This window comes from Leucopleurus acutus (genome assembly GCF_964270905.1).
Source record: "Leucopleurus acutus genome assembly, chromosome: 18".
Taxonomy (NCBI): Eukaryota; Metazoa; Chordata; class Mammalia; order Artiodactyla; family Delphinidae; genus Leucopleurus; species Leucopleurus acutus.
In genome coordinates, this window is record NC_139160.1 from 17,911,352 (window position 1) to 18,016,903 (window position 105,552).

At 43.2% G+C, this 105,552-nt stretch overlaps 2 protein-coding genes and 1 long non-coding RNA gene across 7 annotated transcripts; 2 read left to right on the plus strand and 1 right to left on the minus strand.

Moving 5' to 3' along the window:
- Window positions 1-24,607: 24,607 nt before the first annotated feature.
- ARL11 (ARF like GTPase 11) lies at window positions 24,608-25,932 on the minus strand (the record flags this gene model as incomplete). Its single annotated transcript, XM_082859666.1, has 2 exons — window positions 24,608-25,174; window positions 25,822-25,932. The coding sequence occupies 2 exons, from the start codon at window positions 25,930-25,932 to the stop codon at window positions 24,608-24,610; spliced, it is 678 nt and encodes a 225-aa protein (XP_082715792.1).
- Window positions 25,933-34,307: 8,375 nt separating this feature from the next.
- LOC309974515 lies at window positions 34,308-49,854 on the plus strand. Its single transcript, XR_014326887.1, has 4 exons — window positions 34,308-35,625; window positions 36,140-36,292; window positions 37,319-37,446; window positions 49,458-49,854. It is a non-coding gene; the product is annotated as an uncharacterized lncRNA (long non-coding RNA).
- Window positions 49,855-52,109: 2,255 nt separating this feature from the next.
- RCBTB1 (RCC1 and BTB domain containing protein 1) lies at window positions 52,110-103,928 on the plus strand. 5 transcript variants are annotated; one of them, XM_082859613.1, is made up of 13 exons: window positions 52,580-52,826; window positions 67,731-67,806; window positions 67,925-68,091; window positions 69,040-69,190; window positions 78,141-78,307; window positions 80,966-81,124; window positions 84,065-84,172; window positions 84,671-84,813; window positions 85,837-86,027; window positions 89,629-89,755; window positions 91,875-92,026; window positions 92,809-92,939; window positions 100,071-103,928. In XM_082859613.1, the coding sequence occupies exons 3-13, from the start codon at window positions 67,966-67,968 to the stop codon at window positions 100,209-100,211; spliced, it is 1,596 nt and encodes a 531-aa protein (XP_082715739.1). In that variant the 5' UTR covers window positions 52,580-52,826; window positions 67,731-67,806; window positions 67,925-67,965; the 3' UTR covers window positions 100,212-103,928. The 5 variants fall into 5 exon arrangements, with proteins under 5 accessions (XP_082715737.1, XP_082715740.1, XP_082715739.1 ...); XM_082859611.1 differs by lacking the exon at window positions 52,580-52,826 and adding an exon at window positions 52,110-52,191 and having other exon boundaries at window positions 67,731-68,091; XM_082859614.1 differs by lacking the exons at window positions 52,580-52,826; window positions 67,731-67,806 and adding an exon at window positions 52,119-52,191 and having other exon boundaries at window positions 67,922-68,091.
- Window positions 103,929-105,552: the final 1,624 nt, after the last annotated feature.

A 105,552-nucleotide genomic window follows, 5' to 3' on the forward strand; every position in this document is an offset into this window, starting at 1 on the left:
GAGCTCCAGTGGTAGCCTCACTGGCAGTGCCTGCCTTGGGAGGGTCCGACTTGTGGACATTTGGGAGCCATTCCTAGAAGCTGAGCCAAGCACCTACTCTTGGGGTCCTCCAGTGATTTTTATAAGCATCCTCTATTAAATCCTCCTGCTTAAAACACCTAGAGTAATTGCTGTTTTCTGTGCTTTTATCCTGAATGATACCTGACTATATTCATTGAATATTGAGTAAGTCTGGCCAAGTAAGTTTGAGGAATATTACGTTAGCACATTAAAGACTTTAGAAGTCCTGCAGTGAAGAAACTAGATTAACTTGTTTAACTCAGCTTTTCCCAACATATTTAGCAGACCACTTGAACAAGTAGGATGGTGTTTCATGGCACATCAGATAGGGAAGCACTGAGTAACAGAGTTCCGTTTTCATGAGATTAAAAACAAACCAGTTGCCAATAAACAATTAAAATAGAATTTTAAAAAATACCATTTACGGGCTTCCCTGGTGGCACAGTGGTTGAGAGTCCGCCTGCCGATGCAGGGGACGCAGGTTCGTGCCCTGGTCCGGGAAGATCCCACATGCCACGGAGTGGCTGGGCCTGTGAGCCATGGCCGCTGAGCCTGCGCGTCCGGAGCCTGTGCTCCGCAACGGGAGAGGCCACGTTGGTGAGAGGCCCGCATACCGCAAAAAAAAAAAAAAAAAAAAAAAAGGAAAAATAATACCATTTACTATAGCATCAAAACATTCTAATATTTAGGGGAAAATTGAAAGATATTAAGGCTTACACAGAAAACAAAAACAACTATAAAACATTGAGAGAAGTTAAATAAGACCTAAATAAGTAGAGAGATATGTCATGTTCATGGATTGGAAGGCTCAATATTGCAAAGAAGTCAGTTCTCCCCAAACTGAGCTATAGATTCAATGTAATCCCAATCAAAACCCCAACAGATTTACCTATTTGTCATTTTTTAAATGGTAACAAGTTGATTTTAAGATATTTTATGGCAATGCAAAGGGCCAAGAGGGCGAAGACAATGTTGTAGAAGCATAAAGCTGGAGGACTTGCTCTACCATACATCAAATCTTAATATAAAGCCACAGTAATTAAGGCAATGTGGTATTGGCACCAGAAAGCCAACAGACGGATAGACCAATGGAACAGACTAGAAAGTCCAGAAACAGACCTTCCTGTATGTGGACACTGGATTTAGGAAAAACGTGCCACTGCAGAACAATGGGGAAAGGATGGTCTTTTCAATAAATGGTGCTGGCTCAGTTGCATGTCCATGTGGTAAAAATGAATTTTGATCCTTACCTCACATCATGCACAATATCAACTCCAGGTGAATTGTTGATTTTAGTTTTTTTAATTAATTTATGTATTCATTTTTGGCTGCGTTGGGTCTTTGTTGCTGCGTGTGGGCTTTCTCTAGTTCCGGCGAGTGGGGGCTACTCTTCCTTGTGGTGTGCGGGCTTCTCGTTGCAGTGCCTTCTCTTTGTTGCGGAGCACAGGCTCTAGGTGCATGGGCTTACTGATTTTAATGTGAAAGGCAAACAATAAATCTTCAAGCAGAAAAAAAAGTAGAAGAATATATTCTTAAAAAGGATACAGAAAGCTGCAATAATTTTGACTGCATTAAAATCAAGTACTTCTGCTCATCAGAATTCACCATTAAGAGAATAAAAAAGGAAGCCAGAGACTTCCCTGGTGGTGCAGTGGTTAAGAATCCACCTGCCAGTGCAGGGGACACGGGTTCGATCCCTGGTCTGGGAGGATCCCACGTACCGCAGAGCAGCTGAGCCTGTGTGCCACAACTACTGAGCCTGTGCTCTAGAGCCCGCGAGCCACGGCTACTGAGCCTGCGTGCCAAAACTACTGAAGCCCACACCGAGAGCCTGTGCTCCACGACAAGAGAAGCCACTGCAATGAGAAGCCCGCACACCGCAACTAGAGAAAGCCCACATGCAGTAAGGAAAACCCAACGCAGCCAAAAATAAGAAAAAAAAAGCCAGAAGGTAGAAGATATTTGTAGTACATATAATTGACAAAAGACCTATCCCAATGGGTAAATCAATTAGAGAAAGACAATCTGATAGAAAAGTTGACAAGATATTTGAATAAATACTTCACAAAAGAGAAGGCAATTCAGGAAATGATAATTAAGGCCACAATAAGATGTTGCTATACACCTATAAAAATGGGTAAAACTAAAAGGACTGACCATTATGAGGGTTGGTGAAGATGTGGAACCGCTGGAATTCTCATACACTGCTGGTGGAAGGTAAAGTGGAAAACTACTTTGAAATTAAACTGAACGTGTGCAAGCCCTGAAACCCGGCAATCTGACTCTTAGGTATACTTCACAGAAGTGCTTTACTATGTGTACCAGAATGGCAGCATTATAACCCCAAGCCGGAAAAAACCTAAATGAGTAAATTGTGGTATATACGTACAATGGACTACTGTACAGTGAAAATTATAGGAATGAAAATTAACAACCTACTTCTCATAACAACATGGATGAATTAGTGATCAGTGAAAGAAATAGTGATAAGTGAAAGAAGCCAGACTAAAAGGATACATATTGTATGATTCTATTTTTGTAATGTAAGGTTCAAAAACAGATAAAACTGTGATGTTAAAGATCAGGACAGAGATTGCCTCTGGGGAAGAGGGTGGGTATAGTGATGGGGAGAAGCCATGAAGGGGCTTCTGAGGTGCTGGTAATGTTTTATTTTTTTCCTTTGAGCGGTCGTTACAATTTGCGATAATTCATTCAGCTGTACCTTTATGGATGGTGTGCTTTTGTCGATATATGTTATACTTCAATTTAAACATTTTATTTTTAAAGATTCCTGGTATGAAGACCTGAAATATGTCTCCAGTGGGTCCTCACGAAGAGGACGCTATGTCCTTGACGACAGGATTTAGTACAACTCGGGCTGTTTGTAACAGTGTCCCCCACGTGGGCTGAAGGCAGGACGCCAGAGAGAGAGTCTGTAAAAACCTTTCTATGAGGGATTACCCAGTTGTTTCCAGTACTTTGCTCTCTGCTGATCTCGCTCAATCTGAGGGTAAACAGAGTAGAGAAAAATGGATGGGCTGCATATCCTGCAGACAGTCCTGAAAACATGATTTTTTTCTCAACTGAGTTTTTGCTGAGTATTGGATGGGAGAGAAATGGAGATTATAGACTCTGACAGGAACTTGGAGGACAGATACATTCTACTGCCAAGTAAGGACAGATCTAAATGTTTTAACCCTTAAGTGAGTGAGTTGGAAGGAAGATTGATGTCCCCATATGAAGTCTAACAGGTCACTGAGAATAGGAGCCCATCTCCCTGTGACAGGGAGGTAGGGGCAAGGTGACATAGGTCATACTGTATTTCATTAACTCTAAGATAGATATTTTCCACCCACATTTTAACATTTTAAAAATTAGAATGTATTCTACAGTTGATGTGTCATAATTGAGTTGGCAGTGTTTTTTCTTACAAAACTATAATCCATCTTATAATCTGATGGCATCTTAGATTCAATTAAATAAGTCACTGCCTTCAATATTGTTCCTCTTTTCAAGCCTCGATATCTCCCACTACTTGGAGGTGATATAGTTCAAATATATTTTAAGTCTAAATTTTGCTTGGGACCTTAGGAATCATTGACTTCCCTATCCGCCCCCCCCCCACACCCCGCTTCTATCACATTCGTTTCCTAGGAGCCAGCCATAGAAGGAATATTTGGATGAACGTATCACATGATTTGCAGTAAGTTATGAATTGCTTATGTGGATGGTAACTGGATTCCTTCAGACTGTCCATCACTCCCCAGTATTGTTTACACTAGAAATTCCCTCTGCATGCTCTGCCTTTCCAGGTAATGTTGAGGCAACTATCGGCATAACCCATCTAAAATCAGAGTCTAAATGATGACGTTTTCTTGTATTTAATTATGTCAGCTTTACAACTCCTGAAGTGCTGGCACTGAGGTTCCAGGAAGAATCTGCAGACTGCAGTATGAAATAGTAAAATAAAACTTTGTCCAAACAAGGCTTGATGGAAACCAAAATGCACAGAGTTTGGAGAAGAATCCTTTGTTTTCTTTTTTTTTTTCCAAATTATTCTTAAAATCCATGAGCACTTTTTTCTTTGTTTGGTTGGAAAGCTGGAGTTTGGATCTAAAAATAAATAATTTATAATGAGAATAATTGGGCGAAACCATGAATGAGAAAGGTTAACTGTTTGTTGCTGTCCTTACTTTTAATAAAATGCCCTTGAGGTAATAGGGAGGGGCCTGGCAGGCCTCCTCCACCCACTGTGCTTTTGGAAACTCTACATCCTCTCTCCCTTTCCAGTGGCAGACCCGACCTAACAAAATCCATATCCCACTGCCACTTCACTGCAGGAAGCAAATCATATCCATTAATTCACATTAAGATGCTAATAACTGATAGTGGTTTGATGTATTATCTGTCCCGAATATATTTGCATTAAAAAAAATATACAATTGATTCATGTCCGTTGCTGAAAAATGGAAAATCCAGATAAGCAAAAAGAAAAAAATAATCATTACCTCCAGTATCATCAGACAGAACCACTGTTACAAATTTAGTTTCCATTTCTCAAGCTCTTGTCTGTGCTTGTATTAACATTTGGGGGAGGCTTTTAACATTTGAAGAAGGACTTTAACCTCCCCCCTTCTTTCCTCTCTGTCCCTTGCCCCAGATTTATCATCTAAGAAGTAGCAGTTGTACCTGTACACACAAAACCGACCGGATAGTATTACAGAACATGCTCCCGTTCTTGAGAAATTCATGCGCTTATAGAGGTTGATAGGTAGCAGTTATCGTTTATTTTGTTTATGTCCACACAGATCAAGTTGACATCTTAAAATATTGGATTGGCCACCTCCCAACTCTTCAAGGGAGGGATCCAGTATGCTGAGCGTGCTGCAGTGTTACTTTTTAGGTGTTTAATCCCTTCCCCTCCAGAAGCCTTCCCTCAGTCCCCCAGGAGTCAGAAGGGGGAGGACTCTGAATTCCTGTAGCCCTTGTCTGTGTCACTTAAGTGGCCCTGTATTGTTTTGTTATTTTTGACATCCACCTTCCCAGCTACACAGGGGCCCCTCAAGGCCACGCTTAGAATCCTAGAACCATGTGTTGTTTAAAAGGGCCTTGGACAGGTCCAGTTCATATACGAGGAGACTGAGGCTCAGAGGGGTTAGATAACCTGCCCAAGGCCACAGAGCTTTTCAGTGAACTAGAACCTAGTTCACTTAAAAGTACTCTTTCTAGCCCAACAGTGTTAGACATGTTCCCAGAAGCCTGCAAGCTATGAAAATTATTCAATTTTATGGAAACAAAAATTTAACCTCAGCACATTTCTGATCATCTAGGTCTATTCATTATACTTGAGTAGCCTCTCAATTTCATTGATTTGATTTTGTGTTTTGTATTGTCCTGTAAGTATTTTTCACTGGTTGGACCAAGTGGTCAGGTAGCAGCAGTTAACTTTAATGCTTTGGTTTTTCTAGGGGGAGGGGTGACAAAGTGGAGGACGCGCTCTCAGGGTCCCCACTTTTTCAAATTTGAGCAACACTCCAGACAGCACATGACTTCTTGTTCCCCACAAATGTGTTTGCTGATGATGCATTTTAGTTTAAAAATAAATTAAATATCCTGTCTTGGCCTCTCATTTCTGATTCACTGTATTGTGCTGGAAGTAACTGTGAACAGGTTTTTGGCATTTCTTGGTTGCATTTTGGGAGTCGGACTGATTTTGGTCCCGGGGGTGGGGATGGGAGGGCGGGATCGAATCACTAAGAACTGGAAGCAGGAAATGGATCTCACTGGTGTGCCCCGAGTGCCCACAGTTTGAACTGTCTCCATAAAGCCAGTGCTTGTCCGGAGATGGGACCACAAATATTCATGCCCCCTGCAACAGTGACATCTGGTGGCCCTGGGGTAATAGGACAGCAGTCGAGTGGCTGATCTGTGGATTTTGATGAGATGACCTTATTCTATATATACTTGTCGCCGTAGGAGCCACTGCCCGTTCCTAGGGAGCCCCGTTTCCTCCTGTGACACACCCACCTCCAATCACCCTACACCCAGGAAGCACCTGCAGCAGCACCCCTGCTTCCTGGGGGCACTCTCCTCCCAGGCCCCCTGGCCGCCGGGCTGGGAAGAAGTGGACTTGCCCCATCTGGCGCGTGTCAGCCGCCAGCAGCCACGTCAGGCCAGGCCTGGCCTGGATTCTGGTGTTCGAGGGCCAGTGATTTACTGCCTGCCTGGGCAGCAGGTGGCTGGGGTATTTTTAGTGTGTGGAGCCTTTAGGAGTGGGATTGGGTGTGGGCAGGAGGCAGCGGTGAGGTCTGGGGGAGTTAGCTCTTCCAAGGTTCAAGTTGAAAGCCTCCTAATTGGGGGGGGGCTGTCTGTTTCCTAACCTCCTGTAGGCTTTCAGGTTCTTGGTACGTCTTCTTGAATCTGTCTGCCTTTTTCCTTTGCTTGGTCAGTTTGTAAGCATGAACTAGAGAAAGTGGAAACCTTTGGGATGCCAAGTTGTTTGGTATCTAGGAAAACACTGGGTCCTATTAACGCCCTGCACCTGTATTCATTCCACTTCAAAGCTCTTTTCTGTTCGTTGTATTATCTGATCCTCACGATAATCCCTCACGCTCTGTGGACAGGGATTATCATCTTCCTTCTACAGAAGAAGAACTGGCCACGAAAGGTGAGCATCTGTCCCGCGCCACAGGGAGCACACGGGACAGAACCCGGAGCCGAGCTGTGCCGGTTTTGCCGCTAAGCGGTGCTGAGTTCGAACCCGCTGCCCCGGCTCACATGCCGTGGGATTTGGGGCCCAGAGGCTTGGCTCCTGAGTCTCCTTATCCAGAAACGGAGTCGTGGTACCTGGCACACACTCCTGTGAGGATGAGCGCATATCAAACACTCCACCCACTGTTCTGATCCAAGTAAACGCTTCCACGTTTATTTAGCTTTTGACTGGGTCTGTTGTCCAGGTTCTGAACATATGACATCGCCACTGCCTCCGTGTGACAGACAATCTCAGGATCAGCAATTAAACGTGCCAGGCACCCAGGCCTGGAGCAGAGCAACCGGCCGAAACCTGGGGCTTCTGAGCAGGCACATCACAGAGCATAAAAGGTAAAAATTAAGAAGCCTGTGGGCCGGGAGGCTTTGTCAGTCTGACCATCTGAGACCGAGTTTGAGTTACTTTCCCGCTGCTGTTACTTGGTGGCGTCGGGGCTTTTGTGATTCCTTGTCCTCGGAATCTTTTTGTTTCCTCTCTAAGGAAACATTCTGCTTGTGCTTCAGAGAAGAGGGATTTTCGTCAGCACCTGGGTGGAACGTTGTCAGCACCAGGAGAGACCAGAGGAAACTGGGAGAACAGGTGACAGAGCCTCCTGCGGTGCGGGAGCTGGAAACAGCTACGACTGTGAGTTGCCGACTCCTGCATTTCACCCAGCAGCTGAGCTGGACCCCTGGGGTTGTCCTCTCCGCGGCTGCCCCTCCCATGTCCAGAGCCAAGCCTGACAAGGCCTGAGCCTCGAGGTCTAGCCCCAGTTGGGGGATAGGGCCGCTGCCAGGCTGATCTTAGTTTTGGGTGGGGTTGCCATGGGTCTGTGGGCCCACTGGGCCCCAGCCTCCCAACTGGGTGCCTGGGTACCTTAGAGCTGGACCTCTGCCTCCGTGGCTTTGTGTAGGTAGCACTTGTGTAGGTAGTTTGCCATGGGGCTAGAATCTGTCGTGAACCTCAGTTTATTTGCCTGTTGGCCCTGAAACTCTAAGTAGACCTCGCTGGTGGAGAGGGGCTTGGCGGTGGTGGTGAAGGTGACACGTGGGAACCAGGTCTTTTTCCTGTTGGTTCCGGCTCCAGTAGTTCAGTAAGAAAGCGTCGTCAGTAGTTCACTAGTCTGAAGTCACGTTCTGTGTTGAAAGGGTTCCGTGGTCATGATCAAAAGTGCTATACCATACCCCCGCCTGCCTTGCTTTAGAGATCGCCTGTTCCCATCATCATATTCAGGGCTCTGAGATGTCCTACAGTGGAGAAACCTGTGTAATTCCATTAAGCCCACGTTTCTCAAGCTTGTTGGACCATGGAACCCTCTTTTCAGGCCAGTAGCCCTTCGCAACCTTCAGAGCTAGTGTTTCACAGATCCTACCTTGGGAAGCACGGGCACAAACCATGCCACATGGTTTGATGAGAGATGAGAGCTGAGAGCCGTGAGAGCTGTCAGCTGCCTTAACTCGTGGCTGCATCCACCCCCGATGACACCTCCTCGGACACTGATCCCTCCTGAAAGCGAACCTGAGCTCATCCCATCATGAGTCAGCCCCACCTGGCCCATCTCCCCACTCCTAATCCCACTCAGCCCTGGCTTTCTACCTCCTCCCAGTTGGCCTGGTAGCTGAGCCATCATGCGGCAGCAGGTGGGGGAGGATTCCCCTGTGTCTCCAAATCCTCCCAGAGATGCCACAGCCATCTCCCCCGTCCCTGCCCCCATCAACACCCAGAGGTGCCGCTCACCTCGAGGCCAGGAGCCCCTTGGGCGGTGATCTTCTTGCTTTTCCCTCCTTTCCTCCCTTCTGGTTCCTCAGCCTATGCTTCCCCACATCTGCTTAGAGCGCCCTGGGCCTGGGAGGAGCCTTTTATTAAGTGAACCCGTCCCACACACAGCCTCAGTCCTGATTTGGAAGACTTCAGCCCTGGCTACCCTGGCCATTCTGAGAATGTATTACCCTATTTTTTATCTTAAATCCAAGCAAGATGTCAACCAGAGTCCTTGAATCTACCTGTCCTTCATCCCTGGTTTCCCTCCTCTTCACATCCCCAGACCCCCAAGTTTCGGTTGAGTCTCTCCCAGCTGGCAGCCCCATTCCAAGCAGAGGAGACACTGCAGTCAGGACGAGGGTGGTTTGTTACAGGACTGGGTGAGATTAAATCCCAGGGGGTCCTGCCCAGCTAAGGTGCATTTTCCCCTGTGCTTTATGATGTTTTCCTCCTCTCTGCTTTGGTCAACATCCTACAGGAGTCACTGCTTTGAATCCGTTCTGGGATCTCTGGTTTTTAGAACCCATTGCCTGCTCCTCATTCTTTTCTGAAACCTGCTCTCAGCATAGCATCTGATCAGTACATTCCCATTAAGTTAGAATCAGCTAAACACCCCCAAGATGGGAGAGAGTTCTGTGGGCAGGGACTCCTCCTGGGAGCATGTGAAATTGGGAAACTAAGGAATCTAAGAAGTCTAATATGCAATTTCACACAACTTATAACTGAGAAGTAGCCGTTGTCACCGCACGCTCACCCTCAACATCTAGGGGTGCCTATCCCCCCGGCGTGGCCACATTTATGTTAGACTGTCTTCAGTAAAAAGTGTCAAAGCATATGCTAAGTAAGTAGGACATCTCTGTCATCCACCACACCTGTCTGAAGTTAAAAGTTCTTTTCCTTAACTCGTAAATGATTAAAGACTCAAGCTCTTTTTATGATTTGACCTTGGGATACCACCCCTGAGCATTATTTTATAAACCTGTGAAATCTTGGTATAAAACGGTAGATGGGTGGTTTCCAACATTTAGTGCCTGTGTTAGTCACCCAGCACTGAGGGGGAAAAAACCCACAGAAATCTTCTCAGTGGCATATGCAGCAATAGCGTTTGTCTCCAGAGCTCTGTGGGTCATCCGGGATTTGACTGATCCAGGCTGGGCTCAGCTGGTCGACTCTGCTAAGGCTGCAGTGGCTCAGTGGCTCTGCTACTCACTTCAGGTCTCTGGACCACTCGGTGGTTTTGCTCTACATGCCTCTCGTCCTATCCTCCTTAGACAGCAGGTTAGCTGAAGCTTGTTCTTCTGATGGCAGAGGCAGAAGAGGGTAAACCCCAGTGTGCAAGCACTTTTCAAACCCCTGCTTGTGTCCGTCTACTGACATCCCATTGGCAAAGGAAGTCATATGACCAACCCCAGTATCGACAAAGAAGGACATTCCATCCATGATGAAGCCATAGCAAGTGTGTGGATGGAGAAAGGAGTGAAGAATTGGGGCCAATAATACCACCATGCTCACCTGTGGCACACAGGGACGAGATGAAGGGTTTCTTCTGCCAATTGCTGCTAGCAGAGTTCTGTTGCAACAAAGATGCTACAGGGAGCCTAGCAGTCGGGGGAAACTTCTGAAGGTTAAACAGCCCACAGGCTCCCTGTGACCAGAGAACCAGGTGACCATCCTGATCCGTCCAACTCTGGTTCTGGTGGGGGTGGGTAGCCCAGGAGCCCAAGTGAGGAGAGAGTAGGCAACGGAAGTGCAGAGAGTGGTGCGGCCACCAAAGTGCCCTTCCACGGCTAAGGGTGCAAACCGTTATGCTCTGACATACAGATGCCAAGGAAAGCACTGAGGAGGTCAGAACTGGGGCCAGCCAGGGGAAGACCAGCTTTACCCAAAATCAGAGCAGGAAGGAATACCAAATAGGCAAGGTTGAGACCCTGACTCGAGCCTACAGTTAGTTGGGTTTATACGCTTAAATTAACCATTGGGTAAGCAAGGTTACCCGTGATGTCCTGGTTGCTCATGCCTTATTTATTTATTATTTAAAATGTAGTTTTTATTTATTTTTTAAAATTTATTTGTTTTTGGCTGCGTTGGGCCTTCGTTGCTGCTCACAGGCTTTCTCTAGTTGTGGCGAGCGGGGGCTACTCTCGTTGTGGTGCGTGGGCTACTCTCGTTGTGGTGCGTGGGCTTCTCATTGCGGTGGCTTCTCTGGTTGCAGAGCACAGGCCCTAGGCGCGCGAGCTTCAGTAGTTGTGGCTCGTGGGCTTTAGAGCGCAGGCTCAGTAGTTGTGGCGCACGGGCTTAGTTGCTCTGCGGCATGTGGGATCCTCCTGGACCAGGGATCAAACCTGTGTCCCCTGCACTGGCAGGCAGATTCTTAGCCACTGCGCCACCAGGTAAGTCCCTAGTTTTTATTTTTATAAAAATAACACAGGTATCTAGTTTAAGAAGTGAAATAAAAACAGAGGCTTATAATGGAAAACAACAGTCTTCTGCTCATCCCTACTAAGCCCTGACTGCTTCTCCCCAGAAACAACTGTTTTAGCTGTGCCTTCTTATCTTTTCCCTACATTTTTTTTTCCAAATTTGTGTCGCTGTTTCTTGATTTTTCAACCTTAGACATAATCTTTTCTCTTCCTACCTTGGAAAATGAGAATTTAACTCTCTTACATTCTCCCCCATGCTCTACCCACACACATATATTTCCCTTCCCCGCATCTTCCCAATATAGATATTTTGGTTAAATGAATATTTTAGTATTTACATTATTATGACTTATGTAAAAAATTTTCACAACTGAGCCATTTAGTATACTATGATTACAAAAAGTGCAACTTTCGTTTCCCTAGGAGCTTTTTTCTTTTTTTTTTTTTTTTTTGTCTGTTTCCTTGGTTTTCTACATACTTATCAATAATACAACCCTAGAGGGACTTCCCTGGTGGCACAGTGGTTAAGAATCCGCCTGCCAGTGCAGGGGACACAGGTTCGAGCCCTAGTCCGGGAAGATCCCACATGCTGTGGAGGAACTAAGCCCGCGAGCCACAAGTACTGAGCCCATGTGCCGCAACTACTGAAGCCGGCGCGCCTAAAGCCCGTGCTCCGCAACAAGAGAAGCCACTGCAATGAGAAACCAGTGCACCGCAACGAAGAGTAGCCCCCGCTCACCACAACTAGAGAAAGCCCGCACGCAGCAATGAAGACCCAACGCAGCCAAAAATAAATAATAAATAAAAAATACAACCCTAGACTGTCAAAACTGAAAATTTCACTGATACAGTCAAACAGATAAGGTAAACTATTGGGTTTTTTGGTTTGTTTGAGACATCCTTCTGGGAATGTTGTTCTGAAAACTCCTTTGCTTCCCTCTGGTGGCGAATTCCACATTGCCTGCATCCCAGGTGTCCATTTTGGTTTATTCTCTTGAGGGAGCATGACTACCAATAGCCTTCTGATAAAAGAAGCATGTGTTCTTGTTTGTCTGAAAATGTCATTATTCTATCTTCATGATTGATAGCTAGATTAGGTGTAAAATTCTATGTTGGAAATAATTTTCCCTCGGAATGTTTTAGCTTTTCTTTTTTATTTTGTTTTGCGGTACGCAGGCCCCTCACTGTTGTGGCCTCTCCCGTTGTGGAGCACAGGCTCCGGACGTGCAGGCTCAGCGGCCATGGCTCACGGGCCCAGTCGCTCCGCGGCATGTGGGATCCTCCCAGACCAGGGCACGAACCCGTGTCCCCTGCATCGGCAGGCGGACTCTCAACCACTGCGCCACCAGGGAAGCCCTAACTTTTCATTTTGAAATAATTTTAGGCTTACAGAAAAGTTCTGAAAACATTACAGAGCTCTATCTAGTGCCTTTACCCAGCTTCCCCTAATGGTAACATCTTACATAGCTATAGTACAGTGATCAAAATTAAGAAATTAACTAAAAAAAAGGAAAGAAAAGAAGTTAACTCTGATGTACTTCTCAGGGTACAACATCAAAAAAAAAAAAAAAGCAAGTAAGTAATTAACGTTGCCACACTACTGTTAACAAAGTGACAGACTTTGGATCTCACCAGTTTTTCCAGTAGTGTCGTTTTACTTTTCCAAGATCCAATCCAGGATCTCACATTATATTTAGCTGCTGAATCTTCTTCATCTCCTACATCTAGAACACATCCTCAGTCTGTCTTTAACTATTTTGAAGAATACCGGTCAATTATTTTGTAGAATGTCCCTCAGTTTGGATTTGTCTGATATTTTCTCATGATTAAATTGAGGTTATGGATTTGGGGCAAGAATACCACAGAGGTGATGTGCCATCTGAGTGCATCCTATCAGGGGTACATGATGGTGCTGTGTACTACTCAGGGTATTCATCTTGATACTTGGCTAAGTAGTTTATGCCAGGCTTCTCACTGTCAAGTTACCATTTTTCCTTTTATAATGAGTAAATATATTGGTAGACATAATTTAAGACTACGCAAATATCTTGTTTATCCTCAAACTTTCACCTACAGATTTTAGCATCCATTGGTGAATCTTGCCTACAATTATTACTGTAATGTTCTTAATGATAATTTTCTATTTCTCTCATTTCTTTTACATTTATTAATGAAATTCTTTTGTAAGATAGAGCTGTCCCTTCTCCTCCATGTACTTAGTCATTCATTTATTTACTTGTATCAAAATAGACTCATAGATACTTATTTTATTCTAGAGGTTATAGTACAATTTTATTGTTCAAATTGCCCTCTGAATTTTGAAGGCTTTGCTCTGTTATCCTTTGGATTTCAGTATTACTATTAAGAAGTTTAATAGTAGCCTGATTCTTGACCTTTCATAGTGACCCATTTTTCTTTTTTAGGATGTTCTGAAATTTTACAATATTGTGCTTTTTTGTTTATCTTTATAACATGCATTTGTACTGGGCACTCCATAGACCCTTTCAAGCTGGAAGCTCATGTGTTTTGGGGAAATGTTCATATTTTATTTATTTATCTGATCATTCACCCCCTCTACTTTTCCCTTCTCTTTTTTTTTTTTTTTTGTGGGATACCCATTATTCTGATGCAAAACTTTTGGACTAATCCTCTAGTTTTCTTATGTTTTAATTTCCAATTTTTCATCCTTAATCTTTTTATTCTACTTTTTGGGAGACTTTTGTTTCTACTTTATCTTCCAACTTTGTACTGGATTTTTCAGTGGAGATTTCCAAGAGCTCTTTCTTGCTTTCTAAATATTTTTTATAGCCATCTAGCTTCATGGCTGTGATATTTTCCCTTATTTCTAAGGAGATGTGCCATTTGGGGGAAGTTTTCTTTTGCTTCCTGCAGTGATCACTCTTTCCTCTGAGTTGTTTTTTTCCTGCTTGTTTTTGTCTCTCTCTCTTATGTTGGAGACTTTTTCTCAGATGTCCTGTCATCCTTTATTGTCTGTTCCTGCAAGGCGTTGAGCAGGATATTCACACTGTGTCAGGTATTACCCAAGGTCCCTTCACGTTGGAGTGATCCAGCAGCCACTGCCTTTACCAAGAGGTGGAGCTTTGCTTCCCCACTAGTGAGATAAGCAGACGTTGTCTCCTGATGAGATGCAGCATGAAGTAGAGAATGTCACCTATGTGTCTTACCAAAAACATCTGATCTGAATCTAATCGCACCTTTAGATCTAACTTCCACTTGACAGGATTTACAAGAGATGTGGGGACAAGTTCAAAGACAGAAGACCCAATCAGACAAATCAGCTGTGAGACACTTCTTCAGTTACTGGCCTGGTCCCTTCAAAAAGTCAACATTGTGGGGCAAACAAAAGGAAAGAGGACTGTTCTAGGAAGGAGAATAAAGAGATGTAATAACCAAATGCAATGAGATTCTAGGGACAGTGGGGGAAATTTGAATGGATTGAATGGATTTTGAATTTTAAATGGATTTAATATTAGAATATATTTGGAAGCTTTTTTTTTTTTTTTTTTTGCGGTACGCGGCCCTCTCACTGTTGTGGCCTCTCCCATTGTGGAGCACAGGCCCTGGACGCACAGGCTCAGTGGCCATGGCTCACGGGCCCAGCCGCTCTGCGGCATGTGGGATCTTCCCTGACTGGGGCACGGACCTGTGTCCCCTGCATCGGCAGGCGTCACCAGGGAAGCCCTGGAAGCTATTTTAAATTTTCTTAGGTATGATGCATTTGGGTTATATAAGATCCTTATTCTTTGAATAGAGATACTGAAATATGTAGAGGTGAAATATCATAATGTCTGCAGTCATTTTCAAATGGTTCAGAAAATACTGTACGTACACCTATATCTAAAGATAAAGCATATATGTTAAAATATCAACAATTGTAGAACTTACGAGGTGGGTATATGGGTGTTCATTATAGTATTTTAAAAATTTTTCTATATGTTTACATTTTTCCGTGATAAAAATGTAGGTGGAGGAAGGAGGGAGATACCAAAAAGCTGCTAGAAGTTTGTGTGAGTCCTGGTACATGGGCAGGAAGGGCTCCTCAACTGGTGAGGCAACTGTTTCCTCCAGAGACCTTCACATGTCAGTGTTGTGTGTCTTCTCTCCAGCCAGTCAGTTCCCGGAGAGGGGCTCCCAGTGCCTGCCTCAGTGTGTAAACCTCACGGCCAGCCCCTGCGAGCTGAATGGAGAAGCGTCCAGGCAGCCTCTCCAGTCAGTTCACAGACTTGGACGGAACTTTTTCATGGATGTCTCACCCCATCCTCAACTGGGCAATGCCTCCAGAGAATAAACTGAAGGTATCCTACCAGGGAGCAGAGGGGCAGTCGCCTGGGCTGAGTAAAATAGGGGAAGGAGCCTGAGAGTATGTCTCTTCATACAGACTTTCCACCAGTTCTGTTTCCTGCCCCACTTTGTTGCTGCTTGATATCCCAAGTCCTGAGATCCCCTGGGGTTTGGGTCAGAAGGGCTTGCCAATCACGGTGAGGCTGTGTAGAGCATGGTTTGTGGGCCACACCCCTGCAGAGGTTCACATTCTGCCATGTGACCTGGGACAAGTTATTTAACTTCTCTATGCCTCACCTGCAAAATCAGGTTACAAACTTTCACATTGTTGGGGGATTACGTAAGCTAACACACCTTCAACATTTAGACCAGTGCCCGATACAGAGTTAAGTCCTTTGACTAAACACACACACACACACACACACACACACACACCTCCCAGCCCCCACCAACTTAGGTTTCTACTTTCTCTGATCTGTGAGGTCTCTTTGTATCTTCTGTAATTTTAGTGCTATCTCAGGCCTGCTATATGCATTTCGGCTTTCTTTTTCCTTGTGGGGTTTGGCCTTTTTTAAAAAAATCCCTTTACTGTCCCTCCAGTCAGGTTTGGGGAGTTAGTAGAGTTACATGTATGTGTGCATTTCACAACATTAAACCACAAGTCTCAACAGCTTGCTTTCTTTCTTTGTCTCTCCTAAAGCCCCCCTTCCGTACATTCATCATATTCTAGCCTGAACTCACAGAGTGTTGCAGGCAGAGCCAGGGGAGTGAATGCCAGGCTTCTTAGATCGGAACCAGCTCCTAATGTTCTATCTAGAAAATGCTGAGAAGCACCTCAGGATAAACCTGCTGGTTGAGTGTTCCATGAGCTCCTTTCCGGAATCTCCTGAGTCACCATCACTGGCAGAGGGGAAGGAAGGGTTTGTGGTGGAGCCACCCTGAAGCTTGTGTAAGAAGCTGTGGCCCATGGCTGTGTCAGCACCAAACAGCCAGCAGGCTTCTCGCCCCCCCACCCAGAGCTCTTGATTCCTAGGGGTCACCCGATCGACCTAGAGAACTTGATCCTGTCTTCACAGTGGTAGAGGGGGGTACCTTTGCGAATGACTTGCTTGAAGAGTTTGGAATGCTGGTTTGAAAGAAAGAATTCCTCCCCAGGTAGGATTAGGCCCACGGAGTTTTGTGATCCTCTTCTGCCTGGGTCATGACGTTGCCCTTTTAAACTCAGAAGCCCCACTTGAAGTGTAGGATACGTTTGAGGGAGAGTGGCTTCTCCAGTTAAATCTGAAGCCGCCTTCTGGCTGGTCGTCCCTTGGACTTTAGCGCTTTCTACTGAACGGTAATAAAGAGCTTGGGCCGCTTATTTCCATTTTCCATTCCCTTCCCGACCCCAGATCCATTCTGCAGACCTGCCTGCTCTATTCCGGGCCCTGGGAAGGCAACTGCTGATAGAGACACTGGACTGAGATGAGAGGGTGGGAGGAAGAAGAGGCCAGATGATTCTCTGCCCACTCTCAGCCTAAAGGGGTGCTCCTGGCCCAGCCCCCTAGTTCTGCACTCCCTGGCTCGAGGCCACCTTTTCCAAGTGCCTGAGAAGATGGTGGTCCACACACCTAGACCCTCCCTCCTGGACCTTCTTTCTGCATACAGTAGGTCCTTGCTGTGTGTACAGTGAGAGGGGGCCGGCACGTTCATCCCAGCCTCAGGCAATCTGTGAAGTCTGGTTCATTCCTTTTTGGCAGCCCCCGGCTCCGTGACCACACTTTTTTTTCTTTTAGCTGCATCACAAGGCATGTGGGATCTCCTTTCCCTCATCGGGGATGGAACCCATGCCCCCTGCATTGGGAGCGCAGAGTCTTAACAACTGGACCTCTAGGGAAGTTCCCCCACCTCCTATACTTCTTTCAGCCGTTCTCAACATTTAGCTTTGCTTCCTTTACACAACCTCTTCTGAAAAGACCCTGACAATTCATTCACATTACAATGCCAATAACTATCCCTGCTACCTTTCTTCTAGGGATATTTTCTTTGAAAAACCGAAGTCCAAGGGATGAATCTGTAACTGTTGAATTTCAGAGAGGAATAGAATTGAGGGTGGGATTCAACCCCCCATCTTCTCAAATCATTCGTCTGTCTATTCAGTCCACCAGGCTTTGCAAGGGGAGGGTGCATTTAAAGTGCGTGGAAGAGATACTAATTCTGGGCTTTGGCTACTCGAATTAAACGTGCTTTGGCGTGGGAAGGACAGGGGAGAAGCTCTAGAATGGGGATGTTAAATAGAAGTGGTAGGGAAGAGGGTAGAGGCTAAGTGTCCAGAGTTCAGACATCAGAAGAGCAGTCTAGGGCTCCGCACCCCTAACCCCTGTACCCGTCCACCAGCCTTGGCCCCCTCTTCACCCCAGAACAAGTCTGAGTCTGGAGAATTCTGAGGGTGGGAGAGGGATCTGCAAGAAAAGCCTGGGCCCCCAGAACTCTGCTTCATTTGCATCTGTAGCGTGCTTCCGTGTGACGATGTTAACCGAGGGCAGGGGCCGTGCCTGTATCTCCCCCATCCTTGTAGCTCTTGCACATTGCTTAGTGTTTTGCGCATAGCAGGTGCTCAAGAGATACAAGCTGCCCTGATGAACACATTATCTCGCTGAATTCTCATAAGAACTTTGCGACGTGCCCCCTATTATCGCTCCCATTCTGTAGGTGAGGTGGCTGGGGCGTAGTTGGGTTAAATAATTTGCCCAGTTGGTGAGTTACAGAGTTCTAGTCTGTTCTGACTTCAAGGCCAGACTCGAAGCCAGTGGGCACAGGCCAAGCGCGTTTAGACGGCACCAACTTGAGCAGAGGATGGGGTTGCGTCTCCATCTTGGTAGCAATTCTCTCATGGAAGAATTTTCATAACCCTGAAAATCCTTATATATGTTTCTCTGAATCCTTTATATTTCTCCTCCAGGCTGAGCCAACGCTTAGTGCCATATGAAATTGAAGTTTGTGGAATACAAAAAAAGGTAGAATAAACATTGCAAAATGATATGGTGTCACGTTCATAATCCGGAGATAATTTTTAATAATGTTGCCTCCTTTTTTGGGAAGAATTGGAAGTGCTTTGATGAGAATTAATTAGTTTAGGTTTGTAATTTCATGCTTGAAGTAAGCTGCAAAAATGCCCATGGGTCCCAGGTTGCTGGAGGGAACCAGGGTGAGGGAGAAGGATTCATTATTAGGTTTCTAGCTTGAAATCTGAGGCAGAACAATACCATTTCTCATGGAAAATTTTTAAATACTTTTCCATAGCCAAATTTCCTTGGGGGTGAATATATCAGAGGAGTGGAAATCAAGACAATGAGGTAAAAATAAAAGACTCCTTTTTTCCTTTCTAAAATTATTTTGTTTTTCCTGAGCCACTGCTTTTACGAGACGTGTGGGAAGGGAATACAGGGGTAACACTTCAGTGCACCGAGAAATGCTTCTCTCGGTGAGTTCAGAGGCAATCACAGGATTCTGATCACAGGTTTCCATAATCCTGTGGGAGAGGAGTGCCACAGGTATCATTCCTAATTAAGTGCCCTCCAAAACCTTCTAGGAGGCATTTGGGGTGATTACTCTTCTCCCATGTCTTGTTACTAATCATGGGTGCAGTCAGGAGCTCACAGAGCCAGGCCGATGGGATCTGTTAGGAAAAGAGAATTAAAAACAAATCTGCCAACCCAGCAAACCTTCTCCACAAAGGTAGGAGAGAAAGAAAACAGTTTTGTTATTGAATAAGCATCAAACCAGAATGCGATGAGCATCACAGGCAATCAGCTAAGAGACTGCAGAGATAGAGAGGAATCTCAGCCTTTTGTACAGGCAGGCAGACACAGGCCCTTACCTACACAATAATAACCAGTCCTCACACCAAGTTCATCCCGGATTTGCCTGGTAATTGGGGTCACCATCTGTGTTACCTAATTGGCTTTAACCTAAAGAAAAACCAGCTTCTCCTATCTTTATGACAGGAGGTAGTTTTGCAACAAGGAGCAAGGCTCCCACCCTCCCACAGAGATGGGAGAGGGGCCCTATCTCCCTTGATGATGGCATTTCAAAGGGATGGCTCCCTGGTCTTTGAGAAAGACAGTCCTAAAGCTGGCAGGAGTCTGAGTTAGCTTTTTTAAAACTTTACATACCTTTCAAAGAGACAGAGAAAAGAAATTAGAGTTACCAGTTTTCTCAAGTGAATGCTCTAAAAAGAGGGAGGAAGGAGAAGCATCTTCCCTTATTTTCAACAGGGAGAGCTAAGCCTCTTATTTTTCATCTGTATTTGCCCTTTCAGGCCCAAGAAATGGCAGGAATGGGATCCCCACCTCCCGCTCACTCAGGGACTCCCACCTTGACCCAGGCTCTGCGGCAAGAGGCACAGCCTGGACAATCTTATTGCTTGACTGCCTTGCCTCTGTCCATCTGCGGGGCTGGGGCTTCTGGAAGGGAGCAGTACCCCGCTGGTGTTGAGTTGCATCAGGTGGGTTCTGGGGAAAGTACGAGTCTTTTGTGAGGTGACCTCACCGTACCACCTGAGGTTGCAGCCAGGACACTTGAGGTGTCGTGCATTCTAAAATCTGCCTGGAGGACGGACACTTCCCTGGTGGTGCAGTGGTTAAGAATCCGCCTGCCAGTGCTGGGGACATGGGTTTGATCCCTGGTCCGGGAAGATCCCACATGCCGCGGAGGAACTAAGCCCGTGCGCCACAACTACTGAGCCTGTGCTCTAGAGCCTGGGAGCCACAGCTACTGCGCCCATGTGCCACAACTACTGAAGCCCGTGCACGCCTAGAGCCCGTGCTCCGCGACAAGAGAAGCCACGCAATGAGAAGCCCACGCTCTGCAATGAAGAGCAGCCCCCCGCTCGCCGCAACTAGAGAAAGCCCGCACGCAGCAATGAAGACCCAATGCAGCCAAAAATAATTAATTAGTTAAAAAAAAAAACCTGGAGAACGAGAAGGAAGGCAAGGTCCCAGCTCACCACGTGCTGAGGATGGGGGCCTAGCCCACTTTAAAGAACACAGCTTCCCCCAGCCCCAGTGGGAGGAGATGAGTGTGGAAATCTGTGAGGATGGACAGCTGAAACCCAAAACTCAGCAGGACCAAACTAAACCCCAACTCCTGCAGTTCTTACTTTCACCAAAGGATTGCTTCTATCCAAGAGGGGAAGGAGAAACATCTTCAGAATCAATGAGTCAGAAAGGGAGGAACTCAACCCGTATTCAAAGGGGTAATCAGCTCTCCAACGTGGAACAAATCTCACTCTATACAGTGTTTGCGGAGAAGAAAACCAGATTCCTTTATATATAAGGAGGAAATAGATTCGTGCTTTTCAGCCACATCTGCTCACGCACCTCCTCACTCCCGCTCGTGGGTTAACAGGAGGCTGATGGACCTGAAAGGTGTGGGTGAATTGGAACACGCAAAATACCCCTCTCATAAGGAGAGCACCTTTTAAAAAACAAAACAGAAGGCATGATTTGTTTCTTCCTAAGCTTCCCTATGCTGTAGCTCTGTGATATAAGTACCTGTATACGTACATATGTGTATGTTTCTCTCTGAGCAGAAGAGCAGGAGGGAAGCCCCTCCGTCTGCTCCCACCATGTCCCTGGCGGGCTCTGGCTTGCCTTGGGTGGGGAGGCAAGGGCTGAGGCTACCCTACTGGCCCCTGACTGCCCTCCCCTTCAGTTGGCAGTGGCAATGGGAGTGGAATTCCCAGTCCTACGGGCCAGCTTTGTCCCGTTGCCACTCTTGCTCCCGGCAGGCAAGGCCAGCTACCCCATGGTCTTCAGGGAAGTTTCTGAAAGAGGATGGGATTTCACCCTCCTTCCAGAGCCAACATTACTGGAATGGGAGAAGGAAGGATGAAAGAACTGGAGAGGGCAAAGCCAGGCCACTGCCTGTGTGCCATGGAGCATCCTCACCTCCTCCCCGGCACTGGCTCTGGGCCCTGTGTCTGCTCTCTCTGGCCACCTCTGTGGGCTCAGCCTTTCCCAGGGACCCTGGCAGATGCCTAGTGACATGGCAGATGGACCCTTTCCCACTGTGGAGTCATAAGTGTTGGGCAAGCTATAATCAAAAATAATTGTTTTAATGTAGGCTGCCCTTGAGCAAAAAAAAAAAAAAAAAAAAAGGAAATCCTCAAGTGGCAGAAACCAGTTGAAGAGGGAAACCACAGCTGAAGCAGTTGAGTGAAGCCTGGAGTCCAGGGGGATCTTAGAGGAGCCCAATTTAGGCTCGAGGGACCAGGCTGCAGTCATAGCACCTGTACAGGAACAGGAGATGTGGCCTCACTCTTGCTTGGAGGAGAGAAAATTTTGATCTGAGCTCAGCAGAAAAGCAAGAGCATTGAAGTGGCACCCCTTTCTTAAAAGGGGATTGGAAAATTCTGCCCGCCAGCTCAGCCAGCCATGCCAAAGCAAACGGTCTATCTTGGGAGTGCAAAGAAAAACAGTTGCCTGTCAGAAACGGAATCCCTGGGGCCTGTGCCATGAATGAGCACAGAGTTCAAATTCCTACTACCTGTGAGGTCCGTGAGCCCCAAACAGAGAAACTAACATAATATTTGGTCTAAAACAATTGAAACCTCCAGGATCCTGGTAGACGCTAATGTGAAACCACTCTGTGTAAAAACTGTCATAACCCGGAGCACACGGGAGTCACACAGGAAAAACAAATCCTACTGAAGATGAGCTCACAATAAAAAATGACAAGTCATGTGAGGAAATGAGTCTCCATGAGCAGAAACCAGCAGATGCCTCCAGAGGGTCCTCAGTGCCTCAAACTCTGCAGATAACGGAACAGTCTGAAAAGCGCTATAAACACATTCGGACCCAGCATTCCAAAAGCAGGGTTCAGAGGTTCTAGCCCCTTCCCAACCTGCCCCTCCTGTGTCCACCTTCTCCGTTCATTCCAATCCCACCTGCCACACAGACTCAAAATCTTGAGCACCTTCAAGTTCTTCCTTTCTCAGCCTTTTGTCTTAAAAATGGCTCTCAATGTCCTTGCCTCCCTCTCCTCTCCTCTGTGACCACGACGGGCATCTAGCTGGGCTGTCCACTTTTCCGTCCCCAGCGTCCCCCCTTCTCTTTATTTCACCTCCACACTGCCACTAAATTAGCCTCTTAAATGGAAGCCAGATGGTTTCACTTCTCTGAGACAAACTCCTGATTATGAAAGTCTAAGCCTTCCTTAATTTGGAGCTAAACTTTCTTTCCAGTTTTGTTTCCTGTTATAATACATCCCACCCCTCACCCCAACCTCGTGTTTCAGCCTTTCTGGTTTGTTTGTCCTTCCTACACTCTCCCTCATGCCTCCAAGCTGTCTCTTCCCTCTGACTAGGCTGCTCTCCCATCTCATCTGCCTACTGAAGGTCAACCTTGGCTTCAACCAGTTCTAGAAGCATGATGTCGTGGGAAAATGCAGGCATCATCAGGGCTAGAATATCTGGTTTCGAATTCCAGAAATATCACTTAAGAGCAGTGCCTCAGGCAAGTCACAACCTCTCTGAGCCTCAGTGTCTAATTATATAAAATGGGAATGATACCTACTTTGCAGAGTTGGGAGAATTAGAGATAATCTCTGTAGAGCACTGAGCACGGAACCAGCCCCAGTACGTGATCAGTAAACAGTAAACTCTCAACCTCTCCTTTTTTTTATTTTTTATTTTTTTGCGGTACGCGGGCCTCTCACTGTTGTGGCCCCTCCCGTTGCGGAGCATAGGCTCCGGACGCGCAGGCTCAGTGGCCATGGCTCACGGGCCCAGCCGCTCCGTGGCATGTGGGATCTTCCTGGACCGGGGCATGAACCCGCATACCCTGCATCAGCAGGCGGACTCTCAACCACTGCGCCACCAGGGAAGCCCAACCTCTCCTTTTTTATGGGAGTCATGTCCTCCTGCTTCCCCATCTAGAGGACCATGAGGCTGGAGTCTCCTTTGTCTTTGCATCTTTGCCCTTTTCTGTGTCTAACATAGGAAGTCTTGAAACACATTGATTGACACGTGGTGCAAAGAACTAGGCACACCTAACTTGATGTTAGAAGGGGAGACTTTGGGTAGAGGGACCTCTCAGATGTTGGAGTGATTGTGTCACTCCAGAGAGGGCAGAACCACCATCAGGAGTTCTAAGGAGGCTGATGGTAGCCCAGGATGGGAAGGAATATCCAAATTTAGAGCTGTTTAACACGAGAATAGGTACCAAATGGAAGTTACTTGCCATTAAAAAGTATAGAAAGCATTCCTGGGTGGAATGAGGTATAAGACCAGATCAGTGATTCTTATCTTAGGGAGTCACAGGTACCTTTGAAAGTCTGACAAAACTTATGGATCTTCTTCCCTAGAAAAATGGCCCAAAGCATAACATTTTGCAAATAATTTCAGGAGCTTCATGGATCTTAGGTAACGTCACCTGAAAACACTTCGGCTTTCCCTTTCACTATTAATAGTGAGAGGTGCATTGCTGTTATACATATCTTCAAAATTCACACCTGCCATCTGGAGGTCCAGCTTCATATCTAAAGCTCATTGCCTTTTGCCACAGATTCAATACTCGGCATATTTTTTGATAAAGTGAATAAATAAATGAATGAAATCATTGATTAATCTGATCTTCAAGGAAACCTGTGTGCTTGAAGGAGAGAGAAAGAGAAGGAAAACAGAAAGAAAACAATGAAGGGTTTTAGAGAAAGACCAGTACAAGATAACAAAAAGTTGGAGAAGGGTTAATCAGAGTCAAAGAAGAGGATCAATTTTGGAAGGCCTGAACTCCTGGCCTCTGCCCAGGGCTGAGCGCCCCGTTGAACTTCTAAACCCAAGATCCTGCAGAAGCAGACTCTACCCTGCTGGCCCTGACTTCTTGCCCTCAGAGTGATGGGGACACACACCCAGGGGCTACCAGGGAAGATCACTCATGAGATCATGCCCATGTCCAGGTGATATTCTGATTTGATTTTGAAATCTCTTTCCCTCTGTGAATTTAGGTCTTAATTATTCTGCAACCACTTTTTCTGTTATTACAATTGCCTAGTTCAGACGTGGTAATGAGTTACTAAATGAAGTATGCTGAGGTTTGCTTTTTCCCTCAGAGTATCATTATTCAAAGAATAGTTGATTTTCAACACAAACACCGGTGACAATAAGTCCCAAGAGGAAAGAAAATATGCTGTCCGAGCGCAGGGGGATTCCTTGTTTGAGAAACTGAATTTGAGATTCTCCAGGATTAGCTGGTCTTCCGATCCACATGAGCAAAGAAGACGGGCTGCTCTGCCCCGGTCAAGGCCTCTGGCTCTCCCCACAGCCTGCCCCCTGCGCTCACCTGGAGTTACAGTGGTTGCGGGATTTCAGGAGGCGCCTCAGGCTCTCCAGGGCCTCGGGCAGCCCCTCTCCGGTGAGGGCGCTGCAGCCCTGCAGCTCCCAGCAGTGCCCCTGGAACCTGTGCAAGCCCAGCCTGTCTCTGATCTCAGGCAGCGGCAGGGCGTGGGGTGCCTCCTGCTTGTTGGCCAGCACCAGGAGGGGCACGCTGGCCAGGTGGGGGTCGGCCAGGGCCTCGGTGAGCTCAGCCGCTGCCTCGGGCAAGCGGGCTTCGTCTGTGCTGTCCAGCACGAAAATAAGGATGTCTGTGCCCTCCAGGTAGTCCTTCCAGCTGGCCCTGAGCTGGCTCTGCCCCCCGACATCCCAGAGGGTCAGAGACACGTGCCCAGGGGCTTCAAGAGGCTCCACGTTGAAACCCACGGTGGGCAGGGTCTCCACCAGCTGGTCGCCCTTCAGTTTGTACAGGAGCGTGGTCTTGCCGGCCAAGTCCAGGCCTATCATCACCACCCGGGCTTCTGCCTTGTGGCCTCGGGAGTTCACAGACCCCATGGGGGCCACTGCCAGACCCTAGGGGAGAAAGGCCGGGTGCACACATCAGCCATTCTTTTCAGAAGAAACACAAATCCTTGCGGGCACATGGGAGAAGAGCTTCTACGCCCGAGTAGGAAAGTATCTTTACAGTGTCATATTTCAAACAAAGGCCTCGGCTTCCAAAGGGCAGGGAAGTAGGGGTGTGTGAGTCAGCATCCGCTGACCTATCTCTGGGGGGTGCCCGCTGCAGAGAAGAGGGCAGGGCCTCCCCCTAAAAGACACGGAATGTGGGCTCACATTCCTTGGGAGTTAAAGCAAGGAGGCACAACGAAGTTCCAGTTAGACAAACTGAAAGATGTTTCAATTCTTGCAGGTCTGTGGCTTCTAGCCTCTGTTTTCCTCCTGTAAGCCTAAACCCCGAAGGGGAAGCTACCTTGGGGTCAGTGCACTGATGGAGGAGGGCAGTCGGCTCATGGTAACTTCTGCTTCCTTTGCCCCCCCCCCCCCACAGGACCAGGCCGCATCCTGTAAACAGTGCTATTTATAGATACTGTCGACCTTGGACACATGTGCGGCTCAGAGCAAAGTGCTTTCCTCCAGTGTCTTACCAAGGTAAATTCCCTCCAGGACATTACACAGGTTTTTCAAGAATCTCAAATTTTAAGACTAAGACCTGTTCCCACCTTAGTCCAGGGAAAACTTGGCTGGAACAGGGGGAGGGACATCTCACACCCAGGGGAGTATATTTCAGCTGCCCCTGGAGGAAAATAAGATAGCCTCTGTTCATTCCTCATGCCAGGGGTAGAAGAGTGAAATTAAAGTTACCTCAGTGTTATTAGGCTGCGGCCGAAAGCTCCCCCTCTGTGGTGGTCTTCCACCTGCAGCTGCGCTCAGTCCTGAGAGCGAGATGGGAAACGAGTACAGTGACTGTGGCCGGTTCTCCCTTTTTGTGCTTCCTTTTCCCAGATGCTTGGGGGCGGGGCACAGGCTCCACAGCCCCGCCCTCACCCCGGGGCTCCCTGAGCAGAGCAGTCCTGCTGAGGATGTGCCACAAAGATGCCCCCAGCCAGGCCCAGAGCCGACTCCCCGTTTCTTGGCCGTTCAGACTCCATATGCAGGAGGGAGGGCACCCAGCTCAGCACCGTGCCGTGGTCCGCTGATCTCCTGCTCTTCCTCTCACAATCCTGGGATCCCCTCGGTGGAGAAATCTGAGAATCAGACCTCTTCCTTCAGCTCATGCCTCCGTGTGTTTCTGGTGCCTGGAGATTCTTTCATTTGCCTGGAACCATATGTGCTTAAAAACTGCCTAAGTAGGATTAAAACATTCTTAAAAAATAGGTTTAAATGTTGAAGGTAAACCAAAATAGGTATATATATATATATATATATATATATATATATATATATACTGAAGGTAAACCATAAAAATCAAAAAGTTGTGTTAATGGGTAGAACTATGCGTGATTAAGCTCATTGCTTAAATTTTTTTCTTGAACAGTGTAATTATGTTTCTCCCAGTAAAAATGATGCCTTCAGAAAATAGAATTTTCAAAAAGTTGGCCAGTCAGAAGCCCTTGTTTCTGTAGCAGATTCTGATTTGCATCTGGAGCTCCAGTGATTTGGTTCTCGTAACCAATGACAGTTCTCCTTTCTGGCACATTCTTTCATTACAATGTCAAGAACCAGGTTGGGGCGTGTGATTCTCTTATCTTACCAACGAAGAAACAGGCTCAGACAGGATACATTATTTGCTCATGGTCTTGCTGAGATTTATAATTCGTCTCTTTCTCTTTCATCATGTCGTGTTACTCATGGAGAAAGCGCTTTGCAAATGGCAAACACCTTATTGTAACGGTTGTCATTAGGCTGCTATATTTTAATAGGAGGAAGCGATTGGGAAAAATCAGAAACCCGGGCGCCACTGTGTCCTGTTGATTTATAGCCAAGGAGCCTAGGGCTGTGGTGTCGGTGGATGGAAAATTAGTAAGAGACATCATCGGAAAGAGGAGTTCTGGCTAAACTGACCGAACAGAGTCGTCACTAAAGACAGGCCAGGGTGATCAGACATCACCTGGGGGTTGGTGGAGAATGAGGAACCTGGTCAGATATCGAGGGTGGAAATTCTCATTAAACAGACTTCGCAGGGTTCTTGCTAAAACTGGATTTTATAAGGAAGTGCACAGTCTCAAAGCGGTAAAGGACTGTCTGGAGGGGGGCTTGTCCATCTCACGCATGTGCTGGGCAGTTAGATGAAGCCGTGACCCAGCCCTGTCCAGGCCTGGCTGACAAATCAGTGGGAATCCTGCAAGGAATCTGCCAGGACTTTGTAGGAGGATTGGGGCCGGCAGAGGGTAAGGATATAGCGGGCTAAGGATAAGGTGTGCATGGGGGCTGAGGGGCCAGGGATGATACTCTGGCCCTGGTTCCCCTTGTCTGAGCCCAGGGGAGAAGGGAGTCTGGCAGACTGAAGAAGCCATTGACTTGAGGGGCTCAGAGGCACCATACCAGGCTGCTTGGGTGCTAAGTGCCCCCAGGTGACACAGTGAAGGGAGAGGCACTCCCCCTGCCTCCTGCCCTGAGGATTCCAGGGAAGCCTGGGGCCCCAGGGCCAGCATGCACGCCATCTGGAAGCCCGGCTTTGGTACTGACAGTCAGGCTCTTAGAGAAACATCGCCCTCTAGGGTCTAAACAGGCATTCAGGGGGAGGACCCCTGAGCACTGACCAGTCTCCCCTGGAAATAAAGGAGCCTTTCCTGAGGGCTAAGGTCCCTATAAGCTGGAGAAGGTGAGAAGCAAGGAAACAGCGATTACGTTGAATGGGGCTCTAGTTCTACCCGGAGGCCGTGTGGCCCGAATTACCCCTGTACATTCCAACCCCATCCCTTTGGCTCAGCAAGGAGGAAAGCTTTTCATTGGACGCCCTCGTGTGGGGAGCTATAGAAGGGCTGCTGATAGAAGGGCCGCTGACCTGGGAGGCAATGAAGAGCAGAAGGTAACAGAGTGGGTTTTGGTTTGGGACCATATGGGGGCACACTTGGTCTCCACTACTTATTTGCTGTCACCTCATGCATGTTCCTGAATTTCTCTGTGCCTCCGTTTCTTTATCTGTAAAATGGAGAAGATGATAATACTATGGTACCTAACTTGAAGGGTTATTGGGAGGATTACATAAGTTAAGGCACATCACTAATTACTCACATCAGGGACCTAGTCCCAGGTTAGTACTGTGAAATAAGGGAAGGGGAGCCATCAAAAGCAGAGGCGTGGTTGGAGAGGGACATGCAGCTCTGTAAGCCTGTGACTGCAGCTTCTAGAACTATAATAAAGACGGGTGTCTCTGCTGGGCTCACTGATACCAGGAGAGACAAGGGTCTTGGGCCCCCACCTCTACTGTCCCTAGAACTTAGGACTTCCCATGATGGCCACTGGAAAGCGCCCCATCGTTCAGAGAACGAGTTTAGAAATCTATTTTTTGCCAATTCTTGGGCAGATATTCAGGCCCGGAGGATCAAGGCATACTCTCTGCACTCACAAAGAAATGATTTATAGGCCAGAATGCTATTTCTTACATTTCCAGTGGGATCTATTCGGCCCAAGATCAGGGACCAGTTTTCCATGCAGCACACCTGGAGAAGGTGTGGGAGGAGGGGAGGCGTGGCGGATGCACAGGTGAGTACATCAACCGTGGAAGCTGCGTCCCAACAGGCTGTTTGGAAACAATGGAAAATTGGTGGATTTTAAGGGACTGTTTATCATGGAACAGAGCCTGGTGACGGCTTCTTTTCTCCTCTCTACAGTTAGGTTCAAAGGGAGAAAGTGCTAGAATCAGAGCTTTGTTCCCCTGGAAAGTGCTGGAGAAACGCTGACAAATTCCTCCTTCCAGCCGTCCTTTTCCTGGGCTGCATGGGGGACCCTGGCTTTCTGTCTGTCTGTTACAGCCTCATCTTTCTCTAGTCTCTCACTTTCTCAACTTGGCAATACCCAAGTAAGTAAGTGGTTTCCAAGGACTGCATCTTTCGAAGATCAGGTGGTTTTTTTTGTTTTTTCGTGTGTGTTTTTTTTGCGGTACGCGGGCTTCTCACTGCTGTGGCCTCTTCCGTTGCGGAGCACAGGCTCCGGACGCACAGGCTCAGCGGCATGGCTCACGGGCCCAGCTGCTCCATGGCATGTGGGATCCTCCCAGACTGGGGCACGAACCCATGTCCCGTGCATCGGCAGGCGGACTTCCAACCACTGCGCCACCAGGGAAGCCCCGAAGATCAGGTTTTATTCATTTATATTTTCAAGCTCTCCATACAAAATTCAAAAGGTGCAAAAGGGTCAAGTGTCAAGGAAGTTTCCCTCTCACCCCTGTCCTCCTGCCATGCAGGTGCTTTCCTGGGAAAAGAAACCCACATCATCGGCTTCTTAGCTATTTTCCCAGAGACAGCCTGTGCACATGTAAGCAAGTATGATACATTAGTTTTTCATGGTTTTCCTTTCTTTCTTTCCCCAGATGGTAACATACTCTGAGGCATTTAATCTCTTGAGTAAATCTTCTCTTAATCACTTTCTTAGGCATCGCCTCTGTCAAGGTCAGTGGGAGAGGCAGGGAGGGGTTGCAGCCAGCAGCCCCACCCCCAGTGGGTGATGTGAGGGGCATGTGAAATACCCCAGTGGGGTATTGTGGTGGGAATCAACACTCCAACCATGCTAAAAGTGGAAATTCTCTCAGACATTTAACTCCATCTGTGACTATCCTTTATTAGGCACTCCTGTGGAGCCCTAAGCAGTGTATCTGAATTTGGGGTGGTTACCACAGGTGCAGTGTGTTTATGGGAACCTGGTTACAGGTAGGTATGGCCATGGGTAGGCTTTCCCCAGGCTTGGAGAAAGTGGGTAGAGAGCACAAGGTCGACGGATAAACTGAGACCAGTGACTCCCAGTGGCAGCACTTGGAAAGTTTGGTGAGTGCACACTGCTGGCATTCAGTGCGTGGGGACCAGAGATGCTAGACTTGCTACAGTGCCCAGGATAATTCTGCACAAGAAAGAATGTTTCTTGAATTTGAATTCAGCTTTCGAATGCCCCAGACATTTCTGTCGTTTTAAAAGCCCACTATTTGTAAAAATTACCTGATCCTAGAACCTAATTTTGTTTTATATGTAAACCCAGACAATTTTCTGCATCGTTTCACGTACCTGACGTTTTCCAGAAATGTCACTACTCTGTGAATTGAGGAAAGCTTTGTTTTGTTTGGAGTTTTAGTGTGAGCTGTTCACCATTTTAAAAAATCACATCTCTGACAGCAGCAATGCCTGCGGCATTTAAGTTGCTGATGAGACACAGGAAAATGCTGTATCAGGTGCCAGTGAGGCCACAGTATTTCTTTTTAAAAATTTTTTTTATTTTTAACTTATTTATTTTTGGCTGCATTGGTTCTTCGTTGCTGCCTGCGGGCTTTCTCTAGTCATGGCGAACGGGGTGCGCAGGCTTCTCATTGCGGTGGCTTCTCTTGTTGCGGAGCACGGGCTCTAGGCACGCGGGCTTCAGTAGTTGTGGCTCGCGGGCTCTAGAGTTCAGGCTCAGTAGTTGTGGCGCACGGGCTTAGTTGCTCCGCGGCATGTGGGATCTTCCCGGAGCAGGGCTTGAACCCATGTCCCCTGCACTAGCAGGAGGATTCTTAAGCACTGCGCCACCAGGCAAGGAGGCCACATTATTTCTATGTTTAGGTGCTGTGATTGTGCCTGAGCACTTATGATGGAAACAGAGATTCTCTTACTACATTTACCTTCCTTTTATTTATTCCTTATCTTTTAGTTAAAGCATTATATTGATTTTCTTTCAAGACCATGTGGGCAGGTAGATTCTATCATTTCTGATTTTCATTTCTTGATTTTAAAATATTGGACATTGTAAAATATGTGTTATGTAAAACAAAAGGTGAGTTGCTGTTTGGGGCCCCTCCCATAGGAGGAGATAGTTGGATAGAGGAAAGGATGAGTGAAGACCAGTCATGGGGGAGCCAGGTGGAATGACAATGGGGGACCCCACATTGGAAGTCATAGATGGTGACAGCCAGAGGGTACAGCTTCTTGCTGTCTGATCAGTGAAGTCTGTTCCTTCAAGGCAGTGTGCAGTCTCACCCTCATGGATTCTGGCTTCTAGTGTCCTATGGGCCCCCTTGGAGCAGAACAGTGTCCCACCATATGCTCAGTATTGCACAGGGGACAGGTGCAGGAGCAAGTCAACCACCCTAAAACTCCACATTCATCGTGGGTGGGAATTTTTGTGTATGAAGATCTAAATCAGGCATAAGGTACAGTAGACACTAATTGCAAAGATATTTATAATATATAAATATTTTTATTTTATTTTTTCATATACCTTTTAAAGAGATATATCTGTGATAGCTCTGTGCCTTTCCATGCTTTTCCTAGGCAATTGGTTTCATGGAATATTGCTGATATATTGCCCTCCACAGATCTTCCCAGAACACAGAACTCTGTCTGCCTATGCTTTTCTAGTACTTTAACTACACATGAGGCTCTCCTAACAGAGGGTGAATCAATAGGAAACATTCTACAAGAAATATTTATTCTGCAAATGGCCTGTGGAAGCTGCTTCCCTGTGTTCCCTAAATCCTGGGTTTGGGATGCTCTGTGCCTGCCTCACAGCGTCTGAAGAGCTGGGCTGACTTCCTGGTACATCTTCCCCAGTGCCTACGTGGAGTGTCCTAGGCCTGGGACTCCTGATGGGAGGCCTTCCCAGAGCACAGCTGTGGGCCCACATCTGCATCTCTGCTGCCCGCGCCTTCAGCTCTGGGCTCAGCCGCCTGGATTATTTTGAAATCCGTCTAATGGCCTTAGTGGAGAGAAGACAAATGCCCTTTGTGTGCCCCACTACTATCACTCATATTTTCTCATCTTTCCTCCCTTTTTTGGCCAGAGTTTCTTCAACAATCCACAGCCCCCTTATTTCTTGTGTTCCGTTGCACTTAATAATCGGTTTGCCAGTTATAGTCCGGCCTAATTATAGCTGTTCCACGTGGGTGTAACCAGAGTGTACATACCCGTCTGTATTCTGATTTATTTCATTTAAGTCTATATAGAAAATTACACAGCCTTACCCCTACATAGTCTCCACTAAAAACTTTTGTGTTGGCTTTATAACTATATTACATCAAGGAGAAATACTATGATTCTAAAATAATGCTGAATTAAAGATTTTGTGAATAAAGTTTTTCTCTTCATTTGGATTATTTCCATTGGCTGAATTGCCAGAGTTGGTATTTCTAGGACGGAAGAAATGAACGCTTTACGGCTTGCTCAGATCTGACAATATGTCATCATGTTGCACTACGAGTTACGCCTTGATTTTACAAGTTGGATTTTTCCTTTTTTCTTTTACAGACTGTCCAGCCCTCCAGTTCCCAGGCTCAAAGCACCCATGCTTTGAGTTCCTCAGCCTTCAGAGAGGAGGTGGTAGCTGGATGTACCGTCCCCAGACACTGTTGTGGGGAAAAGCTTCCAGGTGCCGCAGAGATTGGGGAATAGAGGAAGCGTTCCCACTGTTGAGGGTTTTGATGTAATGATGATAACGGTAACGGTACTGGTAGGCACCATTTACTGGGTTCTTTATGTTAGGCGTTTAATGATCTCATTTCCTCCTCTTGACCACTGTGCCAGGGAGGTATCGTTATCACCATTTTATTAAGAAAAAGCTGAGGTTCAGAGAGGCAAAGTAACTCTGCTTTCAGCTGCAAGTGGCTGAGCTAGGTTTTCTTATGATCTCACTCGACCGTGGGTAAGGAGGGAGGAGGTCCCAGGTTGGTTCAGCAGCTCAGCAGTGTCATCCAGGAGCCAGTCTCTTTCCACATTTCTGCGTTGGCATCAACTTGTGGGTGATGTTTCCTTTCCTCGGTGCAGCAACACCAGGCTTCTCATCCTCACACAACCAAATTCAAAAGCAGGAAGAAGGGAAAGGTGGCAGTCTTCTCATGTGTTTGTATGCATGTGTGTGTGTGTACTTATTTTATCAGGAAGGAAATATTCCCCCAAAGCCTCCCAGTCAATTTTATCTGATATCTCATTGTCCGAGAGAATGAAATGACTTGGTTTGACCAGGCAGGGTTCACCTCTGAGCGTACTGTCTCTGTCTCTCGATAGCTGAATACAATTGCACTATTCTTAGTGAGAAGAAAGTGGGAATAGTGTTGGGTGGGCAACAGTGTCGACTGCATTTCCCCAGCATTCCATGGTAGAGGGTTGTCTTCTTACATACATGCTTTCTTCCAAGATCTCTTTAACATGAGCTAACAGTGTATGTGTGTGTGCCCACGCGTGTGTGTGCCAGTAGGCACGTCCCAGGTGCTCACACTTGGTTGCTTGTGTAGCCTGGTCATCGAGTCCAAAGATAAGAAATCAGTGGAAATGCTGCAGTAATTCTTGCTTGCTATCTTGCAAATGAGAGACAGGGCAGGATAGCGAGGCTGGGTTAGTGAGGCACCATCATGGATTAAGGAAGAAGGCAGGTTGAAGAACGAGGAGATCTGGATTCTAGCCCCAGATCTGCTACTTTCTATCTGTGTTACCTTGGGTAAGTTATTTAATCTTTCTGAACCTCAGTTTTCTCATCTGTAAAGCAAGAAGGTTGGACTAGGTCATCTCTAAATTTTGTTCAGCTCTAATATTCTATAGTTACAGTGCAGTTTTTACTGAGCAGCTATGAGCAGTGCTCTGTACAGTCTATCACATTATTTTATTTTTACATTATCTTTTTAAAAACCTTTCAAAATGCATCTGCATGCCATATGAATGGAAGAAGTCAACATTATTCATGTATATGGAGACTAGGACATCATGTAACAGAATTAGATATAGAATATAGTATTGCAGACTCTTTTTAAATGTCTTTATTTTGCATTACAAATTGTACTTTGAGTTATTATCACTTTAACTGGCTTGTGTTTTACAGTTACAGCACAGCTCATCTTCCAGAACTTTTCACTGCTTCTAGTTTCCATTTTATTGGAAACACCGTCTCTTTATAACTGAGTAGAGAACATGGCAGAGTCGGGGGAAAGCTTTGCGCCTGTCTCCTTTTACTCTCTCTCTCTCTCTCTCACTCTGAACATAAATAGTATCTTGACAGCTGATCTTTGTCGTTTCAAAAAAACACATGAAAAGGAAACAGCAGTGGGTGATCTGCTTTCTGAAACAGTGTAAGAAAGATCTGAAGAGTGTTAGCTTTGCACTGAAGCTCCTTCAGCTTCTGCTTCTACAATATTTGCAGGAAGTTTCCTGACACTAAGGGGGAAAAGAAACAGTGGCCAGAGACTGTCTCCTGAAAATATGCAGGAAGGATAATATGGAGGCCAAGACGGACGTGTGTGATGAGCTCCAGCCGTGCCTCAAAACAGGAACTGATGACAGGGAGGTTTTGCTATTTATCTTCCAGGGTTGTTTTAATATGCAAAGTAGGTCCTCAGCGGCAGCTGCTATTCCGTCAGCCACATTTCCTGAACTGGATAGTGTATTTTTAGTTGACAGGAAAAAAAAAACACTTGGTTAGCAAGGAGCTCGGATGGTCACGTCTCAGAAACTCAGATCAGCACTTGAGACTTTACTACATTTCCCAGATGAGTTACTGTCACTCTGGGCAGCAAGCAACAGAGTGTTTACTTCAATTCTCTTCCTTTTATTAAAAATCATTATATAAGGTGTGATGAATATATTTTTCTGTATGAGCGTCAAACAACATAAAAGTCTACAAGGTGAAATTCCTAAGCTCACCGTCCAAATCACTACTCCCCTCCTTAGAGATGATCCACAGTTTGATGTACATTTTTACAGTGATATTTCTATAATATACTCACATATTTTGGAGCAGACAGATACTTTATTATTTTTTTGTTTGATTAGGTCTTTTTTTAATGTAATTGTGATATCTGTAACATTTCATTTAACAATGTTGCAGTGATTTCTCCATGTTAGTACATATAAGTCTACCTTGGTTATCTTTTGTTACTATTTTTAAAAATAATTTATTAAATATTGAGAAGGCCATAAGAAGTATAATACTAAAACAGGTGAAATTATGTGACCCTAGAGATTTTCAGAATCTGCAGGAGACCTTTCTAGAACAGGGAGTGCTGCAGCTTCCCCAGGCCAATCTTATGTGGCTGCACAGGTATCGATAAGATGGGAGATCAGTGGCTGCTCTGGAGGGAAGGCAGAGCATTCCCCAAAGAATGGGTGTTTACACAACATAGGATTGTTCAGATACTTTTGGCCCCTAGCAAACATTGCCTAAGTGGTGTTCTTGAGGTTGGTACATACCTATGCTTGGGAAAGATGTGGAGGCTGGAGGAGGTGAGGAGATGGGGAGAAATCTGGAGTGTAGAGAAGCTTGGATTTCCGTTGACACACTTTTTTTTTTCTCCTAGAGAGATACTGACACACAGTCACTGGATTAAATTGACGTTCCCATCTCAATTAACTCATTAGGTAGGAATAACAAATTTACATACCATTGCGTGGGCTTATTCTCATGAACCCTCCATCCAAAAAAGTAAAAAAAGAAAAGAAAAAGGGAAGATGTGGGGTTTTTTAAACCCTCAAACACTGAAAACTTTTCTTCCCTTTAACTGCTTTCCCCAGTCACATCAGGTGAGTTATACGTGAAATTGATATTTCAGAGTTTGCCGTGGTAGAAAAAGAAAGAAGTAGGAATAAGACTTTAAGAAAGGAAAGAGGGACATGTAAAAACTATATCAGGATATGAATACCAATGCCCCACCCCTAATCATTTGAAATAAGTGTTAGAGGCAGCAGCAATACCGGATTTCCATTTAGTCACCCGCTAGATCTGTTGCCTTTTAAACAACTTTAGATACCATTTTTATTTTGATAAATGCAGGGAGAGGGCAGGAAAATGTCTGCCTGGCGTGTTACAACATATTAAGCTAAAACTCTAGGAAATGGTGACTCCTGTATAAATTCTGATTCTCCTTCTTCCTAGGGGTGTTTTATCCATACCTGAAGACTCCTTGGAGATCCCTATTGTAAGATTGGGAACTCTGCCTTCTAATCTGGCTCATTGATTCACTTCTGAGTGGACTGAGACAAATCCTACCAATTGTTGAATTTGTTTCCGTGTTTGTGAAGCACTGAAGTAAGTAATCCTCTTGTGGAAGTGCCTGGGCCACCTTTTAAAAGTTGGTCACCCCTGTAGCGGGATCGGAAATATTGCAGTTATTTTTGGAGTTGGATGAAGAAATGTATCTTGAAATTAAAAAGTAGTTAAACCTATAGCATTTACCGTAGCTGGGTTTGAATTTCGTATCAAAGACAGTGTCAAATCTAGGTTGGTTAATAAATAAACTAGAAGCAAACACAATAAATGGGAATAAAACATTTAACAGATGTTAAGTTTGGCTCACGCCACACGGTGGCAGGCTTACTCTGTGTTGTGCTTCCTTTTCAAGCAGCAAATCTAAATGCTTGCATTTAACTATATTAAATCTTTTTAGAAAGTTATCTTTTAGAAAGTTAACTTTTAGAAAGTATGACATAAGTTATTAATTTGTCAAGATTATATTTTCTTATAAAGTGTACTTTACATTGTATGATACCTGAGCAGCAGTGATTTGAGCCTTCAACAGGACTTTCTACCTCTAGATCTCAATTACTTCATCACTAAAATGATGGGCTTGGGTTACTTACAGTTCTAAAATTGTCATACCTCTCCTATAACTAAAAAAAGCCTAAACATTCTTCTTCAGTAACAAGAATTTCAGTCATATTGCAGTTAACTTGATAAGGAATATAGTTTTTTAGTTAGATTGCCTAGATTTGAATTTGAGTTCTGTCATTTATTAACCGTGAGGTAAGGAACTTCACAAATTCCAGTTTCCTTACCTGTAAAGTGCTATAAATTATACTACACATCCAACGGGGTTGTTAGGATTAAATGCGGAAAAATGTATGTGTGGCAGAGACTCGCAAACTGTTCACCAAATCATTTCTTTTTTTTCCTGGATAATCAGCTAAACCACATTTCACATCGTCACCTGCAGTTAATTGTGGTCATAAGACTGAATTCTGGCCAATGGAATGTAAGAGAAAGAAATTCATGTCACTCCTAGGCTCAGCTCTCAAAAATCTCCCATTGTGATCTTTGTTCTTTGAACTTCTGCAGTTTCCCCGGAAGCTACTTGTTAAAGATGTCAGGACAACGATCTTCAGGAAATGGAAGGAAACTTGGTCCCGAAGCATGGTGTGGAGGAGAGCTTTATGCCTGTTAGAAACACTCGTTTTGGACTTTACGTAAGTGAGAAATAAACTTCGATTTTGTTAAGCCACTGAGATTCTGGGATTTATCTGTTATGGCAGCTAGCACTAACTAAAATAGCATGTAAAGCACTTAGCACAGTACATGTTTAATAAATATTAGATGTTATCAATATCATGACTCTTAATAATACAGACCAAGAGCCTAAAACTCTGAACTTAAAACACAAGCAATAGTATGGAAATCTCTTCTGCAGTATACAAGACTTGGGCCCCCTGCTTTTTTAAAAAAAAAACTAGAGAAATAAAGTTGCGTGTAGAAGTAGGAAAAATCTGAACAGTTCACGTATGTAACTTGTAGAAAGTCAGTATTTTGTATTTATATTTGCTACATACACTTTGGGGAAAAAATTAACAATATAAAAGAAGAAAAATTGAATTAAAAATTTAAGTTGGTGCTATCTTTAAAATAATATATTTTAAAAATTGAAGTATAGTTGATGTACTATATCATGTAAGTTTTAGGTGTCCACCATAGTGATTCACAATTTTTAAAGGCTGTATTCCATTTATAGCTATTATAAAATATTGGCTGTATTCCCTGTGTTGTACTACATATCCCTGTAGGTTATGTATTATATACACAGTATATTTTATACATAGTTTGTACCTCTTAATCCCTTATCCCTATTTTGCCCCACCCCCTTTCCCTCTCCCCACTGGTAACTACTAGTTTGTTCTTTATATCTGTGTAAAATAATATTTTAAATTGTTTCTTCCTTCTGATGACTTCAGTGTTATGATTCATTCAATGATTTCTCTTAGTACTTCACACAACGCTTATCTTTCTTTCTTGAAAATGTCTTTTATTGGCTCCAACACTTTCCGATATTTTAACACTTTTGCTCATGCCTATTCCCAGTTCTCTTAAAGCCCAGATCAAATTTCGCATATTCAAAGACTTCCAAGACATCCTGGTTGGAAAGGATCCTACTTACACTGAACTGTAACATTTATACAATCCAAGGCTCTTAACCATTTGCTCTCTTCTATAGTAGGGTTTATTTTCAGGTGGGTTTATAGAGCTTGCTTCTCCTTAACAGACTGTAAACTACCTGATGAGAGAGACTGTGTTTTTTGTTTTGTTTTGTTTTGTTTTGTTCTAACATCTTTATTGGAGTATAATTGCTTTACAATGGTGTGTTAGTTTCTGCTTTATAACAAAGTGAATCAGCTATACATATACATATATCTCCATATCGCCTTCCTCTTGCGTCTCCCTCCCACCCTCCCTATCCCACCCCTCTAGGTGGTCACAAAGCACGAAGCTGATCTCCCTATGCTATGCGGCTGCTTCCCTCTAGCTATCTATTTTACATTTGGTAGTGTATATAAGTCCATGCCTCTCTCTCACTTCGTCCCAGCTTACCCTTCCCCCTCCCCATGTCCTCAAGTCCATTCTCTACATCTGAGTCTTTATTCCAGTCCTGCCCCTAGGTTCTTCAGAACCATATTTTTTTAAAATTCCATATATATGTGTTAGCATACGGTATTTGTTTTTCTCTTTCTGACTTACTTCACTCTGTATGACAGACTCTAGGTCCATCCACTTCACTACAAATAAGTCAATTTCGTTTCTTTTTATGGCTGAGTAATATTCCATTGTATACATGTGCCACATCTTCTTTATCCATTCATCTATCGATGGACACTTATGTTGCTTCCATGTCCTGGCTATTGTAAATAGAGCTGCAATGAACATTGTGGTACATGACTCTTTCTGAATTATGGTTTTCTCAGGGTATATGCCCAGTAGTGGGATTGCTGGGTCATATGGTAGTTCTAGTTTTAGATTTTTAAGGAACCTCCATACTGTTCTCCATAGTGGCTGTATCAATTTACATTCCCACCAACAGTGCAAGAGGGTTCCCTTTTTTCCAACCCTCTCCAACGTTTATTGTTTGTAGATTTTTTGATGATGGCCATTCTGACTGGTGTGAGGTAGTTTTTTTTTGTTTGTTTGTTTTTTTGTTTGTTTGTTTTTGTGAGGTAGTTTTGATTTGCATTTCTCTAATGATTAGTGATGTTGAGCATCCTTTCATGTGTTTGTTGGCAATCTGTATATCTTCTTTGGAGAAATGTCTATTTAGGTCTTCTGCCCATTTTTGGATTGGGTTGTTTGTTTTTTTGATATTGAGTTGCATGAGCTGCTTGTAAATTTTGGAGATCAATCCTTTGTCAGTTGCTTCATTTGCAAATATTTTCTCCCATTCTGAGGGTTGTCTTTTCATCTTGTTTATGGTTTCCTTTGCTGTGCAAAAGCTTTTAAGTTTCATTAGGTCCCATTTGTTTATTTTTGGTTTTATTTCCATTTCTTTAGGAGGTGGGTCAAAAAGGATCTTGCTGTGATTAATGTCAAAGAGTGTTCTGCCTATGTTTTCCTCTAAGAGTTTTATAGTGTCTGGACTTACATTTAGGTCTTTAATCCATTTTGAGTTTATTTTTGTGTACGGTGTTAGGGAGTGTTCTAATTTCATTCTTTTCCATGTAGCTGTCCAGTTTTCCCAGCACCACTTATTGGAGAGGCTGCCTTTCTCCATTGTATATTCTTGCCTCCTTTATCAAAAATAAGGTGACCATGTGTGCATGGGTTTATCTCTTGGCTTTCTATCCTGTTCCATTGATCTATATTTCTGTTTTTGTGCCAGTACCATACTCTCTTGATTACTGTAGCTTCATAGTATGGTCTGAAATCCGGGAGCCTGATTCCTCCAGCTCCATTTTTCTTTCTCAAGATTGCTTTGGCTATTCAGGGTCTTTTGTGTTTCCATACAAACTGTGAAATTTTTTGTTCTAGGTCTGTGAAAAATGCCATTGGTAGTTTGATAGGGATTGCATTGAATCTGTAGATCGCTTTGGGTAGTTAGTCATTTTCACAACATTAATTCTCCCAATCCAAGAACATGGTATATCTCTCTATCTGTTGGTATCATCTTTAATTTCTTTCATCAGTGTCTTATCGTTTTCTGCATACAGGTCTTTTGTCTCCTTAGGTAGATTTATTCCTAGGTATTGTATTCTTTTTGTTGCAGTGGTAAATGGGAGTGTTTCCTTAATTTCTCTTTCATATTTTTCATCATTAGTGTATAGGAATGCAAGCAATATCTGTGCATTAATTTTGTATCCTGCTAACTTTACCAAATTCATTGATTAGCTCTAGTAGTTTTCTGGTGGCATCTTTAGGATTCTCTACGTATAGTATCATGTCATCTGCAAACAGTGACAGCTTTACTTCTTCTTTTCCGATTTAGATTCCTTTTATTTCTTTTCCTTCTCTGAGTGCTGTGGCTAAAACTTCTAAAACTATGTTGAATAATAGTGGTGAGAGTGAACAACCTTGTCTTGTTCCTGATCTTAGTGGAAATGATTTCATTTTTTCACCGTTGAGGACAATGTTGGCTGTGGGTTTGTCATATATGGCCTTTATTATGTTGATGTAAGTTCCCTCTATGCCTACTTTCTGGAGGGTTTTTTTTTTATCATAAATGGGTGTTGAATTTTGTCAAAAGATTTTTCTGCATCTATTGAGATGATCATATGGTTTTTCTCCTTCAATTTTTTAATATGGTGTATCACATTGATTGATGTGCGTATATTGAAGAATCCTTGCATTCCTGGGATAAACCCCACTTGATCATGGCGTATGATCCTTTTAATGTGCTGTTGGGTTCTGTTTGCTAGTATTTTATTGAGGATTTTTGCATCTATGTTCATCAGTGATATTGGCCTATAGTTTTCTTTTTTTGTGACATCTTTGTCTGGTTTTCGTATCAGTGTGATGGTGGCCTCGTAGAATAAGTTTGGGAGTTTTCCTCCCTCCACTATATTTTAGAAGAGTTTGAGAAGGATAGGTGTTAGCTCTTCTTTAAATGTTTGATAGAATTCTCCTGTGAAGCCATCTGGTCCTGGGTGTTGTTTGTTGGAAGATTTTTAATCACAGTCTCAATTTCAGTGCTTGTGATTGGTCTGTTCATATTTTCTGTTTTGTCCTGGTTCAGTCTTGGAAGGTTGTGCATTTCTAAGAATTTGTCCGTTTCTTCCAAGTTGTCCATTTTATTGGCATATAGTTGCTTGTAGTAATCTCCCATGATCCTTTATGTTTCTGCAGTGTCAGTTGTTACTTCTCCTTTTTCATTTCTAATTCTTCCTGGATTCATCCCTTGCTTATTTTGTAGTGTCCTTCTTTGTCTCTTGTAATAGTCTTTATTTTAAAGTCTATTTTGTCTGATATGAGAATTGCTACTCCAGCTTTCTTTTGATTTCCATTTGCATGGAATATCTTTTTCCATCCCCTCACTTTTAGTCTGTATGTGTCCCTAGGTCTGAAGTGGGTTTCTAGTAGACAGCATATATAAGGGTCTTGTTTTTGTATCCATTCAGCCAGTCTATGTCTTTTGGTGGGAGCATTTAATCCATTTACATTTAAGGTAATTATTGATATGTATGTACCTATTACCATTTTCTTAATTGTTTTGGGTTTGTTATTGTAGGTCTTTTCCTTCTCTTGTGTTTCCTGCCTAAAGAAGTTCCTTTAGCATTTGTTGTAAAGCTGGTTTAGTGGTGCTGAATTCTCTTAGTTCTGCTTGTCTGTAAATGTTTTAATTTCTCCGTCGAATCTGAATGAGGTCCTTGCTGGGTAGAGTAATCTTGGTTGTAGGTTTTTCCCTTTCATCACTTTAAATATGTCCTACCACTCCCTCTGGCTTGCAGAGTTTCTGCTGAAAGATTAGCTGTTAACCTTATGGGGATTCCCTTGCATGCTATTTGTTGTTTTTCCCTTGCTGCTTTTAATATTTTTTCTTTGTATTTAATTTTTGATAGTTTTAGTAATATGTGTCTTGATGTGTTTCTCCTTGGATTTATCCTGTATGGGACTCTCTGTGCTTCCTGGACTTGATTAACTATTTCGTTTCCCATATTAGGGAAGTTTTCAACTATAATCTCTTCAAATATTTTCTCAGTCCCTTTCTTTTTCTCTTCTTCTTCTCGGATCCCTATGATTCAAATGTTGGTGCCTTTAATGTTGTTCCAGAGGTCTCTGAGACTGTCCTCAATTCTTTTCAATTTTTTTTCTTTGTTCTGCTCTGCAGTAGTTATTTCTACTATTTTATCTTCCAGGTCACTTATCTGTTCTTCTGCCTCAGTTATTCTGCTATTGATTCCTTCTAGAGAATTTTTAATTTCATTTACTGTGTTGTTCATCATTGTTTGTTTGCTCTTTAGTTCTTCTAGGTCCTTGTTAAACATTTCTTGTATTTTCTCCATTCTATTTCCAAGATTTTGGATATCTTTACTATCATTACTCTGAATTCTTTCTCAGGTAGAGTGCCTATTTCCTCTTCATTTGTTTGGACTGGTGGGTTTTTACCTTGCTCCTTCATCTGCTGTGTGTTTCTCTGTCTTCTCATTTTGCTTAACTTACTGTGTTTGGGGTCTCCTCACAGGCTGCATTTCATAGTTGCCATTGTTTTTGGTGTCTGCCCCCAGTGGCTAAGGTGGTTCATGGGCTGGGTAGGCTACCTGGTAGAGGGGACTAGAGCCTGTGTTCTGGTGGATGAGGCTGGATCTTGTCTTTCTGGTGGGCAGGTCCACGTCTGGTGGTGTGTTTTGGGGTGTCTGTGACGTTATTATGATTTTAGGCAGTCTCTCTGCTAATGGGTGGGGTTGTGTTCCTGTCTTGCTAGTTGTTTGGCATAGGGTGTCCAGCACTGTAGCTTGCTGGTCATTGCGTGGAGCTGGGTCTTAGCATTGAGATGGAGATCTCTGGGAGAGCTTTTGCTGTTTGATATTACGTGGAGCCAGGAGGTCTCTAGTGGACCAGTGTCCTGAACTCGGCTCTCCCACCTCAGAGGCACAGGTCTGACACCCGGCCAGAGCACCAAGAGCCTATCAGCCACATGCCTCAGAAGAAAAGGGAGAAAAAAAGAAATAAAGACAGAAAAAAATAAAATAAAGTTATTAAAACAAGAAATAAAAAATAATTATTAAAAATAAAAAAATTAAAAAGTAAGAAAAAAAGAAAAAAAGAAAGAAAGAAGAGAGCAACCAAACCAAAAAACAAATCCACCAATGATACCAAGTGCTAAAAACAGTAATAAAGAAAAAAAAAAGGACAGACAGAACTCTAGGACAAATGGTAAAAGCAAAGCTATACAGAGAAAATCACACAAAGAAGTATACACATACGCACTCACAAAAAGAGAAAAAGGAAATATATATATATATATATAAAGAAGGAAGAGAGCAACCAAATCAATAAACAAATCTACCAGTGATAATAAACTCTAAATACTAAACTAAGATAAACATAAAACCAGAAACAAATTAGATGCAGAAAGCAAACCCCAAGCCTACAGTTGCTCCCAAAGTCCACCACCTCAATTTGGGATGATTTGTTGTATGTTCAGGTATTCCACAGATGCAGGGTACATCAAGTTGATCGTGGAGATTTAATCTGCTTCTCCTGAGGCTTCTGGGAGAGATCTCCCTTTCTCTTCTTTGTTCGCACAGCTCCTGGGGTTCAGCTTTGCATTTGGCCCCGAGGCTGCATGTAGGTCGCCTGAGGGCATCTGTTCCTGCTTTTACAGGACGGGGTTAAAGGAGCAGCTGATTAGGGGGCTCTGGCTCACTCAGGCCGTGGGGAGGGAGGGGTATGGATGAGGGGCGAACCTGCAGTGGCAGAGGCCAGAGTGACATTGCACCAGCCTGAGGTGCGCCATGTGTTCTCCCAGGGAAGTTGTCCCTGGATCACGGGACCCTAGCCGTCGTGGGCTGCACAGGCTCCCGGGAGGGGAGGTGTGGATGGTGACCTGTGCTCGCACATAGGCTTCTTGGCGGCTGCAGCAGCAGCGTTAGCGTTTCATGCCCGTCTCTGGGGTCTGAGCTGTTAGCCGCAGCTTGCGCCAGTCTCTGGAGCTCGTTTACACGGTACTCTGAATCTCCTCTTCTCGTGCACCCCGAAACAATAGTTTCTTATCTCTTAGGCAGCTCCAGACTTTTTCCTGGACTCCCTCCCAGCTAGCTGTGGCGCACTAGCCCCCTTCAGGCTGTGTTCATGCCACCAACCCCAGTCCTCTCCCTGGGATCTGACCTCCGAAGCCTGAGCCTCAGCCCCCATCCCCTGCCCAGCCCGGCGGGTGAGCAGACAAGCCTCTTGGGCTGGTGAGTGCCAGTCGGCCCTGATCCTCTGTGCGGGAATCTCTCCACTTTGCCCCCTGCACCCCTGCTGTGGCTGTGCTCTCCTCTGTGGCTCCGAAGCTTTCCCCCTCAGCTACCCACAGTCTCCGCCCGCAAAGGGGCTTCCTAGTGTGTGGAAACCTTTCCTCCTTCACAGCTCCCTCCCATTGGTGCAGGTCCCGTCCCTATTCTTTTGTCTCTGTTTTTTCTTTTTTCTTTTGCCCTACCCAGGTACGTGGGGAGTTTCTTGCCTTTTGGGAAGTCTGAGGTCTTCTGTTCAGTAGGTGTTGTGTAGGAGCTGTTCCACATGTAGATGTATTTCTGATGTATTTGTGGGGAGGAAGGTGATCTCCACGTCTTACTCCTCTGCTGTCTTGAAGGTCTCCTCGAGATCTTCTGTGGTATTGCCCACAGAAAAGAGTAGAGTTTTGTGCAAATAGTTATTGATACTAGACTCACTGGTATAAAAGCCCCAAGTATATGAGAGTCCCCCTAACATTTTAGTATCTATCTTCCATGGAGTTTTATAAGAATGAAGAGCAACAGCTGAACAATACTTTATAATTGGGGAACAATAGTGGCAGAGATGGTATTTTATAGTCAATGGTTTCGGTTAGAGGAGGTTTACAAAGAATACATTGGTGCCTGATTTTCCATTTTGAAATGAGGATTATTTTATATGTACTACTGGTTAAACTTATTTTGCTTTTTTTAGTCCATCCTAACTATTCATTTTTTCCTTCTTTTTTGCATATTTGCTTAAGATGTTTTCCTTAAAAATATTAAAAGTAATAGATAAATTTTTTAACACTGTATATGCAACATCATAAGGACCTTAGAATGTTAAACTCTGAATCTTGCCTTTCGTCTTCAATGTGATTGCTGTGTAATATCCTAGTTTCACCCTGTGTTTACCCTCTAAAAATTAGTAATTTTTTATAGTCAGTGTTTACTTAGATTTACCAATGTATCTACTGATTTCTTTGCTCATTATTGATTCTTGCATTCTAATCCTTCCTCCTTGGTTTATTTTTCTTCTTTCTGCAAGGGTCTGTGAGTGGGAAATTCTCTTAGTCTTGGTTTGAAAATGTCTTTATTTTATCCTCACCTTTGAATGCTAGCTTAACTGGATAGAAAGTTCTAGATTAACAGATATTTTCCCCCATCATTTTGAAGATATTATTTCATTATCTTTGGCATCTATTGTTTGTAATAAGAAGCCAGCTTTGTATGTGTATTGTTTCTTTGTAGGTGAATGTGACTTTTAGGCCCATCCTTAACATTTGTAGAACCCAGTGCGAAATTACAAACGGAGGCCCACATATCATATGTCTAAAAATTTATGAGTTAAAAATCAAGCCAACAACTTGAATAAAATATATTCTATTGTGTCTTGACAAATACAGCTTTTTAATAACCTGGATGGCCAAGCCTTGAATTTAGTATTCTTGGAATCTTTGGGGTTCCATATTGGAACTTGGCACAGGGAGGGAGTACCATCCTGGTCCCTGTCCCAGAGTTCACCTCCCATCTTTTCCAATCCTGGCTTCATCTCACACTGCAAGGAGCTTTACACATATGCTTGGGGACACCCAACTTCCAAGCCCTACAACAGTCCCTCCCTGACCACCCCATGGCCCTAAGGGTGTGCAGTCTGTCTTAGGGGGGATGGATATAGGGAAGAGGTCCATGCAGATCCTAGAAGTGGACTGGGAATTCCAGGGTCTTGGGCACCTGGAACATGGTTTGGAGGGAAGGGGCAAACTTTGGGTGGGCATGTTTCTTGATGTTGCAGTGACCTCCTTAATGGTTTCTTCCCATCCCGTCTTTTTCCTCACTATCAGAGAGAATTTTTTAAAAGTGCAAATCACAGCATTTTACACTCTTGCTTAAAAACCCTTTAAAGGCCTCCCATTGCATTTGAAAAAAAATCCTTTAGAAGGACTACAGATCTCTGGGTGGTACTTCAACAGGCTAAGCTCTTTGGGAAGAGCCTTTATCCAAGATGTTTCTCTTCCTAAGACACGCTCTCCTACCTGCTCTTCCCATGACTTCTATCGTATAATTTTTGGCTTAAATGTCACGTCCTCTCCAAGTACACCTTCCCTGTGTTTGCTATTACTGCATCTTGCTCATCTCCTTCAGAGTATAAGTCATGAATTTATTTTACTTGTTTAGTGTCTTCTTCTTCAAACAGCAATCTACCCTAAAGAGACTGTCAAAGATAAGATTTCCTGGGAAGTCGACTCTGAGATGATTAGCACATAGAAAGTTTATTAGGAGGGACTCTAATTAACACCTATTGAACAAAAGAAAGTAAGACTGAGCAGCAATCATTCAGGGGAGGCTGGCTTCCCAGAAGGGGGCTGACTTTCAGCAAACCAGTTCTCTTCAGCTGAAGCGATTCCTAAGAGGGCTGCAGCTGTGTTCTGGGCAGGGTGGTATCACATGCAGGACGGTCGATGCCTTGCGCCACTCAGATCCACTTCCTTCACACGAATCTAAGGAGCAATTCCTTCAGGACACTGGGGTGCCATTTTTCCTTGGGAAACTTACAAAGAGGAAGGTTAGTAAGATGAACTACAACCTGCTGCTGCAGTTGGTCTTGAGGCTGCAACCAGTAACCATCCTCTCCCTCCTCACTGTCAGTTAGCACCTCTGAAGGTTTAGGTGATTTACCCAGTGGAGTGACTCAGACTCTCTAAACCCATGGGTTCCAGTTACTGTTTACCATGCCCTTCTCAGGCTGCACCTGCCGCTCTTGTCCATTTGTCATCAAAATTGCACAAGGCAGTACTAAAAGATGTCTAAGTTGATTATCTGGGTGCCCCAAACACATGCTTCCCTGCCTCCACTGTGTAACAGTAGCCCTACTGCCTCTTGATGGTAAGAGTCAATTACGCCCACCAGGATCTTACTCTTGCCTGCTGGTCCTTGAAACGAGAGGCCCAAAGTGCCTGGGTGGTGGTGTAGCCTAAAGTTCAATGGATATTCCTGCTGTGTTCCCTGGTAGAAATGTTCCCCCTCTGAGAACCAAGACCTTTAAACCTGTGGTTACAGTTGTGAGGATGAAAAAGCAGAAATTCCCCAAGTGGGTCACTGGAATTGATGGTAAACAGGGACACTCCTGCTTCCACACTTGGATCTCATTCCCAGGTATTCTGGGGATACAGCACCATATAATGGTGATTGATTTAGAGCATTACTGCATCCTTGAGGGTAGCACTTTATCCTCATAGGGTATCATCCCCAAGATGACGATTCAGCCAAGCTTTCAACAGGCTGCTCTATTGCTTATTAGGCCAGTAGCTTCTGGGTGTTTTGCCAAGTGATAGGTCCAGTGGATTCCACAGCCATGTGCCCACTGCTACCTCTCCTTTGTTATAAAGTGGATTCCTTGGTTGAATTCCATATTTAAGAAGCTCTTTCATCTGACAAAGGGCAAGGAAGCAATTCTAAACGGAGTGTATTGGATCACTTTTACACATAAAGGTGATCTTATGTGGGAGTGATATTGATACTATGAGAGGAGCAGTCTCATGTCTGGTCCAGGGAGCAAAGTAGGTTTATCTTTTTATTGTTTATTTATTTTTTTAACATCTTTATAGAAGTATAATTGCGTTACAATGGTGTGTTAGTTTCTGCTTTATAAAAAAGTGAATCAGCTATACATATATCCCCATATCTCCTCCCTCTTGCGTCTCCCTCCCACCCTCCCTATCCCACCCCAGGTTTATCTTTTTATACCACCTGTTCAGCATAGCTTCTGCCTCAGTGCAGGTGAAGATATGAATCAGCAGAGTAGTTTACTTTAGCCAGGGCTAAGATGCTTGTTTGTTTATTTAATGTGGTTTCTTGGTGAGCAAAGGGAATTCATCTGGTTCTTGGGGTGAGGGAAAAAAGGAATTAGAATTAAAATTCTTTTCCTAGTCTCCATTATCACTTCTCTCAAGCTTCCCCCTGCCCTGCCCTGTTTTATGCCATGTTTATTTATCCCAACTATAAGAGCAGAAATTATCCCCAAAGTAGTTTGATCAATAAGGATTGAGGTTGTAAAACTTATTGTGACTGATCATGTTTACCTGTTTGGTTAAGCTAATTGAAAATCATGGTGGAATCTCCCTCTAGATAGATTCTATATTTTATTACATTTGCAAAACCCTAAAAGTTATGTCATTCTCAATTCTCAGAAATAATGATGTTTTTGAGAATGTCAGACAGATTTCCTGACTATGAATTACATACACAGGTAAACAATCTTATATAGTGACCTAAATATTCCCTATTTAGCCATTGTAAGAGTTGGTGGTCCCCTGGCTTATCTCTCTCAATCTTGACCAGCCATGAGAAGAGGGAGGGGCAGAGAAGAAAAGGTGGAGATAATCTGAGTGCTCCCAGCTGTTTTCATTCTCTTAGGAGAAATAACATTCAAGTCTTTGAGGAAGTAACTGAAATCCCTTTTATTTTTGCTTGCTGACTGTCAAGAACTTTCTAGTGACGCACGAAAAACAAGTGTCCGCCTAGGGGGACCTTCAGAAGATTTTCTTGGCAAAGAAAATTGTGTAAGAGGTGCACTCAATCAAGTCCAGCTGAAGGAAGTGGGGCTGGATTGGCTGACCCACACCTGCCCCAAATGACACCTACAGGAGAAGAGCACAGTGGAAGAAAAGGGAGCAAACAAAAGATGATGTTCTAATTTTCCATTTACTGAGAGATTAGCTTTTGAAATGAACTTCTGAAGCCTCTAAGAGTGATTAGAATTGTTCTATGTCCCACCCACCTTAACCCTTTTGTTAACTGTGTTTCCCTAGGTTCTTGACAGATGCTTTTTACCAGCATGGTCCTGTATTAGCGTGAAAGCCAGGAGGAAGAGTCCTCGTCCTCGCGCGCCTTGGAGATAGAGCCCAGTTTCTTCTTAAAGTACTACTTGTAAATTGACAGCCTTTTGCCCTGTAGAAAAAGGTTAGAGAGCTCTAAAATAATCTTCTTTGGAACAACTAATTTTGCTGTTTTCAGATAACAATTATAGAGAGCTTCTGGAGCTGGAAAAAAAAAAGTAAAAAAAAAAAAAAGAAATCACCCAGCACTAGTGCACAGGTCGATTTTAGGTGAAGAGCCTAGGATTTGTCTAATGGAAAGTTACTCAATCCAATAAATGATACTAATAAATGGCTAATTCTTTCAAGTACATTAACGTTAACCTAATTAGGTTTCCTTTGTTCCAGATGTAAATGAGGTAATCAAGTCCAGCCAGTCAGGTGTTACTTGCTTTTCTTAAATAACACTGTTTCAGGCTTCCCTATCTTTGAACACACTGCTCTCTCTTCTGGAAGAGTCTTCCCTCCCTTTTTCATCTAACTACCACTTGTCCATGAAATTCACCTTCCCAGGAAGTATTTTTCCTAACCCCCTGTATAATTCGTGGTCCCCCATATGTGTTCACTTAAGCATTCTGTATCACACTTTTCACCCTGGACTGGAATAACCAGACTACACCTTCCTTGAGATCAGCAACCATGTCTTATTCAACTTTTCATCCTCCAAGATGCTGCAAATACAGCATCAGGCACACGATAAGCAGTGAGTGCTCAGGAAGTGTTCGATGATGCAAACCCCCATTTTTTCTCAAACATGTTTTATTGAAGTAATTTTGATCAGGTTGATACCTAAAGAAACTGACTTCAGTGTTTTGAGAAAAGTAGGCCTCTTTTAGTAAATTCACTGAACCGCTACCTTGGTCAAGCCACTTCGTTCAGTGGATATTAAGGGTCTATCACGTGGACCTTCACTCTGTGGATGTTGAGGGCCTACCACATGGACCCTCCTCATTCAGTGGCTACTGAGGGCACAGAAATAAGCCCAGGAGTCTTGTTTTAAAGAGTTTATAATCTAGGGAAGAAGATAGGGATAGATAATTTACTTAGAGGAAGTGAACAGTACATTTTTGAGCAATGTGAGATTTATGTATCAGAATATGTACAAGGTCCTGGAAATCAGGGAAGGAGTTACATCTGACACCATCTGAATGAACTTCAGTTGCCGATGCTGTTGAATCAGGAGGAGGATGCAGGGTAGGAAGACAAGAGTAGGTGGTATTTGACCTGGATTTTGAAAGATGAGTAGGAGACTGACGTGTACCTTGGCGTGTTGTTAAAGATAACAAGGGCTCAACAGTGGTTAAAGCAGTAAGAACAGAGTTTATTCAGGAACTATTGCAATAGGGGAAAAGAAACCTCAGTATACAACTGGGCTCAGTTCCCCTATTGCAATAGTTTTTGATTAAAATCTGTTTTTACTGCCTTAACTACTGTCTGGTTCTGGTTTTCTTTATGGGAGGAGAGGGTGCTGACTCAAGGCATTTCAGGTTGAGGCAAAAGAACGAACAAACATAAAGAGGAGTAAAGCAACTGAGGGAAAAAGTAAGTAATCTAAAGAAAATTGAGCAGTCAAGGAAAACAGGAATTCTCTGCAGCCAGAGCCTCCAGTAGTACTGCACAAGCGCTGGAAGATGAGGAAAAGTAGGCTTCTTTTAGCTGAGAAAATGCTGTGTTTTCCTATTTAAATGGGGAAAGTTTAAACAAAATTGCTTGGAAAGTTATGCCAAGAAGTTGGGACTTTATACTGTAGAGCCAGGGAGTTTCCAGAAAGCTGTACAGTACTTTATAAAGATGACTGTGGTCTCAATAGATGTTAGGCTGCATGAAGCACCAGGAAGCATCTCCACTCCCAGCCTCGCTTTACTCATTTATAACAAGAAAAAAAAAATGGGTCTTTTGCTGTCTTAGGTCCCTTCCAATCTTGACAGCCTGCTTCCCCGAGGTACCGCTTCCTTCCTTCCATTACCTGGGCCCTGTGCCTCACTCCCTCCTTCCTTCTGATCTTGGTTCAGTTTCTCTATTCCCGGGCCTTAGGGGCTTTTCGACCGGTAGATAAATGGGGGGATGGTGGGGGCGTTTCTGGAGTAAAACGAGTCTCTCCTCCGAGGCCCTTTGTTCCCTGCAAACACCACCTCAGTAATGCCACGTGGGTAGGGCGCGCTATGGAGCAGGGAGAGGAGTTTCCAATTGCATGTCCGTCCTAGGTCCCTTTGGGGTGGCTGGACGGCCCTCCCCACGGCCAATCAATCATCCAGGGAGGGCGGCAGGAGCCCGCCCCTCGCGCGTCCCTGGTTCCCAGAGAGACAAAAGCCTTTGAGTCTCGGCAGCCACCGAGCGCGACCGCGACTCTCCGCAGAGCCTGGGGGCGGATTCGGACGGCCAATCGGCTTCTTGAGGAGTCCCGTGCCCGCCGGCCCAGGGCCGAGAGACTACAGGATCCCAGCCTGCCCGGCGAGCGGATTTGCCTGGGGCTGGCCGAGCCAGCTGGGAGGCAGTATCACGTGAGGCGGCCCGGACCACGTGACCCGGCAGCCCGGCCCCCGGCCCACTCGGCAGCTCCGCCTTTAAGCCCGCCACTCGCTGGGTCCCGCAACGCTTGCGAGGTCCTCCCGGCGCTCCCGGCTGCTGGGCCTACATGGACGGCGCGCGGCCGCGGCTGGCCTCCCAGGTAGCCGTGGGGAAGGGGGGGGCGCGGGCCCGAGCTCGCGGAGGCCCCTTTCGCCTCTGCCTTCTCCTTGCTCCCCCTTCCCCGCGGGCCTGGCCGGCGCGCCCTGTTACTCCTGCGCCCTCCCTCCCGCCCTCCGGCCCGGGGCCCCCGGCCCCCCCCGGCCCCCCGTCCGCTGGGCGCTGCATCCGGGCGGGTGATGGGGCGGCCGGCTCCGCACCGTTAGCGCCTTTGCTAGCGTTTCTAACGAGGAGGAGGGGGGACAGGGTTGGGAGAAGGTCGGGAAAGTTTTCCCTACTCCCTCTCTTTTTTGAGCTTCAGGGACGCGGTTTTGCTCGTAGCTGAAGTCTGTCTCTGCTCTTGACGCTTTTTGCGTGAGAGGAGACCTCCCCTCCGACTCTCCCGGTCCTCCCTCGGCCCTTAGCATCTCTTCCTCGCCTCCGAATGTCACAAACTATACTCTACGCTGTTTCCCTTTCCCCCACACCACGGAGTCCACCAAGGGGTTTCACTTAATAGGGACTTTTATCCAGGAGTGCGATGAACCGAATGAAAAGACATTTCTTGTCCTGCCTCGGGTAGACTACCTACTCTATTATATTTGAGATGAACATCTAGGCACGCTCTGGTCTGCTCTCGTAAGTAAGCTTTTTGTTTATATTTATTTGTATGTGAGACTCTCCGAAGTCATCTGCTGCAGAACTCTGCACCTGGGGATTACAATTTTATAAAGCAATATTATAACACTTAACCCCCCCCCCCCGATTCATAGTCTTATTTGTCTTTGGCCTTTTCTTTTTGGGGGGAAGATTATAGCCCTTGGAGGCAAATACTATGAGTTGCTGAAGCTGGTGTGCGTTGTGAGCTAGTAACATGAAAATACCAAGGTATATAATGCTGAAAGTAATGGAAAAATGATTTAACCGTGACAACAGTTTATAGTGTGCTTTAGATTTTAGAAAGTATCCATTTGAAGTGGGCGCTGGTGAATTTCACCTTTTTAAGCTGCTTTCAGGGTTGAATATGTAACTGTATATTTAGGTTCTATTAATATAGCAGTTGATCTGTGGAATGGGTATCTTTCAATCCATTGTGAAAATACCAGTCCATTTATTAATACTTCTAGACAGGTCCTTTTTTTCTACCCTCCAGCATTTCTCTTGAAGAGGGGATATTAATCTCTAAAGAGATTTCTTCCACGGTGGCTTTTATGTGTGATCCAAATGATCAAGTTCTGAGAACTTCGGAAATCAAATAGCCATAAAAACCAATGCAATCAAGTTTGTAGCTTTAAAAAAATTCTTTTAAAATTTTTAAAGCGTTGCCTCTGTGTTCCAACAAGAGCTTGGCTACATCTTAATAATCAGCAGTTCAAGCTGAGGAGTCTGAGACAGTGTCCTCCTTTATCTGAAAGTCAGAGTGGGGAAGATGAAACTGAAGGGAAGTCAAAGACCTTTATTTATTTATTTTTTTTGGAGAAAGCATCGCTCTTTATTTTTTAAAATTTTTTTGAATTTATTTAATTTTTAAGACCTTTATTATTATTATTATGCTGTTCCTTCTGTGTGTACTACATTAAAGAGTAAGACAGGCATGGGAAACAAGGTTTGGACCCTCAAGGAATCTAGAATCCAAGCAGAAGCATAAAGAAGAATGTACATTACATGTAATTTATATCATCTAAAGATAACAAGTTAATATTTTGGGGTGTAAGCCCTTTTTTTCAATTAATTATTTTTGTCTGTGTTGGGTCTTTGTTGCTGTGCGCGGGCTTTCTCTAGTTGCGGTGAGCGGGGGCTACTCTTTGTTGCGGTGCGCGGGCTTCTCATTGCGGTGGCTTCTCTTGTTGCAGAGCACGGGCTCTAGAGCCCAGGCTCAGTAGTTGTGGCGTACAGACATAGTTGCTCCGCGGCATGTGGGATCTTCCTGGACCAGGGCTTGAACCTGTGTCCCCTGCATTGGCAGGTGGATTCTTAACCACTGCGCCACCAGGGAAGCCCTGGGGTGTAAGTCCTTTTTATGAGACAGATTTACTGGGTTGCTGTGTTCAGATAGTGAGATTCCAGATTGTAAGAGATACTGTGATATCCAAATCTAGTTCATTCTTGAGCCTAGGAGAGCCAGTTACAAAAGTTTGAGTATTGAAGAATTTATCCAAATCTATTTGCTTCTTGAGTTTAGATAGAGTTTGGATAGCAAGAATTCAAATAGTTGGGGAGACCTCTATGTTTTCTAGTATTAGATATACTTTAAAAAATGATATCATACTCATGCATACATAATATATTGTAAAGTGTGAAATGACTTCAGAAAATGATGAGTCTCATCTGGGGAAGATTATACTCAGACCGTTCCTGAAGGATGGTCTCTATTTATCCCACAACCCCAGAAAAGATTCCATGGCTTTTCTAAGCTTAGCATTCCATGGGGGAAAAAGAATATTTTGCCCAGGTATTCTTTTTCATGCTTAAGAAAAAGTTCTAGTTTGGGAAATAGACAAAGTCTATCCCCTCTCTAGTGCTTCAATCCTGAACTCAAGTGGTATTGTGTAAAACATTCAGTAATACTGTTTACAGCTGTGGTAGAGGTGTTTTCCAAAGATGACTGCCAGCAATTACTCCCATCCCTCCACTACTGCTTCTCCTCCCATCAAGAGATGCCGTCTGTTTCTGCTCCCTCTGAATCTAGGCTGGCCTTGTGACTGACTTTGACCAGTAGAATGTGGTGGAAGGGATGTTTGCCAGTTCTGGACCTAGTCCTTAAGAGGCCTGGCAGCTCCAGCATTTACCCTCTTGGAGGCCAACAGCATGTACAGAGGCTTGGGCTAGCCTAGGTGGAGAAAGAGAGCCCACCTGAGAGAGAGATGCGACCAAGGCCTGTTTCAGCCCTAGTTAGTCAAGTTCCCAGTGCCTGTGACCCCAGCTGAGCCCAATCAAAACACAGAATGAGAGAAATAGCAAATTGCCGCTGTTTTAAGCCACTGAGTTTCAGGAATGCCATATTACTCAGCAAAAGGTAACAAACCCTGGGTATAAATGTGGTTCACATGTAAGTCAGTTCCAAGATGGGATCCCCGAGCACAAAATTGTGGCCAGCATATGCAGTGGCGTGCTTTAAAGATAAATCTCTAAATGAATTAAATCTTTACTTCATATTAACATACGGATGTACTTACTGAATTGATTAAACTGAAGACTGGCTATGTCGACTACTAGGTAACTGGTTAAGTCAAAAGTCATTTTCTTTTGTGTAGTTGGTTATTATTTGTATATATGATTGTTACTATCAGTCTTAACACTTGGTGATAGGAGTATCTGACATATTTTAAAGGAATTGCCAATTGTTGAGATGACAGATGTGTGGTGCTCCTTGCAGTTGGCCATTTGCTCAATTTAGCACCATGCTTGTAGTCGTAAGTCTTGACAGTACAGATGTAAGATCGGCAGTGATCACATGTCTTGAGAGGTGCTTTGCTCTCAAGGGTCAAGGAGAGTGCATCTTATGCAGACTGTCATTTCTAATGGATATGTTGCAGGACTTTAAAAAATAACTGATGGATTTTTCAGGGGCACTTCTTCCTGCCTTTAAATGAAAAAGTTCTCTGAGCAACTTTCCATTCCAATTCTGGTTAGTTCGGTTTAAAAAAAACCCAGAAAACCAAAAAAACCTCTTTTCTTGGAGAAGAAGAGCTCACAGGAGATCAGATGGTTGCTTTTATAGACTTATGGTCTCCAACTCCCCCCGGGCTCTGTCTTAGCATCTTTTTAGGTTTCCCTGGTCAGTGCTCTTTCCCATCCTCCCTGGTGGCTGCTTCAGACTTGAGACCCTTGTTTTTATTGCTTCACCCCATTTTCTGTTGCTACCTCCCCTCTTGTTCTCAACAGTAAGCCTTCCATCTTCCTTCACTGGGAGAATTGGTGACCTCAGGAGAGAATGCCCTCAAATGCAAATCAAAGCCACAATGACCTACCACCTCACACCCACTAGGATGATTATAACGATAAAGACAGACAATAATTAGGTGAGGATATGGAGAAATTGGAGCCCTCATAAATTGCTGGTGGAACTGAAAAATGCAGCCTCTTTTAGCAGAGTCTCAATAGCAGAGAGAATGCTAAAGAAAGAAATTGCCTCCAACCTCTGGTTCCCCAACCTTTAAACTCCCTTTCATCGTATCTGTCCTCCTCTTGTGTTGTGTGGAAGATTCCCCAGCTTTCTATAGCTTATGTGCACCTCTGCTTCAGATCCCATTCCCTAGTCTTTCTCAGAAACCTCATTTAGTTATGTCCTCTCCTCTGTCTTTCTACTGACTCCTTCCCAATAACATTTAAACATTTTCAGGTCTCTAACATGTTTGGAATAAAAAGATCATCCAAAATATGTCCTTCAGCTCCAGCCCATTTTACAGTTACTACCCCCGTTCTCCTTTTTCCCTCATAGTCAAATTTCTTTTTCTTTTTTTAAATAAATTTATTTATTTTTGGCTGCGTTGGGTCCCCACTGCTGTGCGCTGGCCCCCTCCAGTTGCGGCTAGCAGGGGCCATTCCCCGCCACGGTGCATGGGCCTCTCATTGCGGTGGCCTCTTCCGCTGCGGGGCACGGGCCGTAGGCACGTAGGCTCAGTAGTAGTGGCATGCGGGCTCAGTAGTTGTGGCTCGTGGGCTCAGTAGCTGTGGCTCGTGGGTTCTAGAGCGCAGGCTCAGTAGTTGTGGCGCACGGGCTTATTTGCTCCGCGGCATGTGGGATCTTCCCGGACCAGGGCTCAAACCTGTGTCCCCTGCATTGGCAGGCGGACTCCCAACCACTGCACCCCCAGGGAGGCCCCTCTTCACAGTCAAATTTCTTGAACAAGTTCTTTCCATTCACTGTTTCCTCCTCTTCACCTTTCGCACGCTCTCAACTTGCCGCAGCCTGGCCTTGTCCATCCACAGCCTCACTGAAACTCTTCTTAAGGTCAGCAACAAGTTTTGTTAAATCCTGTGGACCGTTCTCTGTCCTTACCTTGTTTGGCCTCTCAGCCGCGTCCGACACTGACACTGCCTCCTCTGTGTGATGCTCACGCCCCTGGGCTTCTGTGTCACTGTTCTCCTGTATCTTCCTATTCTGCCTGTTCCTTCCGTCTCTGTTATGGAGCACCCATTGTCCCTTTGCTGTCAGAGTTCCTTTGAGTTCTGTCCGATATCATCTTCTCTTCTTACTCTACACACTTTTTCCTGAGTGATCTCATGCCAAATTGCCAAATCTCCAATCCAGATCTTTCTTTTTAAAATTATTCTTTTTATTGAAGTATAGTTGATTTACAAATATTGTGTTAGTTTCAGGTGTACAGCAAAGTGGTTATACATATATGTATATATCTATACAGATCGTTCTCGATCTTCAGATTTATAAATATCTATTGGACATACCTACTTTTTTTTTTTTTTGCTGTACGCGGGCCTGTCACTTTTGTGGCCTCTCCTGCTGCGGAGCACAGGCTCCGGACGCGCAGGCTCAGCGGCCATGGCTCACGGGCCCAGCCGCTCCGCGGCACGTGGGATCTTCCCGGACCAGGGCACGAACCTGTGTCCCCTGCATCAGCAGGCGGACTCTCAATCACTGCGCCACTAGGGAAGCCCTGGACATGCCTACTTTGATATCCCACAGGTAGCTAAAGGTAAAATGTCCAGGGTAGAATTCCTCATCTCCTCCTGAAACTAGCTGTGTTCTCTCTACCATAGTAAGTGGCATTACAGATCGCTCACTGCCTAAGCTGAGCATCTGAGTGTAAGCCTTGGCTCTGCCTTTTTCCTTATCCCGCTCCCTCCTCCCATTCAGTCAGGTACAGAATGCTTTTGAGTCTACCTGTTTTCCCCACTTGCGTTTCCCTGGCATAGGCTTCCATTCTTTCTTTCCTGGTTCCTGCAGCCGCCTTAGGCTCTGAGTATGTCTCCCCCATCACCCCCATCTAGTCTGTACATTCTGCCAAAGTATCTTTCACAGACATACATACCTGATCACGCCACTTCCCTGTTTAAGATCCTTCAGTGGTTACATGTTGCTCTTTGGATAGTCATAAGTTTTTTGGCTACAACTGTGCTGAATTTCTTTCAATTCCTCCACCAGACTTTTACCTGGCATATATGTTCACTGTTCCAGGTGCTTGCCTTCTCTTCAGGTACTTGACACTTCCTGATTCGGGTGATTCAGTAGCATCCAAACCTCCCGGTCAGAGCATGGCCACACTGTGGTGAGCATCTGTTTATGTGCCTAGACCCCCCGATCACATGGAAGTTCTGCTGGGGGTGAGAGGGTGATGTTGGCTGTGTGTCATGTTTACCTAGAGGACTTTCAGTAAACATTTACGGAGTGAATATAGTGTGGTTCTGCCTGTCTATTGCTGGAATTTTAGTTTGGCTTTAGGCCATTACAGGGCACAGTTGATACTTTTCATGCAGCAGAGACTAGTAGATGAAATCACTTCAAAGATGTCCCCGTAGGAGAGGTTCATGATACCATAAATAGGTTTGAACTTGGACCCCTCCATTCCAGCCTTAGACTTATTAGGAAAATAAAATCAACTATTATTGTGTTCTATCCATTTCTTTAATTGTTGACCCATCTATTTTTATGTAGTCTATTTTGCAAAGTCTGTATGTTTGGTGCAAAAAAACCCACAAAACCATAGAAGAAAATTATTTGTAATCATGGAGGTTTTTTTTTTTCTGGTTTCCTTTTGAAAAAAAAGTGTTTTGTAAAAGCAACATAGTCAGCTTCACAACCCTGAATGTTATTCTTTTTTGTTGCTAATGCTTTTGCCACTTGGGTTGTTTGCTTTGCTAACCCGAACACTTGGCTTCAGTAGAATTTTTTTGTCACTTACAATGAGCGGTCAGATTCCCGACTTCCTAGAATTGCCTAAAGCTTCCGTGCAATGAAATGAAAGCAGCCTCTTGGATGATGGGGCTTAAGAATTGCTTCCTGAGGCCATTGTTGCAAATTGTGCTTCGAGTTAAGTAACCTGTTGGTGGTTGGGAGGTGACAGTAGTCTTCTTAAATGAGTGATGAATTTGAAGGAAACTGATGAGGCAAAGGGGAATCACAGTGAGTGTTAGGAAATTCTAAGACAGCAGCATGTGGTCTTTATTTTATTTTATTTTATTTTCCGGTACGCGGGCCTCTCACTGTTGTGGCCTCTCCCGTTGCGGAGCACAGGCTCTGGACGCGCAGGCTCAGCGGCCATGGCTCGCGGGCCCAGCCGCTCCACAGCATGTGGGATCTTCCCAGACCAGGGCACGAACCCGTGTCCCCTGCATTGGCAGGTGGACTCTCAACCACTGTGCCACCAGGGAAGCCCAGCATGTGGTCTTTAAATGAAGCTAGGAGGGTTACCTTGTCACCTGTATAGCTGCATCTTTATGAAGGACGGCAGAAACTCCTCTGGAGAATGCTACATTCTTAGAGTCCCTTAGTCTTTGTGGAATATGTCAAGTATTCAGGACATTCTTTCGTTTTCATTCTTGCAGTACAGTAATATTGCAGAAAAGAGAAGTGGATGACAGCTCTTCTACCTGTAACAGCATCAGTGTCTCAGCAAATCTCTGAAACTTTGCTCCTTTGATGTAGTTATACCAGAGAATAGGTGAAATAGTTTTAAAGTGTATTTTTATTTAAAAGGCTTTTAGGCCGATTCTTTCAGAGGCTTGTCTGGACCTGGGAAATACATTTGGTGTCCAAATCAGAATTGTAGCATCTGCTCAGTCTCAAAAAGCTCATCAGAATAAGTATGGAAGAAAATGCGATGAGTAACATGTGGCTCTTCTGTAACTTGAGAGGTTTTTTGAATTGCTTTTGCTGTAGCGTGGATATATGACATAATGAGTTGTAAAGTTGTGCCCCAGAAGTTTACCCCAAACCCTATTCCTGTTTCCTCTGTTTGAAAGTTTTCTTAGAATTGAAATATAATGTACTCAAAAATAGGGAAAGATGGCCACACCCTTAAATCTTTTGTCTTCAAATGGGAACTTCTGTTGGTGAAAAAGGAAGAAGGCTATGAAAAAGCACTTGTTCCTGCAGGAAACCCGGATGATCTTCACTGAGGAAATGCTTACATTTTGTCATATGCTTACAATACTGAGAATTTGAGTTCTGGGATTTCATGTAACAGTTTTCTGGGAGACATAATTTTTATATAGTAATTGTTGTGCACATATTTTTTTTCCATTTGCATGTATCACGTGGGCTATATGTTTGCATGTTGCATCTCATTGCTTGCTTAGTTGTTTCACTTGCATTTGCATTCTAGGTTTCCACTTACTAGGATTGACTTTCTGTTAGTCCTGAAGTTCCTCAGAGGCAGGGGCCATGATTGTATTGCTTTATGATTTCCCCCAGCATTATTGTATATGGGGTCATTGTCAGAAGAATTAACATATACTATCATTTTGTTCACATTATCATAACGGCAGAGGTTTTTTTTGGCAAGGCATCTTAGACTTTATCAGTAGCTCATTAACTATAAATTCCTGTTGTAAGGCGGGTTAGCAACTAAACTGATAAGTAAAATCATCACCCATCCAGTTTATGGAAATAGAGAAACCTCTATTAGGAATCTTCAGTTTATGTGTAAGTGCTTTAATTAAAGTTTTTTTGCAATTAAAAAATCATTTTTCATATTTGACATTGCTGTTTCAAATAGTCTAAACCTGGCTATGGCTTGTATGCTGAGGAACGTACAGGCCATTTTCAATGGATTGTCCCAACATTCAGAGTCCTTCCTGTTTCCTGTGAGGATATCAGCTTCCAAGATTAAGAATGATACAAGTTCACTTCATGCCCGAAGGATGACACCAGAAAAGCAGTCAGAATCTCGGGGCTAACCAGTTCTGGGTTGCTCACTCTGTTTTGACCTCTTTTCCTTAGCAGGCTCTTAGGTCAGCAAAACATGGGTTGGGAGGTGTAAAGTCTCATCAGTAACATCAATCTCCTTTGCGCCAAATACATCTGGTTAGAATTTGGGGGTCGAGGTCTCTGTGGAAGCCACGTGCTGGCTTACGAGGCAACCCTAAATTTCTGGTATTGTTTAGTATTGAGACCATTATTTCATCAAAAACAAAGTTTTCCTATATTATTTTCTTTATTTCATGTTGTTTTTTAAACTCTCTAGACATATTCAAATATATTTTTGCTGGATCAGTAAAACAAAGCCTTCGCCTCACCCTCTCTTAACACTTGGTTCTTAGGGGAAGGGAAAACAAATGTGCTCTTAGAGGGTTCAAAAGATTGGCTGCTACATTACTCCTTCAGTCTTCCAGTTCTAGATGTAGATTTCTAAAGTTGGAAGGTCTGTGTTTGTCCTCTTGATTGAATTTGCTTTCAGAGTGTAAAATGAAATAACCTTTTCTTCCCCATGCCACCAGCTCTCTGAGGGACAGTGCCAGTCGCTAGGAAAAGCCATCCCAGGGAATGGGATATAGATCTGTAGTACTAATGGACACAGAGTCAGTCTGTGGGAACACAGGATGTATTTTCAAGTGCCAAAGAAAATATGGAGATCCAAGTGGGTTGGCATATTATCCTTTGAGAGCATTAAACTCTTTTCCAATCTCTGCTTCCATTTCTCTTTTCTGTTCTGTCCTTGCTTTATCTCCATAGAGCAAAAAAATCATTGATTCACCTGTTAATGCATGAGTGATAATTCAGTCTGAACATGTCAGTGCTATTTATGAGAAAGTATTTCCTAAATAAAATAATGAATAAAAATAATGCAAAAAAGTCACTGTCTCATTGAACTTCACAAGTTAACTACTTAACATAACTGACATGCTAATTACAACTCATTTTTATGATTATCAATCAAGACCTGGAAGGAAGGACCTGTTCATCGAGGCAATTAGTTTGGTCTAGTTTGAATTGCTGTAAGTTCTGGAAAGTTCTAAGAAGGTGATATTTCTTTTAGAAATGTTCCATTCAGAATTTCCCTAATCTGAGCTTGCCTTCCCAAGACAGAATTATGATTATACTTTCCCAGAATTATTTTTTAGGCCTGAAACTTCTACATTTAATTTTTAAAAATGCATCTTTGAGTTTATTAATACAGGCTTGATAAAAGCCCATGGGATCATTATTTGATTTTTAAAAGTTGTGGTAAAATATACATAACATTAAATTTATCATTTTAACCGTTTCTGAGTATACGGTTTAATGACATTCTCAGTCTCCAGAACTTTCTCATCATCCTGACTGAAATTCTGTATCTATTAAATAATAACTCCCCAAACCCATACCACCTAGGCCCTGGCAACCTCATTCTACTCTGTCTCCATGAATTTAACTACTCTAGGTACCTTGTGTAAGTGGACTCATACAGTATTTATTCTTTTGTGTCTGGCGTATTTCACTTAGCATAGTGTCTTGAAGGTTCATTCCTATTGTACTGTGTGTCAGTATTTCATTTCAAGGCTGAATAACATTCCGTTGTAGGTAGATACCACATTTTGTTTATCCATTTATCTGTTGATAGATATTTGGGTTTTCCATCTTCTGGCTGTTGTGAATAACGTTGCTTTGAACATTGGTGTACAACTATCTGGAGTCCCTGCTTTAAAATCTTTACACTAGGAGTGGAGTTGCTAGATCAAATGGTAATTTTATGTTTAATTTTTTGAGGAGCTTCCATAATGTTTTCCATGTTGGCTGTACCCTTTTACATTCACACCTTCTACATTTAAGTTTATATTAAAAACTCATTTTACAGATTTGCCTGAAACATTCTGCCACCCTAGGTTGTGAATTGAAAGCAAGAATACCTCTTAAAACTTTTAACAGCTTAGGGGGTAAGCATAATTAAAATAACTAAGCTTTAGTTTCATTTAAAATACTTAGGACAGGAATAAAGATGCAGACGTAGAGAATGGACTTGAGGACACGGGGAGGGGGAAGGGTAAGCTGGGACGAAGTGAGAGTGGCATGGACGTATATACACTACCAAACGTAAAATAGGTAGCTAGTGGGAAGCAGCCGCATAGCACAGGGAGATCAGCTTGGTGCTTTGTGACCACCTAGAGGGGTGGGATAGGGAGGGTGGGAGACGCAAGAGGGAGGAGATATGGGGATATATGTATAGGTATAGCTGATTCACTCTGTTATGCAGCAGAAACTAACACACCATTGTAAAGCAATTATACTCCAATAAAGACATTAAATAAAATAAAATATTTTTGATCACAAAGTGTATGTTACAGAAATTTGGAATATATTTAAACAGAAGAAAATATCACCTCTAATCTCTCCAGTGAAGTACATTTTGGTGTGTGTATATCCTTTTTCTTTATACGTTATACTTAAAAAAATTGTATTCACGTAGTACACATTGTTTTTTTATATAAATTTATTTTATTTTATGTTTGGCTGCGTTGGGTCTTCGTTGCTGCACGCAGGCTTTCTCTAGTTGCGGCAAACGGGGGCTACTCTTAATTGTGGTGCGCGGGCTTCTCATTGCTGTGGCTTCTCTTGTTGCGGAGCACTGGCTCTAGGCGCACGGGCTTCAGAAGTTGTGGCACGCGGGCTCTAGAGCACAGGCTCAGTAGTTCTGGCGCAAGGGCTTAGTTGCTCCACCGGCATGTGGGATCTTCCCGGACCAGGGCTTGAACCTGTGTCCCCTGCATTGACAGGCGGATTCTTAACACTGTGCCACCCAGGAAGTCCCAGTACATATTGTTTTATAACATACTTCAGTCTTACAGAGTACTTTTGGTTTTTTTGGGGTTTTTGGTTTGTTTTTGTTTTTTACTTGAGAATAAGCACATAGTTTAGCTTTTTGTTAGCATCTTCCCTTTTGATGCACAGTAACATGGGAAGGGAAAACATTGGATTATCTTTCTTTAGGCACTTGGTTAATTACTGCTGAATCCTACTAACTTCTTGAGTTGCTAGCAGTAAATTTGTTGCTTGGCCAGTGTTACTGCCTTTGTTGTTCTCATGCATTCATAAATCCACATAACTTCTTCCTTACATGTTTAACATAAAATTGTAGATTTTTATAGAACAGCTTTTTGGGAAACTCAGGCTCAGGAAGGTTATCATGGTTACTTTTGATTAAAAGTAAACCTGGGGGGCTCCCCTGGTGGTGCAGTGGTTGAGAGTCCACCTGCCGATGCAGGGGACGCGGGTTCGTGCCCCGGTCCGGGAGGATCCCACATGCCGCGGAGCGGCTGGGCCCGTGAGCCATGGCCGCTGAGCCTGCACGTCCGGAGCCTGTGCTCCGCAACGGGAGAGGCCACAACAGTGAGAGGCCCACGTACTGCAAAAAAGAAAAAAGTAAACCTGGGACTAAAACCCAGTCCTCAGCAATCTCTGTCCTTTCTACCAGGCCAGGGGTACTGGTGATGCTTTCTGATTTTATGAAGGGTGTGGACATGGAAGATATATGACTTGGCTTTTATATTGACTCTCAAGTTACAAGTGTTTGGAGAAATGTCTTGTTAAATAATGCTACAAGTAATTTAGCAACGGGTAAACTCAGTTTGTATAATAAGCCATCATTATGCAAGTTAGCTTGATTATTTTTCAGCAGATTACCAAACCCTTAGGGAAGAGTTGCCTGTAAAGTGATTAATGACTTCAGAATGATTATAGTGCTGTCAGGAAGTTGTATAACTTTGAATGGTAATATCCTTTTGTGTTGTAATGTTAAAGGTGGTGAATCATATTTTTGGCCAATGTAATTATTCCCCCCATCTAAAATGTAACTGTATATTACCATAAAATATTAAATTTTGATACACTTTGATACAGGCTTTGATACAGTTCATATTCTAGGAAAATAGGCATCTGGATTTTCTTGGAATTTATCTACCTGCTTATAGATATCCACATTGTTTCATTTCTTATGTTTTCCCCCTCTGTTGTTTTTTTTTGATAAATTTATTTTATTTATTTATTTTCGGCTGCATTGGGTCTTCATTGCTGCGCGCGGGCTTTCATTAGTTGCGGAGAGCGGGGGCTACTCTTTGTTGTGGTGTGTGGGCTTCTCATTGCAGTGGCTTCTCTTGTTGGGGAGCACGGGCTGTAGGCGCGCGGGCTTCAGTAGTTGTGGCTCGTGGGCTCTAGAGCGCAGGCTCAGTAGTTGTGGTGCACGGGCTTCGTTGCTCTGCAGCATGTGGGATCTTCTCAGACCAGGGCTTGAACCCATGTCCGCTGTATAGGCAGGCAGATTCTTAATCACTGTGCCACCAGGGAAGCCCTGGGGGGCATCTTTTCTATTACTTCTAAAAGCATTTAAGACAATCTTCTTACCATACAAAGAACATTTATAAATCAAGAACAAAGAAAAGAATGGCAGTCCAGTAGGAAAAATAGGGACTTCATGTAAAAGAACGGCACCTGGACTCTTAATCACATGAGACCGAGAGGTGAAGGGTACACACGCTGGCTCCGGGTGGCGTGGCTTCAGGTTCCGAATCTGCCACTTACTAGTTTGAGCAAACTCTTAAAGTCTCTTTACCTCCATTTCCTTGTCTATAAAGTGAGGATTAAATGAATTAATAAATGTAAAGTACTTGGAACGGTACTTGGCACATAATACTCAAGAAGTGTTAGTTGTTATTGTTGCTATGACTGTGATTATTTAAAAAAAATTATCCCAACCTCACTCATCATAAGAGAAATTAAAGTTTAAACAAAACTGAGACACCGTGATAATACACTGTGAGCAAGGATGCAGGTGAAAGGGGCTGCCAGCATGGATGGTTCTTTTACGTATTGGTACTACTTTAGTAGAGGACAATTTGAGATAGCTATTAAAGGTAAAACAGCTATTAGACTTGGACCCTGCACTTCCATTTTTAGGAATTTATGTTAGAAACATATATTAAAAAGACATGTATATAATGTATGCAAACAGTAGTTTCAGTATTGTTCATGTTAGCAACAGACTGGAAGCGACTTAAATGTCTCCCAGTAGAAACAGGTAAGCTGTTAAATCGATGTCATGGAATGCTCTGTAGAACCATTGAAAAGAAATGAAGCAATTCTTATATGTGCTAATAGGAATGATTTCAAAGATGTACTGTTAAGTGGCAGCAGGGGAAGCTTCCACACACTCACACATATAATGCTATGTAAGTCTACACTGTGGAAGGAATTAGAATCAGCTGTTTCAGTGGTTTCCTTTGAGGAGCGGGTTGGGGAGGGATGGTAGAGAGACTTACTTTCCTCTATCCTTTTGTACCATTTGAAACAAAAATTTTTTAACATGTTTATGTATTAGTTTTTACCCTCCCCGAAGTCCTTTATCTCTTCCCACCAACACACACACACACACACACGCACGCACATACATACACATTCATGCACACTTTTCAGAACATTCAAATGTTAGTCCAGGAGTCTGGCTATGCAGTGATAGGGACCAGCCTGTCCTGATGGTGTTTAATGCTTATTGAGTATGCGCTGTGATCCTTGGGGTATTGCAAGCATCTGGTCCTTGTCATCCAAGCTGGTGCTGATGGATAAAACCTCCCTCGGCGGTGGAAACTGAGGCCCTGGCTAAGTAAGCCCAAGCCCCAGGAATCTCTTCTATAGGTACTGTGTTGGAGGTTCTGAGGCCAGAAAGACCTTGGCTCGCTTGGCTAATTTTAGAGGTCTGAAAAGAGGGTGGGCGGGAAGGAACTTCCGGAGTTATCATGAGATATGTAGCTCATTAGGAAACCCTGGTTGTGTTTATCAACTGCTTGGTTCTGTTTCAGTTTCCAGAGGTGAGAGCCAGAATGGAAACTCACTTGGCATGATAGGTTTTGTGCTTTGTGCAGCCCCCTGGACTTTCTAGAAATACTTTTTAACTCTCGAAGAATTGGAACTATGACCAGGATTCTTTGTGTAAAACTTCTTAAACAGTTCAAATTTAGAGTTTTGTGGAAATTTATACATATCTCTACATTTTATAGGGTGCTCTTTAAGCTAATTGCTACTTGCATGAAATCTGTAGTCATCAGCTCTGACACCAAGATGAGGGTGAATTCTCTTACCCTTGTTCATGTAACTTTTCTCCGTGTGAAATGAAATGTCCATGTATATATGTGGTCATATAAATTAGGAATAGAACATAATACTTTCTTTTATGTTTTCATCCAGTAAATCTTAGGCTACTTCTTCTTAATGTTTTTGCCGCTCCGGGCTATCTGAGGGATGTCCCATTTCTATCATTAAACAGTGGCTCAGTGTGGCAGTGATTTTCTACAAGGGATGAGGGTCTTTCAGGGCATCCTGTGGGTGGTAGTGGGAGAGTCGGGAGGTAGAAATAACGATTCTGATTTTTATAACACACACACACTCCTAGTTGAGAATTAACTACCTTAGACAAATGAGTATTGTAACCTTTAACTTTATCTCAGTACCCTGGAGGGGAAAATACCTGACAAGACCTTGGTTTCATCTAGTTGGCATGTCTTCTCTCCATTGTCTGCTGTCGGGTTGCACATAAACATGTATGTGACAGATGAGCACTGACTTGTAAGTGGGCAAGACAGACAGTTGGTTCCAGCACGTTGTTCCTCCCGTTACAGGAAAAGGCACAGGTTTGAAGGTAGAGGAAGGATTGGACACGTTGCTGGGGCAAGTGAGCGATCCATTTAACCAAAAGTAGGTGGTTTATTCTGAAATTAGCTTTTGTTTCCTTGTATTAACATTGTCTTTTTTTGTTCTAGTTTAGTGGTTATTTAATTTTTTATTTTGGAATTTTGTTTGTTTGTTACAGCAGAGATGTCAGCTTATTTTTAGGAATTACTTGAAACCAGAGTCATGGTGGATGTAGGAAAGTGGCCAATCTTCACTCTGCTCTCACCTCAAGAAATTGCATCTATTCGGAAAGCTTGTGTCTTCGGCACCTCAGCCAACGAAGCACTGTATGTTACTGACAATGACGAGGTAAGCATCTCTCAAAACCCAGGGCTTAATTTTAGGGCTTATTTGGGGTTGAGCTTTAAAGTGTGCAGTGTGAAGACTGAGAAAAAGTGGGGCATAAAGAGAGCCTAAAATCCAAAAAGATGGTTGTCTTTGATAGAATTTGTCTTTTCTTTCAGTTTCTTGATTTAATACCCCTCATCCCTACTACTCTTTGAGTTTCATAGTATAGCCAAATATTCTAAAACTTTAGTCAGCAGAGGTTGAATGTTTCTTTTTTCTTTTAATAGATTTTACTGATTGATTGATTGATTGATTGGCTGCATTGAGTCTTCCGTGGCTGTGCGTGGGCTTTGTCTACTTGCTGCGAGCGGGGGCTACTCTTTGTTGCGGTGCGAGGGCTTCTCATCGTGGTGGCTTCTCTTGTTGCCGAGCACGGGCTCTAGGCCTGCAGGCTTCAGTAGTTGTGGCACATGGGCTTCAAGTTGTGGCTCGTGGGCTCTAGAGCGCAGGTTCAGTAGTTGTGGCGCACAGGCTTAGTTGCTCCGTAGCATGTGGGATCTTCCCGAACCAGAGATCGAACCCGTGTCCCCTGCATTGGCAGGCGGATTCTTTTTTTTTTTTTTTTTTTTTTGTGGTACACGGGCCTCTCACTGCCGCGGCCTCTTCCGTCAAGGAGCACAGGCTCCGGACGCTCAGGCCCAGCGGGCATGGCTCACGGGCCCAGCTGCTCCGCGGCACGTGGGATCCTCCTGGTCCAGGGCACGAACCCGTGTCCCGTGAATCGGCAGGCGGATTCTCAACCACTGCGCCACCAGGGAAGCCCTGAATGTTTCTTAACAACCATGTCAGTCTCTTCCTAGCTACTGAGCTGTCAAACTGAGTTTTAGTGTGTCTTATATTCAGAGTGGAGAAGGGACCTTTTGTGTAAATGTAGGCCAAGTGACTCAGACAGAACTATTTGTTTCCCAGGTCTTTGTATTTGGACTGAACTACAGTAACTGTCTAGGAACTGGAGATAACCAGAGTACACTTGTACCCAAAAAGCTGGAAGCCTTATGTGGAAAGAAGATTAAGAGCCTTAGTTATGGGAGTGGACCACATGTTCTTCTCAGCACCGAAGGTAAAGTGGGAATAAGTCCAGCTTCTGTTTGTGGGAAATCGAGCAGTTAATTCTAAGCTAAGGGGTGGTGGGTTTGTATCAGATATTGGATTTTGAATGATTTGTGTGTTAATTTCTGAGCGGAAGTACACAAAACAGGTAAAAGTTAAACACTTCAGGCTCCCTCTGGAACAGCCATAGGATGACTTGCAATTTAAGCAAACTTTTGAGGCTTTCGACAACTTATGTAAAGTTGTGGAAGATGAACTATAGCAGATGAAGTGGTCCTTCAGCCTAATTTTTCAGTGAATTGTTGTAGCAAGGCAACGTCCAGGTTTTACTCGGTACTTTTTTTTTTTTTTTTTTGGCTGCGTTGGATCTTTGTTGCTGTGCGTGGGCTTTCTCTAGTTGCGGCGAGAGGGGTCTACTCTTTGTTGCGGTGCATGGGCTTGTCATTGCAGTGGCTTCTCTTGTTGGGGAGCACGGGCCCTAGGCACGCGTGCGGGCTTTAGTAGTTGTGGCTCACAGGCTCTAGAGCGCAGGCTTAGTAGTTGCGGCGCACGAGGTTAGTTGCTCCGCAGCATGTGGGATCCTCCCGGACCAGGGCTCAAACCCGTGTCCCATGCATGGGCAGGCGGATTCTTAACCACTGTGCCACTAGGGAAGCCCACTTGGTACATTTTTAAAAACACAGTTAGTACTGGTTTTCCTTGTGTGAATCTTGAATTCAAGAAATCTCAGTTCTTTCCTTGGCATTCGTGTGGGTGCCATATGGAAAGAATGTGGGGTAGATTCTTCTTTTCCTCTCTGCCTCCCCAAGATCACCAGAGGGGCCTCTGCATTCTTCCTTGGTGATTTATCTGTACTGTGGGCACCCAGAGCGCTCTGAAAATCTGTCGTATATAACCCAGCTTCTTCCCTTTATGTTTTAGGCACATTAGTTCTTGCTCTCTAGCCTTTTCTTGGGTAAACTGTAGGGCACACGTGGGAGCGTTTGCTTCTCCGCCTTTCTGTCTCTAGCCTGGGGAATCACAGCTTCCTTGGATGTTACCGTGGGTCTTGGTATTGAGCTTTTTAACAGCCTTTAACTTACATCTGAATCCACTCCCAAGTTCTCCACATCTTTCTCAGGCTGTGAGATCCAGATGTGAGCATGATTGTCTGGTAAGAGTGGAACTGGTGTGGAGTATAATGAGGGGATTATCTTGCCTCTGCATTGTGTCATCATGCCTTCCGGCATCACACGGGGTCTTTCAAGCAGTTGCTTCTTTGCAGACTGGTTCAGCTTGTCATCCATTGTGACCTGATGATTTAATGTTTTCCTAACACATGTTAATTTTAATGAGGCATTGATTTCTGACCATAAAATACTGAAGCAGTTTTTTCTGGAGCAAACATACAGAAACATATGCATTCGGATTCTTGGTTTTCTTCAAAGTAGTGACCTTGGGCAACTGTAACTTTTCTTCTGGAATTATTTTCAGAGTCCAGATCCTACAGTTTTAACTATCTTGAATGTTACAATTAAGATATAAATAAACATAAAACACAAATATAAATAACTGGTTTTCTTTTTTTTTTTTTTTTTTTTTTTTTTTTTTTTGCTGTACGCGGGCCTCTCACTGCTGTGGCCTCTCCCGTTTTGGAGCACAGGCTCCGGACACGCAGGCCCAGCGGCCATGGCTCAAGGACCCAGCCGCTCTGCGGCATGTGGGATCTTCCCGGACCGGGGCACGAACCCGCGTCCCCTGCATCAGCAGGTGGACTCTCAGCCACTGCGTCACCAGGGAAGCCCAAATAACTGGTTTTCTTGTGGGAATAGTCTTCTTTTTGTTTTTAATTCAGTTTTGATTGTTATAATACATTTAATACAACATACATATGATACATGATGTATAGGATGTTTAATGTATGTATGGTACATATATTTGTGTGTATTTTATAAGTATTACAAATAGTCACATAGTTTAAAAACAGTTTAACACTTTAAACCATCAAATAATATATGGGTTTTAGTAGAAAACAGGACTCTGTCTCACTCCTCCTTACTCTTAGAAACTGCTATTCAGGTGGAATTACTTTTTAACTCCTTCAGGTGTTTTTTTCTGGTATTTACTCTCATATTTTTAAATTAACATGCTTATACTGCTATTTCTGAATTTTTTTACTTTAGATATTATCCTTTGACTTTTTGTAATAGCAGATAGAATTTAGCTCTCTTTCTCCTACCTTCCCTCACCTTATTGCGTCACTATAGGGATATCACCACTTTGGTTAAATCAGTATTCAGTGTTCACATTACTAGGAGTCGATAAGTATTATTTATAGCTGAGCCATCTCCTTTCTTATACAACTGTTTGTTTTCCTGGGCTTACTTGTTTTTCATAAATGTATGCTGGAACTGTTCTATAGCGCAGTATTTTTTTTTTAGCATCTTTATTGGAGTATAATTGCTTCACAATGTGTGTTAGTTTCTGCTTTATAACAAAGTGAATCAGCTATACATATACATACATCCCCATATCTCCTCCGTCTTGTGTCTCCCTCCCACCCTCCCTATCCCACCCCTCTAGGTGGTCGCAGAGCACCGGGCTGATCTCCCTTTGCTCTGCGGCTGCTTCCCACTAGCTATCTATTTTACATTTGGTAGTGTATGTATGTTCATGCCACTCTCTCACTTTGTCCCGGCTTACCCTTTCCCCTCCCCGTGTCCTCGAGTCCATTCTCTAGTAGGTCTGCATCTTTATTCCCGTCCTGCCCCTAGGTTCTTCGTAACATTTTTTTTTTTAATTCCACGTATATGTGTTAGCATACGGTATTTGTTTTTCTCTTCTGACTTACTTCACTCTGTATGATAGACTCTAGGTCCATCCACCTCACTACAAAAATATGGAACGCTTCACAAATTTGCGTGTCATCCTTGCGCAGGGCACATACTAATCTTCTCTGTATCGTTCCAATTTTAGTATATGTGCTGCCGAAGCGAGCACCAGTATTTTTTTTTTAATTTTTAATTTTATTTTATTTTTGGCTGTGTTGAGTCTTCATTGCTGTGTGCGGGGTTTCTCTAGTTGCAGCAAGTGGGGGCTACTCTTCGTTGCAGTGCCTGGGCTTCTCATCGTGGTGGCTTCTCTTGTTGCAGAACATAGGCTCTAGGCGCGCAGGCTTCAGTAGTTGTGACGTGCGGGCTCTAGAGCGCAGGCTCGGTAGTTGTGGTGCAAGGGCTTAGTTGCTCCACGGCATGTGGAATCTTCCCAGACCAGGACTCGAACCCGTGTCCCCTGGGTTAGCAGGCAGATTCTTAACCACTGCGCCACCAGGGAAGTCCCTATAGCACAGTGTTGCTTCTGGGCGCCTCTGAGCATATCAGTACATCTCCGGAGTGTTCTGTCCCCCTACTCTAGCCTGGACTGGTCACTCTAGGCTGTTGCACAGCCGTCGGCCTAAAACTTCATTTCACCGTCATCCTCGGATGTCCCTTCTTTGTTCTTTCTGGATCCTTTGTCCTTTCTGGATCCTTTGTCCTTTCTGGATTCCCTATTTTTTGTGTCCTGTGTCTTCCTCCTTGGATTATACCCTCATTTGGGTGAAACACATCCCTAGTAGCTTCTCAAGGAAGCAGGTGTGAGAGAAATCTTTGAGATACTGTTTTAAAATGGCTTTATTTTACCCATGCCATTGATCAGTGATTTGTCTGAGCAAAAAGAAAAAAAAGGTACAGTATTTTCTGTTCCAGTCCTTTAATACTATTTTGAGTATTTGCTTCTACTACCTGGTATGCAAGGCTCAGTCCAGAGTAAAGGATCTCTTCCTGTTAGGATCCCATTTATAGCCCCTGAGGCTACTGGCATTGCTCCAGTGTAATCCCCTTGCTAGCTCTGTGGGGGGGGGGGGGGGCCTTCCCCCCGGAGAGTTTTCCCCATAGCCATCTGCAGTCCCTGGCTCTCTTGTTGACAGAATGGTTCTTGTTGGCATTTTGTGCCTCTCAAAGTGCAAGAGAAATATGTCTAGATTCAACCCACCTCTGCATTGCTGCAGCCCCACCGTGCCCATTCATTCCATGGACCCAGGTGGCCGCGTCAAGGGAGTGCACCAAATGGTCCACTTGGTGGTTCCAGTCAGCTTCTTGTGATGGGCATCAACATGTCCTACTTTAATGTGCCTCTTATATTCCCAGAGTGATTCCATAGGGCCATGCCCCATGTGGGCATCCCTTTAACAGTCTAGTTTCCATTGCTCATCTACCTGACCATACAGCCAGGCTATTGGCTATAGCCCATGAGTTGGTAAAGACCCAAACATACGGGTTTTTACCATTGCTTAATTCTTCCATCACTGCTCAGAAAACAGCCTGCAGTTCAGCCCACTGCACTGATTTATTCTTGACTCCTTCAGTCAGTCTTGCCATCCACTGGTCTTAATGTGGGCGCTCTCCAAATGGGATATTGTCCATTCACCTTGGAACTGTGTCTATAAAGCAAGCGGCTCTTTGGTGTTCAGTTAGAGCTTCACAGGGCGTGTCCACAAGGCAGTGGGTTCCAGCAGCTCCTCAGGCAGCTCCAAAGTCGGTCCTAGATGAAAAGAGGCTCCCTGCTCACGCCTGTCTGCGTCCCCCCAGCAGCACGCTCCCCTGTAAACCATTTCTGTTTTATTACGGAACTCTTCGGGGCACCGCCTTTCTTATTAGAGGGCTTCTCCAACACCACCCAGGATGTTATGGGCATCTGAGGTCTCATGATTATTTTATGTCCTTCAATCATTGAGGCAGTCTCAATTAATGCCCAGGCTACTAATTTTCTCTCAAATGGTGTGTACCAGAGAGCGGCATCTGGGAATTTTCTGGTCTAAAATCCCAGTGGTCACTGCTGGGAGGTGCTCCCGGGTTTGCCATAAGCTCCTCTTGCGGAGTGCAGGTGGCAGATACCCTCAGAATCATATCTGATGGGGCCGTAAAGCCCCATAAGCCCTGGGAGAGCTGCCACCCTCTGCTAACTCAGACACGGGCTGCTCTTGCGCAGGTCCCCACTCAGATACAGCTGTCTTTCGGGTAATCTTATAGATGGGAGCTAGCGTGGTTTCCAGATGTGGAAGATGTATTCTCCAAATGCCAGGTAAGCCACCCAAATGCTGGACTGCTGCTGCTGCTTTGGTCCTAGGGGTGGGTGGCGACGGCAGTTTAGTTTAGCCTCTGGTGGGATGTTCTTCGTGGCTTCGGCAGGTTATTCCGAAGAATTTTACTGTTGGGGAGGCCCAGGGACCTCTGCGGGATTTATTAACCAGCCCCAGTGGGTCATGTGTGTCACCATGGCATTCACATCACTCCTTGCCTGCTCTTCAGTTTCCAACATGGTCATAATGTCATCAGTATAGTGTATGATTGCACTTGAGACCTGTGTCAAGTCCAGATCCCTTCTGACCAAATTGTGACAGTAAGCTTGTGAGTTCAGATAAACCTGTGATGACACAGTAAAAGGAAACTGGGATCCTCCCCACATGAAGGCAAACTGCTGCTGGCTTTTTTCTGAGATTGAGAAGGAAGCATGTGCAAGGTCAGCCCCTGGGTTCCGGCTTCTGCTGGCCTGCTGCATCTTCTTTGAGGCTGAAGCCACGACCGGCACTGCTGAGGCTGTAGGCGGCACAACTTTATTTACGCCTCCATAGCCTACCGTTAGCCCCTAGGAGCCACCTGCCTTTTCCCCAGGCCTCACAGGGCTACCGTACGGTGAGTGCATTGGTACCAGTGTTCCAGCTTTAATTAAAATGGTGAGCTCTTTCTGTCCACAAGGTGTTCTATATTTAAGTTCAGCACCTGTGCGGGCTCAGGCAGTTCTAGTGGTTCCCATCTAGCGCCCAGTAAAACCGGCCTGAGGGCAGATTTACACACCTTCTGTTTTACAATGTTAGGTTGGGGAAGCAGTCCCCAGTCCGATGTAATATCCATCCCAAGACTCCGTTCAGGTAAGGGGGATGCGTCCACATCACACAGAATCTGTTCCAAAACCCCAGTTTTCATTCAGATTTTCACTTGAGTCCCATCAACTGTTACCCATCTGTATCCCCCATTCTAACCTTAACGGTTAAGACTTCACCAACAGGTTTTGGAATCACAGTGCATTGGGGTCCTGTATCAGAAAAGTTTCCTCTCCTCCCCATGGCCGTTTCACCCACACATGTGCTTATGCCCTTGGGTGCCTTGCTGGGGGTTGGGCCAGAAGATCCTGGCCTTTAGGTCAATCTTTATCTTGATTAATCTTCCTTACCATTGCCCCAGGGCATTCCTGGTCAATTTTCTTATCTTATAATCTTTACCTTCTGGCTTTTTAATGCCTTCCACGCTGGGATAAATAGAGCGGACTTGTTTGGGGCCCTTTAATTTTAGAGACCAACATGGGGTCCCATTGGTTCACCAGTCTCTGGTCGTGCTGCAGCCACACCTTGGTTTCAACTGCATCAGCATCCGATTTATTCATCCCACTTTGTAACAACCGTTTGAAGACTTTCGCTCTGCTGGGGTGAGTCCCTTGATTCTCCCCCCTTTGTCTTTCCCTATTTTCATAATTAATGTTCTTAGTAAGGCCCCTATGGGGAAGTTGAGATAGCAAATTAGATAAGGTGTCTCAAACTGTTTGATTTTGTAGCAGTAAAGTTACATGAGGTGCCCATGTAACAGGAACCCCCTTAATCACAGCATTTACCATAATCTGGGTAATGGGCGTATTCAGTGGGTGACTATCCCAGTCATCATAAAGCCAGTCCCACATGGCTTGCATACGAAGCATCTCAGCTGCTTCATCTGGGGTGTTCCATCTGGCATTAATAGGGGGAGGTGGGAAATCCCTCTCATCAGGATAAACAGACTTTACAGTGGCTTTCATCCAGTCCACCAGCCTGGCTGTGTGCTCGGGAATAACCTCCTGAGTGTCTGGATCATGTACAGCCACCTGTGATTGTTCAGTAGAGAGCAGTGGGTCCTGCATCAACGCAGACATGCTCTTCCACTCTGCAGCCTTCAACGTCAAAGACACAGCCTTTGAATGAGTTCCTCTCACAATCCGGTTCAGTAAAGGTTCCTCAGGAAGCTGATGATGCTGCTCCTCAAAGCAGGCCAGTTCCTTCACACTATATCCCTTGCTTTCAGTTGTTTCTTGTTTTTGCCCTTCTCCTATGGGAACTATTTTCTTGGCGACCCAGAGGTACTCGAGGTACTTTCTGTTGCATAACATTTCCCTTTCTAGGCAGCTTTGAGGCTATTGGCTGGAGCTCAGATTGACCCAGATCTGAGCTTGAATCTGCATCAAGGCCAAGCCCTTTGTTTTGTTTTGGCTCTTGCATATGAAATAAGCGGGGAATTGTTTATTTATTGATTTAAAAGTATTCATTTATTTATTTGGCTGTGCTGGGTCTTAGTTGTGGCACGCAGGAGCTCCGTTGCTGCATGTGGGATCTTTGTTGCAGCACATGGGATCTAGTTCCCTGACCAGGGATTCAACCCGGACCCCCTGCATTGGGAGCGTGGAGTCTTGGCTACTGGACCACCAGGGAAGTCCCAGGAATTGTTTATTTAGTGTGCTTCTTATTTTGCATTTCCTTATATATCCATTGAGCCAACTCCTTGGGAGTTGCTTCTGCTCCCATTTCTAAATGGCATTGGTAACTTTCACCTTTAGTAACTGATTGCACCACAGCTGCAGTTTCATACCATGGTGACTAGGTAGCCATCTGGGAATCAAAGTTTCCTCATTCCTTGCCCTTTTATCCTTTGTCTTCAAAAACCACGTGTCTGTGAGCCAGGGCTGTTCTTGCAAATCCTGTTTCTGACATCAACTGAATAGAGAGTTCCTGGACCCAGTTCTCGTGTGTGTGTGTGTGTGTGTGTGTGTGTGTGTGTGTGTGTGTGTGTGTGTGTGTGTGTGTGTGTGTGTGTGTGTGTGCGCGCGCGTGCGTGCATGCGCATGTGTGTGTGCGCGCGCGCACGCATCCCCCCAACAAGAAGTAATTCTCGGGTACCAGCACAGTGTCCAGGAATCCAACACAATTCTGATACCACCTATCCGGAGATAGAATCAGATTCCATTGGTAAAGGGCTCAGTCCCACAAGACCACCCTCCACTTCAGATGTTGGTCACAAGCCCAGGTTGTTACCTGTGCTTCTGATTAACCTGCTGCAAATCAGAGGTTCCCGCGACCCTCTCCTTGGGTTTTCCTTTGTTTTGGGCCCCGCCATGTGGCACGTGGGATCTTAGTTCCCCGACCAGGGATCGAACCCGGCCTCAGCAGTGGAAGCACAGAGTCCTAACCACTGGACCGACAGGGAGTTCCTTCCTTGGGCTTGATTAAGCTGCTAGAATGGCTCCCGGCACTCCAGAAAATCCATTTACTCACTAAATTACTGATTATTATAAAAGGATATTAAAGGATATGAGTTAACAGCCCGAAGAAAGGACCTTCTGTCCTCGTAGAGCCTGGTGCCTGGCACAGTGGCACATGTAAGTGTTCGGGTTCCCCGACATGGCAGCTCTCTGAACAGGGGCCAGAATTAGCTGTCCTCTTGGGTTTTTATGGAGGCTTCATTACATAGTCATGATTGTCTAAGTCATTGGCAGTCGCAGTTAATTCTGCCTCCAGCCCCTCTCCCCTCCAACCCTCTCATCTTGTGGTTGGCTCTTCTGGCAACAGACCCATTGTCCTTAGGTGCTTCCAAAAGTCACCTCAGTCACATAACAAAAGATACCCTTATCGTTCTCAACACTTAGGATATTCCACCGGTTTTGGGAGCTGTGAGACAGGAACTGTGGGTGAAGACTAAATATACAAGATAAGTGTATTTTTGTAATCTGGATGACCAGATACGTATTTCTTATAAATCACAATGTCACAAAAAGAAATTAAGCTTGGAAGATGAGTTGAGCAAATTACAGGGGTTACTGTTTCTTCTTTGAGCTGATTCTTTGTGTGCGGCCATCCTGTATAGATGGAGTTGTTTATGCCTGGGGCCACAATGGATATAGCCAGCTTGGGAATGGGACGACCAACCAAGGCATTGCTCCCATCCAAGTCTGCACCAACCTCTTGATCAAGCAAGTGGTTGAAGTAGCTTGTGGCTCACATCATTCAATGGCTCTGGCAGCTGATGGAGAGGTAAGTGCCCTGCCTTTATTCTTTATTTTTAAATTGTGGTAAAATACATGTAACATAAAATTTACCATCTTAACCATTTTTAAGTGTACAGTTTAGTGACAAGTATATTCACATTGTTATGCTACCCTCGCCACCATCCATCCACAGAACTCTTTTCGTCTTGCAAAACTGAAACTCTGTACCAGTTAAACATTAACTCTCTCTCCTTTCTCTTACTCCCAGCCCCTGGCAAGCACTATTCTACTATCTACTACTACTACTACTACTACCATTCTACTATTCTACTACTCTAGGTACCTCACACGAGTGGAATCATACAGTATTTGTCCACTGTGACCGCCTTTATTTCACTCAGCATAATATCCTCCAGGTTCATCCATGTGGCAGCCTGCAGCAGAATTTCATTCCTTTTTAAAGCTGAATAATGTTTCATTGTCTATTTCGTTTATCCATTTATCTGTCGATGAATATTTGGGTCATTTCTACCTTTGGCTATTGTGAAAGTGCCTTGCTTTTCAAAAAAAAATGACCATATTTGTACTTGGATATGGTGTGAACATAGCAGCCCCGTGTGCGTCGCTAAGAACAGTATGGGAATGAACCCTTTTCCTAATACAACTTATATTGTGTGATCAGGACCACTCTTTTGAAGACAGTAGAGTTAATTCTTAAGGCAGTTGAGTCTCCTGCTTTTTGCTAAGATTACAAATCAGATGTGTATGACAGTGTTCTATACTTTTGTTTTTTTAATGACCCCCATCCCCTAAGGTCTATTTTGTTTTTCAGTAAATGTAATGATGTCATGGAAAATAACTTTACCAACATTCCAGTAGGTTCTGAACAACCTGTTCACCCCCCAAGTTCCATGCTTATCTTAAATGTTACTCATCCTGTTGGTTCTACCTTCCAGTCTTTTGTATCGTCTTGTTCCTCTCCATCTCCATAACCTTAGGTCAGGCCTTGTCATCTCCTGGACTGTTGCCATGGTCTCTTTTATTCTATAGCTTTTTAGTTGGTCTGCCTGTGCAGTGTTACTTCTCTGCCCCCTGTGATTTATGAAATGCAGATCAGATCAGATCGTTCCCTGTTTAAAGTCCTTCAGTGCTGTTACCGTGATTTTACTAAGTAGGGTAGGTTATGGGTGAACAAACCACAGCACCTTAGGGAGATCAAGGTTTCATGGCTGGGATGTGCTGGAGCCAGGCCTAGCAGGCTTTATGTGCAGAATCTGCTGTTCCTAGTCTGTTTCTTGGTTAGTGGAACCCTCGTCTCCATTTTTAAAATAAAAGGCAACTGCATTGGAAGGGAACTTGGGATATTTGAAAAGAAGTGCAGAAGAATGATGGTTGAAATTAGAACTTGCTAATTTGTGCAGCCTGGATTCCTGGTTTATTTTAACCTGAAGCATATGCTACTTTGGATAAATATTTGCATTATTACACTGGCTAGTCCTGTGAATCCACTTTCAGGAAGTATGGCAGGTTATTTCTTTTGTGCCTGTGAAATGAACCTGTAGCACATATTCTTTTTAAGACATCAGCCGTGGGTTTTAAGACATCACGTGGGCAGCCTCAGACACGTGAACTTAGATAGAAAGTGCTGACAGAGGAAAAGAGAATTGTGGAAGCCGGAACTCAGGATGTGTGAGGACCACTTCCCACAGGCAAGTGAAGGGGGAGAGAGGGGTCCTTACAAATTCTCCTAGTGATGGAGGAAGTTATCTCCTCTGCTACCAGCATCCCCTGTCCTCTGTAATTCTTCTCTCTGGTCACACTCTTGTTTGATAGGCTCAGTTAATAATTAACTTAAAGTGATTTTTAGTTTTGTTTTTCTTCTTTAACTTTGCGTAGAGCTCTATTTGTGTCTCCCTCCCTTAGAAATCTGGTTTTCAGGTTACGGCCGATCACAGGCCAAAAGGAAGCAGGATGCAGTTGAGGAGGGGAGCTGCTTGGAGCTGACAGACAGCAAATGAGAACTCAGAAAATGTCATCAAGAATAGCCTAACAACCCCATGTCATTCCTGTAGGGACAGCATCTCCTTAGTACTTGTGAGCGTGACTGTGTTAGGACGTGGAACTATGATTGATAATTACAATGATGGTAGGCTTGTGTCATCAGGAAAATTTATATAATGTCTCCTTTTGGTGATTAGTGAGAGAGGGAAAAGCATAGTATGGTTTCAAAAGTTTCGATGAAAAAAATGACTATTTGTGCGCAGAGAGTTAGGCTGATTTTTTCATATCACTGTGGCATATACCTCATTTCCTATTGATGCCGGATTAAAAATCCTATATAGCTGCCATAATTATAGTGGCAGTATAACGTAGTGGTTAAGAGCGCTGCTAGACTGACTGGGTTCAGATTAGTAGTAAATTCTGCTTGCTAGCTGTGGAGTCTCAAGCAAGTCACTCAACCTCTCTGTGTTTCTATTTTACATGTATAAAATGGGGATGATACTAGTACCTATTCCAGGGTCATCTTACAGGATTACTATGAGGATTAGATGGGTTAATGCATGTAAAGCACTTAGGACCATTTAACACATTGTAAGTACTCATTAAGTGGGTTTATTTTTATTTTATGATTGTTATTGTGTATTAGAGGTAGAATTTTCACCCTTACTCTTCTTTCTTTTTCTTTTCCCCTTCCGTTGTGTAGGTGTTTGCTTGGGGCTATAACAACTGTGGCCAGGTGGGATCAGGATCTACAGCAAATCAACCAACTCCTCGCAAAGTTACAAACTGTTTACATATTAAGAGGGTGGTTGGCATTGCCTGTGGTCAGACCTCGTCCATGGCTGTTCTGGACAATGGTGAGGTGAGCGATGTCTGCATCCCCCTTTCTCCTCCTACCTCCTCCTTCAGTGAAATGTCCTTTTCTTTCCAGGTAGATTCTGGAAGGAAGAGCGCTTTGTTTTCATAGCTCCTTAGACAGTTAACTGATTGAGGTTGTAACCACAGGATGTTTGCTCCTCATCATGAATTTTTAAATTCCAAGATTTATCTGCAAGTAAAGGTTCTAATGTGTTTTTGCCAGATCCAGATAGCCCAATGCTTATAGGTATTTGTTTGTGGTTTAATGTAGTAGATAAAAGAATTTAATACTACCTCTTTCTTCCAATGAAAAAGTGAACTATGCACTCTTTTTTTTTTTTTTTTTAAGTGAAAGCAGGTTTATTTAGAGAGATACTCATTGCATAGAGAGAATGCGGTCCATCTCAGAAAGTGAGAGCGGCCCTGGGAGAAACACACTCCACTGACAGAGTGTGCGGGCCATCTCAGAAGGCAAGAGGCAATGTGCACTCTTTAAAGTTAGCTGGTGATGTTTATAAGCAGTAACTCTAATGGGTGTGAAGGCTCTGTACCTACCTGCGTCTGGAATGTTTGTCCACAGGAAGAAGCAACTTGCAAAAGGAGAATTTTTGGTCCTGATTGTTATTGGCTACTTTTAAAAACCCACCTTTCAGTGACCTTCTACCATAGTCACCTTTGAGCTGACCGTTATTTCTATAAAATAATTCTGGTTGAAGCTTCTATGTCAATGGACTTGTTACCATCTGTGCCTGTTTCAGTGCACAAAAATTATTCAAAGATGCTTCTTTGGACACAGACGTACGGCGTCCTGCATTGGGGTGCGAGGGTGTTTAGAGTTTCCTGAATGCTCGGCTTTGTTAGCTCACTTTTTTTTTTTTTTTTGCCATACGCGGGCCTCTCACTGCTGTGGCCTCTCCCGTTGCGGCGCACAGGCTCCGGACGCGCAGGCCCAGCGGCCATGGCTCACGGGCCCAGCCTCTCCGCGGCATGTGGGATCTTCCCGGACCGGGGCACGAACCCGTGTCCCCTGCATCGGCAGGCGGACTCCCAACCACTGCGCCACCAGGGAAGCCCTAGCTCACTTTTTGAATCAATCCTGATATCACGCCAGAGGGCTTCCGAATTCCTTGGGATAGTCATCTAGCATCCTCCATTCCAGTATTTTCCACTTCTTTATTTTAAAAAATAAACTTAATTTAAAAATTATTATGTGATTATTTCAACAAAGGAAAACAAATGAAAGATACAAAGTAAAAAGTGAATACCTTTCCTTCAGTTTTGTTAATAGTTTGATGTATATCCTTTTGGACTTTTCTGTATAGTTAGTTATGTATGGTTGAGTATAAGTACCTTCTTTAAACAATGGGATTGTTATACCTACTGCTTTTTTCGGCCAGTCTGCAGCTTTTCTGCTTAACAATGTATGTTTTACCTGAATCTATTATCAGACCATTGATAGTGGCTTCCATTATAATAGTTGCTTAGTTTTCTTTGTATGGGTGTTGGTTTTCCTTGTGCACATGACCCGCATCCAGAGCTCTCCTGATGGGCCTTTCAATTGTTTTTTATATTTGTTTATAAACATTGTTGCACTGCTTTTCTGTGTTACTGTTTGTGAGTGTGTATATCTTTGCACACTCATGCAAGTATGTCTATAGAATAATTTCCCAGAAATAGGATTTCTGGGTCAGGGAGTATGTCATTAGAATTTTTGATAGCTATTGCCAAATTTCTCCCCAGAAAGTTCAAACGTATTAGACTTCTGGCATTGAAAGTGCTTGTAACCATCTCTTGTTAGTACCCTAAACTCCACGTCCCCTTTTTCCCTCTGTCACCCTGACTGGAAAGGCCCTCGCTGATGCCCGTTTGCCCTGTGTTGCCATGGGGCTTGTTGCCACCCATATCTCGTGTTTCTGATTTGAGCCAGGCCTCTTGTCTGTTCCTGACCAGTACTTTACCCATGTCCCATGCTGGTCATTCTAAACCTTTAACACTCGCTGTCAAACCTATGCCCAGCTCTGCTGCTTTCAGCTGATGACCCCGTCTTGCTTAGGGCGTCTAAGGGATCGCCACATTCCCTTATGTCTCCTTCTTTAACCTCTTTCCTGGTCCCTCTTGTGGTGCCGCTGTCACCGCCTTCATTGGACCCTCATCAGAGCTCACCTGTTTGCTGATGGGAGATGAGGTTATATGTTGAGGTCTCCGTGCCTCTGGTCTTACACGCCGCAGTCACCCTTCATGTTGCCGCCAGCGTGATCTTTCCAGAATACAAATGTAGTCATATTGATCTCAGTTTTGGAATATTTCAGTGGGAGATGCACAGATGCATTGCACTTTCCTCGGTTTGTGTTTTGGCCCTTTGGGCCCTTACCTTTCCTCCTGTTCTCTCCCCAGCCGCCACCCCAGCTGTCTCTAGCACATTCTGTGCCCTCCCCCTGAAGTGCCTTCAGCCCTGCTCAGACCTCTGCTTTCTGAAAAGTCTTGCCTAAACTTTCTTTTGTGGCTAAATCCTTTCTCCTCTCTACCTGTAGTGCCTTGATTATCTCTCTATTATAGCACTTGCCGCCTGGCTGCAAAAAAATTGCATGTGTCCGTCTCTCCTGTTAAACTGTTTCCAAAGGCTTATTCCTAGTACCTTTCACAAGGTCCTGAGATACAGTAGGTACTTAGTAATTGTTAATGAGCCTCAGCTTCCTCATGCCTAAAACAAGAGTTCATGACTTGCCCAAGGCTGTCCAACTAGTAAGCTATGGAGTCTGCTAGATTCTGTCATCCCTACCCCTAAAGCATCTTCTGTTTGGAGATCAGTTGTAGGATCACATTTAGTGGAATATGAGTGTTGGAAGCGAAAAAAGTATCTGATTTGTTTAGATGGATGGCATTTTTAGCTCTTCCCTCTTAGCAGCAGTTTTAAAAGCCTGTTCTCCCCCTTTCTCTGTCTAAGGTATACGGCTGGGGCTACAACGGCAATGGTCAGCTAGGCTTGGGAAACAACGGCAATCAGCTGACCCCCGTGAGAGTGGCAGCTTTGCACAGCGTTTGTGTGAACCAGGTATGTATGGTGGACCCTTAGGTGCTCGTCCCCATCTATCTTCCCTGCTCTGACTTGGCGGAATAGTTGCAGGCTCTTAGTTCCCCGACCAGGGATCGAACCCATGCCCTCCTGCAGTGGAAGTGTGGGGTCCTAACCACTGGACCGCCAGGGAATTCCCAGAGATTTACTCTTTAGTAAGTCTTTTTGAAGAGTACCCTGGGCCTTCATCTTCCACATTTAATATTATATCTTTCCTAAATTCCCATGATGGGAAGCAAGACCATGGTGCTGGCACACTGGTCTTGATAAGTAAAAAAAAAAAAAAAAAAGAATGGAAAAGTATCGAGTAGTCTCGGGCATAGGCTTTTCTAATGCTTTTTTAATGTTCCAGAGAATGTCAGCCCACACCTGATGATGAATTGGCATTCTGCAGAAGCTGGCCCTAATCTTTAAGTAGATGTTTTCCCTGCCCTTCCTGTTCTCCTGTTGATGGTAACCATTTAAATTTACTTGCAGATTGTCTGCGGCTATGCACACACTCTAGCACTAACTGATGAGGGCTTGCTCTATGCCTGGGGAGCTAACACATATGGGCAGCTGGGAACTGGCAATAAAAATAACCTGCTAAGCCCAGCACACATCATGGTGGAGAAAGAAAGGTAACTTGTCAGTACCGTGTCTTGGAATTGTGTGTGCATTGGGACTTGGGACTGTGTGTGCTGGAGCTGTGGTCTTTGGCTTTGTAGCTCTTCTGTTTATTAACATTCTCATTTTGAACAAAGGAGTGTTGTACCAGTCAGAATGAACGTGAAGTTGACGTGATCCTTACACAGCTTTCTCAGATAACCACCTGAGATTGGTAGGCAGGCATTAATGCATCTAGGTATAATCCCTGCAGCTTCTTGTTGCCTGTTCAGTAGGGAAGAAAAGTAAGGTCTGTCACCATGTTGAAATTTAAAGCGTAGTATAAACTCTTCTTTTTGAGCCAACTAAAACAACTTTTAAACAAATAAAATCTGCCCTTGAAAGGGCATTATCTGTTTAAATATTGATTTGATTTAATGTGTGTTACTAGAATAGATGCTTCATGTTTGTTCAGCCATATTGTAAGGTCTTACCCACTCAGTGTTAGAATGTTGACTTCTGATTCTGGGACCCTGCCTAAGAAGCATACGGAGAATGTAGTAAGTTTGGCTTGATGTCCATTTGGATTGGGACATTCAGAGTCCATGACCCCCGGACCAGTGCCTATCAGCCTACTGAGTGTTCTGAGCACTGGTAGGGGGTGAGAGATAAAGTTGTATTTGTAAGGAAATGGTATATTGAATACAGTATTTTTTGCTACTGTCTAAGCCTCCAGAACTGTCAGGACATTTTTTTCCAGTGTCCACTTCCCTCATTTACTTTGGTTTCTATTCCCTTTATCCAGGTTTTCTTCAACAGTATGCATTATTTATCCTAACTGAGAATAAGGTTAGCGTGAGAAGTGGGGCAGCCAGGAAGGGAGACACACAGTACTCTTGCTCTAGTCTTTTGCTTTTGTCAGTATGACGTGCTAGCTAAAGTCCCTGAATCTTGGGCTTTTTGAGGTGTTCTGAGCATGAACTTTTTATTTACCTTGTGTGGCACGCTTAGGCTTCTGTGAAAAAGAAGTGACGTGCATTTTTCTGAAAACTTCCCAGGGTAATAGAGATTGCGGCCTGCCACTCTGCCCACACGTCTGCAGCCAAGACGCAGGGAGGGCACGTGTACATGTGGGGCCAGTGCCGGGGCCAGTCGGTGACCCTGCCTCACCTCACCCACTTCTCCTCCACCGACGACGTGTTCGCCTGCTTCGCCACGCCCGCCGTCACCTGGCGCCTCCTGTCTATAGGTAAGGAAGCTCAGGGCTGCTCCCCCCAGCGAGGGGTGTCATCAGCTGATGGGTGTTCCTGCACATTTGCTGGCTGTGGGCTTTTTTTTAGGTTCAAGATGTTTTATCCTCCGTTAGCTTTAATACCTTTCCCCAAATTAGATTTGCATAATACAATTTATTAAAACGTTATGGAATATTATATGGATTTATTATTTTCTCCCCTTCAGTGTTTTCAGTTTAATTGAAGTGAAATTCACGTACATAAAATGAGCCATTTTTAAAGTGTACGATTCAGAGGCGTTTAGTACCTTCACCATGTTGTGCAAGCATCATTTATATCAAGTTCTAAAACACTTTCCTCACCCGAAAAGAACACCCATTCTTTCTTTCCCCAACCACTGGCAACTACCAATTTGCTTTTTGTTTCTGTGGATTTACCTGTTCTGGATGTTTCATGTAAGTGGAATCATACAAGGTACAACCTTTTATGTCTGGCTTTTACTCGATGCTTTTGAGACCCATCCAGGTTGTAGTACGTATCAGTACTTCTTTTCTTTTTATGGCTGAGTGGTATTCTGTTGTATACGTAGACCACATTTTGTTTATCCATTTATTTGTTGATGGACATTTGGATGGTTTCCACCTTTTGGCTATTGTGAATAGTGCTGTTATGAACGTTCATGTACAAATTATTTGTTTGAGGAACCTGTTCGTAAGTGCTTTTGTTATATTAAATTTATTACATAATCTGATATAACATGAACCAAAAATGAACTTAAAAAAAAAATGAAAAACTTGTGGTTTTGTTAACTTTGTGGAGTTGTTAATTCCAGTTTCTTTCCCTATTTTTCTTTCAATGAATCTCAAATACTTTTTTGGGGAGGAGGGGATCAAAACAGAGGTATCATAAAGGATAGTGGGGGACTTCCCCTGGTTGTCCAGTGGTTAAGACTCTGAGCTTCCACTGCAGGGGACCCAGGTTTGATCCTCGGTCAGGGAACTAAGATCCCACATGCCGTACGGCCCGGCCTTAAAAAAAAAAAAAAGGATAGTGGATTCAGGTTGATGTTTGGTTATATAATCTGTCCCTTTTCTGAATATTGTCTTCTTCAAGGGTCCATTGTTGATTGAAAATGTTAAAATGTAATCAAGCTGAGTAGCCATTAACATGATGATTTTAATCTCTTTTTCTTTTATTTCTTGTTTATTTCTACCTTTTTGCTAATGTATTTCTTCTAAATCATTCTTTTGCTTGTGATGCAGAGGAAATAAGTGTCATGATACCCTGTGCTTGAAAATTAATATAGCTGTTGACAACATGGGGTTTGGGTTGCTCAGCAATTGATATTGAAGGTCTTGTAATAACATGTCATGCTCAGGTGTGTCAGGTAGCTGGAGCTGTCCTGTCATCAGGTGACCAGTCTATATGGTCATGGGGGCAAGAGTATGTTTAGGAAAAGTGAAACTGCTGCTCAACTTAAAGTGAAACAAATGGAACTTTTTCAGGTTCTTTATAATACAGTATTTTTTTTGCAGTGAATATTGTGATCAAAGAAAATTTAGTTCATGGAATGGGACTCTTTGGCCGTAATCACACCTATGTATAGACCCTGTACACATCTCAGAGTCCCATATACTGCTTAACCTGGACCTGTTTATAAAAGACTTTCCTTATCCCTGGTGGCGCAGTGGTTGCGAGTGCGCCTGCCGATGCAGGGGACACGGGTTCGTGCCCTAGTCCGGGAAGATCCCACATGCTGCGGAGCGGCTGGGCCCGTGAGCCATGGCTGCTGGGCCTGTGCGTCTGGAGCCTGTGCTCCGCAACGGGAGAGCCCACAACAGTGAGAAGCCCGCGTACCGCAAAAAAAAAAAAAAAAAAAAAGGCTTCCCTCAGGTTCTTGCATTTTAAAATCCTAATCCTGAAAAGACATTCCTTTCAGACCAAACATCCTAATATTTTCTGTTATTAAGTTTGGAAAAAGTATGGTCCCTGAATATATATCCCAGGTGACTTCTTTCTCTTGCACCCGCCAAAAGTCAGAAGTGTTTGTTTCCTCTCAGTTTCTGATCTCAGCTGTGTGTCGGGAAGAAAGTCAGAGGATGAATTCACACCTATGAAGAACATTTCTTCTCTGAAGGGAGGTACTATACTTGTTGCCAGAAACCAAGATGGTCCAACTCTTAGGACTAGATGCAGGAGTTAGGCACTGATAAGAAGCTGTTTTTTCTGTGGGGAGGTTGGTAGCAATCTAGACTCTTGGACTCTGCCCATCTTAGTTATTTCCTTTCTTTCATTCACTGGGGATTCAGGTTACAGGGTCAGGGAAAGCCTGGTTTTTGAGAGCTTGTCCACCTCTCCTCCACAGCCAGGAGAGCTCTGCCTTATCAGGGAAGGGGGAGGATGTACGTTAAGGGAATAGGGCTTAGGCAAATGGTATTTCCTTGGGAGATTCTGATAAGCTCATGGAAAGCTCCTTTGTTAAGCTTCAGCCTAGTTTTTAGCAGTTGTCCCTCCTCTAAGACGTGCCCTGGTAACAGCAGCTGCTGAGAATCACCTTCTCACCTCGGGGGACATGGAAATCTGTCTCCTACATCGATGGTACCTTCATTCAGTGCCAGCGGTGGGTCTCTGGACTTTAAAAATTTCCCCGTTAGCCTTCTTCTACCTCTTTCCCTTTGTTCACACATGGAAAGCACAGGAAAGTGTTGCATGAGTTTGTACAAGTGCCTTTACTTTTCTTCATGATAGCACAGCTCTACTTAAATATAAGAATTACATGTACTTACACCTTCCTGTCAGGTAGTGTGATCATGGTTTTGTAAAGCTGTTCTTTCTAAGTATACATTCCTACTAAGTAAATTTGCTCTGCTTTTAGATAGTGTGTAGAGATTATTGCTTGTACTGCATTAAGTTTTAGCGTTAAGAAGGACGTTTAGATTCCAGATATCGAGGGAAAAGGGTCACCCTGTGAAAGAACACACTCTTAGCCTAAGTGGTGAGTTTGTTTCTTAGGACTCCTTGAGTCAAATTTCTTAGGGCTCCTTGAGTCAAATTTACCAACTCCTTGAAGCAGAGCAAAGGTGTCCTTAGAGTTTCTGTCAAGGAAAATTGATAAATTCTTAGCCTTAGAAGAGCACCACTCAGTTTTTGAGAGAAGTAGTTACCTAATCATGATGAGCTATAACTTTCTCTCTTTTTAAAAAAATACACGTTTTTAATGTCTAACTTAGCATGTCAGACTGGTATTTGGCCTTTCCAAATATGTATTTTTTTCTGAAGTTTATACACTTAGGATACTTAGGTAACAGCAGCTGCTGAGAATCACCTTCTCATCTCAGGGGACGACAGAAACTGTCTCCTGCGTCTATAGTACCTTCATTCAGTGCCAATGAGGATCCCTGAGTTTTTGGTTCCCCATTAGCCTGTGAAGTTTAATTTAATTTCTGTGACATTGATTTTAATTTAATACTGTGAAATTGATTTGTTGAGTAAGGTCTGAACTCTTCTGAAAAAAATCTAATGGAATTATCCATCATGCTAATCATTATCTTTCTGAAGTCTTTCAAAGCTTGAACATGTTTCCTGAGCTTCCTGTATTAATGTGCTCGTTTCCTTCAGAGCATGAAGACTTTTTAACAGTTGCAGAGTCACTGAAGAAAGAATTTGACAGTCCGGAAACTGCCGATCTGAAGTTTCGAATTGATGGGAAATATATCCATGTCCATAAAGCTGTTTTGAAAATCAGGTATTTTCGCATGAGTTTAAAGTCATCAATAACCTTACTTTGTTCTACAATCTCCATTTCTTTGTTATTCCACAAAATGGGGACTAAGAAGAAATAATCTTGGTAGTAGAAAGAAATGGCACAACTCAATCCATTTATTATGAAGAGTTTTGCGTGTTATGTGTGTGTGTTTGTGTGTGTGCACTCATGTGCCTTTTAGAAAAAGTGTAATGTAGTATTTTTCTGTATTGTTTTTCAAATGAAGGAGATCGTGAATACTTACTTTGATCAAAAATTTGTATATAAGGTTTAAGAAAATATAAAAGATTATCAGTGAAAAGCCTATATATCTTTTTTTACTCTTAATTAAAGATTCGTTTTCCATAAGCAGAAAACTCTTAGGAATACTGGACTTCCTAGCCCTGAGAGACATCTAATTCCCAACTAAAGACATGTTTTTAAATACAGTGAATGGCAGGAGTTCTTTGTATAAATGTGAGGGAACTTTTTATTTATTAGTACCTGGACCATTGCCCACTGAGGCTACCATTACAGAGAAAGAGGCACATGAAATCAGAGTTGAGAGTTAAACTAGCCACTTACAAGTCTTTTTTGAAAATGTAGTTAAATATTTATTTACAAAATAACAAGTTTTAAGGAACCGAAAAGCTATGTCATTCATTACTTTAAGGGAGTAAGTATCTGCACCAAAGTATTAACTGAAAAGGTGAACGGGAAATGTTTCTATCTGTGAACCTGTGGCCATCCAGTCTGTTCCTTTCCTGTATAGTTTTCTGACCGATTTCACCTATTAGTTCTTGCTTAGATAACTGCATCTTTTTACTTCCCAGATGAGGTAAGTTCCTTTGTAAGTGGAGCCATTCTTTTAGTATTCTGAGTGGATATTGAAAGTATTTTTGTGTTTATAGTGTAACTCATTTTAAAAGGATTTGAAAAGGTGATTTTTAAAAAAATTATAAAGTATGTTATACTTGAAGAAAATTGAATATTCAGAAATCAGTTCCTCATAGGGACTTCCCTAGTGACGCAGTAGTTAAGAATCCGCCTGCTAATGCAGGGGACACGGGTTCGATACCTGGTCTGGGAAGATCCCACATGCTGCGGAGCAACTAAGCCCATGCGCTACAACTACTGAGCCTGCGCTCTAGAGCTTGTGAGCCACAGCTGCTGAGCCCGTGCTCTGAAACGATAAGCCACCACAATGAGAAGCCAGCGCACCTCAACGAAGAGTAACCCCCGCTCACTGCAACTAGACAAAGCCCACGTGCAGCAATGAAGACCCAGTGCAGCCAAAATTATAAATAAACAAATAGAAAGAAATCAGTTCCTCATATAGGTGGATTTGTGTATGAAATACAGTACAAAAAGACCTATTTAGGTTTTCTTGAAATATGTGACTATTCTAGTGAATGTGTTTTATAAATAAATTGGTAACCGGCTTGGGAGGAGAGGGAGGGGAGCAGGTCAGAGCAAAGGAACAAAATAGGGGTGGTGGCTGTTTTGAAGATGAGTCAGAAAAGAAGGAAAATTGTCATGTAAGGTAATGGAAAAAAAATCCTCTTAAATGTAATTCAGTTAACATTTAAAACCGTTTTAAGAATATGCTGATTACATGACACACAAAAAATGAATCATTTGAATGACATGAACATATATCAAAAATTTGAACACTCATTTCTGAATTTCTTTTAATTTCATTGTTTAAAATGCCCTTCTCTACAACATTTTTTAAAAACAGCAAGCAAGCAGAAAGACTTGATCTGACTGGGGTCTATCAGATGCAAACAGTGGTACTGTTGAAGTGGTAGGTACTTCCAGGCTCCATGTATAATTCTTACTATTTAATAGGCAGTATAGAAAATGAAAGTGAGTGGACGTAAAAGGTGAATGTAAAAGCCCTTGCCTGCGGAATATGTTTGGGTTCTTGTACATGGAATGAATGTATCGGGTTGGCCAAAAAGTTCATTTGGGTTTTTCTGCAACATCTTACGGAAAAACCCGAACAAACTTTTTGGCCAACGCAATACTACTCAAATATTAGTAATTAAGCACACTTGTAATATTTGTTTATCCCTGATTTCATCAACTTAATTAGGTAACTTTTGCTGTTCCGTTTTAGGTGTGAGCACTTTCGATCCATGTTCCAGTCTTATTGGAATGAGGACATGAAGGAGGTGATAGAAATAGACCAGTTTTCCTACCCAGTGTACCGTGCCTTTCTCCAGTACCTCTACACAGATACAGTGGATCTGCCGCCTGAAGATGCCATAGGTACCAGCCACATTGGGACCGGCCAGGGCACAGGGTCAAAAATATAACTCCCTGTATTCTTACAGTATTGAAATGTAAAAAGTTTCAGGTTTATTGGTTTTTACATGGTTTTTAAGAAAGATTTGAAGTAAATGCCTTTAAAAAATAGCACTGTATTTGGGAGAGGGATGGACTCAGAGTTTGGGATTAGTAGATGCAAACTATTATATATAGGATGGATAAACAACAAGGTCCTACTGTATAGCACAGGGAGCTATATTCAATATCCTGGGATAAACCATAATGGAAAAGAATATAAAAAAGAATGTATACCTGTGTATAACTGAGTCACTTTGCCGTACAGCAGAAATTAACACAACATTGTAAATCAACTGTACTTCAATAAAAATTGTTTTAAAGATAGTATTGTATCGATATGGTTAATAATTATGGACACTATACGACCGTGGTCTTATTTTACTTTTTTAATACTGAAGTATAAGTTGCTAATGGATTTAGCGTATCATTTTGGAAACAAAATGAGGGGGGAAATTCAATTTTTTCCCCTTCCTTTGTACTACAGAAGAAATTGTACAAAGTGAGTATAGGAGAGGTATGTTTGGGAGGTGGGGAAGGGATGGACTGAAAAAGAGAATTTATTTAATAAAATTCAGAGTGTTATTCCCTAAGAAGCTTCTGCTGATTTATCTACATAACTCTTCACCAAAGTGAAATATATATATATTTATAAATGATTGGAAATTACTGTAACCTCAGTTAAACTTTCCACATTTTACTTCCAGGTCTTTTGGATTTGGCGACATCGTACTGTGAAAACAGACTGAAGAAACTTTGTCAGCACATTATCAAGCGAGGAATCACCGTGGAGAATGCCTTTTCATTGTTCTCTGCCGCGGTCAGATACGATGCAGAGGTAACATAAAATAATAAGCAGAAACACAAACCGCCCTTAACACCCCGTGAGCACGTTTCTCCTTTCTTGTGTGAGACGAGAAGCGTGATGAGTAACTTCACTTCTATGTAGGGAATCATTGAACTGACTGACCCCTAAAAAATGAAATCTGGCTTGCTTTATTCTCTGTTCATAGTTTCAAACACGGTTGTTTCTCTACTTATATTTTTACCTAAGCTAGGAAGCTAACTGAAGTCCCAGCAGCTATACTGCAGGTTGGAATATAAAGTGCCATACCTAGTGGGACTAACAAACAGCATATTTTAGTTTCAAGTGTTTCTCCAGGTCAGCTTAATATATTTTTCTCAAGATCCACTTTGCTGTCTCCCCAGCTCTCCCCTGTCGTAAACCAAGGCTGCCCTGTGATTTATAGCTAGCTGTGTGTGCTCTGAAAATTCTATCATCATCTAATTATCACTCACAGTTATTCATGGGTGAAGAGCTTGCTCTGGACTCCTTTTTGTTTGTTTGCTTTTTATATTGGATTGATTGATGGATCTCTAGAGAGTCTCTGAATGAATGAGCTTTTGGGAGTCTTGTGTTGCGGACATTTATGTACATTTTCTTTAAGTTAAGAGCCATGATATCATCAGATTGTAAGCTCCCTCTGAGCAGGAACTGTATCTTATTCATCTGTGTGCCTTGTGCCTGGCACATGATAAATGTTTGTTGAACTGAATGAAGATTGTACCACGTGAAGGATACATGAAGGATAATTAGTGAACTCAAGGCTGGTATGGTTGGTTTTACATATTCATGAAGAATAAAAGTCAAAGAGCAAGAGTTTTGGAGTTACAGATGTCTAGCTAAGGTGTGCACCCTAAATGGAACAATTAGTCTTTCTTATAGGTATATTGTCATCATATGATGAGGCAGATTACCTGGTATCAGGGAATTTACCAGACACCTGCAAAGATCTGCAGCTGTGGCTTTGGAGATGTGGTGGATAGACTTCATCTTTGTCACATTTGGGGATCGAAATGGACCATTATGTCTTGCATTTTCAAAATGTACCCTATCTTTATTTCAGTTTATGTTATGATTGTAAATATTTGGTAAGGTCAGATATAGCTGATTTTCTCTGTGACCTTTTCAACAGATGGAATGATGATCAAAGTCAATCATTTCTAATGGGAAATGGAAATATAGTTTTTTTCCTACCCTTTCTTTGTCATCGTGAACATCTTTATTAGAAATGCTGTTTCTTTAGATTTTATTTCTGCCCAATGATGTAATTTTAAATTGGTCCATGGCTTTTCTGTCCATTTGGTGATTGACTTAAGAATCCTCTGTGTCTCACCATACTCCTCCTCAGTGCTGATGAGTTCCATATTCTTGGGATTAGCATCTTGCTGACCAAAACCAGTCAGAACCACATGGGCAGAGGCAGATATCTCGGCTTGAGTTGCTGGAAATTTCTTCTGCACTTTCAGCTTTTCTACCCCAGAACGTTTATAGAAAATGCCTTATTCCACTTCTACCCAGGCCGGTTGATCATTTCCTTCAGTAGTTTTCACTTTTCTGATATCAAGTATAGATACATTAAAAGCTGTCCCTTGTTTGAGACCACAAACACATGTGCTTCCACAGAGTCTGTCACAGTGCGGGCATATAGTTGGCACTCAGAAATGTATGTTGAGTTAAATTAACGAATGAATGTGTAATATTTGAAACACCTCACCATGAAGTTCTGCTTTTTTAAAAAAATGTAAAAACAAACAAACCACAACTCACAACCCCACAAATATTATACATTCACTGTAGAAAAATTAGCAAATAGAAGGCAAAAAGCCTTCTTTCTAGGTTGTTTGGTTTTCATTGTGTTGGGAGTTATGTAATCGACTAATGTAGCTTTACGTTTTATTTCCTTAATACTGTAGAATGTAGAAAGTAAATAAATGAAGTCTCTAGAATATAAAAATAAAACCCACTTACTATATCTATTAGTTGATGGGAAGCTACTCCTAAGACAGATTGGAAATTAGCTGCAAAATCCGTTGTTTTCAGACATTGAACTTGGGGACCCTACTTGACTTTCCCTTCACTCTGTTGGTTGAAATGCTGGGAGGATGGAGACTACTACCTGCCTCTCATGTTTCTTCTCTTTGCTATAAAAATTACTGTGGTTCCTCCATGCCTCCTTTTTTTTTTTTTTTTTTTTTTTTTTTTTTTTTTTTTGTGGTACGCGGCCTCTCACTGTTGTGGCCTCTCCCGTTGCGGAGCACAGGCTCTGGACGCGCAGGCTCAGCGGCCATGGCTCACGGGCCCAGCTGCTCTGCGGCATGTGGGATCTTCCCAGACCGGGGCACGAACCTGCGTCCCCTGCATCGGCAGTCGGACTCTCAACCACTGCGCCACCAGGGAAGCCCCATGCCTCCTTTTAACAAGAGAATTTTGAAGCAAATGGACATACATAAAAAGAGCGAAAATGTATTGACTCAGTAGTTGTGGAGATTTTAAAAAGTAAGCTAATTGTTGTGGAACCCTTGCATTAATGAATGCATTGTCAAACTTTCTGCATGTCTTTATAAAGTAAAGAAGGACTTGGAGAAGGAGCACTTAAATATTCCTCTAGTACAAACCTGAATAAGTATCGACATCAAGGGAGAAAATGCATGTAAAACATTGTCTCGTGATAGTTCTGATCCCATTATAAACTTTTTTTTTTTTAATATTTTGAAATGCTTCTATTTATACTGTTTCTTTTCAGGAGATTTTTGTTTTCTGTGTCTATTTGAACATCAGAAGAAACAGTTGGGGATTTTTTTCTGTTTAACCAGAATAGAGAACTTTCCAGAAAATCCTACTTTCTGAGCAGCTATGTCTTAAAATTTTGCTTTTGGTGGGAGAAGCAATAAATATGAGCCAGGAATCTAATTCCAAAATTGATTTGGGATATGAGTATTGGAAAGCTTCGCACTAAAGCCAGATGGTCAGCATTTATTTCTTTTTTTCAGGGGGTTAAATTAAAAGTTTTTTGTGATCAGTAGACTGTAAAATACTTTTTGGGTAGTGAGAGGAGACACCTTTAAAATTTTTTTCCAGTACAGTGAGACACTTACATACATTCTAAAAATCAAAACCTACTTTGATGTGGAATATTTTGTACTTGATATGCAGTTGACCCTTGAACAATGCAGGGATTAATCGCGTATAACTTACAGTCAGCCCTCCATATCCCTGGTTCATCCGCATCTGCGGATTCAACCAAACTTAGATCCTGTAGGGCTGTAGTATGTACTATTGAAAAATATGCTGGGTAAGTGGACCCGCGCAATTCAAACCTGCGTTGTTCAAGGGTCAACTATACTATCAAGTGAATTAGAGACGATAGTGTTTGGGTTTTGTTATCTAATTATTTTAACAACACGTTTGGACAGTTAGGTGTGGTTCTCGGTATCTGCTGTCTGAAATGTGTCTCAAGGGTGGGCTGTGACACAGAGGTCTCACCCTGGCCAAGTGTCCTTCCACAGGAAGTCTTAGCACTCTCATGTATTTTAGATTTTAAGGCTGGATAAGAACTCCGTTGAAGGCTGCATTAGCATTTTTAAAATGTGGATATTAAGACCATCAGTTCTCTGTGTTTTGTTTCTAAAGAAAATCTGTGGAAAGGAAAAACAACTTATTTTCAGAGTGTGTATAGTTATTGGAATAATTTAATTTAAATGCTTAAAGATTTGGAGCAAATTTGTAAATTTAGAATAGCAATATTTTATTTTGATCTTCCTTATTAATTATAACAAATCTGATATCTGATTTGCCCCAGAACCACTTACAATAATTTCACCACAGAATGTCATAAACATGGACTTTGGTTTCTAAAACACCAAGAATACCATATTAGACTCCTTGATTTTACACCCTTCCCCACTTTCTTGTTCCATGGCCTTGAGAAGACTCTTAGGAACTTTTTTCATCTACTGGTCAAGTGGTCCTTCTCATCCTTCTTAGAAATTTTTTTTTTTTAAGCCCAGCAGTCCTGTTATAGTTGACTTATTAGTTGGGTAAGAGTTGCATTTTCTTCTAGGTAATTGAAGATCTGATCGTTTGCAGCGTGAGGTGAACAGATCATGTAGGTTTTTATAGTATTTAAGAATTATCAGAAGGGTGTTTATCTAATCCACACGTCAACATCAATAGCACACTGGCTCAGGTTGCGAAGTGAATGTGCTTGGCTGTGCCACTCTCTGGTTCAGGCAAATGAACGTGCAAATTCCAGTTTCTCTCTTCAAGTGTGTTCAATGCTTCCTTTTCCCAAGTTCTGCCTTATCCAACGTGTAATTAGTTATTTAAACAACCCAGATTTAGATTATTTTCAGTATTCTTGAAACTGTTAAACATTTGTTGAATACAGTTGACCCTTGATCCACACAGGTTTGAATTGCACAGATCCACTTACATGTGGGTATTTTTCAGTAGTAAACACTACAGTACTACATGATCCACGGTTGGTTGAACCTGCGATTGTGGAGGGCCAACTATTAATTGTACTTGGATTAACCCCTGTGTTTTTCAAGTATCAACTGTACTGAGAAATCTTTCCAAACTAATTGGAGGGGAAGGGAAGGCAGTTTGATAAAACTATTTTCATAGGTATATGAACTGATTTGTAATTAGAAGCACCATTTGTATACCTGTACCATATAAAAAAGTTCTTAAAGTTTATACTCAAGGTAATCTATACAGTAGGTAAACTGAATAAACTCACTTTTTCATTATACTACCAAGGTCTTTAATTCCAAATAAACAGATATAGAAGTGGTAAGGTTTTGCAGTGTCAGAATTTAGTGTCCTCTCTTTCTCCTTTGAATTTGAAATTATATAATTAAAACTTAATATTTAAAGATCCTTATCTGATACATTACATGGTTTGAAGAACTTTTTGTGCTATGACTGGCTCCTTCTTCCTAAGTGATATGTAGATAAACTAGTTTTCTATTTTTGATAAACAAGATTAAAATATGACTTTCATCTTTCCGTGGGATATAATTTAGTCCCTAGAGCTATTTATTAACCATTGGGTTATGATACCAGGAGTAGTGCTTTTTCTTTAATAATAATGTGAGAGAGAAAATGTTTTCTATTGTTTAACATTTTAGTTTATTGTAATACACCCGAGCATTCAGCTGTCCATTCACCCCACTGGGAATCTCTTATTAAAAAACATGGATTCAGGTATTGTGCTAACATTTTAAATGCATTTTCAATTATCTGGAGAATAAAACTCTGACAGTAGCTGGCTGAGAGACATTAAATGTGGTTTATCTCTTACTGGTTATATGCCTGGAGGGGAGGGACGAGAGACTCTTAGAATAAGGAAGTATTCGTTTGCAGGGGTCTGAAAGGGGTGTTTCTGTATGCGGATGCGGCCCTTCCCCACCCTGCCTAAAATTCTCATTTGGTGGTGGCTGGGAAACACGAAGCCAAGACCCTACAGTTTAACAGTTGTTGAGATCCTAGTTTGACAGAACCCTAAGTACTGACCTTCAATATTGTTGGCCACGTTACAGAAACTGAGCTCTTAGACTTCATCTTTGTGTACATTCCAGGTACCTAATTGATTTAGTAAATATGTTCTACTTTTTTTTTTAATTTATTTTATTTTTGGCTGTGTTGCGTCTTCGTTGCTGCGCACGGGCTTTCTCTAGTTGCAGTGAGCGGGGGCTACTCTTCATCGCAGTGCATGGGCTTCTCATTGCGGTGGTTTCTCCTGTTGTGGAGCACGGGCTCTAGGCACGCGGGCTTCAGTAGTTGTGGCTTGCGGGCTCTAGAGTGCAGGCTCAGTAGTTGTGGCGCACGGGCTTAGTTGCTCCGCGGCATGTGGGATCTTCCCAGACCAGGGCTTGAACCTGTGTCCCCTGCATTGGCAGGCAGATTCTTAACCACTGCGCCACCAGGGAAGCCCCTGTTCCAATGCTTGAAGGAACAAACAACAATATAGTAGAGTTTTGCTGGAGATGAAAGCATGTCTTAGCATAGGTAGAAATAGATCTTTTTTTAAAAATTTATTTATTTATTTTTGGCTGTGTTGGGTCTTCGCTGTGTGTGCGGGCTTTCTCTAGTTGCAGCAAGCAGGGGCTACTCTTCGTTGTGGTGCGCGGGCTTCTCGTTGTGATGGCTTCTCTTATTGCGGAGCACGGGCTCTAGGCGCGCAGGCTTCAGTAGTTGTGGCACATGGGCTCAGTAGTTGTGGCTCGTGGCCTCTAGGCACACGGGCTCAGTAATTGTGGTGCATGGGCTTAGTTGCTGCGCAGCATGTGGGATCTTCCCGGACCAGGGCTTGAACCCGTGTCCCCTGCATTGACAGGCGGATTCTTAACCACTGCGCCACCAGGGAAGCCCAGAAATAGATTTTTAAATTGTTCTGGTTTGCCACTTGTGTATGTTACTCTCCCTCTGAATGTTGGTAGTTGGTAACTTCCATTTGTCTAACTGAAAAGTCAAGTCTCTGTGACTATTCTTTTGTGGATTGACTATCCGAGAAATTAGCATGGTGGAAGTTGTAGTATATTATTCTTTGTGGCTTTAAAAATGAAGGCATTTTTATATAGGAGAGCGTGAAAGTGAATTTAAGGTCTTTGGAAGTTTTATTTTTAATGTGTCACTTTAGGTTGACCATTTCTCTTCATTACTTTTCTGTTTCTTAAAGTCTTCGCTTCCTTGGACCAAATGACCCACATCTTAATTCTTTTCTCTGACTTCTTGAATGTGGTAAAACATATGATATGGACAAAAGTTGTTTCAGCTTTTTAAAACCATGTCTTTGAGTGACTAGACTATGTGATAACCATGAGGAAATCACCCCCCACTGTGTGTGTGTGTGTGTGTGTGTGTGTGTGTGTGTTTGTGTGTGTGTGTTTGTGTGTGTGTGTTTTGAAGAGTCAGACTTGAGTAGGGGAACCATTGCTTTTACTGTGTGGTGAGTAAATAGTTTGTATTTTTCTGACATGTACCTGTGGTCACTTGTTTGCCTAGTTTGAGGTTTCTGGCCTCAAATCTCTTCTGGGGGAGGGTGAGGGAGCTGGAGAGAAGTAATTCAAAGTTAATTAAAAAAGGCCTCTTCTTGTTTTTATTTTTGTTGTGTGTGTCCAGGATTTAGAAGAATTCTGCTTTAAGTTTTGCATCAATCATTTGACAGAAGTTACACAGACTGCAGCATTTTGGCAAATGGATGGCCCTCTGCTAAAGGAATTCATTGCTAAAGCCAGTAAATGTGGAGCCTTTAAGAACTGAAGCCCAAGACTGCTGGGTTTTGTGTGAGTGCTCTGGGGCTGCTGGTGATGGTGTGTCGTTTGTGCTCTATGGGTGATGTAATTCTGCAGGTAAAAGAGCCCATCAGGTTGATTTGCTCACATGGAGATACAGTTCTCTGTGTAAGGATACAGGAAGGGTGTACGGCTTTTCCTGAACCCATTTTAAACAACCCTTATTTCCAGATGTGTATATTTTAAATGTGACCTTAACGTTTGGCTGGGACATTGTATAAGGGTGAAAGTCTAGCTGGTTGTTTGTTTTTTGTTTGGTTTGGTTTTGATTAGAGGAACTCCTGAAGTTGGAAAGGGGGCTTTGCGGCAAGTCTCCTGGCTTGCATATCGACAACCCTTTTGACGCCAGGGTTTGGGATAGGGTGCCAACTGTGAGAGGTGTAGAGGCCCCACTGGGAATGACAGATGCTGACTTGGGGGCTTGTTGAAGGGCTGCATTAGTTGCTAGTTCAGTAGCTTCACTGTGAAGGAATAGTTAAGATTGTCTGAGGCTTTTGTTTGTGTATTTGCATTATTGATGACTTTTTTAACTTCAAAATAATATTCAATTTAATATAAGCCTATTGAAATGATAATTATGTGAAGATGAATTTCTAGGTTAGTCAGGGTTTCTCTTAAGACTTAAGTACGTAAAGAGTCGTAATGTAGAACTATCTGTGAAAACTTGATAATGAAAGAAACTTCATTTGGGTGAAAGTGGATATTTTATAACTCAGAGTCTCCACTACTAACAGCATTTTCTTAAGGTTAAATTTGAGAACCCAAATTTAAATCCCCCCACCTTTTCTCCTATAAATGCTAATCATATAAGAGGAAAATAGTGATATATTCAATGTACTCTTGCCTTCCTGAATTGTGGTTGCTGAATCATCAGATCTGCTACGTCCGACTCAAATAAGTGGTTCTCAAAACCAAGTTTCTTACAGGACTTAATAGAATTTGTTTTTAATCGATTTTTATCTATGCCAAATGCTGTCACACATTTTGCTTATTTGAAATGTCACCAGCTTTCACGTTTGATTTTCCTTTCCTTTTAATTGTGTTAGGTAACTTTGAAAAAGGATCTAAATTATGATGGTGTGTTTTTGGTCTGGTTATGAAATGTGACTTTGGGAAGTAAGAGTGTTCAACTCTGAGTTTTATCACGTGTGCCCGTTGAGCTTGCTTCAAGGACAAAGCTTTGTTCTGCTCTCTGGCCCACGGACTCATTTCCATTTGTGGGGGCTCCTTTAGTGAACTGTGTCATGTTTGGAAGGTCCTCCATCTGAATTTAGAGACCGAATCCATTTTCAGACCCCAATTAAAAAGAGGGTGAAGAGATGCTGCAGCTACTGTTTTTAGCAATGTTTCTAAGTGTATATTGGGGGGTGAGGGCCCAAAGATGGAAATTCATTGATAGATGAAATAAACCCGGAAGTCTCAGCCCCCTTTTCTTTACCATGTTGCAAGTGATTGAAGCCCAATGAGTTATTAGGTTAGAATTAGCTCTGCAACATAATAGAATTTTCTTACTAGGTTGATAAATGTACATTAATTTGATTATTAGCTATGATGGGTAGTGTTTCTAACAGTCACTGTCTATAGGCTTACGATCTGGACAAAACAAGAACTTCAGTAAGTTTACTATTGCTCTTACTTGAAAAAAAACTTTAAAAAAGCACAAATTAACATAGATCCATTTCCATAGATAGTTCATTCACTAAACAAATATTTACTGAGTTCCCAATAGGTGAAGAACCACTTCTCATATTAGATTACTGAGTAATTTGTATGACTATATTTTCAGTGAAGAGAACAGAAAAAAGTCTCTCAGAAAGTACTTGAGTATCTTGTGTTGGTTTTTTTTTAAAAAATAGGCTCTCTTATTTTTCTACTTGGTTTTGTTGTTAATCATAGCAGGAGATGAAAACTATTCTTTGAATTGTTTTTTTCATCTGATATAATAGTGAAAGCCAAAGTATTGGTATTTCTTCACATAGCCCTAAAATGTACTCTTGAACTTCCTACTGGAACAAGGTTTGATACGCTAGTTATATAGGTTGTATATATGTAATGTTTAGAGTGACATATTAATAAATAAAGCAATCTGTTAAAATAGGCATGTAGAGTTATTTTTTCCCTCTCAAAAATCAATAATCTGGCAGCCGTAAAAGGGAAGGAAATTCTGACACATGCTGCAGCTTGGATGAACCTTGAGGACATTATGCTAAGTGAAATAAGCCAGTCCCAAAAGGACAAGTACTGTATGATTCCATTTACATGAGGTCCCTGGAGTAGTCAGATTCATAGGAAGTAGAATGGTGGTTGGCAAGGGCTGGGAGAAAGGGTATGAGGGGTTATTGTTTAATAGGTACAGAGTTTCAGTTTTGCAAGATGGAAAGAGTTCTATGCGTGGACGATACACAACAATGTGAATGGACTTAACGCCACTGAACTGTACACTTTAGCATGGTTAACATGGTAATGTGTATTTTGCCACAGTTTAAAAAAAAACCAGTACTGTGATTCTTGGGTATCAGACTAAAAACAGGTACCACCATGAACATGCTGTTTCTCAATTATCCTCCCCACCCCAGAAGATATGCTTTGGTTTTGTTCCTGCCGAAAGATACTACAATTGAACTGTCACAGTAGAAAAACGTATCTGGATCCTTTTGGGGACTTACAAATGAAGGGAGAGACATGGTCCCTATCCTCAAGGAATGTAAAAATTATTGGGAGAGAGGAGAGAGGTTTAGGAATTAACAACATAATAACATTTATAAACAGCTTTTCGTAAGTCATTGAGAGGAAACCCAGTAGGGTTAGTATGAGAAGCAATTGTTCTGAAGGTCATGTTTGTGCAGCATAGGGGGCAACACAAATGTCCTTTTAGCTCATTTCCAAAACAACGGTCAGTGGCCCAAGCAAGGGCTTAGAGGTGGTTCGGAATAATGAGCCTTTCAGAACTTTACCATAAGCAAGTTTGTTTGGTTAGAATGGGAAAATAAACCAGGGCCCCTCAGGTGGAAGTGTTGGCAAGGGGAGGGCATGTGTTTGTGCGTGTGGTGTGGATGAGAACATTTATTTCCCACAATGCCAGGCATTTTAATGCCCTGTGCTTCACATGCATTTTCTTTTTTAGTGCCCATATTTTGTACCGTAAAGTAGGCAGAATTAGTCTCATATTAAATAATTGTTTCAGCAGTGACACAGCTAAAGTAAAAATCCAGGTCTGTTTTAATTTGCCCGATATTTGCCACTTGATGACAAATACATGTTGCTCCCTTGTGCTGAGTTACCACCATGAATGGTGAAATTTGAAAGTAAAGTGGTGGACAGAGGGTTTTTTTAAGAAATAAACATCATGACATCAGAACTGTTACTCAGATAAGCTTTGCTATAGGATGTATCATCAGGGAGGGAAGCTGAAGTTACAGCATCATCTAGACCAGGGGAAATCTTTATTCAGTGGGTCTGGGATGGAGTCTTGGTTTTTTTTTTTTTTTAATTGAGGTATAGTCGATTTACAATATTATCTTAGTTTTAGATATACAACATAGTGATTCAGAATTTTTATAGATTATACTCCATTTATAGTTATTATAAAATATTGGCTGTATTCCCTGTGCAATACAGTATATCCTTATAGTTTATTTATTTTATACATACTAGTTTACCTCTTAATTCCCTACCCCCACCTTGCCCCTCCCCCCTTCCCATACCCCACTTGTAACCACTAGTTCTCTGTATCTGTGAGCCTGTTTCTTTTTTGTTATACTCAATATTTTTATTTTTAAATTCCATTTTTATCTTTAAATTTTTGGTTTTTTTTTTTGGTTTTATTTTTAAATTCCATATATAAGTGATAACATACAGTATTTGTCTTTCTCTGACTTATTTCACTAAGTATAATACTGTCCAGGTACATCCATGTTGCTGCAAATGTCAGAATTTCATTCTTTTTGATGACTGACTAGTACACACACACACACACACACACACACACACACACCCCACATCATCTTTATCCATTCATCTGTTGATGGACACATGGTTGCTTCCATATCATGGTTATTGTAAATAATGCTGCTGTGAACATTGGGTTGCACATATCTTTTCAAATTAGTGTTTTCATTTTCTTTGGAGATATACCCAGGAGTGGGATTGCTGGATCATATGATAGTTCTATTTTTAGTTTTTTGAGGAACCTCCATACTGTTTTCCACAGTGACTGCACCAATTTCCATTCCTACCATTAGGGTACAAGGGTTCCCTTTTCTCCACATCTTTGCCAACATTTGGTGGTATTTATGGTCTTTTATTTATTTATTTTGCCACTTTGTGCAAGTTGTGGGATCTCAGTTCCCCAACCAGGGATTGAATCCGGGCCACAGCAGTGACGGCAGTGAATCCTAATCACTAGACTACCAGGAAGCTCCCCTATTTGTGGTCTTTTTATGATGGCCATTCTGACAGGTGTAAGGTGATATCTCATTGTAGTTTTGATTTGCATTTCCCTAGTGTTAGCAGCGTTGAGCATCTTTGTGTGTGCCTCTTGGCCATCTATTTGTATGTCCTCTTTGGAGAAATGTCCATTCGGGTCTTCTGCCCATTTTTTAATTTCGTTTGTATTTTTGATGTTGAGTTGTATGAGCTGTTTATATATTTTGGATATTAACCCTTTATCAGTCATATCATTTGCATATATTTTCTACCATTAAGTAGGTTGTCTTCCTGTTTTGTCAATGGTTAATGTGTCATTTAAGGCCAGTGTTTCCTTATTGATTTTCCGTCTGGACGATCTGTCCATTGATGTAATTGAGGTGTTAAAGTCCCCTACTATTATTGTGTTACTGTCAGTTTCTCCCTTTATGTCTGATAATATTTGCTTTATGTATTTAGGTGGTCCTATGTTGAGTGCATATATATTTACAATTGTTACATCTTCTTGGATTGATCCCTTGATCATTATGTAATGTCCTTCTTTACAGTCTTTTTTTTTTTAATAGTTCTTTATTGGAGTATAATTGCTTCACAATACTGTGTTAGTTTCTGTTGCACAACAAAGCGAATCAGCCATATGCGTACACATGTCCCCATATCCCCTCCCTCTTGAGCCTCCCATCCATCCTCCCTCTCCCACCTCAAAGTCTATTTTGTCTGGTACAATATTGCTACCCCCGCTTTCTTTTAATTTCTATTTGCATGGAATGCCCTTTTCCATCCCTTCATTTTCAGTCTGCATGTGTCTTTAGATCTGAAGTGAGTCTCTCGTAGGAAGCATGTGTACAGGTCTTGTTTTTGTGTCCATTCAGCCAGTCTATATG

Excerpts from the sequence above, each read along its gene's own strand:
- RCBTB1 (XM_082859611.1), top strand. The coding sequence starts at position 67,966 with ATGGTGGATGTAGGAAAGTGGCCAATCTTCACTCTGCTCTCACCTCAA. Across the intron at positions 81,125-84,064 it reads CTGTTCTGGACAATGGTGAG|GTATACGGCTGGGGCTACAA; the intron begins GTGAGCGATGTC and ends TCTCTGTCTAAG. Across the intron at positions 92,940-100,070 it reads CGGTCAGATACGATGCAGAG|GATTTAGAAGAATTCTGCTT; the intron begins GTAACATAAAAT and ends GTGTGTGTCCAG.